We start from the raw sequence: 142,531 nt of genomic DNA, 5'->3' as shown, positions 1-142,531 counted from the left end.
GGACTAGGAAGCCTTTGCTGATTGATGGTACTATTCTGGGCCTCAATTTCTTCCACCCATAACATGGACACAACTAGGCCATGAAGTACAATGGAGAAGCAATCCTAGAGCAAGGGTCTGCTGACATGCTTTCATACCCCAGGACTGCTGTGTGGCCTCCAGTAGAATCCTTCCCTCTCTGGGCTTCAGATTCCCCATGTGTCAAATGACGGAGTATTTCTTTCTTTTTTAAAAAAATTTTTAGTTGTAGATGCACACAATATATTTGTTGACTGATTGATTTTTATGTGGTGCTGAGGATCGAACCCAGTGCCTCACAAATGTGAGGCAAGGGCTCTACCACTCAGCCACAGCCACAGCCCAAATGAGGGAGTATTTCCAAGGACCAAAATCCTCCCTGAGATGTAAAGTGAAGGGCAAGAGTTCAAGAGATGAAGGGATAGGAGCCAAGATGGGGAGGCCGGGCGCTCAGCTGCTTCTCTCTCCTCCTGTAAACAGGGCCCTGAGTTCCAGAGGGTGGCCAAGAGCCAGCCCCAGCTGGGACCTGTCCCCCAGAGTTTGTCTAAGGTGTTCACGGTTCCACCATTGACCTCCCCATCACCACAAGGATGGGGAACAGTAAGTTCAAATGTCACTCCAAGTCAAAGAGATACCCCATTTTCAGATGGAGAAACTGAGGTCTTCCTAGGGGATCCCACAGATCAATCATTTAACAGAAAAAAAGATGCCCTCGGCTGGACTCGCAGCATTTCAGCCTTACATCATTGAATCCTTACACAAGCCTGAAGGAATATGCCAATGTTCTCTTCCCATTTGACAGATGCAGAACCTACCACACACACAGAGAGGTCAAGTGATTTGGGCAAGTTCACACAGCTAGTGAGTAGCAGAGCCATAATTTAAAACCAGGTCTGTCTGACTCCAAATCTACTTTGCACACTTTCTGTTGCTAGAGGAAGAGGAGTGATCTTGCACTTTGGGAGTCTAGGGCCCAGCAAGGAGTGAGGAGGGGAGCCAGGGTCTTTTACTTGCTATTTACTTTGATCTCTGGGATGATCGCCTTGGGGCCTGCCATGGTTTACTCAGGTCTCAGCTCAGAGGGTGCTATCCCAGGAAGTTTTCCTTCTAGAACCAGAGTCTAAAAGAGAGCTCCAACTCCCACATGCCTTTCCCCTCCCCGTTCATTGGTCTCCATGGCACCTCTCACTGTCTGAAGCTCTGTCTTCTCGGTGGTGATGTGTCTTCATTATTTACCCACCCACCCACCCCCCCCCGCCCATGTTAAGTGTTTGTCTCTTATTCACCAACCTAACCTCAGGCCTAACACAGGGCTTGGCACGCAGTAGGTGCTCAACTAACATTTGCGGCCAAGTCCTGAGTCGGGTCCGGCCTGAATGCATTCAAGGAAACGGAGCACCTGCTTCTGCGAGGCCGAGGGCTGGGTGGCGCTCGCTCCTCTGCCCGCGGCCTTTGCACCGTGCCTTCCAGCGTCGGGCCCCGGGCCGGTGAGTGGCAGCTCGGGCCCCCCGCGCAGGCTCTGGCTCTCCGCCCAGCGCGCTTCCTAGGCGCGGGCCGGGCCTCGGAACCCGCCCGGCCTCCCCGCCCGGCCTCCCCGCCCGGCCTCCCCGCCCGCGCCTGGCGCCGCCGCCGCCCCCGACGCCCCCAGCGGCCTCGGCTGCCAGCGCCTCGCTCCCCAGCAGGGGCCGTCGCGGCGCTCAGGACAGGCGGCCCGGGCCGGCCCGTGACCCCCGCTCCCCAGACCCCGGCCCGCCCGCCCGGGGCCCCCAGACTCGGGGCGCCCGCAGGCCCCGCGGGCAGGGGAACCGGCAATTTCCCGGCCGCCCGCCGGCCCGCGCCCGCTCTGTACTTAGCCTGATGACGGGTTCCCGCGGCCCTAATGGCCGGGCGGGCGGCGGGGCCGGGGCGGGCGAAGCCGGCCCAGCCGGTCCCGTGCTCGGCTCTCGGGCGGCCGCCGGGCCTGTGTCATGCACCAGGAATTTCTGTTTTCCCCTCCGCGGGGCTGGAAGAAAAAACAATAATTAGGTCACTGGGCAGGCGGCAGAGAGGGTGTGGGACAGGCCAGTGGCGCCCTGTTGGGCAGGGAGAGGGTCTGGGAGGGCCTCTCCCGCCTGCCCTCCCCGGGGCGCCCGCGCCGCTCCCCGTCGCCCTGGGTGTCCACTCATTCCACCCGCACTCTCTCCGGGCACTGGGGACTCGCGGGGAACAAGAGGAGGGGCGCCCCGATTCAAAAACCAAATCAGAAGCAGCGGGGCAATGGCCATGGGGCTGAAGGAGCCTGCACAGGCAGAGGGTCTCAGGGGACAGGACAGGGTGCAGGGAGGCCTCCTGGGGGAAGTGCAGCTGCGCCAGGCCTCAAGAAGATGGGAGCCGCAGGCCAAGTGGAGGTGAAAGCAGGTAGGGGCGTCCAGGTAGGAGGAAGAGCGTGTGCAAAAGCTTGGCCTTACAAAGCCAAGTGTGTTGCCAGGACCGAAAGTCCAGGGGAGACGCCCCTCGGAACACTGCATCTGGAGAGTGGCTGTCCTGATTAAAGACTTACATGTTTGGTCCCCTGAGATCCCTAAACACAAGCCAGCTACTTTACCTGGTGATCCAGCCTCATGTTCCCACACTAGAAGAAAAACATGTGGGACTAGAAGGGGTCCCAGGTCTGGGTACTATGCCCATGAGGGGTTTTAGAATGTCCAAGGGTCATTTGGACTTAGCACAGGTCTCAGCTTTTGCTCTGACCTCAGGACAACCCCTTAAGGTGGAATGCCAGGGCCACTCCATCTGGCTGTGTTGATGAGAGGCTGACCCATGAGGCTGGGAGGTGGACAGGCCAGGGTCTTAGAGGTCAAGCAGGGAGTGTAGACCTTATCTGAAGGGAAGCGGGAGCCATGGTTTAAAGTGGGGTGGAGGAACAGGATCAGATTTCTGAAAACTTCATAGCTGATAACAGCCACCAGTTAGCTCCTGTTAGCTGGCACAGGCCTCGCTGTTTTACACAGAGCATTTTAGGAAACATGATAACAATCCTTTGAGAGTGTTGCCAAGTCTCATTTTCTAAAGAGGAAATGGGCCAGGGAGGTCATTTGCCCCAGGTCAACTGCTAATAAGGGGCAGGACCAGAGCTCCAATGTGCCAGGCTGCTCTGTGAGCTCTGATGAGCTTCTTATCTGCTGGAGAAGGTGTGTGAGATGTCTGTCCAGCCACATCAGACCACAGTTTGCTTCTCTCTTATGGGACTTTCCAGGGGTAGGTTGTCCATGGCTGGGATGTGCACCTACTCCATGAGGTCATCCCTGCACCCAGGCTCCTCTTGCCTTGTCACCCTGCCATCTTGGGATGCCCAATTGCCCACCCACCATCTACATTCTGGACAGAGGAAAAGGGATGGAGGGGTCATGTCCTGTCTTCTTAGGAAATATCACTTCTCACAAAATACTGGCACAACTTAGTCACATGGTCACACTTAGGTGCAAGTCGGGCAATGTAGTTTTAACTAGGCAGTTCATGTGCCAACAGGAAAGAGAGAGAGAGACAGAGAGAGAGAGAGAGAGACAGAGAGAGAGAGAGAGAGAGAGACAGAGAGAGAGAGAGACAGAGAGAGAGAGAGAGACAGAGAGAGAGAGAACAGGGGCTGTAGCTCAGTGGTAGAGCATTTTCCTGGTGTGCATGAGGCCCTTGGTTCAACCCTTAGTACTGAAGAAACAAAGCAAAACAAGCAAATATTAACACTATAGAACAAGGATTGGCAAGCTTTTTCTGTAAAGAGCCAGACAGTAAATATTTCAGGCTGTGTAGCTGGGTGCGGTGGGGCTTACCTGTCTGTAATCCCAGCAGCTCCGGTGGCTAAGGCAGGAGGACCAAGAGATCAAAGCCAGCCTCAGCAACTTAGTGAGGGCTTCAGCAACTATTGAGATCCTGTGTCTAAATAAAAAGGACTGGGGATATGGCTCAGTGGTTAAGCATCGGGTTCAATCCCTGTGAAGGAGAAGGAGAAGGAGGAGAGGGAGGAGGAGGAGGGGGAGGAGGAAAAGGAGGAGGAGAAGGAGAAGGAGAATTCAGGCTTTGTGGGCCACACCTTTTCTGTAGCATTGGCTATTCTGCCCCAAAAGCATGAAGGCAGTCATAGTGGATACATGATGAACAAGCATGTCTGCACTTTCATTTTATTTGTTGACTCTAAAATTTGTATATGACCTAATTTCTACAATTCCCCACATATTATATACTTCTTTTGCTTTTTTTCAACCAATGAAAACTATTTGGGGCTCGGAGTAGTGGTGCATGCCTGTAATCCCAACTAGAGACTGAGGTGATGGGTTGCAAGTTCAAGTCCAGCAAATTAGCAAGCCCCTGTCTCAAGATAAAGCTTGGTGGTAGAACACTTGCCTAGTATATGCAAGGCCCTGAGTTTGGGTTGGGGTTTCTTTAACAGAACTAAATAAATAAAAATAAGAAATAGCTTTGTGCTTGCAGTCAGCACAGAGACAGCAGCCCAGATCTGCCATATGGGCATTGCTTGCTGACCCCTGCCATAGAAGAAAGGAAGAATAGACATTGGAAGGCAACTAGCAGCTTCTGTCCTAGAAATTAGGCATAAGACCAAGCCACACAGGATCTTAGTGCCCCATAAGAGCTTAGGACCCTGAGAGCTTGGAGAAAGAACCAGGCCCCTGGAAGATAAGTAGGGTTCAGCCTGCAGAGAGGGTGCAGAAGGCCTCCTGGGCTGAGGGCCTGGTGATGAGCAAAGCTGGGCCATCCTCCTGTGGAGGGCTGGAGAGAGGCAGGCCCATGATGCTGGGCCTCTTATGAGCTGGCAGCTTGCAGTGGGGAGGTGGCAGTGGTGTGGACAAAGCTATATTCCATGTACTTAATTTTGAGGCAGTGTGTCCTGCCTTCTTAGGAAGTATCACTTCTCACAAAATACTGGCACAACTTAGTCACAGGGTCACACTTAGGTGCAAGGGAATTTGGGCAATGTAGTTTTAACTAGGCAGTTCATGTGCCAACAGGAAAGAGCCAGCTCCATTCTTCAAGAAGCTGGCTCTGACTCCTAAAACCATCTCTTCCTCCCCTGTGCCGTCCAGTGGAAGACCTTCATGGGCCTAAGGGAACAGCCTCTCTTTACCTTTTACCCAGACCACAGATTCTTGGTGGGAAGGGGGCCTGGGCTCCATCCCTTACTATGAACAACATAAAGTCCTAGGGGAGGAGGTAGCACACAATCTCACATGTTAGACATACTTGGGCCCCAAACACACACGCTATATCTAGACCTGTGTTCATATTCATAGCCATATCTATATCAAAATGTATACCCATATATGAATGTACATCTACTTTAATAGACCCACCAATTACTCAGCATCCAAAACACCATATTAAGGATAGAAACTTTAAGCTGGGTGAGATGGTGCATGCCTGTAATCGCAGCAGCTCGGGAGGCTAAGGCAGGAGGATTGCAAGTTCAAAGCCACCTCAGCAATTTAGCGAGGCTCTAAGCAACCTTTGTCCTAGTTGGAGACCTGACACTCCTAGACTTTATGACTTTGGGGCAGTTCCCTCCCCTGCTGAGTCTTTAGGTGTTAAGTGCTGGGGTTGGTCCTGGGAACTTGAGAGTGGGACAGACAGTCCTGAATGTCCCTCCAGGCTCAGACAGCCAGTAATCTCCCAACCTGACTGCTGGGAGTGGGGCCTTGGCCTTGAAGCAAGGGACAGTGCCCTTCTGAAGGGAGATGCTCTCTCTCCTAAGCATTCTGGTGACAGGAATGTAGAAAGCAGGGTCATATCAGCTCCCTGAGTGCTCTGGCTGGGCCCAGGCTGTGCAGTCTCTGGGCCATCCTGCCCCTACACCAGCTCTCTGCAGTTGGAGGAGGATGGGACGCGTCAGCATGCGTCTAAGTGGGTGCACATCTGGACGCATTGGTGCTTGTGTCTGGAGAGGGCTCTGTGAAATTGTTTGTGTTCATCTTTCTGCCTGGTCCAAGCCCCCCAAATCGAACAGTCCTTGGACTCAGCCAAGAAGTAGACACCATGGGTGCCAAGTCTTCCCTGGCCCGTCACAGGGCATCTTGCACCCGGCTTGTTCTGGTCATCTGGTGGCTCTTCCACTGTCTGAGAAGAGTCTTGAAGAAGGGGCCTGGGGGTGGACCACGGTGAACAGCAGGAGCCTGGACTAGGGCTTCCATTCCGGCCTCACATTCCATGTCTGTGAAATGGGCTGGCTTCCCACGGGGGGGGGGCAGGGGAGAAGGGTGCTAAGGGGAGAGGATCCTGGAAGCGCTTGACAGACACGTGCTGCTCATGACCGATTGCCCCAGAGGCAGCCAACTTAGAGCAGCCACTATTAATCATGTCTGTTTCTTGGGACAGGATCCAGGCAGAGCCCAGCCTGTCCCCTCCTCATGGTCTCTCTCAGGCTGTAACCAAACTGTAGTCAGGTCTGTGGTGACAGCTCCAGCAGGGCAGGGTCCCCGTCCAGGCTCCCTCACATGGATCACTGGACCGTGAGCCTCAGCCCTCCTTTGGTTTTGCTGGTCTCTCCGGCATCAGGTCAGAGACCCATACCTGGGCTTCTCCACACGACAGCTCACATCATGGCAGCCAGCTTCCCTCAGAGAGAGCGAGACCGGGCCCAAGACAGAAGCCATGGTGCTTTTGTGACCTAATACCAGGAAAGACCTCCCACACTTTTGCTGGACTTTGTTAGATGCCAGCCACCACCAAGGGACGGGGGATTAGAGCAACATGTTTAGGCCAGGAGAGGGTCACTGGGGGCCATCTTGGAAGCCCCCTCCTGTACCTGCCAAACCTTGCTGGGAGGAAGCTCTAAGCTGGAGGGAGTTCTAAATGGGGCCCATGGGGACAGAACAGAGAGGCTGTTGCCTAGTGCCCTGTTCTTAAGATGAGGCCCCCAGGCCTGCCCACCTGATCTTTATCTCTGCTGCCTGCTATTTGATGGCCAGGGGATTTGCAGCCAGCAGGAACTGCATTCCAGGGCTGGGTACTTAACATTCCAGAGGAGGCTCAGCTAATTAATGCCTTTCCTGTCCCAGGCCTGGACCACCCCGCTCTCCCCTGAGTTCCCAAGACTTGGCCAAGGGACTCCCTCATGGCTTCAGGCCACATTGAGAGGCCCACTGATGGGCTGGACTTAACCAGGCTCACACAGCCATGAGTTGGTACAAAGTCAAGGCTCTGGAGCCCAAGTCCCTTCCCTTGTGGGGAGATGTGGCCAGAACCCTGGGGGCTGGGCCTCTGGGTGTAGACTAAGGCAGACCTCAGGCAAATGACTGTTGGGTGAACCTGGACCTCTTCACCTGTAGGTAAAATGGGAATTTTTCAAAGATCCCAGAGCCGAGACAAAGACTTTTCCTGACCAAACTCCTCTGAGACCTTTTTTTTTGGTACCAGGGATTGAACTCAGGGGGGCTTAGGCACTGACCACACACATCTTCAGCCCTTTTTTATATTTTATTTAGAGACAAGGTCTCGCTGAATTGCTTAGAGCCTCACTAAGTTGTTGAGGCCGGCTTTGAATTTGCCATCCTCCTGCCACAAGCTTCCAAGAGGAGCTCTCTTCTTGACTAGGCCTCATCCTCAGTCTGGGTACGCGATTTTAACAAGAATGGTTCTACCCTATCATCTTAGATTTTTCCATCTACTGCTTGATGTCCTCATTTTGTTCTTTGGCTTCAAAGCCCCAGCCTGTCTGTGCTGTATTCAAGTTGAATGAAGACCCCCTTAGGATTTCTTCAGCACATACTTGTATTCCAGCCTCTGCCCTCAGCAAGGGGGCCTGAAAGGCAGAAGCTCCCGCTGTTTCCTGGGTGGGGAGCTCTCAGAGGGGTGACAGGGGAGTGCAAGCTTCAGCCCAGCACTAGGAACAGGCAGCAGGGCCACCCTGGGCCTGAGAAAGGCCCCAGGGGCCAGAATTCTCTGGATGCCCTGCCTTTCTTCTCTACTCTCATGGCTGAGTCCACTCTGTGGCCTTTGCGGCAAAGCCTCCGTGGCCCTTGACTCTGCTGGCTCCCTGGGCGGGTTCTTTGGAGGAATTTCTTGAAATCTCTGCTGCTCTGCCCCAGAGCTGAGGCAGGAGTCTTGGCTTGGACTCACAGCAACAGGAACCAGAACCCCCAGGGGAGAGACAATTGGCCCCAGGCCACACATCAAGACAGACCCAGGTCTATCTGTCCCTCTGGGCCAAGCCCTAGGACCAGGCTCTATGAGGAATGGGATCCACTCCTGTCCTTGAGACAGGGCCAGAGGTCACAGGGAGGCCAGCAGTTATTTAGGGTCACCTTCACAAAGGACCTTCAACTGAGACTTTTGTGGCAACCTGGAATTAAGTTATTCAGAACCTCAAAGAGCTGCATTTCAGATGGAAAAAGAAGAAGACATGAGACAAAACCCACAGCCATCACAGAACCACACTGTCTACAGGGCCGTGGTGTGAACTGATGCTTCGGCAAACCCTGTGGTAACCTGTGAATGGCAGTTATTTTCCATTCTATTTTAAAGGATTAAAAGCATTCATTTGTCCAAGCAAGCATAGATCAGGACAAAAAATATTACTATAAAAGGATATAATTGGGACAATTGCCCAAAGGTGAACACAACCAGCCAGGAGTTAGCAGGGTCTCTGCCTGGGATTCCAGGGGATGCTCAGGTTCCTCAGCCACGGCTGCCTGCCTTCCAGGTTTTAATTCCTTTCTTTCTTTCTTTCTTTCTTTCTTTCTTTCTTTCTTTCTTCCTTCCTTCCTTTTTTTTTTTTTTTTTTTTTTTGTGTGTGACTAATTTAGGTGAGTTTCTGCTGTGAACAATCTTGCCTGGTATGAAGAAAGGCACAGTGAAATTTAGCTTTATGTGGCTGCTTCCTCATATTATTATTTTTTTAATCCTTATGATGATTCAGTGAGGGAGATATTATCACTACCTCCATTTGACAGAGAAGAAAACTGAGGCCCAGAGAGGTCAAGCAGCTTGAGAGGTGTCACACAGGTAACAAGGCTTTGGAGTCTGGGAGGACTGGTTCTAGAAGGCGTGTGTGGTGCCCCTGTGCATGTACCCATCTTGCTGTAGGGCTGGGGTTGGAAAGACACTGGCCTGGGGGAATCTGTTGGGGCTTCTGTAGAGCTGGTGGTTCCCTAGTCTTATTTGACTCTGTTCTACCATATAAATTTGTACATTTTGAGAAGGAATCAAGCTTGCTGGGCTTTAATTTTTTAGTACTGGACTGGAGGGGTTCTCTTTGGGGAGCCCAGCCAGAGCTTGATCAAGCCCCCAGATCTGGAGGAGATTAATTTTATAGCTAGAGAAGGTCTGAAGAAAACAGAAGCAAAGAACAAAAAGCAAGTTGTTCATTTCAAACTTTCTTTCCCTGTAAGGTGGGAACATGGAGAAAGAGCAATTTAAAACAATTTTAAAACCTGGCTAACATTGTTCCTTCAGGTTACCTTTTTTTGTGTAAAGACTAAATGAATTTCATTTTCATGTCAATTCAAACTGTTTGGTCATATGGTCATTTCACTCTGGCAATGCAGAATTTTAACACAGGTAACTCCATTTTTATTTTTAGCCTGGTCTGTTGGCACCGAGGGCTTGGTCCAAAACAATGGCCTCCAGTCACATTTATTTAACCATATTATATGGCATACACATTATACCATATAAATTATACATGTAATGCATACACATACTTGTTTTCTCTATGAAATTGATTATGGGAATCCTTCCAAATGAACACACAGAGATCTATGTCATTTTTGTTAATGGTTGCCTCTTAGTCTACAGATCAAACAACCCAAAGAAAACTCAGGACAGGTTTTGTTTTGAATGTAGATGCAAGAATTCTAAGCAAAATATTAGCAGAAGAAATGTAGCCCCACACTAAATTAAAAGAATTATACCTCCTGACCCAGTAGGAGTTTATTTCAGGCACGTGAGGATGATGCTGCGGAGCCCACCAACATGCTCATTAAATGGACAGTGAAAGGGCAGCGGAGTTATTCTCTCAATAGATAAGGGGAAAGATTTCCAGGCTGATTGGCAGCTTTTTCTGATAAAACCCCAAGAAGGAATCCCAAGAATAGTCAGAGTGCTGACCAGTCCTGCCAGCACAGGTGGGAGATAAGGGGAGATATCCTTTGGGGTTCCCTTGCTTTTTCTCACCTGGCTCCTCTCTATTCTCTTCATTCCCCTCTCACAGGTCACCAGTGGAAACTGTAGCTGTCCACAGCTCCTGGGCTGACCCGGCCTCCAGGTAGGTGGCCGCAGGTGCTGGTCAGCTCCGCCTGGGTCAGGGGCTCGGCCCCTCGGCAGGGGGTGGCTTTAAACAAATGTGGCAGATCCCACTGGGAATCTGTGGCTCTGACTGTGAGGGGCAGCTCCCATAAAGGGATGAAGGGACAGGGCACGTGGAAGGCGCGGGGTTCTCCCACTCATTTAGACCCTGCACCCGCCACCCTCCATCACAGGGCCACAGCAGACGGCATCTCCCGCCCCTTCCAGGCTGGCTGATTCTATCTGTCTGTAAAAACCTTCTCCCCACCCACCCACCCCAACACACGGAGCAGCGGGGCACGGTGGCAGGCACCTGAAGTTCCAGCTAATGGGGAGGCTGAGACTGGAGGATCACTTGAGCCCTGGAATCCAAAACCAGCCCGGACAACACAGCAAGTCTCTGTCTCAAAACTGGGGTGGGGGGCGGGGGGTGCTTTTGCTGGGAGGAGCATCGTGAGTGCAGATGGGGGGCATGTTTGGCAACTGCCTGTGGAGAAAATTGACCACCTCACCCCCAGGAATTTTAGGAGGGGTCCAGAAGGATATGCCACCTGGACATAATTGGCATAGGACAGAAAAGACTGTCCTGGGCAGATAGAGCAGGTCCCCTCCTGCCCACCACATTCTAGCTCTGTGACCTGGCAAGGCCACCCTTGTCTCTGAACCTCCAAGACTCAGGGATACCTGCATCCCAGGACATAGTAGGAACTTGGGGTGATGGGGATAGGAGAGCTTGAAGAGGGGACATGGCTCTCCAAGTCACATCCAGGTGCCATTATGAGGTGGCTTTGGAACCTGGGTGGTCCCTGGCTCCCGTGGTCATGGCCTCCTCCACTAGAAAGCCCTGCCTTGGGGGAAGTCAGAAACAGGTGCCTTGACTTGAACGCTAGGAAAGGCTTGGTGATCCATGCACTGTGATTATCCTTATTCTAGGGAAGAACTTTTGGGGCAGTCTGGGGTGCCAGCTGGAGGGTGAGTAGGAGCCCGGCTGAGAATGTCAGACTCAGGGTAGGACAAAGAATGGACCAGATGTCTGGGATTTGCTACCTGAATAGATGGGCAAAATAGCAGAACAATGTCAACCACCCCCTACAGCTTCCCAACCTCCAGAGGCTCCCCATTGCCCCCCTGGAGACTCTACGCTCCGAGCTGGGCATCCGGAGCTCACCACACTCAGGCTCCTTGGAAGAGCATCCCAGTCTCACTTCCCACCTGCATGGGACAGGTTCTCAGGTCCATTTCAGCTGTTGACTGCCCCGTGGTGCCTCCTTGACCCCACAGCTCAGAGTTCCTGCCCACCCCCTGCTTTGTGCAGGCTGCCAGCAGAGCCTTTGTCACCTGCAATCAATAGTAAAACTGGCTACAAAGGTCCCTGTCACTGGTCGCAATGCTGCATAATAACCCAACGTCGCAGTGGCAAACCTCGTTTTGCTTGTGAGTTTATGGGGTTCAACTGATCTGGGCTGGGGTCTGTCCATGGAGGCCAGTCAGTTGTTCTACAATGGCCTCAGCTGCAGTGATAGAAGTGGCTTGGCTGGGGACCATGTCTAGTCCTTCAGAAGGCCCACATGTTCTCATGACAGTGGCAGAAGACAAAAACCAAACCAGGAAGGTGCAAGTGCCTTCTCCCCCTTGCCCAAGTCCACTAACATCAGGTCAACCCACGTAGATAGACCATGGGCTGAGTCCAGAGCCAGGGACTGGCAGAAAGTGTGACCCAGTGCAGGGGGGCCAGCGGGTCACTCCACAGAGGGTCCACAGGGAGGGGGTGAAGGATTGCTGGGCCCTGAATGTAACTGATTACCTCGACGCCCATCTTCTCCCCCAGATGGTGCCTTTGTTCCCCCAGGAGTGGCTGAGCCTCACTGCACTAAACATTGTGTCAGGTTGGTTGCACTTTGGTGGGAGGAGAAGGGGCAAGAACTCAGCAATTTCAGTCTCTGTGACCTTGTCTCAGTTTCCTCATTTGGGAGAAAAAAAGTGGTTTTGAAGCCCATCCTTCTGCTATAGAATGAAAGGGAACAATTGAGCCCTGCCCTGGCCCTGGGAAATGTCATGTTAGAGACTCATCATGGTTCCAGACTCCCAGCCCACGTCAGCCTCTTGCTCAGGATGCATGCAGATCCCCCGTGGCCCTTGAGGCCCTCCATGCCAACTCCCCTGTTCTGCCCTCTCTGCATTTAGGGATCTCACACTCTCACAGAACCCAGGCCCCAGCGACTCCTTCGGTTCCTCCCTCCTCCTCCTCCTCCTCCTCCTCCTCCTCCTCCTCCTCCTCCTCCGGCCAGCTCACCTCATCTATCAGGTTTCAGCAGAGTGGACCTTGATCTTCCATTCCCTGAGGACTGCAGAGCTGGCCATCTGCATTTGCTCCTGGGCGCCACTCTTCTGGCTGTGGATCTTGAGCAAGTTCTTCGACTTCTTGAGGCCCGGTTTCCTCGTCTGTAAAATGGAGAGAGCAATAGTGCCCATTCCACAGGCCCACAGGAAAGTTCACATCAAGGGCTTAGGATACTGCCAAAGACCTGGGAAGTGCTGGGCTTCAGGAAGAATCTGCCCTCATGATTCACTCTCCTAACACCCCTGTGTTCCGCTTACCAACACTTGCTATATTTTATAAGTTTGCATGGAGGTGTGTATGTGGCTATTTGTTGAAGGTCTTTCTTCCTCATGTGGAGTATAAGCTCCACGAGGGCAGAAGCCGCACTCAGCACTGTATCCCCAGTGCCAGGCATCAAAAAGGTTCTTGGGAAGTCTCGTGGCACAAGTCTTATGAATGACCCAGCAGATGGGAAGAGGGATGGCATTTGACTAGGGACCCGTGGAGTCCCAGCAGCACAGTCAGCAGGGGTAGGAAAGGCTCCATTCTCTTCCACCAGGATGGCCTGACTATTACAAGGTCCATTACCACCTCTCATCTCTTTCCATTCACAAATCTTAAAAAAGTGCTGAAAATCTGCTCCACCCACCCACAGGCCCTGTGTCCGGGGAAGTGCTTTCTCCTGGGAGCACCCTCTCCTCATTTTGCATTCCCAGGCCTTGGTGCCCTGCAACCTGGGGTCTCTCCCAGTCACAGTGGGAAGGATCACACAATCAAACCTGCTGACTCTCTCCCTATCCCTCACAACAACCTGCCAGAGAGCTCACACGGTCACTATTCCCATTTTAAAGAGGAGGAAACTGAGGTTGCTAAGTGACTGGGCCAGTCAGTCCTGCACCCTATACAAATAGACAAGAGCCAGCCCAAAGCACCCAGGGGAACAGAGGCTGGGCAGAATCAAGCCTGAGCCTCCGTCCCTGGAGAGTGTGGAGGAGAGGCCCTTCAGGCTGGAAAGGCCTGAAGAGATGGCTCATCCCATTCCTGCCTTAAGAGTCACGAGGGGGCTGGGCGTGGTAGCACACATCTGTATTCCTGGCAATTCAGGAGGCTTAGTCAGGAGAATGGCAAGTTCAAGGCCAGCCTGGGCAACCCCCATTTCAAGACAAAAAATAAAAAGGGCTGGAAAGTAGCTCATTCCAGTGTACCAGGTTCATACCAGTGTACTAGTGCCAAAAAAAAGTCATAATGGGGCCCTGAGGTTTGTGACATTCAAAGTCCCCACTTCACCCATGCTCAAGCCCCAGTGTCTGTCCTCACAAAGCAGGCTGACTGATGGCCTCCGACTGGATGGTGGCCACCTTGTGGAACAGTTGGTTAGTCCTGCCAACCACAAGTACCCATGGGCAGTACCATGGCCTTGCATTATTTAGAAATGGGAAATGAGAGTTTGATTGATGTTTGAGAGAAACACTGACTGACCTATCCTGAACCTCTGCTAGGCTCTTTCTGCCCATTTGATAGCCCCACAAGGCTGGGCTCTTTATTTCCACTTGGTAAATGGGAAATCTGAGGCTGGGGTTATTAAGGTGTTGGTCCAAAGTTACCCAACTAGGCGGTGATGTCAATGACTTAGGAACAATTTTCTATTTGTCTGTGCAAATATAGTTGCTTGGGTTGCCCTGGATGGGGAAAGTGTCACTCTCTTTCAATGGTATTTCTTCTTCAAAGATTTGTCCGGCAAGCTGAGCACTGTGGCACATGCCTATAATCCCAGAGGCTCAGTAGGCTGAGGCAGGAGGATCTCAAGTTCAAAGCTAGCCTCAACAACTTAGTGAGGCCTAAGCAACTCAGCAAGACTCTGTCTCTAAATAAAAATGTAAAAAGGACTGGGAATGTGGCTCAGTGGTTAAGAGGCTCTGGGTACCATCCCTTGTACAAAAAAAAAAAAATTTGTCTGGCAGGTATAAATCTTTCAGAATAAGATTGCCTTGAGGGAAGGTAAATGGTCCTCGGTGGATATCCAGGCCCAAGTCCCCTCTGTAAAGGTTCCTGGCCTTTTCTCCAGTAATAGGGAGCCCACAACCTTGGAGGCTGCTCCTGCTGTTCTGGCTGAGTATGGAGACTTGCCCTCCATGAGGCTCTATAGAACTGATATATCCGGGGAAGTAAATGTATTCTCCACAGAGCCAGTGACCTCGAACTTGTCTCTCATTTTCTGAACCAGTCACTCTCTCCTCCCAGGGAGATCGAATGTGCTCGTGTGACAGAGCTGTGGTTTCCACTCCAGCCTCTGTAGCCAAACTCCACAGAGTTTCAAATATCCCCAAAGCCTCTGAGGAGGAAGGCGCTGGGCCTGTCCCGGGCAAGGGCTGCAACTCGCCTTCTTTAACCCTGTAGCAGCGCTGCCTTGGACCTTGTCAGGGAGGGCCCCAGTCCTGAAGGGACTCTGGAGAGGAGGCCTCGAGGGAGAAGTCTTCTCCAGCTGTCCCAGCCTTCCCTTAGTACGACAGGGTGAGGAGTCCTTTGTGGACATTTAGGCAGAGCCCCATTTTTCTGGTGGAAGCTGAAGTCTGCAATGGCACAGGCAGTCCTGTGACAGGATCATGAGACACTCAGGGCTTCTGATACCAGTTAAGAGCTCCTTCCACTGCCCCCTGCCAAGCCTGGCAAGGGCAGGGCAGGGCCTTCTCTGCAGAGGGGGACACAGCCCTGCAGCCTCCTCCAGTCGCACACTGCCTCCAGACAGCGCAGGCGGGCAATTGCTAGAGGCCAGCTGCAGAGGCAGAAACTGGCACTAGGGGTTCACATGACCCAAGACGAGGCAGGGAGAAAACACGTCAGTGCTGCAAGAAGTGGTTCACAGAAGCCTGAGCTTCCAAGCCAAGAACAAAACCGGAGTTTCCCAAAACATACTTTATAGCCTGCAGAAGCCCCCCTGCCCAGGCCTGTCTTCAGAGACCAGGTTCCACCCCACTTCTGAGCTGCTGGAGCTCAGTCCTGCCCACACTGGTCCTGTCATCCGAGGGGGTTTCACAGCAGCCTCATTTTACAGAAGAGAGAACTGAGGCCACCCTTCTCTGGGTAAACCCCTTTAGTATGGGTCTGGGGGCCAGCATCACAGGCCCTGTCGAGGAGGGCTGGCTACACCTCGGTTGCAATTCTGAGCCTGAGTCACAAACTCCCCTCAAAGGGGGTTATTGGCCTTACTGCCTGGTACCCCCAGAACTTTGTCCTGGGCTCTACCCACAGTATAGCAGGGGTACAGACAGCAGAATAGTTACAACTTGTAACAATTTTGTGTGTGTACTTGTTCTTTGGCCCCTAAGATGCCTCAGGACAAAGTTTGTTTTAATTTTTATTAGTTATTGATGGACCTTTATTTGTTTATATGTGGTGCTGAGAATCAAACCCAGTGCCTCACACATGCCAGGCAAGTGCTCTACCACTGAGCAGCCACCACCCCAGCCCCAAGGACAAAGTTTTATAGAAATAAAAAAGGGAGTGTATTTTGGAGACGAGTCTTTCCATCCCTACCCCAACAACCTAATCATTTTAAGTATTTAAAAAAAAAAAATCAAGCAGCTCTGGAAAAAATTAAGCAATGTAACGAAAAAGACAGAAAGGAGAAAGAAGGAAATAAAACCAAACGAAAACTTCCCCCAAATCATGAGAGCACAGAGCAGAGAGGGGGACCAGGACATGCTGACATGGCCCTGTTCAGAAGGTATCTTGGGAGTACAGAATCATGTGGGCTCCTTGTCCTACTGCAAGATCCTTTAAGAAAGTGAAGTTCTCAAGGTACAGGGCACAGCCTACTACCAATTCTCTAAACCTCTGTCTATATATTTTTAAATTCTCTTAATGTTTCTGAAAAAAATTAGAAATTGTAAGAACTCAAAGAGTAAATTGCTAACATTCCTACAATAGTACAACAAACACATACAGAGTTCAGTTATTTTTTTTTTTCTACTTAATAGACCATAGAACTCTGTTTAACTCCCAGCTCTGGACAAGTTACTTCCTGCCTCTGTGCCTTAGTTTCCTCATTAGTCATAGATTAAATGAGGATAACAGACACACCACGAAGAATGTGTGAAATAATGTGAGAAGTGCCCGGGCGCATGAGTTGCTTGTGATGATCGCTCTTATTAATGCTGTTGCCCTGGACAGTGCCTCCCCAGTACCTGGTGAGCCCCAGGGGACTCAGAAGGCTCTCATACCCATTTATCCCATAGTCATCTAGAGGGTATATACTCTGGGTGGCTCTGGGCGGGGTTGCCAGGGGCCCAGAAATAAATTGACCGGGTCTTGTGTCCTCAGCTCAGAGCTGCTCTCAGGACATAAGCCAGATATATAACCAGTGAGTGACAACCTTCAGTGACAAGGTGTTGCTGACCACTCAGGTGGGTGCTGTGGTACCCTTGACTCCACAGAGAAGGGGATGGAGCAATTGTCAGGAGACAAGGGGGAGGTGTATAAGGCAGACACATGGGAGGACACTTCAGAGGAAAGACAAATGCAAATGTCCAGAGGCCCTAGAGCACAGCCCTTTCATCACTCTGGCTTCGGATGTTGGCAGGAAAACGGGCCTGTAGGAGTGTAGCCCCAAATGACATGTGTGTCGGGGTTAGGGTGCATCCTCACACCAGCAGGAATGCTTCCAGCTGCAAGGAACAGAAGACCCTGATGCCACCAGCTTGGCCAATAAACCATGTACGGCCTCATGCAAAAGGAGGTAAAAGGGGGGCATCAGGGTTGGTTAATTCAGCAACCTAACCACACGTCTCCAAGGACCCAGGCCTGTCAGCATGTGCAAAGGTAGAACTTCAACCCAGTGGAGGTCAAGCCTGAGAGGATTGGTCACTATCCTAAGCCCTCGAAGAAGTCCCTGCAGCATGGCTGCCCCAGCACCAGGCCTCTCACTCGGCCTCTTTTACCTCCCCAGTAGTCTCCCTGGGGCTGGCCCCCTGCAGTGCTAGTTGTGGGACAGGATAAAAGAACAATGTCACTGTTGTGCCAGCGAGGGAGGCAGGGTGGATGTGGAAGAGGCCATGAGCAGGGCCTGCTAAAATCCCAGAGTCATTGCTTGACCATGCAGTCCTCGGTTTGATCAACTATAAAGTGGGACTAACCTCATAGCACCTAGCTCATAGGGTTACTTTGTGGATTAAAAAAAAAAAAAAAAAAAAAAAAAAAAACCTATGAAGCCCCTAAAATGAGTGGTACACGCCTGTAATCCCAGCTACTGGAGGCTACTCTGGGTTCAACCCCTGGTACAAGGGAGGGGGTTGAACAGTACCTGGCACATGTACATCAGCAACAGTTATCATCCCCATATTTAACCACCCTTCTCTCCTACAAAACTCTCAGTCTCTAAGCTTATTAGGTTCCTTCTTCTCTGGGCCTCAGTTTCCTCATCTCTGAAGCAGGATGGTTGGGCCAAGTGATTCCTGACCCTTGCCCTTTCCAGCTCGGACTCCCCCTGGGGCAGTGACAGTCCTGGACTGCAACCCCCAAGCCTTGCTCAGGCTGGGCCCTCAGCTTGGAATGAAGCCAATCTCTTAGGATCTACCTCAAGTCTATCTCAGAATCTCTTCCCAGTCTCTCCTGGCTAAGCCTGGCTCACATGGTACTTCCACCTCCAGGAAGCTCGCTCGCTCTCGCTCTCGCTCTCTCTCCTACCAGGTTAAAAAGTGGTAAGAGGTAAGCTTAAGAATCTCATGCACTGTGAGCCTTGGAGTGTCTGAGCAAGGGCCTGCACACAGCAGCTCACATTGTGCTCACCCCTGCAGCAGCGAGTATTTGCAACACTTTCCATGAAATGTCTTTTTCAGCCTTGTTCATGCCCCACCCATAAGGCAGTTACTATTGTTTACATTCTGCAGATGAGGGACCTGAGGCTCAGAAAGGTTGAGGGACTGACCCAAGGTCACACAAGAGATGAGTGATGGGAGTCAGAACTGTATCACATGTCTTCCAGGCTCCAGAGAACCTGTTCCCTAAATAGGCACCAAATACCCATCCCTGTATGAGGCAGGAGCCAAGTATGGCCTGCCAGCCCTCAGGCTGGAGCTCTGAAAAGCAGCCATATATATGTTTTAACTTAATAGTTTTTTCTCTTTAAAAAAATAGTTCTAGATTTGGAGGTAAATTGAGTTCCAACATGCCTCCTCCACTGCCCCCCCGATGCTTTCCCTGTATTAATATCTTGCATCTTTTGATGTTACAATGAACCAACATTGACATAATACGTATTAATACATATTACTAATCAAAGTCCATAGTTTACACTAGGGTTCTCTGTATGGTTCACTTCTATAGGTTTGACAACTGAATGTCATGTATCCAATATTATAGTATCATACAAAATAGTTTCACTGGCCTAAAAAAATCCCCTTGGCTACCCCTATACTTCCTTACCTCCCTAGACCCTATTCCTAAGCTTCTGGAAACTTTTTACTGTCTCTATGGTTTTGCCTTTTCTAGATTATATAGTAGGAATCATACAGTATAGTCTTTCCAGCTGGTTTCTTTCAAGTAGTAAAGAGCATTTGAGCTTTCTCCATGTCTGCTTGTGGTCTCATAGTTCATTTCTTACTGTTGAATAATATTCCATTGTAAGGCTGTACCACAATTCACGCCTTTACCTACTGAAGGATACCTTGATAATTCCACTTTTTGGTGATCATAGACAAAGGTACTCGATACATGTGTCAGTTTTTGTATGGACAGCAGTGTTCAACACAACTGGGTAAACATCTAGGAGCATGATTGCTGGATTGTATGCTAAGAGTATGTTTAGCTTTATAACAAACTGCCAAACTGTCTTCCCCAGTGGCTGGACCATTTTGCATCACTGTAAGCAATGAAGAGAGTTCCTATTGTTCTTGCATCCTTGATAGCATTTGGGATTTTGTGATTTGGATTTTAGCCATTCTAACTAGATGTGTAGGGTGTCTCATTGCTTTAATTAGCAGCTTCTTAGTGACAAATTATGTCCAACATCTTCTCATATGCACGTTGTCATGTGCATTATCTTCATTGGTGAAGTGCCTATTCAGATATCTTGCTTTTGTGTGTGCTTATGTGCAGGGGATCAAACCTAGGGCCTTTGGCATGGTAGGCAAGTGCTCTACCACTGAGCAAAACCCCAAGAAGTGCCCATTTTTAAAGTTGGGTTGTTTGCTTATTGTTGAGTTTTAAGAAGACTTGAGTACAAGTCCTTTAACAGATGTGTTTTAGCCAGTGTGGCTTGTCTTTTCATTTTCTTAGCAGTGTCTTCTGTGGAACAGATTTTTAATTTTAATGGAGCCCAATTTATCCACTTTCTCCTTTATGGATTATACTTATGTTGTATCTGAAAACTCACTGCCAAACCCAAAGTTACACAATTTTCTTCTAAGTTATCTTGTGGAACATCAATAGTCTTATGTTTAGGTCTATAATCTATTGTGAGCTATTTTTTTAAAGGTGTAAAAGTCTGTCTAGATTTTTTTTGTTGCATATATATTCCAGCTGTTCCAGCACTGTTTATTGAAAAACTATTTTTTTATCTGTTAAGACAACTGTCAAAGATATTTGTAAAGGTCTAGTGCTAGCCCCCCTTTTCTGTTCATTGATCTATTTGTCTTTCTTTCACCAATACCACACTATGTGGATTACTGTTCCATTATGATAGATTTGAAGTTGAGTAGTATCAGTCCTCTGACTGTTCTTTTTTGTAATTTTATTGGCTATTCTGACAAAATCCACAAAGAAACTTGCTGAGTTTTAATTGGGGTTATATTGAAACTGTAGAACAATCTGAAAAGAAATGACATCTTAACAATGTGGACTATTCCTTCCTATCTGTGAACAAGAAATATCTCCCAATTTCTTTTTATGTGTGTTTTAATTGAAGTTTCTGATTCATTCAAGGCAAAATATTACATTTGCCACTATGGATCCCTCAAAGCAATCACCACTGGGGTCATCGGCACAGCAGCTGGCGCAGTGATGGAAGCAGATGTGAGCAGCACCACCAACATGCCAGGGAGCTGGGACAGCCCTAAGCCTTCACTTCTGCAGCCTCCTTCTCAGCCCTTTCTTTGGCCTTCTTTATCATCTCCTCCTTTTCCAGCATTGCCAAAACTGTGGCCACCTGGCTGGTGGGGATGTCAATATCTTCTTTGTCTATCAGCTCAACCATATTCATGAATTTGTCAATGTTGATCTTGCCATCCTTATTCTTATCAAATGTTGAGGCCAAGTGGATCAGCTTAGTTTCTGGAATGTGCTTGATTTGCTTCAGGGCACTGGCGAGCTCAGTGATACTGACAATTTCTGTCCCTGTGAGTGAGCCCTTTGCTGGCTCTAGCTTGCCAGCCTTCTGGTCTGTCTCCAGCTGCAAGATCAAGCTGTGTATCTGTCCAATCATCTGCTGGACTCTCTTTTTTACCCTCTGGCTGGCTTTAGGTGCTTCCACATATTTTTTTCCACCAGTCTTCAAAAGTTCCTTCTTGATCTCTAGTAAGTCCTCACTGTGGTCCTGGACATCTTCCTTCAGCAGTTCAAGCTCTTCTTTCTCTTTGGATAGGGACTTCCTCTGCTCCTTCAGTTGAGAACAGGCACTGCTGAGTATGTGGATTTCTTCCTTAGTTATTTCCTCTTCCTTCAACACCTCAACCACAGGGGCAATGAGATGGGACTCTGATGGTAGGCTCCTATCTGACACTTCCAGCTGCTGGTCAGCCACTGGCCTCCCAGAGGTGTCTTCTACCACTGCTTGGGACAGCATCTGTAGTTCCTTCTCCCAGTGCTCCTGTTGGATGGCTGCCTCCTCCTGCAGCGTGGCCTCTAGCTTCATCTTGTTGTCCACCTGACTGCCTTTAACATTGGCCACTTGAACCTGGGCTCCCTTCACCACAATCTCTGGAAGCTTCTGCAGTGTGGATGTGAGCTGGTCAGTGGGAGAGAAGGTGGTTGGGAAATACATAGCTTGAGACAATATAAGTAGTGAAGTGGGGATCTTTTGGTGCAGGTGCAAGTCCAGCCACTGCTTCAGCTGGTCCCTCAGCCGATCTTCTGTGACACCCAGGACAGGCATGCCTCTCTCCCGACAGGCTGATTGCAACTCCGTGACATTCAGGCTGTCTACCCCTTCTTTAGCAATCAGCTCGTCATCAGCCTTTATGGACCTCAGCTGCATGGTGATCTGGAAGCGCAGGAAGCTATTGGTGCCAATGGCCTGGAGTCCCAGCAGCTTACACAGTGCCATCAGCTGCTGCCGGGGCAGGTTACCCAGGGTCAGCTCATCCTTAAACAATCTGGAAAAACGCACGATTTCCTCATTGCTAGGTCTTTCACTCGTTTCTCTGATCTTCTGGAAAAACTGGGAGAAGTCTTCGGCAGTGCTCCCGGTGGCTGCCTTGTTCCTAGAGGCCATCTCCTCAGCAGTGTCCTGTAGGAACTTGGCCAGCTCCAGCTTGACCCGCAGCTTCTTCTTCAGCTTCTCTTCCTTGATAGATTGTGTCTCAAACGTGGATGGCAACATGTTGGGGAAGAGTTTGAGGGCAATGGGTAGCAGAAACTCCATGAATGGCACTACCACAAAGGCAAGGAGTGGTACCAGGCGGAAGAGGTCAGCACAGACCCGAACTAACTGCTTATGCTCCCTGCGGCTCAGGGTCTGGCCCTTGAGAATCTTCCAGAGCGTGCGCACAGCGATCTTGGTGTCGATCCAGAGCAGGCGGAAGCCGTGGTAAACGTGCTTCAGCCCGTCTAGGATCCTCTGCTTGAGGCCAGGCTTCACTGCCCGCTCCGCGGTGGTGTTGGACACAGGGCTACCTTCCTCTAGCTTCTTATTCTTGTCCCTGAGGGACTTGGGAGATGTCACTGTGGAGTTACAGCTGAGGGGGTACGACGAGTGCCAGCAGCGCACAGGAAGGTCCCCAGGTCCCATGACAACCAAACGCGGGGCGGATGCCACCGTGTGCAAGCGCTCGGGCCTCAGAGGCCAGCCGCGGAAGCAATGGCCTCTGAAGGAGCGGTACAATGAGTGGACGCGAGCGCAGCAGCCAAATGGCGCATCCATGCGGCTGACCAGCCCAACGATGTTGGTACGAATAGCACCAGCACCGTCCCCCAGGCCACCGTCCCGCGCTGCGGCGACGGGCATGGGGAAGCGGGCGGGTGCCCAGCTGCCAGAGCTCCTCAGAAGAATGGACGCCATGACCCTCCTACTACAGCCTCCTCCTCCAGACTCACGCTTCCTTCGCGTCCCCCCTGTGGTGCCTGACCCGGGGGACGAGACGGTTGACTGCGACAGTTGGCTTCCAGTGGTGAGCACTCCACTGAAAAATATGGCGCCGGTAGCAGCCACCTCTGGGCAGGGACTTCCGGGGTGGGGGAGGGCTGGTGGGGCGGGGCGGGGCCCTGTCCAGCTCTGGGCATGCGCGCATGGCTCTATAAATCTTTGATACCTGTCATCAGTTGTCCTTTCCTCACATAGATCCCGTACATATTTTGTAAGATTTAGACCTCTTTCTTTCCTTCCTTTTTTCCCCTTTTATTTCTAAAACTAGGACCACAGATGGTAAGCCAACCCAGAGTCCACATTATAGGAAAGCATTTAAGGAAGTGAAAGTCCTCAAACCTGGGAAGAGGATATTTGGCTGTCTGAAAACATGCACTCACTAGGTTAGTTTTGCTGTGGGACTTAGGGACTGAAGTCTCCCTCCAGTGCCCTCAAATGTCAGGGTTTACCCTGCAGGAGCAAGATGGACCGGCCACAAAGATCCTGCATCCTGTAGTCCTGTGACAGGAAGTGGCTCAGGGATCTTCATTGTATCCCACCTCATATTTCTTGAACTTGAAGAGGCACACTGAATCCCCGGGAATCTTGTTAACATGCAGATTCAGATTCAGCCTGGAGTGGGGCCCAAGATTCTGCGTTTCTAAGAGTCTCCCAACTATGATTGGTGCTTCTGGCCCAGGAACTACATTTGGAGAAACCAGACTCTGCCAGACCCTGCATCTCTCTTAGGCCTGACACATTTCTCATCTCTTGCTTTTCCTTTCATCCACCTGCCTGATACCCTCTTATCCCCCAGTTCTGAATGGGCACTCTCTCTACCTAGTCACCTCAGAGGTTGTACAACAGTCTCTAAAGGACATCTTAAGAAAAGCTACCCAGGGAAAAGCCAGCCAGCCATACAAGCTAGCTAGCCGACACAGGTAACTCTACCAGTTGGTCCCAGCATCTCCCATCCCCTGAGGTCCCAGAGATGTGAGTAGCACTAGTGTCACCTGTGAAAAGGAGAAATGATCACAGAACCTGAACTAGCAGAACCGACTGAGGACCAAGTTCATGCACGTAAAGTAGGCAGCTGAGTACCTAACACAGTATAAACATGAGTTAAGTTTCCATCTTATTTTGTTGAATTCATAACTAGCAAATGTGGGTTTGAAGTTGACTTAGAGATCATTAAATGCAGTGATCCTCAAACTTGAGTATTGATGAATCGCCCATAGGGCTTATTAAAACACAAACTGTTGGGCCCTACCACAGGGCCCATTTAGTAGGTCTGGAGTGGGAAAAGGAGAATCTGCACTTCTGATAAGTTCCCAGGTGCTGCTCCTGGAGGTGGTACAGGGACCAACTCATTAGGAACCTGAACACCAGAGCTGCAGTATTAGGCCAGGTCATGCCAGGAATTAGGAGACTTATCAGCAGCCTGGGCTCCAAGAACACCGGAGGACCTTGTTCCAGCGCAAGACCCCTCTGCAGGCCTCTCCTTCAGGCCCGCTGCCTCCTGGCTGGCCTGGTGCCCTGGCCCTCGGAAGGCCCCTCCACCCAGCTTTGTTTGCATTCCTGGAGCCTGCGTCAGCCTGGACAGCAGGCCTGTCTACGCGGGCCAGCCTGGCGCAGCCCTCATGGCTGGCCCTGTGCTGCAGGCCTCCTGGGCTAGGCCAAGGTGGCCTCGCAGGGCTCACTTAGCAGGCCAGTGACTCATGCTTCCTCCTAGATTCCGGGAAATGCTTTCCCGCTGCCACTGCTGTCTTCTTGTTTAGTAAGAAGTCCTCTGCAGACTGCTGTGGCAACTTCAGGCCATGGAGGCAGGGGGAGGAGGGGGCCAAATCCACTCCCAGGAGGGGCCGCAAGGATTCCCATCCACACTCACGAACACACAGTTTCATGCTGATGCCAGCCCCGGCCGGAGCCCCCAACCCTCCGCGGAGCTTTGGTGCAGGAGAGCCAGGCCCAGAAATGCTTGCTTTTATTAAAAAGGAATGGCTTCACAAAGGCTCGGCTGTAGGAAAGGTTGTAATTTGCCCAAATAAAACTTAATTTGATCCATGAAATAGCTGTGGTTTATTGTGTAATAGATGTGCTATGTGTTTCAATTTAATAGAAGCCAATATAATAGGGGGCCAGCAGGGGCCTCCAGGGGCCCGATTCTTTCCCCACACACAGTAGGGCCACACAGCCCACCCTGATGGCTGGACCCTCCACCAGGACACGATGGAAAAGAGCTGGCTAAAGACCTCTGGCCCAGACCACGGAGGCCTGTGGGAGAGACGGCCCAGGGGCAGAACAAGCTTGAAGGGAAAAAAAGAGAAAAGAAATGAAAACCACCCTTTTTCCAAAGCAAGACTGCGGTGTGTGAGGCTGAGGAGGGGGCCGTGGGGGCTGAGTCACTTTCCTGTCTGCTGCTGGGGTGGGAGGGCCTTTGCCAGGGGCTGTGGGAGAAAAAAGGCTGGGTCTGTCACCCAGAGCATGCTGAGGGGCGTCCCTGAGAGGACCTCTGGGATGGTCCCTGGGGCATCAGGCACTGTCTTGGCCCCAGAGCCTTTGCAAGTAGTGTGTGCCCAGCTCCAGTGCAGGCTGCGCAGGCCAGGGAGGGCGGGAGTCGGGGCCTGGAGATGGTCCAGTCCAGCATCCCCCTGCCCTAGCTGCCCTGGCCCTCTAGATGAAGGCCCCTAGAAGATAAATACGAGTTCAAATAGGCAGGGAGCAGCTCACTGGCACCCATTCCATATACTGTCGCCACATCCTGGTGCTGGGGCCGGGGTGGTCCAGGCTGCACTTACAGGGCCCCTTAGGAGTGTTGACCACTGCCAGAGACCATGGGAAAGGGAAGCGGGTATCACTCTAGGCACCTTCTGTGCATCTCCTCTTAATCCCCATCACAGTCCCATATGGGAGGTACCAGCGAGCCCATTTTCAGATGAGGAAATTGAGGTTGGGCGAATCCTTATCCAGAATCACAGTCACCCACTGACCTCTGCTGCCTGCATGAGCAGAGTCAGAATCTGCCTGGTGGCCCCACCTCATTTCCCCAGTCCTTTCTGGTTCTGGGGCTCTGACCCCAGCATCTGGATTGCCCCTGGTTCATTCCTCTCATTAGGTGCTTTCCTTTAGAAGGCCTTTGTTTAGTCTGGTGTGTGTGATGGTGGACAGGCCTCTGGGCCTGTTTTCTCATTTGTAAAATGGTGATAATTCCATATGCCCCACAAAGGCTACCCTGAAGACTAAATGAGATACTATGGGGAAAAAAATCACACAAACCAACTGGGCGCTGTGGTGCATGCCTGTAATCCCAGCAACTCAGAAAGCTGAGTCAGGAGGATGGCAAGTTCCAGGTCACTCTGGACAAGTTAGCCAGACCTTGTCTCAAAATTGAAACACAAAGGGTTGGGAATGTAGTTCTATGAGTAGAGCATACTCAGTACCACCAAAACCAAAAACAAAAAAACACCCACATAAACCAGGGCTTAGAATTCAGTAAATACTCAGTAAATTCACCTTTTTAAAACAACCAGAGATCAGGTAAGTTCTGGACATTACTTTGGGAGGCAGAACAACCTGGATTTGAATTTTACGTCTGCCACTTACCAAGTAGCTGGACAAGTACTTATCTTACCTTTATGAGTCTCGGTTTCCTCATCTGTAAAATTGATGTGCATACTGCTACCTATCTCAGGTATGGGGAAATTAAATGAGATATTAGAAGGAACACAGCAGGTGCTCAATAAACAGTAGTTATTCATTATGATCATCATCTTTAAGCTCCCTTCCACAGCCTAGCATTCACTCTGTATGCCAGTAAGCCCAGCATGAGGCTCCTCTCAGGCCCTTGCTTGTGCTGTCCCCTCCCTGCCAAGGAGTTCTTTATTTGTGCACTGGGGTTTCTGCATTGAGGTTCAGAAAACCCTGTGTATCCTGATTGCCTCAGAAACAAACCACATATGAATCCAATGCTGAAAGAACAGAAAGCAGTTACCCCAGCAGTGTTCTCAGTACATGGTCTTCTCATTTGTTCTTCCAAGGAAATGCCACCTCATTGCCAAACCCACTGTTGGGCTGAGAAGGGCGGGGTTATGGGACATCAAGAAGGGCAGGAGCCTCATAGTCAGGAGGGGGTCCTGCACCCCATCACCTTACAAGGTCTAGCAATAGGTTGTCCTTCTTATGTCCTTCTACCCTCCTAAATGCCTTCTGTGCCTGCTGGACCATGGGGTGACCAGGAAGCCCTGGGAGAAAGCCGTGCTATAGCTGGGTGTAGGGTGCACGCCTATAATTCCCAGCATCTGGGGAGGCTGAGACAGAAGGATCACAAGTTCAAAGCCAGCCTCGGCAATTTAGCAAGGTCCTGTCTGTAAACAAAGTAAATAAATAAATAAAAAGGACTGGGATTTTGCTCAGTAGTAAAGTGCCCCTGGGTTCAATCCCTAGTATAAAAAAAAAATAATAAATCAATGAGAGAAAGAATGGTTAATCGAGTTTTAACACTGTAGCCTTTTTGTTGTATTTATTGTGAAAAAAATCTGTTCTTTAAATTCATTTGTTCTTTTTAGTCACACATGACAGTAGAGTCTGTTGATGAGGAGTTTCACTGGTCGTGTAGTCATTCACATGTGAGCGGAGGAAAGTTATGTCCAATTCACTCTACTGTAGTCTTTCCTATTCCCATCCCCGCCCTTCCCTCCATTCCCCTTTGTCTGATTCAAGGAACTTCTGTTCTTCCCTCCCACCCCTTATTGGTCTTTTGTTTGTTTTTGTCTGAAACAAGTTTATTAAGAAATATCTCAGGAGAGTGGGAGAAAGGATGGAGGAGCAGGGCAGGGGGAGTGTCCCAGGGAGACCAGCCTCCAATGTCTTCTGCAGGTGGGGGCGGAGGAGACTGCCGATGTCCAGGTGGACGTAGGACTGCTCTCAGCTCAAACCCAGGCAGAGGTTAGTTGGCCCATGTTGCTCCTGCAGCTGTTCAGGGTCCACATGACGATGCCCACGCAAGGTGTCAGGATCCACAGAGCCCAGGTCCTCTGCCTGTGCACTGGTTTAGTCTGGTCACCTCTCTCTTACATTCGAGCCACCTTACTGCTGACACGTGGCACGCAATAGCACAGTTGTAGGACACAGGTAGCAATCCTCCCAGTCACCCACTTCCAGAAGTTTCCATTGGCATGGGGTTGCCCAGAGTCAGTCTGGTGGCTAAATCAGGTGTGGGGAGCCTGGCAGGCAGGTGGTGGAAATGGATGGCAGGCTGGCTGGCCCTTCTGATGCACTTCTGCCCTGATTGTTGGGCCTTCTCAGGCAGTGGAGGCTCACAGGGCAAGGGGAGGGGGTGAAGGGCAGGCTCACTGGGGCTCCTCTTTGGGAGGACAGGGGAATTGGAAAGATCCAACGGGCATGGGCGAGGCTTAATCCTGGGAGGCACAGGCTTCCCCTGGAACGTGCAGCTGCCCCCTGGCTTTCCTGGTGCTCCAGTGTAAGGTAGGGAGCCATGGCCACACTGAACTTCCTCTTGGCCAGAGACACCCAGGTCTTGAGTAGATCATAACCCATGTGGAATATTACTGTCAGTATTTTGGGGTCTGGGTGTTTGGGAGGGCCTCACTGTAATTATGGAGTAAATACTGCTCACCCTGCATCAGCCATGGGTGCTGAAAGGTCTGCTGTGGGCCACTTCCTGGGGCCCAGGGTCAGTATTTGGTGGGTGAGTGTTTGTGCTGCCACAGAAACACGGGGAGGGACATGGTATGTTCTGAGCACTGTCTGCTTCAGCATCCCCTTAGCCGTGGGTCCCATAACTGGGCGTCTCCCTGTCAACATGAATACAGAATGACATCCAGGCTCCAGATGTCCACTGGGGACCCCTCATATGCTGCCTCAGGATAATTTGGGAGACAAAGTGGGAGAAAGTGCCCAGAACTCGTGCAGTTTCTGCCCAGGCATGACTGTGGTGCTGAAGCCAAAGTCGTTAAGTTTGATGTGGCCTCTGTCATCCAGCATGATGTTCTCTGGCTTTAGGTCTTGGTGCACAACGCCCTCGTCACGGCTGTAGCCTGCAGCACACACTATCTGCTGGAACAGTCTGAGGGCCTCTTCCTCCTGCATGCCACCCTGTGGGACGTGGCCCAATAGCTGGCCCCCACCTGCGCGCTCCATCACCATGTAGATATTTCTGTGGGTCTCAAAAACCTGAAATAACTGAATTACATTGGGATGCTCCAGGTTCCTCATCAGATCCGGTTCGGAGAGGATAAGGAGGTTCTGCACTGTCTTCAGCAGGACTTTTACTGCTGCCACTACCCATGGGGTGATGGCAGGCTAGTTTTATCTGGCCAAACCCACCATGCCCAGTGCTCCTCAGGACCTCCTACTGGTCCCTCAAGACTGCCTTCTTGCAGGAGCTGGGCCCCTGTCACCCTACGCTAGTCTCACTACCCTGGCTGTACGTCCTCACAGGAACATCGCCTAGGATGCTAGCTAGGAAAAACGTAACAGACCACCACAACACACACGACAAAACCACAAATCAAATCAAAGAACCAATACCCAAAGACCACCACCAACAACCGCCAACCACCAAACGCGCTCACTATCTGGGCGTCCAACAGGTCACCACCAAGAGCTTTCTGTACTTATGGACAAAAACCCATGTTGGGCTGGGGATGTGGCTCAAGCATTAGCGCGCTCGCCTGGCATGCACGGGGTGCTGGGTTCGATCCTCAGCACCACATACAAATTAAAAAAATAAAGATGTTGTGTCCACTGAAAACTAAAAAATAAATATTAAAAAAAATTCTCTCTCTCTCTGTCTCTCTGTTTAAAAAAAAAAAAAAAATCCCACACAGGGCCACTGTCTTATATCCCTGCACTTTGAAACTTACTCCCAATGGCTCCTTGTGACTTCATAGCAAGTCATCGTCCAGTCATGCGTGGCCATAACTCCCAGGGGTCATCTCCCTTTTGGGCCTTTTTTTTTTTTTTTACTTTAGTGGGTTATGGAGACTGATATTTACTTGTTTTGGAATAAATATTTGTACGGAACTTCATGTACTTTTCATTTTCAGCCTCAAAATCTGTGATAATGTTTTGCTTTGAAAGACCACAACATGATCGACACTCAAGAGATTCAATTCCTTTTCTTCTGACTTGGAATGACTGGTGTCAAAAGGATGGTGGCGCCTCACTCACAAGGTGATACTGCAACAAAATGCTGTTCCCTAAGACACCGTAAAGCACAGTGTTAACACCTGCAGGGACCAGAAGGAGGCTTAAAGTCTCATGGTTATTTCTCCACATAGTCCTATTCATGATGCACACACGTTACATTGTGACACCAGTAACTGGGGGGATGGCTAGAGATGTACAAGAACAGCGTTTTCTGGTACTGAAGCTATGCTGCTATAGGTTCACACCAGAGTTGTTTCTCTGGCTCATGTTAAAGAGAATGCTCAGGGAAACTGCACAGAAAGAGCTGTAAGACATACCTAAAATGAAAGGGATGGGAATTTGAATATTTCACATTCCACCCCTTATTGTGAGTCAGCATCTGTATATCAGAGAGAACATTCGGCCTTTGGTTTTGGGGGATTGGCTTATTTCACTTAGCATGAGAGTCTCTAGTTTCAACCATTTACCAGCAAATGCCATAATTTCATTTTTCTTTATGGCTGACTAATATTCCATTGTGTATACTACATTTTCTTTATCCAAGAATCTGGTTTTATAATTATAATTTAAAATGAAGTTTAATGAAATAAAGATAGTATATGATTTATGTAGAAATTGTGGGAAAGTACAAAAGAAAATGATGCAGAAATTATCCCTAACTCCAATATCTAAATAAATTCTCAAGTTATATTTTACACTTAGGATGCATGCATTAATATAATATCAATATGTGTGTGTATATTCCACACTTAGTATGTGCCAGGGACTGAACTCAGTACTTACTGCATCATCTATGTGCATAATGTACAAATGAAGCAGCACATTACATATTTACACATCATCATCTACTTTTTGGGCATCCACCATAATATGATGATTTTTCCATAAAATTAAAAACATTCTAAAATGTGATATTTCTCTTTATTATAAAAATAGCACATGCTGGGCTGGAGTTGTGGCTCAGGGGTAGAGCGCTTGCCTAGCACATGCCAGGCCCTGGGTTCCATCCTCAGCACCACATAAAAATAAATAAATAAAGGTATTGTGCTCAACTACAACTAAAAATAAATAAATAAATATTTTTAAAAAATAGAAAAATAGAAAGTGGAAATGAAAAACAAAAAGTTTTGCCTTACCTCCACCCCCAGGTAAAATTGCTACTGATAATTAAACAAGGTTTTTAATATTTACATAATATTTTGTCACATAGTCAGGTGTGGCGATGCATGCCTGTAATCCCAGCTACTCAGGAGGCTGAGGCAGGAGGATGGCAAGTTCAAGGCCAGCCTCAGCAACTTAGTGAGACCCTGTCTCACAAGAAAAAATAAAAAGGACTGGGGGTATAGCTCAGTGGTAGAGCACCTCTGGCTTTTATCCCCAGTATCACAAAAAAGAATATTTTTCAGGAATAGCTTTTCAGGCTCCAGAGGCCAAATTACTAGAAAAAACAGCATATACACTTTTTCTTTTTCTTTTTTTTTTTTTTTAAGATGAGATCTCACTATGTTGCTATGTGGGACCCAAACTCCTAAGCTCTGGGGGTCCTCCTAAGGGTAAAAATGTATTTAAGGCTTTTTAACCAGGCTGAGAAACTGATTTCCAGAAAGCTACCCACTTTGAGAGCCCCATCAACATACAAGGAAAACATGCATCATGCTTATCTCACTTCAGCTCAGTTCTATTGAGCACAACTGTTTTGCTTTTTTAATAGTTTAGCCAAAGTAATAAGTAAAAAAATAGCATCTCCCTACTTTCACTGAATCTTTTGTTTTCTAACAAGAAGAAACATTTTCCCGTATGTTTCGTCACTTGAATTTTCCCTCTTGTTGCTTTTCTTTTTATATCCACCGTCCACATTCTCCTGCTAAAGTTGTCAGGATTTTTTTTCTTTTTGATTTGCAGGTGCCTTTACATATTTGTTTTCATTTTAAGTCGATTTATGGTGTGTTTGGATGTACAGACATTTCCAATTTTCAGGATACAAACATATTTACATCTTTTCCTTTATAATTTCTTCCATTACTGCTACGCTTAGAGAGGCCCTTCCCATTCAGAGGTCGAAATCATGCGGGTTTTATGCAAGTGATTTTACGGCTTCATTGTTTTCACGTGTTTCGGTCTCATCCATCCAGAACCAGTTCTGCTCTCCTGTGTGAGTTGAAGAAGTAGCTATTCCCCTTCCCCCACCACCCAGGTTTCCCCAGCACCATTTATGAAGCAAATCTTCCTTTCCAGGAGGTTTTTGAGAAGTGCCACAGCCCCAGGCACTGTGCTGTCACCGTCTGAGGACAGGACCATCCTCCAGCAATCCTTTCAACCTTGATTTACTGTGCACTCACCCTGTGCCAGGGCCCTGAGCCTCTGACTGGGAACACAGACTCACAGGGAAGTTACCAACCCCAAGCAGTGCCCAGGCCAGGGAGAAAACAGGCCTGTAAATAATTGCCGGGCAACATGCTGAAGGCTGGAGCCAGAGAGGGTGTGGGAGGACCGTCAGGCAGGGCTTGCCTGTGTCTGGGGAGGAGAGAGCATGAGGGCACCGGTCCCAGAGGAAGGGACAGATGAACAGAAGCACTGGGACACCGACATATTGAGAAAAACAAAGGCACACAACCAACAGGTAACCCAGGGGACCAGGTGGGCTGGCCTGGGTGGGAGGAAGGAATTCTCACTTAGTGAATTTTTTTTTTCACTTTATGAATTGTATCCATGTGCATGTATCTCCTCCTAAAACATTAAATATTCATAAAATTATTATTTTAAATGAATAGGAAGGAGTTTGGCAATTAACCTATGGGGTGGGTGAAGGACATTCTAGAAGAGGGACAACATAAGCAAAGGCTTCATTTATTTTTATTTATTTATTTATTTGTTTTTGTGTTACTGGGGATTGAACCCAGGGGTACTTTACCACCCCAAACCTCCTTTTATTTTTTATTTTGAGACAGGGTCTTGCTAAGTTGCCGAGGCTGGTCTTGAACTTGCCATCCTCCTGCCTCAGACTCCGGAGTAGCTGGGATTGCAGGTGTGCGCCACTGTGCCCAGCCAAGGGATGAGAGTTTTAAAAGGAGATCCTGGGAAAGGGGCTGTTTAACCACAGCAACGTCTGGGACTTAGGGCCCAGGAAAGCAGCTCTTGGGGGACCAGCCCAGGCCCTTTCCATGCGGCTCACTCCATCCCGGGCCTCTTGGGCCATGGCTCAGACCACATCAGTGTTCTCATCGGAACCTCCAGTTTTCCAGAGGACTCCACTGCTCCTGAGCTCATTTGTTCCCCACAACCGCTCTGTGAAGCAGGCCCTAGACCCATTTGCCAGATGAGGCAACTAAGACCCCAACCGACATGGGGTGGGGGTGCACCTTGTTCAGACCTGAGGCCCAGGTGGAAGGACATGCAATGCTAGAGTTCAGAGTCTGTGGAGCGCATGAAAGAATCCAGCCCCTTGGAGAAGTAACGGTGAGGCCGAACTCAACTCTGCAGCAAGTCGGGCAGAACTGCTCACACCGCAGAGCCACCCCTTGGCTGTGAGACCTTCAGCAACTTAACTTCTTGGAGATTGGTGTCTCTCTGTAAAGTAGACATCCTCCCACAGGAAAAAAAAAAAAAAAAAGCACTTTGTGAGCATGAAATGAGAGAACGGATGGTGTGTTAATCACCTCTGTGTAACAAATTTGGAGAAATTACGTAAGGTCAGTCAGTCCAACCTGGCCTGTGCACCTATAGTACCAGGCAGGTAGCTTTCATCAGCCCAATGAAATGGGTAATGGAGGGAGGGGTGGACATGCAGAGAGGTCAGCAGGTGTTTTGCATAGGCTCTGGGGCTATCTCACACAATTCCCTGTAACTTCTCTGCTTTTCTGTAAAGTTAAGGGAAAGGGTCATCAAATCATGGCCAGAGCCGGGCGTCTCAAAAATAAAAAAAACAATCCAGGTGCAGAGGCACACACCGGGAATCCCAGCAACTCGGGAAGCTGAAGCAGGAGGACTGTAAGTTCAAAGCCAGACTCAGCAACTTAGCGAGGCTTTAAGCAATTTGGGAAGACCCCGACTCAAAATAGAATAGAAAAAGGGCTTGGGATGTGACTCAGTGGTAAAGGGCCCCTGGGTTAAACCCCAGGTACCAAAAAATGAAAAGAACTGGGGATGTAGCTCAGTGGGAAAGTGTCCCGGGATTCAAGGCTCGGTTCCAAAAACATACATAAATAAAAACCACATTCAGAGCCCTATGATGGGGGGTGGCTAACCCAGCAGGCAGGGAAGTTTGAGGCTCTTACAAGCAGGTGGCAGAGCTGTCCCGTTACTGTGGTGAGGAAAGCTGCTGAGATCTAAGGCGACTCCTCTCAGAGCCGGGCGCTGCTTCTCCTCTGTGGGCCCAACAGCTGAGGGATCCATTCTAGTAGAGGCAACTTCACCTTTTCCCATCATGCCTGACTCGTACCCAGACCTTCCTCCCAGAATGGTCAGTCCAAGAGCAACAGGATATTGTTATAAAATTTCACTAGAATTCAACTCAGACCACTAACCCTCGGTTGGATCAACTAGGCCGGAGGTTAGAGAAAGTAAGACGTTGTCCTGCCCAGGAATTATTGGGGCAGGTCTACAGGGTCCTCGACCCTTTCATCTTGGTCATTACCCTGGAAGTGGCTGAGAGTACATGACCCTTTCTGAGGGCCGCCACCATCAGTGACCAAGCTGCTTTCCTCAGCTGTGTGGACGGGGGGAAGGTGAGGGGGATGGAGTGGACACTGAGTGTGAGGAGCCTATGGACAGTGGGGAGCACAGAAGGCCAGGAACACCCTGATGGCCAGCCCATTGTTGAGTGCCTTCTGCAGCTGAAGGCACAGCATCGTCACACTGCACACGGTCCCGCTAGTTTAAACCACGACACGAATTCGTTTCCAGGGCCACAACATGTGACTGAAATTGGCTGATCCGACTGAAACAGCAACACCATGACCTGAAAAGGAGTCAGGAGCAGTGAGGTCCCCACCAACGCCATGAGACATAGTCCATCGGTCCTAACCAGGCGGAGGTCACGGCCGCTCTCAGACATCCAGGGAAGCTTTAGCAGGAGTCACAAGTCTGACATGCAAAGGTAGAAGCACAGAGTCCTTTCCTTTGTGTATCTGTGTGAGTAGGGGTGTCCTGTGTTTGGGAGGGTGACAGGTCCCGTTGGCAGGTGGCAGGCAGGTGGGCAGGTGGTCTCATCAGAGGATGGACTCTTACTATGGACATCTGCAGAAAGGGACCCAGGCCCTTCAGTCAGCAGCTTCACCTTGTTTCCCCTCTATGACCCCAGAGAGGGGTGTCGCCACCTGCCAGTCTGTAGTTTTCCCAGAGGTAGATGAAGGAGCAGAGCCATGGGCTAACCCCCAAGAGTCACTAAAAATCAAGCAAGCCTCACCAAGGGGAGCATTGGCCAGCGCTGGGAGGACAGCACGGAGTGCTGCCCGTGGCCAAGGGAACAGGCCCACTTTGGGTTCTACAGGGCTGACACCAAGGCTGAGTAGCAGGGCGCTCAGGGAAACCCTCTGTGAACAGCAGTTCAAGGCATTCAGGGGACCCTCTGTGGATCCAAGTCCCCAGGAAGCCAGAAGCTTTGCTTCAGGGAGGGGCATGTGGGAGAACGTGTCCCTCGAGGGGTAGCGCTGAGGCTGAGGAGCTGCAGGCAGCTGTGTTCCGAGCGGGGCCCTTGGTTCTGAGTTGACCCATTTCAGGTAGAAATATCAGGCCAGTTACATGGCCTCTGTGGGTCAGGCATTCAATTTCAGCAGGAGCCCAGTAGCAAGCTTTAAGGAAGGGTGTGCTTGCTGGGTGCAGGGCTCCTACCTGTAATCCCAGCAGCTCTGGAGGCTGAGGCAGGAGGATCAAGAGTTCAAAGCCAGCCTCAGCAACTCATCAAGTCCCTGCCTCTAAATAAAATAGAGAAAATGGCTGGGGATGTGGCTTAGTGGTTAAGCACCCCTGGGTTCCATCCTTGGTACCAAAAAGAAAAACAGAAGGGTGTGCTTGGTGGCCATGTCAGGAAGGAGCGTCTCCATGTGAAGGCTGTCTCCTTTTGCCAGAGGCTGCAGGGAGTAGGAGTATCTGTCACTTGTAGCTTTTCTTTTTTTTTTAGCACTGGGGATGGAACCCAGGACCTCAGGCAGGCTAGGCACATGCTGTATCACTGAGTCATACCCCCAGCCATTTGTTTGTAGCTATCATAGCTCAAAGGGGTTCATTAGGCTGTGGGGACCTAAATGTACTAGCACTTCTCTCTGTGTGACTTTTCCCCAACCAGAATCTCCTAGGAGTCGGGGACTTGCAGGTTATATGTAATCACCAATTCCCACCAGCCATTTTGATATAGAAGCCACAACAGCAGTACCTTGACGTGGCCCAAAGGATCATGCTAGTTTCTCTTCTTCACTTTGAACCATCCTCAGACCCCACAGGTGCATCCAGGCTCCCCTCCTGCCACGGGTAGGGTGGGGACTGGGCTGCCTGGCTCCAGCAGACTAAGAAAAGTTTGAATCCCTCCCTCCCAAAGTTCCTTAGTGCACTTGGATGAGAGCAAATGGACTTCAGCCTCTTTGGAGACAGGGAGACTTCAGCCTCTCCCTGATCATCTTTCTTCTTAAAGCAGCTGAGGCTGTAGGGGGGAGGGGAGGGGATTGCTTCTGTGCCAGTAAGCCACCACCACAACGGCTGCTTATGGCTCCACCAACTGGCCCACCTGAAGCCCTGTACCAGCTCTTTCTGTTTTAGGACACCTTGACTCAGTAGCCCCAACTACATTGCTTTCTGTCTGGGGCCACAGGACTGATACCCATAGGGTAAGCTGGGACTCCGTCAGGGACAGAGCAGAAGCATCTAAGGAAGATCACGTTAATTGAGGGTACCTGATGCCCCGATACCAATATCAAATCTTTTAACAGAAGGATTAGGGGTTTTCCAGGGTGATTGGGTTGATGGTAGGAGTCTATTTAGAATCCCTTGGGTTCATTTCTCATTCTTCAAAGAGTCACCATTGGATGCTAAACTCAACCAGAAGCAGTTAAGGGCCTGATATGAGCCAATTCTTCATCTGTGGTTTCCTCTGGAAATTTGTCCATCTCAGGAAAATTTCTCTAAGCAGACCAAAATTCCTTTATATTCTCTTATAGTAGCCAGGACCCCTTGTCAAAACAAACAAGCAGGGGCTGGGGCTGTAGCTCAGTGGTAGGGTGCTTGCCTAGCATGCATGAGGCACTGGGTTTGATCCTCAGCACCACATATAAAGAAAGAAAGAAAGAAAGAAAGAAAGAAAGAAAGAAAGAAAGAAAGAAAGAAAGAAAGAAAGAAAGAAAGAAAGAAAGAAAGAAAGAAAGAAAGAAAGGTATTGCATCCATCTATACCTAAAAAAAAAAATTAAGTACTTTTAAAAAAACAAACAAACGCCCCCCCAAAACCCAAGACCTATTAATGTCACCTCCAAATGGATCTGAAGGTGGCATGGGACATTTTAGGAAGGCTGAGGGTTGTTATTCTTGCTCAAAAGCATCATGCCCTTCCTTCCCCCAGAATGCTAGCACCCTACTGGCTTCTGTCCACAGCAGCACTCAGGCAAGTGGCTGTCTCTGCAACAGCTCTCTGCAAGGCAGGAGTTCCTTCTGCCCACCCATGACAAATCTTCAAGCTATTGTGTTTCAGTGGGGAGGGACTATGGCTGGCCAGGACCTCAGTGGAGAAGTTCACTGACTCAAAAAGAGCCAATAACAATCAGAGCACCATTTTAGCAGCGGTCTTTGCACTTACTTCCTGGTCCTCAGCCTGCAACCATCCCCACTCGATTCCTTCTCAACAGACAGAGAAGTAAAGGACCATCTCTTGTTCACTTACCCTAAAATTTGGTCCACATGTTTGAACTGATTTCTATGACCTTTCATCACATTGCACTAGTTGGCTTATGAGTCCCTCATCTGTCCTCTTCCAGAAAGCCATATCTCTGCTACCATCCCATCCTTGTCACCAAGACTGTCAAGGAGAGTGAAGAATCCAGGATTTCACCTTATTTACAGAATCAGAAGTTTGCTCATCACTGATTCATGGATGTTAGTGTGAAAGACACAAGATTCCTGGGTCCGAGATAAAGGACTCCAATTCCTCATGGCAGAAGCATCATGCTCACATTGGTTTCTTTGTGGTACAAAGACAGAAGGAAATGTCTGCACCCTGAGCAGAGTGCTTTACAAGTGAGGATCCAAGCTTAGGGAACCCGAATCTTTGAGAACTGGCAATAAACATGCTTGCCCTTTCCGTAGAGGGAGATGTTATATCTTTGTCTTCTGAGGCTCTTGGCTATCATCAGACATCCAAGATGAGAAAGGCAGCCCATGTCTCTGCGGGTGACATTTGCAGAGACCCATAGAAAACTATCTGCCAGCACTAACTGGATTCCTCACAGTGGACAGCCTCATACCCATTTTACATATGAGAAGACCCAGGCCCAAAAGAAATATGAAATGCCCACACTCACACAGACTGGAAAATGGAGCCAGGATTCAAACCTGTGTCCACAGGCTTTCAATTCTATCCAAAGCTGGTCTTGCAGCAGCAGCAGCTCAAACATAAGGTTTGATGGAGAAGGTGGGGAAATGTCTCAGCTGAAGGATGGTTTTCGTCACCTCCACGTGGACTTTGGTTCCTCTGTGTCTCCTTTCTCCCCAACCATGGAAAATTTAAGAACAAACTCACCTCAAAGGCCTTTGGTTTCTCTCAGTCCCTTGGTCCCATACCCAAGGCCTAGAAACTGTCACCAAAGACTTCTAATGACATCTCCTGCCTGGGCTAGGGCCAGGCCAGCAGAGCCCTCCCTCGAGTGGAACACACAGCCTCAGACTCAGACTCAGAATGAGACAAACCAAACATAGGACCGACAGTTCCTCAATTTTAAATTCTGTGTGGCCCAGAGCTCGTTATTCTCTGCGGGCCCCAGCAGGGACACCCTCATCATGGATGGAGCCAGGATCCTGGCTGTGGGCCCAGATGGGGCCAAACAGCCCCAGAGGTCAGACTTCAGACCCCTGAGCCCAGAATAAAGAGAGTCCCAGAGCCACCACAGCAGACTCAGTGCCACCCAGCTTTCTGAGGGTCTGATGTGGGTTTGACACTCATTGGCATTATATTTGGGGCAACACAAAGCAGAGGATTCATAAGGAGTCAAAATAGTTGTCATCGTGGCCAAGAATGGCTCTCTCTCTTTAAAGGAGGAATGGAAAGAAGAGGTGTTGGGGCCGGGGGTGGCATTAGAGGGTCTCCTTCTAATACCTAAAAAACATCACAATGCTGCTCATTTGAGGCAACTTAAGGAATTTGGCCAACATTGAATGCTCTATTTTGGAAGACTTTTTTTTCTCTCTCCTCTACAAAAATTCATGAATAAATGTGTTTCTGTTAAAATGTCAATGAGAGCGCATCCTGGGCTGCGCGCATGTGCACGGCGGTGTTCGTGTGTGTGTGTGTGTGTGTGTTTCCAAGGGGTTCCAAAAGCTCCATTTTGTTCGTTGCTCACTGATGAGAAACAGAAAGCAAAACTATTAAAAATAAACATTTACAATGAATTTGCTATTTCAAACAGAACTGACAACAACACAACAAAACAAACCGACAACAGACATATTTTAAAAATTGAACATACTGTCAGTCACTGTGGGTCAGGCCCTGTACCAACTGCTTCACAGATATTAGCTCATTTCATGGAATTTTCCTAACCACCTTATGTACTAGGTGCTACTCTCACACCCATTTTAACAGATGAGAAAATTAAGGCTCAGAGACCTCAAGTAAGTGGCCTAAAGTCACTTGGCTAGAGGCAGAGCAGGACCTGGAGTCCAGGAGCTGGCTTCCAGGCCCATGTGTTTGACAACCAGGTGCCAGCAGCCGAGGTGTGGGGGAGGAACACCAGCTCTGGAACCTGAGACACCTGGCTGGGAATCCTAGCTCTGATATTAGCTGTGAGCCCTTGAGCAACTTGTTGAACTTCTCTGAGACTCCTCTATAAAATAGAGATAAGGATTAAATGAGATAATACAACGTGCCTAGTTCATAACAAGTCCCTCAGGAATGAACGGCTGTTAGCATTACTAAACAAAGTCAGAATTCTGTTCCAGCAATTGTCCAGCTCCTCTCAGCAGGTTTAGAGGGTCCCCTCTCGCTGCCTCTCTTGAAGCCCAGGATCTTGGGGGTGAGGAGAGAGGTTTTCTGGAGTCCCTGCCTAGATTTCCCCAGAGGGCACCATTAAACCATCTGGCTTAGCCCTTTCCTTTTAAGGGGAAACTGTGGCCCAGAGAGGGACGGGGCTTTCCCAGCCTCCCTCAGTTGGGTCTCTAGTGGTACTTCCAGTGGAGTCTGAGGAGGTCAAGTTGAAAACCATCTCTCTCCTCTGCTCAGCTCATGGGCCCCTGGTTTCAGGCTCAGAAATTCCGGCAACTTTATCTGCACTCCACCAGTTCACTTTTACAAAACTGTTTTGAAAATGGCTGGAGGGCTGGGGCTGTAGCTCAGTGGTAGAACGCCCGCCTTGCACGTGTGAGGCACTGGGTTTGATCCTCAGCACCACATAAAAATAAATAAAGATATTGTGTCCAACTAACACTAAAAAAAAATTTAAAAAAAAAGAAAGAAAATGGTTGGAGATCCAGGTGTGGAGGCACACACCTGTGATCCCAGCAGCTCAAGAGGCTGAGGCAGGAGGATAGACAGTTCGAGGCCAGCCTCAGCAACTTAGAAAGACCCTATCTCAAAATAAAAATTAAAAAGGGCTGCAGATGTGCCTCAGTAGTTGAGTGCCCCTGGGTTCAGATCCCAGTACTAACAAACAAATCAACCACAACCAACGGTCAGAGGCTGCCAGGTTGTTTCCCACTATGTCCCTAGTACCAGTCAGTATAGACGGGACACTTCTTCCCCAATGTCCTCCCAGCCTCTCCAACAGCCTCCCCTTCCTCCAGCTGGGTCAAGCTGGCACACAGCCTCCTCCGGGTTCTCAGGGCTGCAGGGAGACCACAAAGGCTCAGAATCCTGGGGTGATGTACACACTTGGTCTTCATTTGCCTTTCATTTAAAAGCAGTCGAATCCAAAAATGAGCATGAGCTTCAAGCCCCAGAACTGTGCACTTCAACGTGGCTAAAATGGCAACTTTTATGTTAGGCATTTTTTATAATAATATTTTAAAAGCATAGGAAAGATGAAAAACATTCTGGAGATGGGTGTCGTGATGCTTGCACAATGATGCAAATGTACTCCATACCACTGAATTCTTCCCTTAAAAGTGGTTCCCATGGCAAATTTTATATTACATATATTTTACCACAATTAAACCAAAATTCCTAAGCTGCCCTCCTGCCTGTCTTACCTTTCACCCTCTCCCCCCAAGCTATGTGGTCTTCACTGAAGCCTTTGCAGCAGCACTAAGAGGCTGACTGTAGAAGGCTTGGCTTCTCTCTGCCACTGCCTTGCTGCCTTGCTCTGTGACCCTGGTGAGTGTCCTGCCCTCTCTGGGCCTCAATTCTGTGATACTTGGTAGAACTAGATGTACTTTGAGGGTTCTCCCAGCTCTGATGTTCCCTGAGTCTGTGTTCTAAGTCATCCAATGGACCTCCCCACACCCCAGGAATTCTGAATAAGGCTGTAGGTTCGGAGCCCCCAGAACCTGGTGTAGGGGTGAGCATTCTTAGGGGCCTGTAGGGAGAAGCCAGCTGGGGATTGTCATGGAGACACATGATACTAATAAACACACCCCCTCTGAGCGCCTGTTTGGTCCTTCAGAGTTTATAATACACTCCCACTGCCATTACCTCGGTGACCCCTTCGTTCCACAAACATCCAGAGAGTCCCTCCTCTGTGTCCGGCACTGGGACATGAGGGGTCACTGGATGAGCCTAGATAGGGCAGGATGAGGGACTGAGAGGAGAGGAGCTGAGGCCTGGGAGAGAGGGAGGGAGCTGGAGTGTGGAGTCTGAAGGGGCCCCAGGTAGACATGGTGCAGCACCAGATTTCCCCCAGGGCCTCGTGGGCCACCTAAGAGCTAGCACTACACCCCCAGGAACATGGAGTCACCCCAGCTGGGCGGAGAGGGGCATTGCCAGCTTCAGGCCAGACTGTCACTCTGACACAGAGAATGGATCCCAGGGAGGCAGGAGCTGCCAGGGAGGGGACCTGGTGGGTCACTGGGTCTACTTTCCTGCTGAGGAAATGGGTCCCCACAGGCCAGGGAAGGGCCCAAGTCATTATCAAGGTAAGGGGTCTGGATCGGAGTCCTCACACTTGCTAGGCCCCCAAACCAAAGCTCTTCTCACCTGCTTCAGGCGTGCTCGGTGCCAGTCAGTTCCGAGCAGCTGGGGGCCTGAATTCCTGGAACCCTCCCAGCCCGCCAGCCTGCAGGGATCTTGCTGTCAGTATTCACTTTGACAGGTAAGGAGATGAGATACCCTAGAGTAACTTGGCCAAGGCCACACAGCGGGTAAGTGGCAGGGGCCGGATTAGAACTAGGCAACAGAGGCTGGGGACAGCTGCAGTTTTAAAGCCTCTGGCCAGGTGTGGGATTGCAGTAGGGAGGGGGACGGTGTGTGAAACACCAGGAAGTCCCCAGAACAAGAGCTGGGGCTGTGGCTCAGTGGTACAGCGCTCACCTGGCATGTCAGAGGAACTGGGTTTGATCCTGGGCACCACATATACATAAATAAATAAATAAAGGCATTGTGTCCATCTACAACTAAATTTTTTGGTTTGTTTTTGTGGTGCTGGGGATTGAGCCTGGTGCTTGTGAGGCGAGCACTCTACTAACTGAGCTATTTCCCCAGCTCTACAACTAAAAAATATTAAAAAAAAAAAAAAAAAAGTCCCCAGAATGCTGTGTGACCTCCAGCCACTCTTACTCTCTTTCTGGGCCTGTGTTCACCTGACACATGAGCATAAAATCACCAGGAGCCCCTCTCTTTCCCATTGGCCTCTCATTTCTAGATCAACCAACCCACCCCTCCCAGCACAGATACACCCAGAGACCAAGGCAGGGGAGGAGCTGAAGACAGGCGGGGGGGGGGGGGGGGGGGGGGGGGGGGCATGGATTGGCAACAAAGAAGACAAGGGACGGGTTAACCCTTCTTCAATAAACTGGTCAGTTGCAGGAATTCCCCTGGGGTACCACCCAGCCTGAGCTTGCATTTGGGGACATAAGTCCCACCTACTTTGCTTCCTAGAGCCTGCAGGAACCCTGCTCCCACCACGCTCTCCAGGGACCTGGGGCCTTATTTAGAAAGTGTCTCCATTGGAGCCTGAGTCACCAGATCCCTGGGTGGTCTGGGGAAACCACAGTCACTGCCCAGCACCCTGCTGGGGGATGGGGGGAGAAGGCAACAGCTCCTGTCACTGCCTAGAACTCAGCCACAGCCAGCTCCTGGGACTCAGCATCCCTATCTGGTTGGAACTGAACTCTCAGAGCCCCAGGAAGAAAGGCAGGCACCAGAGGCCAGTCAGGGACTTCAGGGAAGTCCTTGGTCTCACTTTCCCTGTCTACCAAATGGGGATGTCACTCCCTATGCCTCTTGCTCCCTGATGATGAAGGATTGTGACCATTGCTTCCATTCTCAGGCATTATGGGGTGGCTGGCTCCAGCTTCTACGGGCAAGGAGCCTGCCACTGGCGGGTGACATGCTCTGGGAACCAGGATGGGTTCAGGGCTAGAACCTGTTCCTACCTGTAAGTCTGCCTTTAAGTCCCTTGAAAATGACTTTTTTTTTTTTTTTTGGTACTGGGGATTGAACCCAGGGGTGTTTACCACTAGCCACATCCCCAGCCCTTTTTATATTTTATTCTGAGACAAGTTCTCACCCAGTTGCTTAAGGCCTTGCTAAATTGCTGAGGCTGGCTTTGAACTCTCGATCCTCCTGCCTTAGCCTTCTGAGCCACTGGGACCACAGGTGTGTGCCCCCATGCCCAGTTTGAAAAGGATCTTTAAGAAAGTCCAGCTCTGATCACTTATTTGGTCCAATCCATTTAGAAACCAGCCCATTTTTCCCCACAGCCTCCTAAATATCAGCCCAGTTCCTCATGGTGTTGTGTGAGGGTTCCCAGCCTCCCTCCCCAGCCCTTGCAGTGTGAGTGACAGCTACTGCTGAGCAAGGTGCTGCACAGGGTGCCTAATTCTCCCAATCTGCGCCAAGGTGGGAACAATTTTTTTCCCATCTTACAGATGATGGCATGGAAGCACACTGAGAAGTTCAGAAGTCACTGACTCTAAGTGGCAGGGATAGGATCTGAATTCACATACCCTCTCTCCAGAGTGTCTGAAAACTCCTCTTCTGCTTCTTGGTCTCTGACACCCCTGACTGTGAGTTTAGGAACCTCCCATCTTGACCCTACACCAGGAACAGAGCCTCTGAAAGATGCCAATGAGACAGGCATCTCAAGGACAGGGCCGTAGTGGGGGGTACCCTGGAGTGACCACCTGTGGTCAGTTCAGAGGCATGGGGACAGGATTCATAAAGGCGGGGACAGTCTATTGGCAATAACTTTGGGAAGCAAAGTTAAATGATGTCTTTATGGGAGGATGTGGTGACCCAATCCCTGCCTCGTGCCACTCACAGCCTGTGTAGGAGGCTTCCCTGCGTTGAAATGGGGATGGTTTGTGTGATAGTGATTACGGCAGAAGCCTTGGTGTGCTCCTCTGAGATGCGAAAATGGAAGACAGAGGCTCCACTCTTGGTGTCTCCTTTGATCACTTGCTCTGGGGAAGCTTTGTCATGAGAGGTTTGACAGATAGGCCATCATGGAGAGGACCTGAGACTTGTTGCCAACTGCCACGTGACCAGGCTTGGAACAGGACCCCAGACCCAGTCATATCTTAGATGACCACATTCCTGGCATGACCGCAAGCTCACTGAGCCAGGACCACTTGGCTAAACTGCTCCTAATTCCTGACCTGCAGAAACTGTGGGAGGTAATGTTAGTTGTGTTAATCTGCTGAATTGGGGGATGATTTATTATGTAGCAAAGAGATAATACACCGGACTTCTCAGAGCACTTCACGTTAATATAAACCTTCAAGAAAGAAGGCATACAATGGAATGTTCCCTGTAGCTACTTGGCCAGCAAGGCCTTCTTTTAAGGTTATTCTGGGGCTGGGCCTGATGGCTCATGCCTACCATCACAGGGGTTTGGGAAACTGAGGCAGGAGGATGACAAGTTCAAAACCAGCTTCAGCAATTTAGTGAGTCCCTAAATAGCTCAGTGAGACTCTGTCTCAAAGGAAAAAAATTAAAAAATGGGCTCAGTGGTTAAGTACCCCCAGGGTTTAATCCCTAGTATCCAAAAAAGAAAAAATATTCTGGAGAAAAAAATTCTGATATAATGAGATGGCTCTGGTCCTACAATTAGATGGAAATTGCAGGCTTCATTTGACTCATAAGCTAGTCACTCATCCTACCAGAACCCCAATATTCCCTTTTATGAAGTTGAATGAAATACACCATCCACTACATAAATCATTAACACAGCTGAGCTGGGAATGGACAGACTCTGAGCTCCTCTGTGGTGGTGGTGGTGGTGGCGGTGTGGGGACAGCCTTCGAAACCCCAAGAGGAGCCTTGCCCTGGGGCTCGAAAGCGATTATACAATGTGGTAAATGTGACTTGGTCTTATTTCCTCTGGCTATTTCCCCAGAGTGGTGAAAAATAGTGTCTTCTGAGATGAGAGGCATGGACCTGAGCCTCCCCCAGGGGACTTAGAGTTCCTTCAGGCCAAGGCAGGAGCCCCCTCCATCATACAGGGTAGCCAGCACTAAAGGTCTTTTCCTGCCTGGGTCCCTCTCCAGTGGACGACTAAAGCCAAGGGCAGGTAGGAACAGACCCTTCTCTGGTTCACTTAAGAGTAAACTTATCCTTCCTCTCTTTTCAATTTATTCCCTCTACTTTTAATCCAGTAAATTCTGAAGTCGTTTCAGAGTGCCTGATGGGTCAGAAGCCCACTCAGAACCCCTGAGTGTCCCTCTTTGTAAAAACAAGACAGTTTAAAATTGAAAAAAAAAAAAAAACTAGAATGTGAATACTTTATTATCATCGAGTGACTGCTATGAGCTTTTTATCTGGGCATTAATATTTCAAAAGCCATACACCAAACCCAGGCTTTTCCACCTAGTTCTGCTGTATCATTTTTCTTAAACAACACAAAAACAAAATAAAGGAGAGGAAGGAGGAAAAGAAAGAAAATATATCTGTATTGAAAGAATTATAAGCCAAAGTGCGTCTTTCTTGTTTTGTCCATATACACACATTGCACCATACATAAATAATTACATTGTAAAAATGACTCCATAATTACAAGTATAATATATATTTCCATATAATATATAAAACTTTATATTAAATCTAGGTAGATGATATTTGGGGGGTTTCGTCCGTGGGGGCCGCGTCTCTGGGCGCCGGCCCCTCCCGAGGTGAGTGACGGCGGCGCCCGGCCTCCTGCGCGCCCCTGGCGGGGCCGCCGCTATCTGTGGTTGTTGAGCAGGATCTCCAGCCAGCAGGGACAGGAGGTGATGAACTGCCGGGAGTAGCAGGGCCCCCAGCCCTTGGCGAAGCTGATGCGCACGCTGTTGGGGTCGTAGGGGCCGTCGGCGGCGTCGGGCTCGGCCGCGTGCTGCAGCAGCCCCGAGCGCTCGAAGTCGAACACCTTGATGGAGTAGCCGGGCGGCACCTTGCGCACCACTAGGGCCCGTGCGCCGGGCGCGTCCAGCGTCGGGGAGTTGACGAAGATGGGGTGCTCGCCGCGGTTGTAGGCCCACACGCCGTCGGGCTCCTTGCTGAGCAGGATGCCGAAGCCGATCTTGCTGCGCGTGCGCCGCACCGACTCGCTGCGCTGCTCCAGGTTGAGCTGGCCCAGGCAGAAGCCGCTGCCCTGAGGTAGGTCGTAGAAGATGCTGACGGCCTGGTCGTACACCGCGTAGAGGCGGCCCACACGCGTCCGGTGCTCCCAGTACGCCACGCTGCACCAGTGGCTCGGCTTGGTGGCGTCCGGAGACATGCTGGCGTCTGCTGGACAAGCACAGGGTAGGGGGGGTTACCAGGGGTGTGTCTGGACAGTAGGGGTTCAGCAGTTGTGTGAGCGCCTACTGTGTGCCATGGCGCGGGACATTTGGCACACAGTGAGGGGACCTCTTCTCCCCTCCCCGCTCCCCTCTGCCACACATACAAAACCTCAGGCAAAGGAGAAAACAGGCTGCGAACCTACAGGGTGCAGCACAACCCAAATCACATCCCTCTCCTGCTCTCCAGCATTTGACACACCACCAGGACAGACAGACAGACAGACATCTGCACATACTCAAAGGAGCATCCTCCACCTGCCAGGTGTGTGCACCATGCCTCTTAACTCTGGACTCTGTGAGGACACCTGGTCTGCAGAAAATGGTACCCACAGCCTGCCCAAGGGTCTCACAACTAGTGAGGCTTGGCCAGGATTTCAACCCCTTCATCCAGGCCGCCACGGGAATAGAGTAGGGGTAAACTCTTGGGGGTGGAGATCACCTGAAGGGACTTCAGCATAGAAGGCAGGGTGGAGAACCTTTTCAGCCTGCAGCGTGGAATGCTGTGCTGGCCTTGTTATAGTAAGGGTGCCTGGAAGTCCTAACACATGAGGAGCTGAGGCAGGAGGGTCACCTGAACCCAGGAGTTCCAGACCAGCCTGGGCAACATAGTGAGATGCCATTTCCAAAAACTAGGAAGAGTGTGGAGGTTGCAGTGACATTCCCAGCCTCGATCTCAGCCTCCCACTTCCCCCACTGCCTACTGCACCTGAGCTGATTTTCTTGGCAAGAGACGGAGGTTTTCACCAGAACGACAGCAGAAGTTGAGGGTCCCTAAGTGCTAAAGAAAACGACTCCTCAAGGGCCCAGGAGCTTTTCAGCTCTGAGGTGTGTGCTGCTCCTCTCTGGGCCTCAATTTCCCCACTGCATGGCAAAGGGGTGGCCTGGATGCTCCTGAAACCCTGTGCCACTCCAACATGGGGCATCTTTGTACGTGTGGAAACCAGACACAGGCCTGTCCTGTCCTGCAGGGATGCCCAGGCCTATTACTACCACCTGTGGCCAGCCCCTCAGATTCTGAAGCCTCTGTCATCTGGTCTTTCCCTTGTTGAGCTCATGGCCCATGACTACCCAGCAAGGTGACAGGACCTGCCATGCCTGCTCCCTGGCTGGGGGCCCTTGTATGGAAGAAGACGTTCAGCTGAAACCTGGCAAGAACAAAGCAGGGCACTTTATGGCTCAGCTTCTCCAAGGGAAACTGATCAAAGTTCAACCAAACCCGAGGGAGACGACACTTGTGTTTTTGTTTTTGTAGTACTAGGGATTGAACTCCGGGCCTTGTGCATGCTAGGCAAGCACTCTCCTCATCCCTTTTTATTTTATTGAGACAGGGCCTTGTTAAATTGCAGAGGCTGGCCTTAAACTTGTGATCCTCCTGCCTCAGCCTCCTAGTAGCTGGGATTATACTTCTGATAACTTCCCTTGGGAGCTTGGATGAGGCCAGCTCTGTTTCCTTCATCCCTGCACTGCCTCAAATCCCCAGAGGAGCAGGGTGACAGGGTCCCCTGATAGCCTCACATACCAGGAGGCCCATATGGCCACCTAGAAGGAAACTGCCTGAGGGGCTTCCTGTAGGCTGGCTGCTCTGCGGGGGCCTTGGGCTTGGTGCAGACCTCATGAATGTCCATCCGCCACACACACCTGCTGCCCTCTGCTTGGCACCAAGGTGCCAGCCACAGGTCCCCAGGTGTGCTGGGGAATCCAAGTCCCCATGCTGGCTCCAAATTTGTATCATTCTGCCTCAGAGTCTCCATGGAGGCCCCTCATGGTTTCAGCTGATGGTGAGGAAGGGAAAGGAAAAGTCCTTCTCCGTGCCCTCAACTGACCCACCCCTTAGCTAGTGAGCACAGAGACAGCTCAAGCCTTGATAGACGACCAGGCTGTGGACACTAGGCCAGCTTCAACAGGTGAGCAGCCAGGAACAGCCAGATCCTGAGCTCTAATGCTCAAGCCATTGCCCTCTCTGGCACAAGGGCCAAGAAAGCAGTAGCAGGTCAGCCTGGCCCTGAACCCCAGCGCTGCTCACCAACCCGCAGGAGGCCTGTGAGTGTGCCAGACTCAGCAAGGCGGGGCAGCAAAGAAGAGGTGCCCAGAGCATGCTGGGAGACAGGACCAGCAACGGGCATCACCGAGCGCCTTCTATGAGCTGTGGCCTTCTTTACGACAGCTCTACTTGCAAGGGAGGAGGTGGGCCGGGGAACACAGGAGGAAACACACTCTAGAGAGGAGGGGAGCGCTTGTCCAGGTGCCAGGCAGGTTTTGTGCATGGAGCCTGTGCATGAAGCAAGTCCCTCCTCTTCTGTAAGCCTCAGTTTCCACAGGTGACCACGACTGCTCTCACAGTCTGGGTCCTAGAGGTGTGTACCACCCCTACCTCCCCAGGACTCCGCCACCGTCTCATGGAGTGAGGCCTTACCACTTCCTTCTACCTTCCCTTCTCAGGAAGGCTCTGCAAGGGCCACCCGCCATAACGCACCAGTTCTGCCCAGACAGTTCAGAGTCAGACAGCAGCCTGTGAAGGGGTGTCACAGGCCTGGGAGGGTGGGCACTTTGTCTTCTCAGTTCCCAAAAAGCTTTTCAATTCAAGGCCCCCTCCTCTCAGTTCCCCTCACCCCAGTCAGCCAAACACCCCTCTGGGTCTCCCACCCCTCACAGGAATGACTAGGCCACCCGAGGGCCCAGCCTGACCAGCTGTCTCGCTCCCGGGTACTGGGGCCTGGCTTGAGCAGACTGGTGGCACCTACTGGGCCTGGGCTTCTGGCCAAGGCTCCCAAATTCTTGGAGGCAGACTGTCACCTCTGGGATGACTGCTGTGACCTCTCCCTCCTGGGCATCTAAACTTCAGCCCCTCCCCAGGCCTGAGAGGTGACCATGCTGCTGGTCAGGGACCCCCACACTCTCCAAGTAGGAAAGGCGGGGTCTCTGTCTTCTCTGTCTGCCCCGGGGCTGCATCTGTCCAGAAGGGTGCTCTGGGAACCCACTAACACAGATGGAGGGGTGACACAAAGTACAGTCTGCACACTGTCCCCACCCCACAGGAAGCCCGGGGCAGTGGAAGGTGGTAGGCAAGGACTTGGGTCTCTGTCGGATACTGAGAAGGAGCCCTTCTCCGGGTGCCAGGCAGAGCCTTTGGGGTGGGCTCCACCCTACAGCCTGTGCACGGAGCTAGTCCCTCCTCTTCTCTAAGCCTCAGTTTCCCCACCGGTGACCACGACTGCTCTCGTGGTCTGGGTCCTGGAAGGTGTGTACCACTGCACAGCTTGAGGGCCCCTGACATGGTCTCATGCAGGGGGTCCCAACACTTAGGGCCCCCACAAACGAATCCTACTTTATTCATTTTTTGATATTTATTTTTTAGTTGTAGTTGGACACAATACCTTTATTTTATTTCTTTTTTATGTGGTGCTGAGGATCGAACCCAGGGCCTCACATGAGCTAGGCAAGCGCTCTAGCTCAGCCCCAGCCCCAGCCCTTGAATCCCTATTGTAACAGGGAGTTTGAAATGAGAGGGTGATGGCTGCTTCATTTTGTCCTGTGTGGACTTATTTTCTACCTCATTTTAATTTTCTTTGTCATGAACCAAGGAAAACTTGAGTTTTGAGGCTGGTCTGTGGGAAACGCTAATGGAGTCCAGTGACCCAGTGCCCCGAGAGGGTATAGAGTGGCTTGCCTGATGACACATGGCAGGGGGTGGGCAGGGACCAGAGCTTCGGATTCTAGAGTTCTCCTCTCACCCTGCTCACATGAGCCAAAAGATTTCAGACTGAGACAGACCTTAGGCTGTCACCACCGGCCAGCTGTGCAGCCTGGACAAGTGAGCTGACAACCGCCCGGCCGTGTTGCACGTGAGAGGCAGGGACTCCTGTGCCCCCCGTCCCCAGCACCTCCCCCACAGATCCACCAAGTCTTTGGCCCACAGTCTGTCTGGGCTGCTACTCAGGACACAAGGGGACAGCCTCTTGCAGAAGGATCCTTTTCTCTGTGGCTCTGAGGCGATGGTCCCGCCATCTCCCACAGCCATCAGTCTAATTAGGAACCAGCTCTTTAATTGCAAATAAATCCCAGGGAGTCAGACCCGAGTGAACAACATCAAAGATGACCGAGCTCTGACCGAAACTCCGGCTCGCTACCCCCTGCTCACGGCCTGGCCTAGTTCCCAGCCAGACTCCAGGTCCCGCTGGGAGAGCTTGGTGGGGAGGAGGACAGGCGCTGGGTCTGGGGAGTCAGAAGTCCTGCCTGCTGGCCCTGATCCAGCAAGTCACCTCCCTTCTCTGGCCTCAGTCTTCCCCTCTGAGCAATGAGCTCATGACTTGAACTTGCAGCCCCAAATGCCTGTGATTTAGTTAATGTTCACAGCGGCTCCAGCCATGACCCCCAACCAGGAGCCAGTCCAGATGCCCATCACCAGGGGGGTGGATAAGCAAAACGAGGCCCAGCCACCCCGCCCCCAGCACTACTGAGCGACAGAAAGGAACAAACTCGTGAAACCTGCCACACTGAGGATGGCCCCAAGTGCATCCTGCGAGCGAGAAGAGCGCTAGTATCTGCTCCCACCTACATCAAATTCTTGGGTGGGCAAAGCAAGCTATGGAGATAGAACAAGGACAGTGTGGCTCAGTGGTAGAGCGCTGGCCTAGCCCTGGGTTCCAGCCCCAGCACTGGCAAGAGAAAAAAGGAGGTCAGAACAGTGAAATCCCTGAGGAGTGGGATGATGGGAAGGGGCACGAGAGAACCTTCGGGGTGACGGCAGTGTTTGATACCTGGGGACGAAATCATGACCTAAACACTCAGCTGTGAATTTCATTGTTCCCGGGTCTGTCCTAGAGTGGCCTCAGCAGGGCTCTGGGCGGCCAGGGGACCGTCAGTTCCCTCCCAGTGGCGCCCACATTCCTGCCACCAGAGGGTGGTGGATGCCTGTGTAGGGCAGAAGGCCCTGTCCCCAACAATAGGCCTTGTCCCCGGCACCGAATCCAGCCCCTCCAATGGCTGGCTGTCTGACCATCAAGGCTGCCCAGAGCCCACCATGTAATTTTGTGGGGGTGCCGGGCCACCAAGGGGATCGGCTGCAGTCTGAGGGAGGCCAGAGAGCTGAAGTCCCAAGAAAAGCCTTCAGCTTCTTTGAATCAGCAGTTTTCTGTCAAAACAAAGGGCAGGAGCGTTCCTGTGTGCTCCCCCGTGGGCTGGGCTGCGTGCTCGCTCCAGAAGCCTCGGCACACTGCAGCCGGCTTTCCTGTGCTTCCCCTGCCCCTCTGGCCAAACGTCCCTGGACTTGGCCATCCTCTGAATACACCAGGAATGTGCTCAGGTCAGTCTTGAAAAGCCCTAGGTGCAAAGGCATAGAGCACTCACAGGAGGCCAGGCTGTGCGCTCTTACTCTCCATGCCCACCACACTCCAAGTCTTTGCTGCTGCTTCATAACTACCTAGGCCACAGCAACCTCCCTCTCCCTCCTGGAGCCGGATGAATAGGCCTGGTCTGCCACAAATCAATGAGCCCAATACCAACGCAGATCCCCCAGAGAGAGCTGAGAAGAGAAACTTGGGCTCTCAGACGACCAGAGAGGTTAAGTGACTTATCCAGGGTCAATCAGCAAGTTGGTAGTTGCGCCAGACAGGAACTTGGGTCTTGCTCTTCCCCTTTTCACAGGGTTGAACTGAGGGGCCTCCTGTCTTCCTGGAAAACTCCTTTCTTCTGTCCCATGTCATGCCTGTGGCTTCAAGTTCCTATCCAACCGGCAGCTTTTCATCTGGGGCTCCCAGGCCTGGGAATAATTACGTGGCCCTGCATCTGGTTAACCTAACACCCCTTTAAAGCCTTGTTTGCCCATTAGATAAGTCGTTTTTGTTATCAAACCTAGAGGAGAAAAGGAGTTTCCACTTAGCCCTCCTTTGTCGTTTTGAGTGGCAGAAATGGCTTCAGGTTTTCCAGCAAGTCAGAGAGGCGCAGCATTAATTAGAAGCTTTCTTTTGCTGGTCAAGGGAGGGGACGCCAGTGGTTTACCCACCGGGCTGCAGCAGCGGGGAGAGAGGCATGTGCACAGGGCCATGCTAATGGTCAGCAGCTTAGAGTGAGCCGCTCTGCTGAACGCTGGCCAAGCGCGGCCCAGCTGACAGGAGTTTCCTCTCATTTGCTCCCACCCACCCTCCCCGCCCCCACCAAGCCCCAGCACCTCTGGCTCCTAGAGGAAGCTGGGCTTCCAAGAGGAAGTTCCTAATCGGTCATCACATCACGGGCGGTCTGGCCACCGCCGCTGCCCGCACAGGGCCCACCTCGGGGTTCTTGTTTTTGCCTCCCAGGGCCAGGTATGGAACCCAGGGTGCTCTGCCCCGACCGCCATCCCCAGCCCTTTTGATTTTGACCCAGGGTCTCCCTAAATTGCCAGGGCTGGCCTTGAACTTTCCATCCTCCGGCCTCGGCCTATCTATTTGCTGGGATTAGAGGCGTGCGCCACCACGCCTGGCTTAGGGGACTACGCTGGTGCCACAATCCAGACAGCCCTCAGCTGCTGTGCTGGGGGGTGCTACTCCCAAGACAGGGAGTGTGATGGGACTGGGAACAGAGAGTGACAGCCAGGGAGGGGGCGGAGGAACGTGCAGTCCACGTGGCTGAGGGGCAAAAACTAAAGCCCCCAGAGGTAAAGTGGCTGCCAAGGTCACAGTGGAAATGAGCAGTACATCTGTGACTGGTGGGCGTCTTCTACACAGGGCTGGATTAGGAGCATGGGTTCTGCCTGCCTGCGAGTCTCAGCTCTGCGCTTGCCAGCTGTGAAATCTTGGGCAGGTGGCTTCACCACTCTGGGCCTCAGTTTCCTAAACTGCAAAATGAGGATGCAATCAGTGGCTTCTTCACTGGGGGCATTGGCATGAATTTCAAGTGCATCAAACAACGCCTGACTTAAAATAAGCACCCCGTAAGTTAATAGCTAGTACCACCATGCAGACTTATCTCTCTATATTATTTGCACAAATTGTATAATAGACTGGCTCAGCCTGTACAGTTCATAAGAGGATTCCCATTAGGTAATAACACCCACAAAGATAAGATGTGCCAATGGAGCTGAATATCAAGGAAAAATAACAATAGAAATATGAATAATGTAATAATCCCATCAACAGTTAACAAACCTTTACCAAAGGCCAGGCAGAGCATGAAGCACACTATTTATTTATTTATTTATTTATTTATTTATTAGTACCAGGTATTAAACCCAGGGGGCACTTAACCACTAAGCCACATCTCCAGCCTCCTTTTTAAAACAGATATTTTATTTAGAGTCAGGGTCTCACTAAGTTGCTGAGTGCTGGCTTTGAACTTGCAATCTTCCTGCCTCAGCCTCTCATGCCTCTGGATTACAGGCGTGAGCCATCACACCACGCTTTAAATGCACTTTGTCAACATACTGCTCATCCTATCATCAATCTGTTTCAAGATGAGGGAGCTGAGGCCCGAAGGTCAGGTAACGTGCCCAGAGTCACTGGCTAGGAAGCTGCAAAACTAGGACTTGAGCACCTGTTAGGCTTAGAGCCGGGACTTTTGCATTACCCCTGTGGCTGCTACCTGTGGGCTGCAAAATCTCAGAGGCCATGAGGGTTACTTTATGGTCACGAAGCTATAATCATCCAGCCATGTCCAACTCCAGACTGTCACGTGGGGGCCACACAAAGATGGGATATTAAGAGGGGTCTTCTGGGCTGCGGGTAGAGCAGTGGTAGAGCACTTGTCTGGTAGGCTCAAGGCTCTGGGTTTGATCCCCAGCACCCCCAAAACAGGGGGTCCTCAGCGTTGGCCGTCTTGACACCTTCCACCTTCCTGGAGGGTCCCGGGGCTCTTCAAATACCCCCAATCCCTAAACGCCCTCTGTGGCCCCTCGTGCAGCCCTGTGAACATATACATTTTGGGGCTTTCAAGTTTACTTTCTCTCTCACACTCAAAAATTCCACCCCTTCAGAATACAAGAACGAGCATTTTCTAGATGTGCACCAATAAAGAACACTGGTCTTGGGAAAGGCCACGGGCCCTGGCTGGGTCCCTGGAGGGTGGGAGGTGCCTGTTGCTGGGTGCTGTCCGTTCACTCTCCCTTCAGAACCTTACGAGCCCCCGGGGGGGATGGGAGCCACCCCGTTCATTGGGCAGACCCCAGCACAGGAGGCCACACAGCAGTGCAGCCAGCAGTGCACCCCCTTTTTCCTGGGCCCTTCATTGCTCTTCGTCCCTCCCTCTGCTCTTCTGTGTCCCTCAGAGGTGCTGCCCAGAGCGGTCTAGGAGCCATCAAGGGTACAGTGACGGTCGGTCGCTGGCTGGGCTGTAAGTGGCCTCCTTCAGAGGGAGAGACAGGAGAGGCCCTGCGGAAAGGCCTTCCTTTCAGCCTTGGCGCCTTGACCCTGGCGGGCTCGGCCGCGTCTCTGATTGAACAAAGTGTCGGCCTGGCTGCCGAGGGTAAGGTTTCCATTCTTTTATCTCGTGCAGCATTCACACAAATCCTGAAAAGATGAACTTGTACTGCAGCCCCGACACAAAGCCAGCTTTGCCCAGGCCCCAACGCACATTCCTGTTCAGCGGCCCCTCCACGGGAGCCCGCCAGCCCTGCCACTGCAGCCAGAGGACACCTGGGGCCTGCCGTCCACCTGCGGCGCCTCATCCTGCCCTCCTGAGATGGCTCCCCTCCCGCAGGGCTGCTCCAGCTTCCCCAGGCCCAGGCAGCGTGGCTTTTCTGGCCAGGTTCTGCAGGCCGCTGAGATCCAAAGAGCCACACAGAGGCCGGGGACTGAGGCTGGCATCTGAGTCACCTCCATCCCAGAGCCAACCGATCACACGACTCCAGAAACTCCAAAGGAAGCCCCAGCAGCTTAGGGACCTAGGACACAGGGCAGGGAAGCCCCTTGGCCTCCCAGGGCGGGCGGGCAGGCGGGCAAGCACCCAGGTGGGAGGAGGCAGGGAGGGCAGAGGAGTGAAGAGCCAGAAATGCCTGGGAAGGAGACAGAGGGAGGCCAACAGCTCGTGAAACCAGCCCAGGCTCCCAGAGGGAACCAGTTTCTGCAACAAAAGCCTCTGAACTTTGCTCCGGTTCCAAGGCCTCCTTGGTCTTATCGCAAGTCAGATGCTGGGCTTGTTTGTTTGTTTTCTTACTCAGAGACCACCTGGGGTGGGAAAGCCTGGCTTTTACTGCTGCCCCTGGAAAGATTCTGAAATAACATGATATTTGTGTGAGAAGATGAAGCGGGGGACCTCAGTCCCCAGGAAGAGGTGGTAGTTGTGAGAGGGGAGGGCCCTGCGCTGCTCTTGAGGGAACCGTGCAATTCTCTGGCCTTGGGGGCTGCTCTAGGGTCAGGCTAAGCCTGGGTCCTCATCTCGGGCTTTCACGGCTGAACCTCACCGACTGGACCCCACCCTGGCTTCCCTGGTGAATCTAGGCCACGGAGAACAAAACTGGCCCTTTGGGGGTTCAGCTAGGGACAGCCTGGGTGTGGAAGGGGTTCAGGAGGGCTAGTGTGTGATAGATGGCAGGGGGCTTCAAGTTCCCACCCTGCAGGCCCCCAGAGCTGGAAGATTCAGGGCCAGCTTTGTTTTATGATTAAGACGGAGACAAGACCTCCATTTCCCTTTTATTTCTCAAATGCAAATTGAGTTTTATTGGCAAATCTCCTGCCTCAGACTTCTATTTAGACCAATATAAAGCCACAAAAAGCAAAGTACCTAAAAATTGCCTTCCCTCAGTCTGTCTTAGTTCTCAGGGGTCACCGCATCTTACATGGTACAGGAACACTGCAGAAAGTGACCGGGGTGGGTCCCCATCTTTGCCTTTCCTCTGGGGGACTGGGGACTGGCACCTAATAAAGGTGCTCTGAGCAACGGAATGTGAATGACATCTGACATCCAAGGGCTGGGGAAATTATCTGATCCCCCTCCCCATCCACACCCCTGAAAAAGGCACAGCAACAATACTGTTCCCGCTTTACAGATGACACCACGGGTGCCCACAGGCTGGGACAGTAAGGCAGTGGGGAGAAGCACTGTCCCTATTGCTACCTCTCATGAGGCGACCCTGCTTGTGGAATGTCCCATGAACTCACTATACAGACACAGGCTTGTTTCAGTGGCAAAAAAAAAAAAAAAAAAAAAATTGCCTAAAGCCTGGCCGCGCCTGTCATCTTGTCTGGGTGGAGGTGGGTTTCATTTCTCTGGCTTTCGATGTCCAAGAGGGTGAAGGGAGAGAGAGTAACAGCTTTGAGTGGAAGAGCCAAGGAATGGGGCGGCAGAGCTGGTTTTCGTATTTGCAAAAGCTCTAAAAAATAAGTCTCATCTAAGCCCAGGCTGCTCTTTACCAACCAGACCTCCTTCGGTGTGAGCTTTGCAAGTCAAATGCACCTGCCTTGATTTACACTAAAGATGAAGTTGGGAATAAATACTTCAATATTAAAGTACCAGACGTGGGGGCATTCAATTGTAAAATAATTCTTGCATGAAATTCTTTTCTTTAAAATATCCCCTTATAGCACAAAGATACACAATCCACGCTTCTTGGGTGAACGCAGATGCCTACATGCTGGATTTTCTTAAAGCGAGGGTTGCTTGAATCGTTCTTATATGTTTCTGGAACAAACAGGAGTGCTTCATAATAAGCAAAAAGCTAATATTGACTGGAGAGATCATTAATCCACAATTAAATACTAGTATTTGCTGGAGAAACTACAGTAACATGAGATTTAAATGTTCTCTGCAAAAATGTTGCAAAATGACTACTGGCTTGGCAGCTCCTGGCCCTGCCACAGTGACCTGTCTGCTGCTGGCAGCTGTGTTACTGTGCAGGTGAGTCAAAGCTGCCTGGCACCAGGCATGCCCATGCCCAAGCTCCCAAGCTGCCTGGAAAAGAACGGGTTTGTTTGATAGGGGCGCCAGGTGCAGCAGAGGGAGGGTGCTGAGCGGCTCCTCCATCCCGTGGGGCCAACCCCACAGAGACCCTGTGTTTGAGCCACACCTCAAACCCAAGGCCAAGCCTGGTTCCCAAAACAAGAGGAGGACAAGCATGGTTCTCTCGGACCTCATAACCCAGGCAAGAGAGTGGTTCTACCTGCAGATAGATGGTAATGGAAGGATGCGCTCTCTGACTGGAGCGTCTGCCCACTCTCCAAGTCCACTCAGAAATGGCCCCATTTTAGGTTATGGAATATCGGCTCCGAGAGGCTGGGGGGCTGCCCCAGGCTACTGAGGCAGTGGGTCGGATCTCCTTCCACTGCCGCCACCTTCCTTCCGCCAGGCATTCTGGAGGAAGGTAAGCCATCGCCTGGGCACCGGCTTCTATTCCTCAGAGGAATTCTTCAGTCTGTGTCTGGACACACAGGGGCACCCTGAGGGACTCAAGCCAATGTGGCAATGATGGGACAGCAGTGGTCCTGTTGGTCCACTGTGCTGCTCTTGGGTCTACTCCCAAGCCAACAGTTAGGGTTTGGCTGAGGTGTCCCCCCAAAGCTCACAGGTGAGAGATGCAAGAAGGTTCCGAGGAGAAATGATTGGATTGTGAGAGTCTTGACTCAGTCAGTGAATTAATCCCCTGATGGGGTCAGCTAAGTGTAACTGAGGTGGAGGAGGTGGGAACTGGGGGTGTGGCTTTGAGGTATATGTATCTGGAGAGAGAGTGGAGTCTCTGCTTCTTCCTTTTTTTAAAAAATAACTTTATTTATTTATTCATTTTTATGTGGTGCTGAGGATCAAACCCAGGGCCTTGCGAGGCGAGCTCTACCGCTGAGCCACAACCCCAACCCCGAATCTCTGCTTCTTGATCACCATGATGTGAGCTGCTTCCCTCAGCCACACTCTCCCGCCATAATGTTCGGCCTCACCTCGAGCCCTGAGGAATGGAGCCACCCTTCTGTGGACTAAGACCCCTGAAACCATGAGCCCTCAAATAAACTTTTCCTCCTCTATAGTTGTTTTCATAACAGCAGCGAAAAAGCTGACTCAAACACTCACTTTTCAGCAAAGAGGGGCATCTGCCTCATTTTCCACGATCCAGTTCATAATCCTTGATTTCTTCTTGAAAAGATGAAAAAGCCCAAGGAGACCCCTAGGCTGAACCCCGACAGCAATGCCCAAGTGCCTCTGGGACTCTCTTGCTCTCTGCAGAGTTATTTGCAGCCACAGGGGCCTGTGTGACATTGGGAGGAAGGGGTACCTTTCCTGAGTCACAGGGAAGCCTTACAGGGCTCTTGTGGGTCAACCCTAAGCAGCAGCAAGCACCTGGCAGGTCTGGCCGTAGCAGAGACTGATTGCAGATGTCATTCCTCCAGCCTCATCTCCAGTCCCCACCAAGCACCTACTGTCACCATATCCCATCTCATTTAACACCAAGAGCAATCCTAGGGAGGCAGGTATAAACTTATAGAGGAAATGAAGGCCCCTGACCTGATAAACCAATAAACCAGAATTCAAACTCAGGGTGGTGGACTCCAAAGCCACTTCTACTTCTCACCTGTTTAAAGTTCTGACAGGCAGTCAGCACAGTCCCACTCTCTGAAGTACCAGTGTGACTGGCACCTCCCCCCGCACCCTTCCTCCTCACCTCCCCATGGGCACCTGTGCCCTCAGGTGGTCAGCATCTGCATTCTTAGAGCACTGGCCCAAGTGGGCCCACTAAGGAGGATCCTGAGTAACAGCAGCATAAATCAAGGCCATTGTGAATTTCCCTTTTAGCCACAGGCAGAGTCAGACCTCCCTTCCCCCACTGCAGTTAACCACCACTCTTTGTTCAGTGTATCTCCCGGCTCCGCCGCCTGGCAGGGGGCCAGCTCTCAATTATTAATTAATCTGGGAGGCGCAGGTTGCATTCCTGGCCACCTCACCACTTCCTCCTCGGGCGGGAACTTGGGAACTCGCAGGCCAGGCACTTTTAGTTACATCAAGCCTCTTACGACATCCCAGCCCTGTCTGTGGCCACTGCTGCAAGAAAGGACGTTGGAAACCAGAGTTAAAAATAACAGCAGAAAACCCCAACACACGGAGGTCACCTTTCCTAAGTCGTCCACAGGGCCAACCCAAGCGGGTGCTACCAACCTGTATACACCTCAGTTTCCTGGTCTGTGAAATGGGGATATGCCCCCCCCATCTCCCTGGCACACAAAAGCTGAGGGGACAGCTGCAGCTTGGGCTTTGTTAAAGTCATCCCAGGGTCCTCAGGGCCGAGATGGAAACATGCCACCTCTATGGGTCAAAACTTTGGAAGGCCTTTGCATGGGTAAAAAACTCAAGAAACAAGGTAACCAGCTTGGTGTGTACCCAGATGACAACCAACTGGGAGAGCAGAGCACAGCTCTCCAACACCCCCACCCTACACACCCCTGCAAGCCAAATGCAGAGCCCCGGGGCTGGGTAGTATCTTTAATTCCCAAAGGTAATAAAGGTCTTTTTCCCCCTTTAAGGTACAGGATAGAATGGGAACCTCATGTCAGCAGTCATGCTGAATGGTTGATAGTAGCTGGATCGATGTCAGAATCAAGCCAGGAGCCAGACATAGTAACACATGCCTGTAACCCCAGCAACCTGGGAGGCTGAGGCAGGAGGATCGCAAGTTTGAGTCCAGCCTTAGCAACTGAACAAGATTCCACCTTTAGAATGAATGAATGAATGAATGAATGAATGAATGAATGAATAAAATTAAGCCATGATATCAGAGAAGGATAACTGTTGTAACAGAAGCAACTATGATATCATAAGCAAGGATGAACATCAGTTGCTGCTAGAACTGCCATCGAGTGTCCTTTTGGTCATCTTTCTCCTCTGGCCCCATACACACCCCTCAGTATCAACGTCTCCCCTGGAGTGTGCACCAGACCAGTCAATCTGTGGGCTCCAAGGTCGAGGCACCCTAGAGTGCAGCTTAGGGAAGGTCTCTGTGTAGCAGGCTATTGGGGGCAAATCCAGGGCCTCACGCAGGCATACAACCTCAGGCTTCAGCTACGCCATGTCTTACGTCCACTTTTAACCTGATAAGAGAAATGATATAACCAGAATCTTTCTATAACATTAATACTCTGGGGAGCAGGGGGGAAGGGACACTTTCACTTTGCTCCTCTTCCCCCAAACACTGAGGCTTCTGGATAAAGCACGCACACTGCCAAGATGAATTATTGTGCATATACAGTAAAGTACCATTAATTAGGACTCATAAATCTAGAGTTTATAATAATTCCGAAAGCAGCTGGGTTGCAGTTTAAAGAAAAAAAGTTTTGATAAACAAATGCAAAATATAAATAAGGCTCAGGAGAACTGTTTATCCTACTGGCTCTGTATAAACAACGGGCATACCATTACAAATCGTTCCTATGTTCCCTTAAGCAGATCTCTCAATGACCTCTAACAGGAAACATCACCGGCCGGCACCCCAGCCTATGGTATTTGAAAAAAATCACAAAACCTGATTTCCTAGGTACTGCCCACCCCGCAAACAGCCTGAGCTGGTGAGGGGTCCTCAGTTGTCTATGTTGTCTGTGTATTTGGACAGAAATGTCCCTGGGACGGTAGAGCCTCCTCGGCTCTCCTCTGGCAAGCAGTGGCTGCCTGGGAAGGAGCCGTGGCCTGTGGCCGTGCACGCCAGCGTGCCACCAGGCTATCTCTGTCTGTCTTAAAGAAGCAGCGTTCCTAAGGCATTCAGCCAGGGGACCCTGCCAGCTCAGGCGTTTCCCAGTGAGAGCAGGCAAGGAGGGAGGGGCCCACCCGTGTGGAATTCCTTCAGGCATCACCGCAGTGGGCAACCAAGGTCACCTGCTTGTGGCCTCCTGGATGATTTACAAATGAGCTTGGCCCCCGGTCTTCTCCCTGTGGGTAGGCAGCATGCTCCACTCGGTCACACCGCAGGTGAGGACAGGGGCCCCCAGAGAAGTGCAGGGCGTGTGGGGCGAGCTCGTGAAGCCATCAGCTGAGAGGGTGCCCTGGTCCCGGCCCAAGAGGGACAGACTGCAAGGCCCCAGAGAGGCGGGCAGGGGGCCAAGCTGGAAATACCGAAGGCTGCTCCAGCTCGAGGAGACAGCCCTGCCAAGTCGGGGAGGCGGCACTGACGGGGAACTGGCAGGTTCCGGCTGGGCGGGTCCCTAAGGGCACCGAGTCAGGAGCAACCGCCTGTGTCTCTGGGCACGTGGGGGCTGGAGCCCGGCCAGGGAGACCCAGAGCCGCCAGTCTCCCCAGGGTGTCCCTGTCCTGGAGCTACCCCATGGCCCTCCAGCCTGTGGACCCCTGAGGAAGTGGAGCCCCTTCGAGTGGCGCACTGACATTGGGCAGGGAGTGGGGCCCAGCCTCCAGGCCACAACTGCTCTGCTCCCTCCACTGTCCATCACCCAGCTCAGGAGGTGCTCAGCAGAGCCCCGAGACTGGTGCCCAGGGTGGCCCCCGAAGCTGCCTCCCTCAGGGGCATTTCAGACATCTAGCTCACCAAGATGGGGATCCTGAGGTGGCAGGGCCTCCCTGCTGTGTTCCTGGGGGTGGGGACCATCCTTCAGGGCAGGGAAGCCCAGGGTGTTGGTGGACACCTTTCTCTCCCTCCCTGTACCAACTCCTCTGCCCCGTCCCCTTGAGCTTCAGAAATGGCTATCAACAAAAACACTGAGGTCCGGGCTGGCCACAACATGTGCCACCAGACGGACTTCCTGGCAGGGACGCCTTCCTCGGCCACGCTGTTTGATGGGAAGGCTTCCTCATCCATCGTGTGCAAGCCAAGCTCCCGTCTAGGCCACCTGTCCCCTTTTCCGCGACACTCACACTAGAACAGGCCGACCGATGCGCTTCTTCATCAAGACCCACCAAGAGCCACTTCCTCGCAGGTGGCTCTTCCTGGAGCCTGGCCATCTCAACTTTCCCAAGACCCCTCCTGCTGGCTCGCAGAGCCACTCGGCCCAGGCCTCGAACGTGTGGAGCTCCACCCGGAAACCCTGGAAGCAAATTCCCTGAAGGGAAAGAGTGGGTAGGATGTTTTCAAGAACCACTCATTGTGGGTTTGGTTTCCAGCCAACAGAAGTGCTCCCGGACGTGAGAAGAGCTTTGCTTGGGAGGCTGGGCTCTGCTCTTGCTCCATGAAGGCCTACTGTGTGCAAAGACACACCAGCACGTGCTCACGGGAGGAATGCATGGTTCTGTGGGAAGTGCTGGGGTTGAGGTGTGGAGAAAATCACGGGCATGTCTAAGGACACCAGGGAGACTCTTGTTTTTGCAAACACCATTCCTTCTGGTGAGTTCCAAGTTATTTAGTGGGCTATACACACACTATTGTTTCCCTCAAACCAAAATAACCCTCCCTCCGACTAGAAGAGCATCATCAGCATTCCTTGCCGCTGGCCCACAGCAGGCAACACTAGCCGGGCCTGGGCTAACTGCAAGCCTGCAGAAAGCCCTGCCCCTGTGGTTCTGAGAGGTGCCTCCCTGCTTCCGGCTCAGAATGGACTCTATCATCTGGAGAATCTGCCCACCACCCCAGTGGGTCATGCGAGAATGTCTCAGGGAAAGACTCTTAAAAGTACAGGGTGCTATGGAATAGCAACAGCATGCCTTTTTCAAAGAGAAACCTGGGAAATCTAAAGGGTTTGGGGGGAGTCACTGTATGTCAGGGCTGGAGGTCATTTAGCCCAACCTCTCCCCTTCACAGAAGAGGAAACTGAGGTTTGGAGAGCAGAAATCACCTGAGATCACCCCGCAGGGTGGGGCCTCCCCACTAGCTGTCCCTAAGGAGGGACCCCTGTCCCCGGTACCACCAGGCCAGAGGAACTGAGACAAACACTCCTGACGAGCTCAGCCAACATGAATTATTTTTGCAAAACCGTCTGTTTGTTTGTACTTGTGGATAGCAGGGAGCACGGCCTTCCTTGCATCGCTGTCGGAACAACTCCCCGCCTGGGCCTGAGAAGTGACCCGCCCCGGCTGGCCGGCACCGCCACCGACTCTCAGGCGAAGGATGTGCGTTGCAAAAATGGGGCAAAGTTTCCTATTCTGAAGATAACATTGTAAGACACAGGAAGTCTGCAAGCAGAGCCTGCGTTTCCAGAAGGCCTCTGCACACCCGCTCACAGCCACTTCCATTGTACAGAGTTTCTAGAGATTCTGGGGCTGAGGCAGGGGCGGGGCTGGGGGGTGGCATGGGGACAGTGCTGGAAAAAGCAGCAGCCACAACCCAGGTGAAGTCCAGGGAGGGGCTTTCAGACCCCCAGGCTCAGGGCCCTCCTGCAGCAGGGCAGAGGACTCTTCTCTGAGTCCCGGGGTCTTTAGCTTCCTTAGCCCAAAAATAAAAGGGTTAACACAGCCGTGGTCCTCCTATTTGGGTTCTTGTGTCCAGATTCCCAGGCCCCACCCCTGGAGATTCTGATTCATGGGTTCTGGGTGGAGTCCGAGAATCTATGTTTTTCACAAGATTTAGGAGGCCCCTTTTCTGGCTCTGATAGGTCACGATGGCAGAGTGAAGGGTTCTGCAGCCTGGCACCGGGGTGGGAGACCTGGCTTCCTTGACAGAGGAATGACAGGGGCAGGAAGGAGACCAAACCAAGTTGACTTCCTTGCATTAGACAGCCGTGGTCATCCCAGCGCCAGGCCTGGGAGACAAGCTGGGAAGGCGACATTCTGGAGCCACCGCGGATGGCCCTGACTCAGTGTGTCTGGGTGTGTTTGAGGACAGGCGCTTGGGACAGTATATACACCTCCCTGTGGGATTTGGAATTAAGGACATCAGTTCAAATCCCAGCTCTGTCACTTTCTAGCTGCATGTCTAAGATGAATGGTCTTAGCCTCTCTGGGCCTCTGGTTCCCGTCTGTAAAATAGGGTTGACATGAATTGTTGGAAGGGAACTAAAACACTGCATAGCTGATATGCCCTGTGAGCTCCCTCTGTGCCAGGTACATCCGTTCTCACAACAACCCATGAGGTACATGGTACTGACTGTCCATTTTACTAATGAAGAAAATTTACATGGGAGGAAACTAGGACCTCCTGACCCCTCCACCCTGGGTTACTGGGATTCGTGCACCCAGGCGGACCACGCATGCTCCTCACCATGCCGCCTAGTGCCTGGGCGCACACCACGCTGGTCTGTATGCACACCAGGAGACCCAGACACCTCGATGCTGCAATAGACATGTCCACAAAAGAGCATTATAAATGAGGGCCGCAGAGCAGAACAAAGACCCAGACTCCCGCTAGGGAGAGAGGATCCCCGGGCTTGAAGGTGGAGAACAATGGGTAGGGGGAGGCAAAGGGGTTTCCAGGTGTCAGGAGTGGTGTGGGCCAAACACACGGGCAGAAGAGGAGGCCCAGAGAGTCTCCTCTGCTTGTTCCCAGAACTGCAGAAGGGCTAGCAAAGGAGAGCGCGCAGAGGCTGCTGGGGGCAGATCTTGCGAGACCTCAAATGCTCCTCTAGGAGTAAGGACTCATGTTGTGTAATGGGCACAGCCAGCCACTGCCAGGGGCTGAATAAGGGGCGGGGGACCGGAATGGTTCCCCTATTTCATGTACTCACACTCAACCATCACTTCAACAAGGATGAGGTCCTGCCTGCAGCTTCCTCTGGATCCCACCTGGTGCCGACAACTGCGTGTGATTAATACCAGAAGCCAGGGATCCCGTGGGTGCAAACCCCGGGGGTGTTCTCAGCACTCAATGCTAAGACAGAACTTCTCTTCCTGTTCTTTGTGAGGGCCCCTTCAGAGGTAGGATACCCTATCAAGTTTAAAAACCCCTAAGAGTGAATGAAGATCCAGCATAGCTCAGTAGGACAGGGGTCTAGCTCTACACGTGCAGGTCAACAAGTTTACCGTGGTGTTCCGAATCTTTTGTCTCTGCTGGATTTGTCAACTTGTCAAGGCACAATTATAAAGCCCCCCTTATCTGGGGTTTTGTCAGATTCTTTTTTTTTTTTAAGGTATAAATGGACCTTTATGTGGTACTGAGACTCAAACCCAGGGCCTCACACATGCTAGGCAAGTGCTCTACCACTGAGCCACAACCCCAGCCCCAAGATTCTTTTATTTACTTATTTTTGCAATGCTGAGGATCAAACCCAAGATCTTGCATATGCTAGGCAAGTACTCTATCGCTTAGCTGTATTTCCAGCCCCAAATTCTCCTTTGATTTTTATCCATCTTTGATTTTGATATTTCAAAGCTCTGTTTATTGATTGTGCAAAAAAAAAAAATTAACTAATTTATTTATTTTGGCATTGGGGATTGAACCCAGGGGCGCGTAACCACTAAGAAACATCCCCAGCCCCATTTTGTATTTTATTTAAGAGTCAGAGTCTTGCTAAGTTGCTGAGGCTGGCTTTGAACTTGTGATCCTCCTGCCTCAGCCTCCCTAGCTGCTGGGATTATAGGCATGTGTGCCACAGCCCCTGGGCCAAAGATTCTTGATAATTAGACCTTACTGATAATTTTAGCTTTGATCTACCATGGGTACAGCAAAAGCCAAAATTGACCTGCCCCTGGTTTTTGTAATTAAAGTTATTGGAACACAGCCAAGTGTTTTTTTTCATTTTGTTTTGTTTTGTTTGGCTTTACAGACTGAACTCAGGGATGCTTAACCACTGAGCCATCTCCCCAGCTCCTATTTAAATATTTTATTTAGATACAGGGTCTTGATGACTTAGGGCCTTGCTAAGTTGCTAAGGCTGGCTTTGAACTCACAATCCTCCTGCCTCAGCCTCCTGAGCCACTGGGATTATAGGCATGTGCCCGGCCAAGATCATTTTTTAAACCTATTATCTATAGCAACAAGGTTAGTAGCTGCAATAGAGGCTGTGTGGCCTATAAAACCAACAAGGTTTACTATCTAATCCTTTACAAGGAAGTTTGCCCGTGACCTATGTAAAATATTCCTGCTTATTCCTTTTAGTGCTTTCTTGCTTGGAGTGATTTCATATTGCTACACCTGCTTTTCTTCTGTTTAGCACCCATGGACACAGATTGAATAACCCTTATTCCAAATGCTTAGAATCAGAAGTATGTCCGATTTTTATTGTACTAGAGATTGAAGCCAGGGCACTCTACCTCTGAGCTCCATACCCAGATCTTTTAATTTTATTTTGAGACAAGGACTTGCTAAATTGCCCAAACTGGCCTTGAACTTGCGATTCTCCTGCCTCAGCCTCCAGAGCTGCTGAGATTATGGGAATGCAGCCCCACACCTGGAGTGTTTCAGATTTTGGAATATCTGCGTATGTATCATGAGAGATCTTGCAGATCGAACTCCAATCTAAACACAGAGTTCACTTGTAGTCACATCTAGCCTGAGGCGATTTTATACAATGTATTTAGAGTTCTGTGTTTTGACTGTGACCCATTCATATGAGGTCAGGGGTGAAGTTTTTCATTTGTGACATCATGTAAGTGCTCAAAAAGTTTTTGATCTCAGAGTGTTTGGGGATTAGGGAAGCTCAGCCTGTACCTCCTTTTCCCCAGCTCTTTCCACCTTCCTGTGTCCTTGGGTTTAGGTGAGTCCCTCCTGGCTTAGCATGGAGCTGGATTCATAAAACAACCCATGAGCCTGTGTCTTTCACTCGACTATCTGATGCATTCATATTTTCTGCTGCTGGTGTCTGGCCTGCCCCACTGCTGCATGTTTTGCTGATATTTCCATCAAGTTTTAAGGTCATTAACTCTCAGGGAAAATGTGGGGTCAGGTGGGGGAAAAGACACCTCTCCTTTATCAGAATGATTTGAACTTTCTATAGAGGATGTACGATATTATGTGTGTCATTGCATATTATTTCATATTTAATGACAAATAAAGAGAGTTTTAAAGGACCAAGAGTTGTGAACATACTAGGATCCCTGTGAAGAATCCCTCAGTCAATCCAAGCTCTGGCCACACTTTCCTCCTACTGTATACCCCCACCCTCATGAGGTCAGAAGCACCACGGCACCGCTGCCTAAGCTTGTGCACTCTGCTTCAAAAGGGGCCCACGCCCCTCTCAGCCAGACTAGGAAGCCAGCCCCCTGGTACGCAGAGTGAGCCTAAGTGGCCATCCCATCCTGGCCCCAAGCAGGCCACCACATTTGCAGAGAGCCTGATGCGCACCCCACCTCCACCCCCTCCCACCCCACCCCCATCCCCACGTGTCCACATTCACCGCTGCTGCTCTGTTGTCCTGCCAGCACTTCCTTAGCTCTGTGGACATCCTGGCCTCCAGAGGGTGTGTGCGGAATGTGGTGCTCAGGCAGGCCCAATGCCCACTGCTCTCCCACGGGCCCCACCTCCAGAATTTAGCCCTGTCTAGCCCTCTCCAAAATGTCAGAGCAGGCAGGACCTCAAAAGAGAGGGACAAGGCCCAGAGGGGCCAGAATCAGGGCAGACCAGTCCCCCAGGAAAGGAGCCAGCCTGGGGGATCCTGATGAACTCCGCAGGAGCAACCAGCAGGGAGGCCATGGCGGGGCACAAAGGGCCCTGGGTCAGCCCTGCCAAGGCATCTCTGGGTCACTGCCAGCTCCCCTAAGCTCTCCCCCCAATCACTCTCTCCTGAGCCCATGTGAACCTGTCATTCTGGCGGCTCCTTGTTAAGGAAAGGGTGGCCAGAGGAGGTCCCCAAATCCGAAGGGAAGGGACTTCTGTTGTGTGTGACACAGATCTCAGGCACTGGAGACCCTGGCTTCACTCCTGTGGAGATCTGTGTAGGGTGCACACCACGCCTCCTCCCAGGCCCTGTCTCATCCAGATAGCAGAGCTGGTGGCGCCTGAGGATTTTAAAAAAGCATTCCCAGGGCATGCGCTGTGCCTCGGGCTCCTCACAACAGCCCCCTCCAATACGGTCTTCCAACAGTTCTCGGACACAGGGCATCACCTACACTGTGTAGAGGGGAAACCCAGGCTCGGGAGCCACTGTATCCAGGACCGAGAAGCCAGTCAGCAGCGGAAGCCCCACCCGCAGCCCCCAGGGTTCTCCAGCACTCAATTGCCTCAGAGTAGATCAGAGGCAGAACTTCCCTCCCAACACCTGAGGACGAAACCCGAAGCTCCCTGCAGGGGAAAAGAAATGACCCCAACTGTCCAAGGCAAATGTCCTCTTGCCCCACCCTCACCTCATGCAGGGACACAGCACTCAGTTCCTAAGTAGACTGGGACTGGGACTGGGGGCAAGTTATTTCTCCACTCTGGCCTGAATGTCCTCAAAGCAAGGGGACTGAACTATAAGAGGCTCTGGTGTCCCTTCCAGCCCCACCAGTCCAATCCCACCATCACTAAGCCCCGCGGCGTCTCCAGTGGAAGGTCCTGCCTGTTGTGAAGGACCCTCCCCCCTGGGTACGTGGGAGGGGCGGGCCAGCGGAGCAATGGAAAACAAATATTTTCAAGGCCTGGGAGAAGGCAGCCCTGTTGGCACGGCAGGGCCGGCAGAGCTGCCGAACTGGAGTCCTGAAACCGTTAAAAATAGGAAAAGAAACGGTACAGTTCACATATTTTGCAAAGCTAAGTTAAACCAACATCTGCAAAAAATATCCCTGTTAAACGGAATAGCAGGATTTCATTAAGTAAATTGCAAGTTGGCAAAAATTCTGAAAGAAAGGGGAAAAGCCACGGGCTGGCCTGTAATTTAAACCTTATTTTAACTGTGACAGCATGACTGCAAAGGGCTCCTTTTCCAAACGAAAGGAAAAAAATAAAATAAAACCTAAAAAAAAAAAAAAAAATTTTTTTTTTTTTTAAAGGCCTCCTGCCCTCCCGGACACTCCCTCCCTGGCTCCCAGGGACCCACGGTATTTTCAGTAATTATAGTGTTACCTAGTTTTCCCATGGATACAACAAATGGGGGACAGAGTGAAGGGGGAGGTGAAGGGAAGAGAGAGGAAAAAGTGAACACACATACAAAGTCACCATTGTCACCTCTAATTAGGCTCCCCACCGCCACCACCTAAATGGCTTGAAGCACGGAACCCTGGGGAGCTTTTCCTTCCTGCAGGAGGCCTTTCTGTCCAAGCCCACTGTGGGTGCCCCTTGTAGAGGAGGGGAGAACGCCCCGGTTCCTGGGATGTTCCTGCTCTTCATCTCTACAATGGGGCAATATCAGCAGCCGCTGCCTACACCTCAGGGCGCTGGCAGAGAGGGGCAGGTGACGGGAAAGCACCATGTAAGACCTAGGTAAGCACTGCAGGGCCCAGGGACAGGCGGGGAGCTTCTTGCCCTGGAGCCAGACAGGGCCACTCCTGTAGGGAGGTAACCTGGGATGTCTGCAGGGGGTGGTATGGGCCTGTGCCAACCCTGCCCGGTGTCCTCTACCCAACAACCAGTCCCCCCACTGAGAGCAGAAACCCTGGGCCCGCAGCAGCCCCTGGGGTACCTCCCGAGGCCCGTCCACACTTGGTGTGTCTTTACCAGGACAGCAACATGCACAGAAGAGATCATCCACGTGCTCCTTTATTTTGAGTGCTGGGAAGGGAACCCAGGGCCTTGAACATGCTAAGCAAGTGCTCTAGCCCTGAGCCACCCCCTCAGTCCTGCTTAGTTCTTAAGGTTTGTTCGCATCGGGGGCAGGGAAACACACATCCCTCTCCCATTCTCTCTCAAAAAGACTCGTATTATAAACCTCAGCATCTAAACTAGATAAGAGCAGCCGGGTGTGAGGTGCACACCTGTATCCCAGCCACTTAGGAGGTTGAGGCAGGAGGATCATAAGTTCAAGGCCAGCCTAGGCAACTTAGTAAGACCCTGTCTCAAAAGATAAAAAGGGATGGAGATGTGGCTCAGTGGTAAAGCATCCTAAAGTTCCATCTCCAAATAAATTAGATAAAGCGAAGCTAACCCATCCTTCATGGTTTGTAGCAGTGCCTGAAAGAGGCCCAGCCATGGGGAGTGACTTGGTCCTGGCCCTGGAGTGGGAGTGTGGCCCGATGTTCATACTCCTGGGGTCTGTGAGTCCATGAGGGCCTGTCTGGTAACTTCCTGTGAGCAAGCAGGATTTCTGCTGGATCAGAGTCCTGCAGTGATTCGTCAACATGGCAGTGACCCTCGGAGCCAGGCCATGATCCACCCTCGACACACATAAAAAGCCTTTGAAGGGTAAGGACAGCATTGGAACCAATAAACAGCTCCTTTCTACATACAATGGATCTGCTTGCAGGGGAAGGAGGAAAAAAGAAATGAAGATGGACAATGAGTGTGCAGTAATCTACAGGCCCAGCAAGGGAAAAGCACTTGTCCAAGACCACACAGCAAATAAGCAGCAGAAGAGGACTGCAGATAAGAACAAGGTAGCCTATGCCAGCCCCAACTGCAGTCTCATCTCCTTTGCTACTTCTGCCAGGAGCCAAAGCCTCATCCTGTCCTTTGCATGGTCATCTTCAATGCTACCTCGAGTTACGTGTGCTTTTCTCTGAGCCTCAGGGAACCCATCCATAAAGTGGGAATTATGACTGATCAAACCTCACCCTCAGGTGGTTAAAAGTATTGTGAGAGTCATTCTCGTAAAATGCCCAACAGTGATGAAGAGCTAGTGAGCACTCATTCTGCACAACCCTGCAACACCCTGCAGAGGCACTTAGAGAAATCACGACATGGTATGAAAATGAGCCAGCTGGGCGGGGTGGTGCACGCCTGTAATCCTAGCAGCTTGGAGAGGCTGAGGCAAGAGGATCATGATTCAAAGCCAGCCTCAGCAACTTAGTGAGGCTCTGAGCAACTTAGGGAGAGCCTGTGTCTAAATAAAATATAAAAAGGGCTGGAGATGTTGCTCAGTGGTTGAGTACCCTGGGGTTCAATCCCCAGGAAGGAAGGAAGGAAGGAAGAGCCAAATGACCCCTACACACCTGGTAGCATTAATACTAAGGAGTGGGAAATAAAATAAGCACGTGCATTTATTGAGCTCCTATCAAGGACCACTGTGGTTCTTCCTGCCAGGGGTGTGTACACTGTGTCCATGTGCAGGTGGGATGTGGTCAGCAAGGCTGCCTGGAAGAAGCCAGCATAGGCCTGGACATGGCCACCTGCAGTCCAGTCTTTCAGCAGCTTGGCACAAGCCTACCTGGTCCCCAGGTGATGTCACCTGGAGCCTGGCAAACCTCTGACCTTTTTGCAAGTGAGAGTTTGAGCTTGACCCTTGCCTTTGATTTAAGGAGAGCATAGGTCACCCCATTAGTAAAAGCCACAGAGGCTGAGGGAGTCTGGGAAATGCCACAGTCAGGCAGGCTGGGGGCGGGGGGGGGGGGAAGGTGAGAGATGCCCCTTGTGTCTGGGGATGTAATGACAGAGCCCATCCCCGGAGCGCTGAGCATGTGTGTTATTAACCCCTCCCCTGGGCAGAACCTCTACCCAGGAGGATGACCACCATCCACGTGTCACTCATGACAACTGAGCCAGGACTTCTTGAGCTCCAAGAACCCCTCACCCTGCCCTGGGTGGCCTCAGCCTTTGAGGGCAGGCAGCACAGGAAGCTGGGCGAGGATGTGAGCCTGCGTGGCCCAGCTGGGCCCCAGGGAGAGGTGTCCTGAATCCTTCCCGCAGCAAGACCCTATTCCCACAGATCTCCAAAGACTAATGAAGATGTGTAGGGAGTGAAGAAAAAACATTTAAGGTTTCTTCTTCAAGTTCAATGAGGATCTGTGGGGTGGGGAGGTCTAGCCGTGCAGGGTGGATCCCTCTAACCATTCTACCATGGTGAGGGGCCAGAGGAGCCTCAATCATCACTCCAAGCGTCCTGGCCCAGTCCCTAATATGGTTTTATTGGTCCAGCCACTCCTCTTCCCAGAGCCTTGGCTTCTCCTTCTGTGGTGCTGCAGATGGAACCCAGGGCCTCATGCAAGCCAGGCAGGTGCTCTACCACGGAGCCACACCCCCAACCCGGAATGGCCTCTGGAGGTCCATGTCATGGGACACTGCTTGGCCCTCATATGTGTTCACGGCTGCCTAAGAGATCTGGGCAGGAGGAGGGGGGGGGGATGGCCTGGCTCAGAGGCCCACAGAAGCTCCTGGCTGCTGGGTGACATAGGGACAGGCTGTAGACCATCCCCACTCCTCCCTGGGCACACCCTCAGCCTCATCAGGTGTCAGGGCCATTGTGGGAGACGCACAGGAGGCTGTGGAAAAGGGAAAGGAAGATAGGCTTTAACCCCTGACCCCTGCAACCCTAAAGAAGCCGTCTGCCCTGGGTGGGTGGGGGGCCACCGAGCTCACCTGCTCAAGGGCAATAATGCAGCAACCTCCCAGACTGTCTGTGCGAGCACGCGGTGAGAGGAGCACGTGCTTAAGGCACGCAGCACATGGTACATCTTTGGCAAATGCTGCTATGACCCCTGTGCCTGCTCCCTGCATGCCCTTGCTGTCCTCTGCCCAGGCTAAATGTCCTCTCCCCAGTGAAGGCTTTCTACCTGCACCTGGTCAACTCCTGCCAGATGCATCGGCAATCTGTTCAGGTCCTGATGACAGACGTCTGTATGTGTTTCTAATTAGGGATCTGCTTCCATGACCCTCCGAGCGGACTGAGAAAATAACTAGGGCAGTATGCAGGGCCGTCTATCCCAGCGGAAGAACTCTCACCATGTCACACGGGGAGCCAGGGCCAGCAGCCCTGGCTTTGGAAATGCATTCTACGATGCAGATTCTTATGGAAGGAGTGGGAGGAGAGGCAAACTCACCATCCAGGTCCACCCCTGCTCCGGGTGTCACAAAGTCACTGTGCAACCTGGGAAGTCACTAGAGTCTCTGGGGCCATTTCCTCTTCTCAGCAAAACAAAGATCTGGACTGGCCAATTGCCAGACGCCTTCTGGCTCCGCCATGCTGCTCAGTACCCGGCTCTGAGCAGGTGCTGGGGATGCAGAGCCCCGAGCAGGAGCCAAGTTCCAGTGAGTCTGAGCACCTGCCACAGTGACCTGCTAGAGAGGGGTGAAGGCCACAGCCAGAGTGGCCAGGTGACCTCCTCCTGGAGGGCCTCCTCCCTGTCAAGCAGGCTTTGTGATTTGCTTTGACCTTGACACGTGGCTGTCCCATCAGGAAAGCAGTGTGAACAGTAGCTCAGGAGACCTAGCTAGGGGCCTTGGTGTCCTACTGTGGAAGCGGCAGCTACACACACCTTGTCCCACCACTGTCCCACCACCTTGGCTCCTATCGGGAGGGTCCCAGGAGGGTATGTACTTCCAGCCTGTGGGTAGGGCGAGGGAACCCGTGTTTCGTGAGTGTTTCTATGTACAGTCACCAGGCATCAGGTGCGGTACTGGGCTGTCACTCAAAGGCTCAAAATTAGCTGGCGAGTACATTGAGCAGCGTCTCCAGAGCCAAGGCTACGGACAGGTGGGTGGGACTGGCACTGGCTCTCATTTTCTGATTCTGGAGTAAGAAGAGAAGTGAATAAGATCTGACCTTCTAAGCTAGTCGCCACCACCACTCTCGATGACCCACCGGATGGGACATTTTGTAAAGTGCTTTTCCCCAGAGCTCCTCCCACACAGACCTGGCTCCTCACTTGTGCTCCCGAGAGCATGAGCATGCCAATGTCCTCTCTGCTTAGAATATATTGCTGCCCTAGGACACCAGTGGTGGGGTCTCTGAGCCACGCGGCCCTGGCACACAGAGGCTCAGTCAACACTAAGTTGATGAACTGAACCAAGACCCCGTCAATGTCTGCTCAGCCCTTGTCAATCAGTGCAGAGGCTGATCCTGTTTCTTGTCTGAGGCCTTGTCCTGGCCCTTGGGGCTGGTTCTGCTAGAGTGCTGGACAGGGTCAAGAATGGATACCCAGGCGGGGTGCAATGGTGCACGCCTGTAATCCCAGTGGCTCGGGAGGCTGAGAAAGGAGGATCGAGAGTTCAAAGCCAGCGTCAGCAAAAGAAAGGCGCAAAGCAACTCAGTGAGTTGTCTAAATAAAATACAAAATAGGGCTGGGGATGTGGCTCAGTGGTCAAGTGCCCCTGAGTTCCACCCCCAGTATCCTCCCAAAAAGGAATGGCTACCCAGGAGCAGTAGACTAAGACCCCTCCACCCCCACTGCCTTGCCCATAGGTAGGATAACAAGGTGAGTCCTGCAGGGTTCAGCTACAACTGGCCACAGAGGGAACAGGCCTCCAGATGCACCTCCCTCTGGTCCCTTCCCCATTCTCCCCCTGCCTTTCCCTTTTTTGGGATCTGCTCCTGGAAACACCCAAGTTAAGAAAAACTCCCTTGGCACCAAACAAATCACATCATGGCCAACGCCAAATTTTCCTCGAGAGATGGGGAGGGCGGTGAAAACAGGATTTTGACTTATCTGCTTTGTGCCCCTGCAAGAGGCACAGGCCAGGCTCATAGGAGCTGCCCATAAGCAGAGCAAAATTAGTCAGAATGAGTTAATCTGAGTATCCACTGGCCACATGGACTATGCCAATCTTCTGAGCATACTGAAGACTGCTTGTCCTCAAGGTACCCCAGGTCTAACTGGAGATAAAACATGAAAGATTCCATGAAGCCAGGCATGGTGGTACAGGCCTATAGTGCCAGTGACTCAGGAGGCTGAGGCAGGAGGATCCCAAGTTCAAAGCCAGCATCAGTAACTCAGTGAGGCCCCAAGCAACTTAGCAAGACCCTGTCTCTGAATAAAATACAAAAAGGGCTGGGGATATAGCTCAGTGGTTAAGTAACCCTGGGTTCAATCCCTGGTACCAAAAAAAAAAAAAAAGAAAATATTTTTGTGAAGATATCCATAAGTACCAAGGGTTCTGTTTTGTTTGTTTTTATTTTTTTACTCTAAGCTTCTAGATATGACATCTCTTACTGAGAAGTGACTTTCCCAAGGTCACAGTTTTGCTATCACTGAAAAGAGACTCAAGGGGCTAGAGTTCTGGCTCAGTGGCTGAGTGCTTGCCCAGCATGTGTGAGGCACCGGGTTTGATCCTCAGCACCTCCTCCCCCAAAAAATAAATAAATAAAGTAAAGGTTTTGTGTTCATCTATAACTTAAAAATATTAAAGAGAGAGAGACAGACAGAGAGACTCAAGCCCCTCCAGGTTTGGGTCACAGAGTGGTCCTTCTGTGTTCCCCACAGCAGCTCACAGGGTGCCCTGGACTGGAAAGGTAATCAATAAAGGGCCACTGATTAACCTTTGAGGAAAGAACACACGTGTGTGGGTGCATGTGCTCCCCAGGTGTACACATTAACCTCGAAGGACAGAAGCTGGCCAAGGCTGGACACCACGCCGCCAGCACACACTTTCCCTTGTCTCTTTGAGCCAAACCTGATCTGTCAGCAGGCCCTCACCAGCGCCACTGTCCCAGCAACTTTAGACAACTGTCTACACACGGAGAGTAAATTTCAGCTCAAGAAAGAGGTAGCACGTGGGGCCAGTCTCCTTAGGCACCTCCTAAGGTCCCTGAACCCAAGAGGATTCAACCAGCCGCCTCCCACCAAGCACTGAGCACCTGACGGCCCCCACAGGAGCTCAGGGAGCACTAGATACCCGCCTCCTCATCCCCTAGACCTGCAAGGGCCTTTCAGAACTTCTTCTCTAGTCATTTTTAACCAGGAGGCAGCTGGGGAGCCCAGAGAATCAGCCGGGGCACCAATCATGTGTACGGTGACAGAGTTCGAAAGTAAGTCTTGCCGGGCACGGTGGTGCACACCTGTGATTCCAGCGGCTCAGGAGGCAAGAGGATTGCAAGTTCAAAGCCAGCCTCAGCAACGTAGCGAGGCCCTAGGCAACTCAGAGAGACCCTGTCTCTAATCAAATACAAAAAAGGGCTGGGACTGGGGCTCAGTGGTTAAGCGCTCCAGGTTCAATTCCTGGTATCAAAAAAAGGAAAGAAACTGAGTCTCAGAGAGGGGCAGTTACTGAGCCAGGATCCCACAGCTCATGCCAAGTCCTGGCAAAGAAAGCAATTTGGAAAGCACACATTGCCCAAGCCTGTCTCTGCAGCTTTACAAGGAAACTCCCGTGGAGTCTCCTTTTCCTGATAATCCCAGGCAAAAGCAAGTGAAGGGGCAGAGCAGCAGGGAAGGGGAAGAACCCAGAGCGCAGGAGAGTGACCCCCTCCTCCGAAAGCACCCTGCCATCTAATGAAGCAGGGAGACAGGGAGAGTCAGGTGGCCATTCAAATGCTAACGTTTGGAAAGATGAAAGTCTGCAATTCAATTAAATGTTGAAATAGTGTTTTCTCATACTAAATCACTGAAACGTTCGTGCATTCCTTGAATTTCTCAGGGCACTGTTCATTTTTATTTATTGTTGTAACCCAATGCCCTGGGCAGCGTGAATGGTGCTATTCGAGGGAAACTTGTTTTGCAAAGGGGAAAGTTGTCCCAGGTCTCTTAAAAGGTTCATTATGTGCGTGGTAACTCGGCCCTATTAATAATCCCGGGCCATATAGGCAGGGCTTACTTTCCACTTAGCATTATATTTTCCACCATTCTGTAAACAGCTCCTCCACACAAACTCTTTTGATATTCAATTCCTCCCTGTTTTTTTCCCCTAACCACTCTTCTCCCTGGGCCTACTCCTTAGAAAAGAAAAAAAAAAAAATGGAAAAGAAAGAAATCACCAAGCACACATATTTTTTCAATTAAGCCACGCTTGGTGCCAAAATATATGGATCCCACTAATAGCCATAAGTAATCTTAAGGTCTTTTCTCCAAATATTTTGATTATTTTACAAATCCCCCAAGGAATGTGCTCTTAGGGTGATTTATGGAGCCCAGGGAGGCTCATGATGAGGGGGAAGGGTCTGGCTGCAAACAGGGCAGGTCAGGATGTGGGGGTGGCCGTGTGCCTTGTGCCAGGGCAGGAGGAGGGGCGCCTGAGGGCTCTTGGGGAAGACTTGGGCCATCTCTGCAGGGTGAGGAGGGTGGGGGTTGCTGGCACCTACGCAGGACACAGGCTGCAACCAGTCTCCAAGGAAATGGTGCCCAGAGCCTAAGTGACACATCAGGGCAGCTCCTGATGTCCGATGACCCGAAAGCCACCTGTGCTTGGGCATTCTAAGTTGGGACACTCTGCTTAACTTTGATCAATTTATACTTCTCATATTTTCAGTGTTTAATGAAATGACCAAAGAGGAAACCACAAAGTCTGCCAGGAAAACGAATCTGGAATTAAAAACTACCTGGGAAAAATCTTCAGGTGAGAAGCAGCAATACCGGTAGAAAGAAGGGCCAGGTGGGCTCTGCAAACAGCACCTCCTGGCTCCCTGACCATGAAGCCCCCAAGCTCCAAATACTCAGAAGAGAAGAAGGCCGAGGCCCGTGAAGGCCAGACGGGACAGACAGGCTGGGCTCCTTTGTGCCTATTAATGTGGGCAGGTAGGCATGCTCAGTGAAGAGCAGGTGCCCTGGGCAGCCAGAGGCCATGACCATCCCCTCCTCACTGGTCTGGCCCTGCGACCCTGGCACACTATGCAACCTCTGACCAAATGAAGATAAGAATTTCCATCCTGGGCTGGGGTTGTGGCTCAGTGGTAGAGCACTTGCCTAGCATGTGTGAGGCACTGGGTCTGATCCTCAGCACCGCATATAAACAAATAAAATAAAGGTCCATCAACAACTGAAAAAATAGTTAAAAAAAAAAAAAAAAGACTTTCTGTCCTTTTAGTTAGATCCTCTCTAGGAAGATCAATTGGATCAGTTAGATTAATTGGATTATTCTTTATAAAATGAAAATCAGGCCAGAAGGAATTTTGTATTGTTATACCAATAATTGACATGCTAAATGTCCCAAAGCACAATGTCCCGGAAAGTAGCTTCAACATTCCCTTCCCTTATTTAGACTTCAAAATAACATTAACCCTTCCAAGCCAGTGTCTCTGCAACCCTGGATCGTACCCTCCTTCCCTGGGGAATTCAGTTCTTCACACTCTGAGTGGAACATCCTGCGGATCCATGCTGCCTGCGGGATTTGCCAGTGGGTTCCTCTGACTGCTCCTGTCAACCCTGGAGTCCTCCATCAGCTCCTGTCAAATCGGACCTGGCCCCTGGCTGGTCGCTGAGCAATTTAATTATCACAATGAACAAGAGCCATAGCTGGAGGTGGTCGAGCCTCAGTTTGACAAAAAAAAAAACTCAAGATACAAAAACCTAGGCAGTCACTGTCTCAGCCTCCCACATGCAAGGAGTGTCCTGAAATTCATCTTCCCTGAGTGAGCAAATGACTGTGAATAAGCAGGTGTGTGTAGAGCCCTACCCCAGCCCCCACTGTCAACACCAGGAACCCCCCACCCAGTGCAAATCCAGGGAGGAACTCTAGCTCTGTGTCAGCAAGGGGAACAATAGGCTGAAGCCAGGGTCTTGAGGATGTGGAACAAAGAGCTGGCTCGCCAGGGAGGGAGACCTTCAGCTTCCAGAAACCACTCACGTCCCATCCCACACGTAGTCCCACAAGCTTTTTGAAGGCCTCAGGTTTGCAGCTGGAAAAATTCCAGCTGCAAACACATCATAGGACAGGAGTCGCTGAAGTGGCATAGCTGCTGTGTCCCTCTCTCCTGGCAAGTGCAGCCTTTGTCATGAGCCCCTCCCTCACCTGTGCAAGAGGGCTTGGGGAGGCCCTGGAAGGCTCAGGCAGGCTGGCCAAACAAGTACCAGCCTGCTCTGTGTCCCCGTCCCTGCCACTTCTACCAGGGAGGCAGGATCCACACACATCCCCCTGGGCAGCTGCACCTTCTGCCCAGAGCAGGCCTGGGTCTCTGGCTCCAAACTAGATGCAGGAAGTGGGATGCAAGGAAGGGGTAGGGGTGCCATAGGGCTGTAGAAGGACTTCAAGGGGCCTCCCCACCCGATGCCCAAAGATCCTCATCTAGAGTTTGAGAAAAAGAGAGGGAAACAGCTCAGAGAGCAACAGCCACTCACTCACTCGCTCTCTGGATGAGCCAGGGGAGGCTCAGAGAGGGGATGGGACTTGTCCAAGGTCACACATCAAGCTGGAGGCAGAGGCTGGGCAGGAACCAGCTTTCCCGGTGGTTCTGTGCTGGGCTGCTGCTGTGCCTCGGACCCCGAGCCAGTGGTACCCTGCCTCTCATGCTCAGTGTCCTGGCCTGTGACATGGATTCAGCACTCAGGTCTTGAAGACACAAATAAAGCCTAAGTTGGGAAAGTGACCAGAGTCAAATGCCCTCCTTGATGGCAGCCCTTCTCCTCTGGGCTTCAAGAGGGGGCTGTCTGGGGACAGACGGGGAGGGGAGCAGGGCAGGGAGCCACTGTGAGCCCTTCTCCTGAGGGCTCAGGGAGGGAGGAGGGTGAGTGGAGAACCCTCAGTGTTGGGGGCATCTGGAACTGAGGCGAGAAGGCATGCCATCCTGGGGGGCTGCGAGAGGTCTTGGGGTGGGAGGAGGGGCTGCAGGTCCCGAGCTCCAGATTTTAAAAGCAGGATGTTTGGCTGGGGCCTCTCGTCTCTGGAATAAACAACCCACAACCTTATTCAAAACAGAGAAGCTGGATCACCTGATTTTCATAATCCCTGGGAGGGGTCACCCACCTTGGAGGCCGCTGGAGCGGGCAAGGGGCAGTGGCAGGGACCGGGGCCAGGCAGCAGCATCCCTTGCCCCTGGCAGAGGTGTGTGGCTGGAGTATTGTCATACGACTCCTTCCCACGCTCATCCTGAGCACAGATTCTTGGCCCAGGAACCAAAAGATGGCCCCCAGGAACAAAGTCTAGTCCCTTAAGAAAGCCGAAGCTGGTGAGGCAAGAGGCCGACCCCACAGAGCGGGGCGGGCACCAGCCCAGGCTCCTGGTGCCTGTGAGAGGGGTGGGGACGTGGATCTGTGTGGACAGCAGGGTGGCTCCTCCCATTCCTACCGAGACCCCCTCCCTGCGCTGGGATTCCTGTGTCCCAGGCTGCCTTGGCTCACTTGGCCAAAACGTGTGGGCAGTGACTGGGCTCTAGGTCTGGAGGACTAGCGAGCCACGACAGGACCCCACCGCCACTCCAGGAGCTCACCCCAGCTCCTGTGGGTGGTCACAAACGTCCCCAGCACATCGGGTGCATGTGGTGCCCACCAGATGCCAGGGATGGAGGTGGGCAAAGTGGGTGCCTGGAGACCTGACTCTCCCATCGTCCCCCGCAGGCAGGCAGGTGACGAGGCCTGAGGTCGGAGGCCTGATCAGGGCTCCTAGGTCTGTCCCCAAGGGCCAGGCCAGACCGGCTGCAGCGCCTTCCCTCAAAACCTGGGAGTGGACTATTTACCCGATGCCTCCCTTCCTCTGGCAGGAAGTTGCTCCCAGAGCAGTGGTTTGTATTTTTATTTTTTTTCCAACTTTCTGGGCTCATGGTTTGGAAATAGCAAAGGGTTGTGAGTTACAGGATCCGGGCCTTCTCCACGGCCTCTGGGAGGAAAAACGGATATAGCCTTTCCGGAGGCCACTTTGACCTTCAATGTGTGTGGCCTTTGACCTAGCAATCCCACTTCTAGGAACTTATCCTAAGGAAATAACCGGCGATGCCCACGGATGTGCGCAGGGACGCTCGCCAGCCGGCGGTGTTTACGGGCGCTTTTTAAAAATCACTACAACCCCCTGAAGGTCCAGCACCAGGGGACTACTGCTTAAGTTAATAAGCACATCCACGAGATGCATGCCATTAAAAATCACCTGGAATCTGTGTCAAATCAAGGAAACATCCTCACATGGGCTTTTAGAGCCCTGTCTTCTCACTAGACTCCTTCATATGCACATATGCAGAGACAGGTACGCGCTTATTTACATAAACAGGTGTATCTCATTTTCCTACTGAATTCCCCCCTTTTTTTTTCCTTTATTTTTTGCTAAGAAACATGATGACAAGAAAAGTAATCATCCCAATAACTCAAATAACAATAAAACTAGTTGCTTTCAGGGAGGTAGAACTAAGGGTAATTTGGTTTTCCTTTAGGTCTTCTTGTTTTCTGAATGTTCTACATTAAATCGTTTCTTGTTTCTTTTCTTTAAAAAAAAAAAAAAAAAAAAGAAAAGAAAAGAAAGAAGAAATGCTACCGGAGTGCTCTGGGCCAGGCTCCTCCAATCAGGTGTGCATGAGGGCGTGGGGTGACAGCCTCAGGTAGACAGCACCCGTGCGGGGCCTGGCCCACATCACCTCACTCACACTCACCAAAGCCCTTTTGGATATATACCCATTTCACAGATGCAGAAACTGACTCTGTGCCAGACAAGAGGCCACCTGCTGGACGTATAAGCTCAACCATCTGTTCCCCCAAAGAACACACACAAGCCAGCCTTGTGGGATGGGTTGGTGGAGGGTCCTGGGAGAAAACTACCCCCCTTGGAGCTACCAACCCTTATCAGAAACAAACTCTCCACTGCCACTCTCTTACTGCAAGCCCAGGGGACTTGCTGGGAATGGGCCTTGTAGGGTCTCTGGCTGCAGGAGCAGCCATCCATTGTATCACCTTCCCTGGGCCCCTTCCACAGCAAGGCAGCAGTGACTCACAGAAGGGCACGGCTAGAAAGAACCTGTTACTTCACAGACGTGGAAACGAGGCCCACAGAGGGGAAGGTCACACAGTTAGGGTAGGGGCCACCACTATACACTGACCACAGGAGGGCAGCTGCTCTGGACGATGAATTCCAGGTGGAGGCAGGGGGCTCTGGAGAAAAGGGCTGAAGATTCAGGCAAGAGCTAAAAGTACCCAAACCTGGGAGTGGAGCCAGGTTGGGCCAGGGAGCCCAGTGGGTGGTCAGTGGCAGCGGCAGCAGTATCTGATTGGTTTTCCTTCTTTCTTTCTTTCTTTTGTACTAGGGATTGAACTTGGGCACTCAACCACTGAGCCACATTCCCAGCCCTATTTTATATTTTATTTAGAGACAGGGTCTCACTGAGTTGCTTAGCACCTCACTTTAATGCTGAGGCTGGCCTTGAACTCTCAATCCTCCTGCCTCAGCCTCCCAAGCCACTGGGATTACAGGTGGGCACCACCACATCCGGCCAGTCAGCTTTCTTAAGTAAGGCCTGGGGTTTGGGAAGGGGTGCTGACTGCAAACTGGTCAGAGATGTCAGTGGTGACCCCAAGAGCCATAAGGGGATACAAGCCAACTGGCCATCCCTCCCCTAGAAAGAGAGTCAACCAGTAAGCATACCATCCAGGGGGCTAAGGGACCCCAGGGGCCTCAAGACCACAAACCTTAGGGTATAGAGGACTTTGTGTAAGAGTCTCACTGCCCACAGAGACCCGAGGGGGAGTGTCCTGGTCAAGACCACGAGATGCACGTCAGGCCACTGACGAGGTGGTGATTAACAGGACTTCTCTACCCTGAGGCTCTTGGTCCTTACACAGCCCTGCCTGTTAGGGGCAAGGTTTCCAGGCACCAAGCTTCTCTAAGGGGACTATTTGGTAAGCAGAGGGAGGTTACAGGCAGCAGTGCCTGGTGCTCAAGGCAGTGAGGGGTCAGAGCATGGAGAGGGCTGGGCTGAGAAAGGAGAGGTGAGTGTCCCTGGATGTAAGGGACAACACCAAATCTGTCAGGTCTGTTGTGGCTGCTGTGAGCTGCTCAAGTCTGGATGACCCCCCCCCCGCCCCCCATCAGCCACCCTCATTTTGCAGGGGGGGATACAGGTCCAGAGCAAAAGTCCTTGGAGGGTCCTAACAAGATGCAAACAATCCTTCCCTAACCAGAGGTGGGCCTGCATCGGGTGGTCTGCCACAGACGAAAGGCCAAGTCCTTGGTGATCTGGTTCAGGCAGGGTCCGAGGCCTGACCTTGACCACCCCAACCCAGTGAGGGTTGGCAGTAGTGGAGGGTGTGGAGGGGACCTCTGTTGCTGCCTGCCCTGAAGAGCCAAAGCTCACAGCCCCAAGACTTCCGCCATCTCCCCACCTGGCCCTAGAGGAACCAGAAGGCCAGAGGAGATGGAGATTTTTTTTTTATTATTGTTATTTTTCAAATACGAATTATTTCCAGCCGGAAGGCAGAGGGATGAGGGCCATTGGAGGCCTCCGGCCGCCGGCACCCAGCCAGCCTCGTAAATGTCTGGCAGCTGGAGGGAGACTCAGCTCATTGCTATCGAAATGAGCTTGTTACTGCTAATTTCCCTGGCTCACCAACTGATGGATCCAGTGTGTTCCTGAATCTCCAAAGACGCTTCCTCAGCCACCCTCAAGGGATCTGGGAGGGTCAGGGGATGTGGGCGGAACTTCAGGGTGGCCTCAGTTTCCCCCACTGAAGTGTGGGCAGAAGAAAAGGGAGCAAAGATAGTTCACTGACCTGTCGATGAGTCAACTATAGTTCAGGTCAACCGGCCTCGGGGCTGCCCATTCCTCTGGGTGAAAGGGGAGACAGCAAGGCACCCACTTCTCCCACGACACTCAGGCTCCCACCACCAACCAAGGAACCGCCTCCCTGTCCCTGGCACACAGAGTGCTTGGCACCGGGCATGTTTTCTATTTTTCACAACAACCAAGCAGACAGACAATTCTTATCACCCTTATTTTACAGAAGAGAAACCAAGACTCAAGAGAGGTGAAGGAATTTACCCAAAGCCACACAGCAGTGAATAGCAAGGTCTTAACTCTAAAGCTCATACTCTACCAAAAAAGAGAATAAGAAAAAGAGGCCAGATTCAGCAGGGAAAAGAAACATGCAGGGAACATGCCACCCCACCATTTAGGCAGCATGCATTAAAGGTCAAAAGTGTTCTTCCCTGGGAGTTTGGAGAGGAGGATAAGTACCCACTGACCACACCAAGCTGGGGTGACCAGAGACCGCCTCCTGGAGGAGTCATGCACCACCACCCAGCCAGGGCTCCTCTTTCCACCCAGGACCCAGGGGTCCAGCTCCCACACTAAGTCAGCCCTGGTAATTCCATAGGCCAGAACCAAACACAAGGTATCAGAAGAATGTTAATGACATGAATGATATTTAAGTAGTGCTAAGAAGAAAAGGCAGCATTCAAATAAAAGAAAAAAAAAATATATATATGCATTTTTTTTCTTTCTCTTAACTCTCTCTTTTTTTCCTTTTAATGTGTAGTTCTGGGGATCAACCCCATGGCCTCAAGCCAGGTTCTGTGGCACACACCTGTAATCCCAGCAGCTCGAGAGGCTGAGAAAGGAGTTCAAAGCCAGTCTCAGCAGCTAAGCGAGCCCTTAAGCAACTCAGGGAGACCCTAACTCAAAATAAAAAATAAAAAGGTCTGGAGAAGTGGCTCGGTGGGTAAGCACCCCTGGGTTCCATCCCTGATACATAACAACCAAACAAACTAAGCCAGACACTCATGCATGTTAGGGAAGTATATTACTACAGAACCCCACCTGAAACTACTATTTTTAACAGAAAAAAAAATGCTAACCAGTGCTCTATTCACTGTCGTTATCTCTGCTGAGTCCTATTGTGGTCGTTCCTTCCTTATATCTCTAGGCACTTTTCTAGGCTTTCCAAAATTTCCACAGTGAGCCATGTACATGTACTCTTTTTTTTTTTCTTTCTTTTTTTTTTTTGGTACCAGGGATGGAACTCAGGGGCACTCAACCACTGAGCCACATCCCCAGCCCTATGTCATATTTTATTTAGAGACAGGGTCTCACTGAGTTGCTTAGTGCCTCATTTTTGCTGAAAAGGTGGCTTTGAACTCAAGATCCTCCTGCCTCAGCCTCCCGAGTTGCTGGGATTACAGCGCCACTGCACCCAACCCCATGTGCTTCTTTAAAAAACAGAAGCATGGGGCTGGGGTTGTGGCTCAGTGGTAGAGCGCTTGCCTCGCACGTGAGAGACCCTGGGTTTGATCCTCAGCACCACATAAAAATAAATAAACAAAATAAAGATCTTGTGTCCATGTATAATTAAAAAAAAAAAAAAAGAAACAGAAGCACCCAGAAGTAAACCCAAAGGATGCCTCCGCCAGGCCCCTCCAGCCCCGGCCTCGCCTCATCAAGAGCCCCAGCACTGCACACGGCTCTGGGCCGGGCAGGAGGGGTGGGCCCGCGCTGGCAGGAGGCCTGGGTAAGGCTCTCTCCAGGAGGCCCAGGAACATGGATACTAAAACCACATGCTCCCAACCAACTCCAGTGTTGAGAAGGCCGCAGGGTGGAGCAGGCCACCCTAGAGTCCCTTGGAGCCAGGTGAGGGCCTTAGCTACCCACAGACAAGGCAGGATCCAGAGAAGGTGCCTGTGAACCCACAGCATGGACCCAAAAAGGCCATGCAAATCGCACTGGCGTCTACCATCCTTGACCGCACGTCCCCCATTAGCTGCCAGAGTGGCCCCCCGCCCTGTGACCACAGGTCAGCCCCCCACCTGCACCTGCTCTCTGGCCAGGTGCAGCCACTCCCGGACTGCCCCACCTCTTGGAGGAGATTCACGGGCAGCCCGGCCCTCGGGGCAGAGCACAGGGCTTCCCACACATTTGGAAGCCTGGGCTCCAACAAGGAAGCGTGTTTCTAAAATGATGTGAGGCAAAGAGGACAGAGAGGACAATAGGCCTTCTCTGCCACTGCATCACGACAGTGTGGCCATGAGAAACTGGAGGGCACAGAGGACACTGGGAAATATTTTTCTGTTTTCCAAACTTCCTGCACTATCATATCTTGGGCCTCCCTCCATGCTCCCAACACCCCACAATTTTCATAGTGACACAAATGATGTATTTCTGAGACTACCCTGTAAGCATGTCCCCTAGCCTCTCAGGCCTGAAACTGGAATGTACACCAGCTGCACACTGCGAGGTGTGCCCTTGCCCGCTGTCACCCTCAGCCTCCCTGAGCTCCATGGTTCTTTCTGTCCTGGGACTATACCTCTCAAGAATGGAAGCTCCCCAAGGGCAGGGGCTGTTTTCTTTCCCTCTGTCCCCAGCCATGCATGTAAAAATAGCTTGAGGGTACTTTTTTTTGGGGGGGGGGTACTGGGGCTTGAATCCAGGGGCTCTAAATCACTGAGACACATCCCAGCCCTTTTTATATCTTACTTAGTAACTCGGCTTCAATAAGTTGCTGAGGCTGGCTTTGAACTTGCAATCTTCCTGCCTCAGCCTCCAGAGCCACTGGGATTACAGGCATGTGCCACGATGCCTGGTTGAGGGTACATTTACAACAGGACACTACATGAGGCTTCCTGTTGCAGGAGAGAGTTCTGCGGTGGCTGGTGGTGACAGTGCACACTGTGTGCATGATTGATGCCTGTGAATTCAGAAATAACCAAGATGGTGTGCATTTTATCCTAATGTTTTAGAGGCTGAGGCTGTAGCTCCGTGGTAGAGCTATGTGGTAGAGCTCCTAGCACATGCAAGGCACTGGGTTGGCTCCTCAGCACCACATAAAAATAAATAAATAAAATAGAGGTATTGCATCATTTAAAAAAAAAAAAAAAGCCTTTGCTCTACTAACCCCACACCATGCCCCCAGGGCTTCCTCTACTAACAGGGGTCCTTGCCTCCCTTCCTCCTTCCAATCCCACTGTAGAGGGGGGAGGCTGCAGGCCTCACTTCCATGTTTATCCAGAGGGGAGGTTGGGAAGCAGAGGCTCAGGCTGGGCTGACGCTTGGCTCCAAGGCTCTGGTTGACCATAGGGGCCTTTTTCCACTTACCCAGGCCCAGAGCTGGCATGGCAAGATTTCCTGGCTCACTTGCCTTTTCTTCCCCTTGGCGCCCAAGCCTTTATAAACCTGTTTCCCTTTGGGCTGTGGAGGGCCTGGGTTCCAGGCAAACAGACTCTAAGTGCCTGCCAGGAAGGAGAGTGGCAGGAAAGGGGGACCCTCCTAAGGACAGTGGTGAAGAGGGGCAATGGGATCCCACTCCTCCATCACAGTCCTCCCTTCTTCCTCCACTGCTGCACCCATTTGCCAAGTGACCCTGCCATGCTAGGCATTGCCACCAGACACAGAGAAGCCCCAACTGGTCGTGGGAGGGTCAGCAGGCCCCTGCTCACTTCTGCTAAGTGAAGTTATTGCTAAAGTCTGCACCACGAGTCACTGGAGGATGGGTGGCCAGCTGTGCTGATGGCATTCAGGCAGACTCCAGAGAGGAGGTGACATGTCCTCTGGACCTTCAGAAGGCCCAGGAGGAGCTGACCAGGTGGACAGAGCAGCCTGGCAGGGCATTCCAAGTAGAGGGACCAGCAAAGGCTGGGTGCTGTAGGAGAGCCTGTCGTGCTGGCAGCTGGGGCAGGGCCTATGTGCTGGGCTCAATCTCCACCTGCCGGCTGCAAGGAATGCTGGGAGGAAGCGGAGCAGGGGACAGCAATGCCAGCCCCTACCAGGACTGGCGCTCTGGGCCTCCCCAGCACACTCCTGGACCCGGGCCAGGGCAGGGGTCCTGCAGAGGATCCTTCTTGGCTTCTGGTTATTCCATCTCTTTGTATGAAGGATGAGAGCTGGGTACCCGGGCAAGGAGCCTGGGCCCTGGCCACACAGAGATTCACCTGCAGAGCTCTGAAATGGACCGAGCCGGAGGGGAGTGTGTCCCACAGAGGGTCTGTTTTAACTGGGGTGGGCCTGGCATTAGGATTTTTTCAAAGCTGCCAGATGATCCTAATTTTGAGGCTCTGGCAGGGGAATACCTCCAAAACCCTGTTGGTAACGCTCCACCCATCAGGGTAGGAAAAACCTCAGCTTTGGTGTCACCCACTTGATTGTGAATCTGAGCCCTGCTACTCACAGGACACATGACCCAGGTAGGGGTCGCAGATAAAATACAGGATACCCAGCTAAAATCTGAGTTTCAGGGCCTGGGGTTGTGGCTCAGTGGGACAGCATTTGCCTAGCACCTGTGAAGCACTGGGTTCGATCCTCAGAACCATATGAAAATAAATAAAATAAAGGTACTGTGTCCATCTACAACTAAAAGTTGTTTTTTTTAAAAAAATCTGAGTTTCAGATACACAACAAAAAACCTTTACGCATGAGCCTGTTCTGGACATTGAAGGGATGCACTTATCCTAAATTCTTTCACTAATTATCTGAAATCCAAACGCAAGGGGCCTCCTGAATCCTTACTGCTGAGTCTGGCAATCCTGCATGGAGGAGGAGTGGTTTAGCTTCTTCGAGTCTCAGTTTCTCCTTCTGCATCAGTGAAGTAACGAAGACAGGAAAGGCAGTGAGATGCTTGGCGTAAAGCCAGCCCTTGGGAGAGGGGGTACCCTTTTCCTTCCTTCCTTCCTCCCCAGAAACTGGTTCCAGCAAGGATTTCATGATTTTGATGATGACGATGACAACAACAATGACAAAAAAATGTACAGCACACCCTAAAAATAGACAAGTACAACAGACGCCCATCTGCCCAGGTAACAGGAGCTCTTACACGGCCTGTCCAGGTCCTCTGGTATCCCCAGATACAGGGAATGTGGGGCTGATGCTTCCCAGATGTGCCTTTATCAGAAGTATCCTGGGCCAGGTGACTGTGTGCTCACACGCTGGGGTAGGGGGGTGCACACATGTGTACACACACGCTCTTACCTACAGCCAATGCCTGAGCTGGAACAAAAGACTGGCCCCCTCGCCTCAAGGTATGGCCACTCTGAGGGGCAGTTCCTGCCCCACCATCCTGTGGGATCAGGCCAGAGCTGGGCTCCGGTTGAGCCTGTGTCCTTGCTGTGCCCCTTCCCCAGCCGTCCCCTGAGAACACGCCCCGGAACCATGCGCCTCCCAACCTGGGTTCGGGCTCTGCTCCTGAGAACTCACCCGAAGGTAACTCTCACCCAGATACAATAATTATCAAGATTTCTGCCACATTTGCTTCATGTAGCTCTTTTATTTAGTTATTTGCTTGTTTGTGTTGGCTGAAGTCCCTCGTATCATTTCCCCTCCACATCCTTCATTATGCATCTCTAAAAAACACGGGTGGTTATGTTTTGACGTCCTTCCCTGATCTCCGTCTCAAAGGAAAAGGCTGTGGTGGGGGGAAGAGCCAAAACTTCCAGCAGCGCCAGGGGACAGAGCCCAGGGGCCAACCATGCAGGCACCAGGCCGTCCACTCTGGCTGCAGCCCAGCCCTGGTCTATGGTGCGGTCTGGGTGGCCAGCGAGCCATGGTCACCCCAGGTCCCACCTCTTTTGTGTGAATCAAGTGCTCGGGGACAGTGTCCTGGCATCCTCATAGGGATGCTGCCAGGGACGGTCTCCATCCTGAAAGAGGGAGATGACTCAGAGAGGCCAAGCCAGCCACGGCTATCCTGTGACCAGAGCCCCTACCTGCTCTCCCGCCCGCCAACCAGGAGACACTGCCACCTGGGTCCACCCTCTCCCACACCAGGGAGGGAGCCCATGGATGGTGGAGGGAGAAGGGCAACTTTTCAAATTATAGTAAAATACATATAACATAAAGCTCACACCAGTTTTTGAGGTCAGACAAAAACTGGACTTGAATCCCAACTCCTTCACTTGTTCCCCGAGCGACTCCGATAGGTGACACCTCTCTGAACCCTGGTTCCTTCACCTGGAAAATGGGATAACTCACAAAGATATCATGGAAATCAAAGCTAATGGACACTAAGTGCTTAGAGCTGCTCCTGGCTCTCTTCAGTAAAGGCCAGGCCGGGGCCCTTCCTGGCCCTCTGCGCCCTGCTGGGCATCCTGTCGGGTTCCTGGCCCCGTGGGAGTGTGGAAGAGACGGCAGCAAGCTCTAACGGGTTCCAGTGTTTTCTCCAGCTATTCCCAGATCCCTGTTCCAAACCAAAGAGTTACAAAGGGCTTTAAACTCCACACTCAGCACCTCAGGGTGAGGTCAGCCAGAACCCTCATTTCCAAGCACGGCACTTTTATATTTTGAAAACAGCCCAACGTGAACTGGCCACTTCTGAGGGTCAGAACTCCCAGAAGAGCCTTGGGCCTCCCAGCTGCCAGCACTGATGGCCGCCTCTCCAGCCTCTCTCTCCTCCCACTCTGGAGTCACTAGACTACTCTTCCCAGTCCAGACCAGGGGTGCAGGGCCCAGGGGCAGCCCCAGGAGCCCTGTCTTCCCATAGCTGTGCGGCCTAAGCAAGTGCCTGCCTTCTCAATTCTGTGAGAAGAGAGAGGACTCGGGTGATAGGCCTCCTCTCTCCTCCAAACCTCCCAACCTGCAATCCATGTGAACGTCAGGCTCCAGGTGGACAGGACCTCAGCAGGTCATCAAATCCAGCTCTCTCCACCACCTTTCACTGCACAGACAAGAAACTAACACCCAACGGCTGAGGGGACAGCCCAAGATGTCATTTCTGTCTCTGTGGGAGAAATTCACACTTGACTATCTGAGGAATGTCACGGGGCAGAGGCCATGTGGCCGGGAGTCCAGGAGAAATAAATTCTCCACTCCACAACTCTTTCTCTGAACCATGGCACCCAACTCCAAGCATCTGAGCCATTAAAACCCTAAGCGTGAAAAAAAGAGGGATGGGAATGGGAAAGACAGTAGAATGAACCAGCATAACTTTCCTATGTTCATATACCAACACACGACCAGTGTAGCTCCACATCATGTACAACCACAAGAACGGGAAGTTGTCCTCCAGTATGTATGATATGTCAGAATGCACTCTACTGTCATGAATATCTAAAAAGAACAAATAAAAATATTTAAAGAACTCTACGCACACCAGTTAAGTGTATGAAAACCGATGCTATCTCTACATACTAACAATCAGTAATCAGAAAAAGTTTCTAAAGTACCATTTACAGAGAATTATGAACTACATAGGCACAAAGTTAACAATAATGTGCAAGATCTGTATGTTGAAAATTATAAACATTAATGAAATATATGAAAATTCTAAATATATGGAGAACTCTACCATATCCATTGGCTGAAAGGTTCAATATCATAAAAAGACAATCCTGCTCATATTGATCTAACCATCCAACGCCATCACAATCTCCATCACAGCAGGCCGTATGTGAGAGTCAACAGGCAGACTTTTTTTATATGGGGCTGGGAATGTGACTCAATGGTAAAAGCCTTGCCTAGCACAGACCAGGCCCTAGGTTCAATGCCAAACTGCACAAAAAAAAAAAAAAAAAATACATACATACATAGAATTATAAATGCCTTGAATAACCACAACAACTTTGTAAAAGAACAAAGTTGGATGACTCATACTACCTGATTTCAAAGCTACAGAATCAAGACCGTATGGTATTGGTACAAGGACAGACACACAGACAATGAAACAGAATAAGAGTCCAGAACAAGAACCACACATACATCAGTTGACTTTTAACAAAGAAAACAATATAATTCCAGAAAGAAAGGGCAGTTTTTTCAACCAATAGAAAAACTGGACCTCCATATAATGAAAAAGAAAAAAAAAAGAGGAAGAGGAAGAAGAAAAATAAAAAATAGAACTAGATTCATATTCAAAACTTATACAAAAATTAGCCCAACACATATTATAAACCTAAGGGTAAAGAAGATAAACTGAGAGCAAATAAGTTATATGGAGAGATGTTCACCATCATTAGTCATTAGGAAAAAGCAAATGAAAACCAATGTCTATTAGAATAATTCAAATAAAAAACTAACCATACAGTGATCCTACTGGGTGTATACTCAAGTGAATTAAAAACTAGGTTCACACAAAAACAAACATAAGTGTTTGTAGCAAAACAAACAAACAAACAAACACAAAACTGGAAGCAGCCCAGTTATTTATGCAGGCAACAACATGAATGAGTCACAAAGTCATATGCTGAGTTAAAAAAAAAAATGGAGGCAGCTCAGGTGGTGCACACCTGCAATCCCAGGTACTCAGGAGGCGGAGGCAGGAGGATCACAAGTTCAAGGCCCTGTCTCAAAATGAAAAATAAAAAGGTCTGGGTTCAATTCCCTACTACGAAAGAAAGAAAGAAGAAAGGAAGGAAAGAAAGGGAGACAGAGAAAGAGAAGGAGAGAGAGAAAAAAAGAAAGAGGGAGGAAAGGAAGGAGAGAGGGAAGGAGAAGGAAGGAAGAGAGGGAGGGAGGGAGGGAAGAAGGGAGGGAGGGCAAGCTACTTGCTATATAATCACTTTTGTAGGGTATTCTGAAAAAGGCAAAATTACAGAGATAGGAATCACATCAGTGACTGCCAGCAGTTTGAAGGCTGGGGTAGGAGCTGACTACAAAATGCACCAAAAAACTTGGGAGCAATTAAAACAAAAATATTTTCTATCTTTTATTTATTTACTTATTTGCAGTGCTGAGGGTTGAACCCAGGGTCTCATGCATGCTAGGCAAGCACCCTACCCCTGAGCTACACTTCACACACTTTCAGGCGGGTTCTCTATCTTGACGGCAAGATAATAATTGTATAACTATCAAACTTCACACAACACTATACTTCCTGCCTTTTCAGGGGTGGCGGGCAGCACTGGGGATTAAACCCAGGGCCTCAAACATACTAGGCAAGTGTTCCACCGCTGAGCTACATCCCCAGCCCTTTTTATTTTATTCTGAGACAGGGTCTCAGTAAGTTGCCTGGGCTGGCCTTGAACTTGCGATCCTCCTGACACAGTCTCCTGAGTAAAGTGGGAGTACAGGCATGAGTCACTGCACCCAATAACAGTACCCTTTCAAAAACTTTTTCTAAAAAATATGTAGACTGTATCTTAATAAACCAAAATAAACAACAACCCCTATAAGGGTTTAACTGGTTTCTCAGCCAGCCTGTAAACTCAATGATAGGATTGGGGGCCATTTCAACTCAGGGAGATTAAGTGATTTTCCAAAGAGTCAGGCTGCTCTGGGTTCAAATCCCAGCTCTGCCACTTATTAGCTTGTTACCCCTACGCAAATTACTTCTCCCGTCTGAGCCTCAGTTTTCTCATCTGTAAAACAGAGATAAATAATAAGAGAATCTACCTTCTCAGGATGAAATGAGCTAAGAGGTAAAAAACACAGAGTAATGTGCACATGTGTTCTGTACTCGAATTTTAGCCACGATTGTCACGGTCCTGCTGCTACTGCCATTATTACTAGGGAAGAGCCAGGATTGAGTTGCAGGGACTGACTTTAAGCTCCCTCTTCCTGCACAAGGTAGGTTGTACCAGGTATCAGGGTAGGGGGTGTCCTGGTCACAAAGCAGAGGCAGACCTAGGTCCTGTCCAAAATCCATTCCCTGTCTGCCTGGCTGGGGACAGCAGATAATCAATGCAAAGTCAACCCACAGCAAGGAAACAACACAGAGATGAAAGCCACAGAAAGTTCCGGAAAGAGAGAGGCCACTGTGGCCTGCCCAATCCCCACAGGCTTCCTGGAAAAGGAAGGCTTTTCGTGAACCTCAAAAATAAATCAGATGGAATTAAAGAAAGGAGCTCTCCGGAAGGGAGAAGCCGGAAAATCCCTCTACCCCTGACTTCTCCCCCACGGCCCAGCCCATCCTTCCATCCACCCTGGCACAAGGCAGAGGGCAGTCCGCGTCCTTGGCATTCCCTTCCAAGGAAGAGCCCTGCGCCAAGGGGAGATGTGGGCATGACAGCAGAGAGCCCAGCACCCACATGTGTCCCCACACCTGGGCAGGAGGTCTGATGCGGGGCTGGTGTGGGTCTTGGGTTTTAACAACCCCCCAACTATTTTTTCCATGAACCTGAATTTCGGTTTATCTGGGCAGTGTTTTCTTAAGCCCAAGTGTTTTCCCCACAGCCCAGGCTGCCCTGGCCGCCCCTCCCTCCTGTCCCCTCCCGCCGGCCTGGCCTCATCTGGATGCAGGGCCCAGTGGAACTCAGCCTGCTGGCCGCGGTGGCCTTTGATGAGCACCACCCTGCAGACTTCAATGTCGCTGTGTGCACGGCCCCTTTAATAAGTTATTTCCGTGGAAAACCCTGGTAACTGGTCGTGAATGAAGCCTGTAAACACCTCAAGCCCATCAAAGCACCCAAGAAGGGCGGGGTGGCGGGGGAAGAGAGGCCCCGGGGAAAGGGGCGCTGCTCCCTCCGGAGGCCCAGACCCCATGGCCAGCCCCGCGCCGCACCTGGGCCTCAGCCAACCCGCTGACCAAATGACCAGGTCACCTCCAGTCCAGGGACCCAACGCCCCAAGGACACTGCCCCTCTGTGTGTCCCGGGGACAGTCCCGACCCGACTCCCAGCAAGATTTACGGCCCAAAGAGGCAAAGCCGGCCGGCTGCTCCCAGGGTCCAGGAATGTAATGTTTTGGCTACTGGTGAAAGGCCCGGCTTATTGGAAACACACTGCTCTTCCAATGTTTAGTTTCCTTTCACTCTTTTCTCCTTTTTGTTTTTCCCAGAGTGCACTGCCCTGGGCCTTAGGAGAGGATGTGAAGCTAAAAATCCATGGGCCATGGGATCTGGGACTCCCAGCTTCGTTTGAGGAGCTGCCTGGGTCCCACCTCCATGTGGGCAGAGGCACTGGACAGAGGGGTGATCCCAGGTCCAGGATGAGCTCTGCCACTTGGAGCCAGGGCCAAGGACAGGTGCTGTTCCTTCCAGGGTGGACTGAACCAAAATCCCCCCCTTGAGGGCTCCTGACTAAAACACCATGCCTTGAAAAGAGTCTGGCAGAGTATCTAGTAAGGGTGACTACACAGGTATCGGAGAGCCAAGCAATCCACTCCTGTGCGTGTGCCCAAGAGGAGGATGTCGCTGTGTCCATTAAAAGGCTGGCACAGAATATTTCTTGTAATATCATGAGTAGAAGCCCAAACCTGGCAACTATCATGGCTGGGAACCATGGGTAATAGACTGGATGTGCCAGTTTAGTACCACTGTGGCATGTTCCCATAGAACACTGCCCAGTCATGAGAATGGCAACCAACATCTATGCAGAAATATGGGGGAATCTCACAAATGTTCTGCTGAGCGAGAGAAGTGAAAGTTCAGAGAGCCCATGTTATATGCCTCTAGTTGTATCAGGTTCTAAAACAGAAAGGGTATGGTATGAGAAGTCAAGACAGAACTCAGTTACCCTGGGGGACTGCAGGCCGGGACTTGAGAAGGGTTTTGGAGGGTCATATTGCTTCTTCATCTGGGCTGTAGTTACACAACAATGTTCACTTGGTGAAAAGTGTTCCCTCGTGATCTATGACATATGATGCATCACTAGAAGCTTACATGAAACGAACAAAAAATTCTACACGCTTGAGGAGCCATACCAACCTGCTGCCTACCACATACTCTGTCAACCAAGAATATTTCTGGGATGCAGATCACTGGCTCACTACCGAGGAAAAAATGAAGCCCCTCTGAAGCAGCGGTCAAGGCCTGCCTGGTCAGCCTTGCTCCTTGTGGCCCTGCCAGGATCACTCCCCATCCCCAGGACAAGCACCTTCACCTCCCCTGGCCCTTGCCCAGCAGTCACACAGGCATGGGATGTCTTCCCACCTTGGCATCCTTCGAGCCCGCTCTGCCCCCAGCAGCCCTGAAGCCTCCCAGGGCAGCAGCCTTCTCCTGGCCCACAGCAGCCACTCAGAAAACAGCATGTGCCTTGCTCTTCAGGAGGGAAGGGTTTTTTAGTTTCTAAGTTTCTCGAGAACACCCTACCTTCTGGGTGTCTTCTCCTTCATACACTCCTAACCTTCATACTAGCACCTGGTCATCAATTTACATAATTACCATTCGCTGAAAATCAATATGCACCAGGCCCAAGTGCTATGTCCTACTACAAGAATGTGAGTCTCTGTGACGTCCCATGAGGTGTTGCCAACGCCCACTTAGCACAAGAGAGAGGCAAGTTGCAAAGGAAAGTTAAGTGACGTAGGTTGCATGTGTGTCTGGCCCCAAAGCCTGGGCTTTTAACTCCTGCCTTCTCAGGTCCCCAAGTGTCCCTTCATCTGTAGCCCTCACTTCATGGTCCATTTCAAGGTCTAGAAGCAGTCCTTGGCAGAGCTGTGAGGCTCTTTGCAATGTTTAATGCAGCTGTTCAGAACCAAAGGAGGCTGAGGGCAACAAGGAAGGGAGCAGGGTGGGACGGGGCTGCCCTGGCCTTCCTGAGCAATCACAGAAAATCCACCTGCCCAGAGAGAGAAAATGACCACACCCCACAGAGGAGCTGGTCAGAGGCTCAGCTCTGGGCTGAGGGACTTGAGCAAGTACACATAACCACCCCAGCTCAGTTTCTCACCTGGGAGCTGAAATCAAGTGAGAGAATAAGGTGTGTCCATTCCTGGAGGTGCTCAAAGGGACAATCAGATGTGACCTCATTGGTGTTGCAGTGTGTCTCACCTCAGGACACTGATCACTGCTATCACTGCTGAGGGGACTAGAACCAGGGCAGCTCACACACACCACAGGCTGCTGTAAGATGCCACATACCCCCAAGCCCAGCAGTCACCAAGCACAACCCAGGGGTCCCCCCAGGGGAAGGTGGCCTGTAAGCGGTCCATCCAGATCTGGGTGCTTAGCCCAGCCTACTCATCCAAGTCACCTGGGGAATTTAAAACAAAACCAATTCTGATGCCCAGTCCCATCCCAACCATTTGTGGAACGGCGTCTGAGCTCGTCAAAAACTCTCCAAGGTGCTCTACTGTGCCCAGAGGATGGAGAGCCGACGAGTGGGGAAGAGGTCCATCAGGCAGGCGGAGGAGAAGCAGCATGCGGTGACTAAGAGATGCGGGACAGGTGAGGACTGGAACCTGGGTCTCCCAGCCCCCTGGCCATGGGTGGTGCTGCCTTTAGACTCAGGGGACATCCCTGCGGCTCTCTCTGGCCTTTGCCCTGCGAGGGAGAAAGCAGACGGCAGACAGGCAGAAGGAGATGGAGTCTGTCTCCTGCAGAGGCTGGGCCATTTCTACCCTCCTCAGCTACTCCCTCAGGTCAAACAGCAGTGAAGACCCCAGAGGCTGCGTTGTCCAGCTCCCTGAAACCAAGACCGAGTTCCTGGGGCTCAAGACAGAGGAAGGAAGTTGAGAGTCCCTGGGTACCAAGAAGCCACACCTCTAGGTGATGGCAGAGCTGTTCTGAATCCTCAGGGAGAGGGGCCGAGAGGCTGGGCCCTTGTGTGAATCACAAGCCTCATCCCCCCAGCCACCGCACAGCCGGCCCTGACCTGGGCGCACGGGGAAGAGCAGGGCCGGCCCTGGAGTCCAAAGCGCACACCACCACCCCAACACCTGCCTTCTGGAAACAGCAACCCGGTGGGCAGCTACGGGAGAGCCCCAATGTGTCCTCAAGAGCCTCCCGAGCCTCCCCCACCCTGGCACAGAAAGTCCTGCTCCCCTTTCTTCTGTCCAGCACTGACACTGCCCTGGACGGCTCAGAGAGTCAAGTCACTACCGGGAGCCTATCTGTGAGCTCCCACCTCCCCGTCTAAAGGTCAATTAAAGTCTTGGCAATGATTCACCTTGCAGTCTGGGCCAGCGGCTTTGATGTCCGCTACAGATATGAGACTTCTGGTTTTTTTGGTTTTTTTTTTTTTTTTTTAATTTTCAAACCCAGAAGCTTCTACAACAAGGTGAACACAGGGTCCTCTCCAAAGGCCAGTGTCCCCCACCACTTTGCAGAGGTGCAGCCCCCAGGCCTTACCCTCCCAGGCTGGGGGTGCTGAGCCCTGCCTGGGGGGCATAGGGAAATGGCCCATGAAATGTCAGGAATTCTTTCCACAAAGGGCAACTGGAAAAGCGATGCGGTCTCTGCTTCCCTTGGCAGTCCAGGGCCACGGAGGGAAAATGTTTAATATAAAAACATCTGACAAAGTACGTTCAGGATATATGTTCTGCATCAAAGAAGTAGCTCTTGGCAACAGCCACTGTACCCTGACAAGGGAACCTTCTAGTGCAGCTCCCGATTGTTACGGGTGCCCGGGGGAGAGCATGCCAGGGGACAGGGGAGGGGCCGTGGGGGCTGTAGACAGATGGTTGTCATTAGGCTCCATCAGTCAAGTACACTTTCTGGAATTTCAGGTCTCCTCAGAAAACCTGCTGGTTCCCGGGTGATGCAGGCTGTCAAGGCATCCTGAGGGGTTGGGACATCTACCACCTGCTCAAAACAGCCCTAGACAGGCCCTCAACACCCCAAGCCCAGCAGCCCCCTCCCAGAAGCTCACCCACCCTCCCTCTCCCTGGTCCTTCATTCATTCAGCCAACAGACAGAGATGCTCTGGAGCGGGTCAGAGCTGTGCATGCTGAATCCTGGATTCCCAGGGACACAGAAGCCCCGGGAACTCAAGGACCGTATTTGAATCCTACATCTTCCAGGGAATCCCACCAGACAATGGGGAGTCCGAGAAGCGCCCACACGTGCCAGACTAGCCTGCATTCCAATGCCAGCTCTAGTGCGTTCCAGCTGATGACCTTGGACAAGTCACTTAACCTCTCTGAGCCTCCATTACTTCTTCCTTGAATCTGTGGCGACCTCAGAGAGTTGTAGAGAGGATTTTGTTTTAACATATTTTTTTAGTTGTAGATGGACACAATATCTTCCTTTATTTTAATGTGGTGCTGAGGATCGAACCCAGGGCCCCACCCATGTGAGGTAGGCACTCTACCACTGAGCCACAACCCCAGCCCTTGTTGGGAGGATTTTATGAATGTGTGTGGCACTGAAGAAAGGTCTGGCACAGAGCTCTGTGTTCACTGCAACTATTAAATATCACATATGATGATCCTTCTGTCTTTGTGGACTTTCCCTTGATCTCCTTGTCCCAGACAAAAATTCATTCATTTCTTCCACAATGACCCCCCTGCTATGGCTAGGCCCAGGGTTGGGTGCCAGTCAAGGTCCCTCAGGACCAGGTATATTCCAGGTTCCCAGAAGCAATAATCCCTCTGCTCCAGCCTATACCTCTGGTGTTCAGGACAGTCTCTCTGGATTTATCTTTCCCCATTCTCCCATCACTCACCACAGAGCCACAAAAAACTCAGATCACATGCATGTCTCCCTGCTATGCTGTACCTTCTACCTGAGAGGATATTTAAACCCTGATGTCATCTTGCTGAGCTCTTAGGCATTCTACAAAACCCCACTCAGAATCACTGCTCCATAAGGCTTTCCCTGAACACCCGCATTCCCACTCCAACAGAGTCATCCAGAACACCAGTCCCCTCCCTCTACCCAACTTTGTCCCTGGCCATACTTATGCATTCAGAAAATAATGAGAAGAGAAGCTAAGATATTGCAGGCCAGAAGTCCCAATTCTCTGCTATTCATCTCCTAAGGCCAGGGAGCTGGTACCTAGAGCCAGGATACCCAGCATCAAGGGACCTCTGAGATCAGTGACCCAACAGCCCAGGGCACAGCTGAGCAAACTGAGTCTGGAGAGATGAGAACCTTACCTGAGGTCACGAGCAAAGAAAGAGCAAAGATGAGCTTGGAACCCCACCCCCCGACCCATGCTGACCACCACCCTACACTGCTCCTTGGTAAACCCAGGTGGGCGAGACCCTCTCTGCAACAGTCTGATCTTTCCAGGACTGCTGGAGTCCTCTGTGTCACTCCCCTCACCACCTCTACCCAGCCTCAACTGGCCAGCCCAGGAGGATGGGCTCCTCTGCGAGATCCTGGGAAGGCTTCACAAGGAGTTTTGTCTCATTGGTTGGTTAAAGATTTTTTTTAAAAAAAAAGCTGGGTTGGGCTGGGGATGTGGCTCAAGCGGTAGCGCGCTCGCCTGGCATGCGTGCGGCCCGGGTTCGATCCTCAGCACCACATACCAACAAAGATGTTGTGTCCGCCTAGAACTAAAAAATAAATATTAAAAAAAAAAAAAAAAAAAAAAAAAAAAAAAAAGCTGGGTATAGTGGTGCACACCTATAATTCCAGAGGCTCAGGAGGCTGAGGCAGGAAGATCACAAGTTCAAAGCCAGCCTCAGCAAAAGCAAGGCATTAAGCAACTCAGTGAAACCCTGTCTCTAAATAAAATACAACCTAGGGCTGGGGGCATGACTCAGTGGGTGAATGTCCCTGAGTTCAATCCCTGGTACAAAAAAAAAAAAAAGGCAGGGGTTTGATGTGAGTAGCAAATGCTGTGGATTTGTGGACAGAAGCTGAGCATCCTTTTCCTCCACTCCCCTCTCATTCAGAAATGGAGGCCGGGCCATGTCTGAATTGGAAGTGGCAGGCTGGGCCTGGCCCCTGAGCTCAGTCCAAGTCGGGCAACCCGCCCCGACCAGCAGACCTGAGCCTGAGCCCATGGGACCATTCTGGGGTCATGTGTCAGGCAGGGTACCATCTGCCCTGAGCTCCAGGTAAAACATCTTCCCCTCTCCAAAGCAAAACAAACCCCCTTTAGCCAAATCTTCATCTCCTGCTCTCCCAGTTCCCCTTCCAAGCCCCTCAACCAAGCACCCTCAGACCCATGGGCAATGAGCATTATCTCATGACAACAATGACATCTGGGCCCTGAGAGTCACCAGGTGTGTTCTGTGGGTGCAAATTCACTGAGCCCAATGCTATCTGTGCACTCTATGTTTGTGTGTTCTGTGGGTAGAAATTCACTGAGCCCAATGCTATCTGTGCACTCTATGTTTAGTAAAAAGGTTTCCCAAATCTTGTCCAGGCCTGATCCCCTGGCCTGGTCTCCCACCAGCACCCGCTCCCTGGCCTCCCAGTCCCTCTAAACCCTGTGCTTTCTCAAAATCAAGCTGTTTTCATGCCTCTAGGCCCTTGCACCTGCTATTCTTTCTGAAATGCTCCAAATTGTGTCTTTTGGCAGACTTCTATTCATCCATTAAAACCCGACTTGGTTTGGTTTGATTTTCTCTGGGTACTGTGGATCAAACCAGGGCCTCGGGCATGCTCACAAGCAGCTGTTCCACTGAGCTACCCCAGCCCCAGCTCAGACACCACCTCTTCCATGCCAAGAGCAGGTCCTAACCCCTTCTTCCTCCAGACTGCCTCCCATTACTGTTTGTGCATTGCCTATCTCAGGGCACCTGGAGGGTGGACATGGTGTAAGTTCCACCTTGTGCCCCAGCACAGTGCCTGGAACACTGTAATGGTCACACCTCCAAGCAGTACCCAGCCTTTGGCTCATTCACAAGCATCATCTCCTTTAACCCTCACCACAGGGGACATGTTGTCACTGTCATCATTTTACAGGTAAGAACACAGGAACAGAGTGGTTAAGTGGCTGTCACACAACTCATCCAGGGCAGCGCCAAAGCATGAATCCGGTGCCCACTGGCCAGAGCCCATGCTCATCAGCCTGCCACTGCTGCAGGGCTAGACTGAACGGAGCACCTGGAAGACACCAAGCTCCAAAGGTAAGGAGGCAGGCGGTGCACCTACCAGGTGACAGATGAGGGAGCAGCACGGACCCAACTAGGAGGGGACCTGGCTCCACCTATTTATGCTTGCTCCATGGTCCTCAGCTGGGTCCCCTAACCTCTCTGAGCCTCTGTCAACCTGAAGAATGAAACGATGGATGGGCGGACCTGTGCCCGCAAGGAGCTTGCCGTCAAGTTGGTGGAGGAAAGACGCCATGTCCAGCTCACCAGTCCTGTGTGGCTCCCTCCCTTCCCTGGGCCTGCTCTGTAAAACCAGGGACGTACCCTCGTTGATGGAGCTCTGAAGAATCCAGCATTTTGTGGGGACCGAGCAACCAACACACAGCGCCAAGGTCACCAGAGGGGCCCACCTGGTCTCCAAGATGAACAGCTTACACCATGCCTTGCATCCAGTGGGTGCTTAACAAAGCATCTGACTGGTTGTCCAATAGGCATGAGATTAAGATTGGATAGTAACCACGGGTCCTAAAGAAGGCTGCCCAGGGGGCAGTGACACACAGGTGATCCTAGTTGACTGAGGCAGCAGGACTGCCAGTCTGAGGCCAGCCTCAGCAATTTAGTGAGACCCTGTCTCAAAATCTAAAAAGAAAAGCGGGGGAGACTGGGGATATAGCTCAGAGGTAAAGCACCCCTGAGTTCAGGTCCCATTACAGAAAAAAAAAATGTGCCCAGTGCCCTACTAGGCCCCAGAGCATGGCGTCAGGCAGGCCTGGTTCTCAGGATGTCCCACCACCCAGGCTCTCATATATGACCCAGAGCTCACCCAGCACCCACCCTGCCTGGCCAGGAGTCTACTCTCACTCAGGACATAAAGCTCCTGTTTCATGCCCACTCTGTCCCATAGGGTCTCTCAACCTACAGTTCTGCCTTCAAATTAAAAAAAAAAGAAAAAAATCCTACCAGTCATTCACACTTAATATGAATTTCTTGGTTTTTTTAAAAAATATATTTTATGTTGATGGACCTTTATTTTATTCATTTATTTATATGCAGTGCTGAGAATTGAACCCAGTGACTCACACATGTGAGACAAGCATTCTACCACTGAGTTACAACCCCAGCCCCTTATTTTTTTTAATATTTATTTTTTTAGTTTCAGGTGGTCACAATATCGTTATTTTACATTTATGTGGTGCTGAGGATTGAACCCAGTGCCTCATGCATGAGGGGCAAGCACTCTACCACTGAGCCACAGCCCCAGCCCCAGTATGAATTTCTTTAACTGGTACATCTTGCTTGACTCCCCAGACTGAATGGGAATTCAAGGGAATGGGAGAAGAGTATTAATGCTGCAATGAAGAAGATTGGCCTGGGGGGACTTTAGAGGAGAGTACTCTAGACACTGAGTTAGGCACCAGAGTCCAAGGCACCCCAAAGAGAGCTCTAGGCTTTCAATTTACTCAAATCCCACCAGAAACTCCATTTTTAAGGGTCTTCAGATCTGGTAAAGCTCTGTGCCCACAGTCACTTGCCCCCTCTGGCTTTTAAATATTGGTCTGTTTAGTAAGGATCGTGGACCCAGATTAGGAGCTGATGCAGATGTGGAATGAGTTTTCTGTCAACTTCTTTTTTTTGAGAGAGAGAATTTTAATATTTATTTTTCAGTTCTCAGCGGATACAACATCTTTGTTTGTATGTGGTGCTGAGGATCGAACCCGGGCCGCACACATGCCAGGCGAGCGCGCTACCGCTTGAGCCACATCCCCAGCCCTTCTGTCAACTTCTCAGTAGCCAGCTGACATGAGACAGTCTCCTTTCCTGATGCCCCCAACCTGCCCACCAATACAGCCCTCCTGGGTCTGTGACTGAGCCTCAAAAATCCCCATCATGGCTGGGCACAGTGGTGCACTCCTGGAATCCCAACGGTGCTGGAGGCTAAGGCAGTGGGATAGCAAGGTCAAAGCCAGCCTCTGAAACAGCCACACCCAAAATAATTTAGTGATTATTATTATTATAATTTGTCTCAAAACAAAAAAATAAAAAGAGCTGGGAATGTGGCTCAGGGGTTAAGCACTCACTCTCCTTAAGTCCCAGTACCAAAAAAAAAAAAAAAAAAAAAAAAAAATCCCCATCATTCCCCCAAGTAGCTTCAACAGCAGGACAGAAAAGTGAAGCATAGACAGCTCCAGGCCAGGCACTGGGACTGTCATTGTGCAAGACAAACAGGGAGGTCTCTGTCCTGGGGCCTCAGTCACTGCTTGAACAAGATGCCTGTCCTGAGACAAGGAGAAGGACCGACTTCCTCAGGGCACAGGGAGACAAAGGGGCCCTGGCTGGTGGTCTGGGTCTCTGTGATCCATAAGGGTGCCCAGCTGACTCCTGGGTGAACACGAGCCCTGGGCCTCTTGCCAGTCCCTCACCCTTGTCCCTGGTACTCAAATCAGGACAGGATGCCCCCAGGCTCCTTCTGATCACTCTACTCTGCCCAAATCCCCACTAGGGTCTGGTGTAGGGAGGGGACAGGGCTCCTGCTATGGAAGGCTGGGCAACGACACTGCCTAGGCTCACCTCCCAAGCCTGACACCTACAATAGGGGAATTTGAGCAGGTGGCTCAGCAATAAGCCTCCGTCACCTCCTTCGGACAATGGGAAGAATCACATCTTTCTGGCTGGGTTGCGGCAAGGAGTCAATGAGATGGAGAATGGCTGGCACTTATAAAAGTGCTGTCACAGAGTGCCAGTGTCAACTGTTGTCATCATCAGCACCATCAGCATTATTACCTGTTCTTGAACATCCAGTCTCCTGGCCTGACCCCAAACACTGAGCCCCCCTCAGCCCCTCCCCTTTCTGACCTCACCCCCTCCTTGCCTTTCATCTTCCACAGGAACTTCACCATCCACCAAGACCTGCCAGCCTCCCTGAGCCTGTCCTCCAGTGTGATGGCCAGTACAGCTCCAAGGCCATGAGTCAGGACAGGACTCATGTCATACCTGAAAGGGCCTGCATGACCCCAGAGGAGAACCCTCTACCCACCCACCAGGGCCACCTGGAACTCACACCAACACCTATCAAGACTTCCTTCCATCCCCTGCCATAGGAAATCCCAGATTGTCCCCCCAAATCTTTCACCCCTTAGAATTATTTTCTTTTATTTATTTATTTATATGTGGTGCTGAGGATCCAACCCAGGGCCTTGCACATGCCAGACAAGTGCTCTACTACTGAGCCACAACTCCAGCCCCTGAACACAATTTCTTTTGCATGAAAACCATACAATCAAGATATATCACTGGATTCTCACTGTCCAGCACTAAAGACTATTCTCTGAGACATCTGTGCAGAAATGCCAAACACAGTCCCACTGGGCCTCCAAAGCAGACAAACCCTAATGGTCTGCAGTGGAAGTCTCCGTAGGCCTCCCAACCTCCAGAGGGCGCTCTCTCCTAGACACCAGACTGGGGGAGGAGCCTCCTGTAGGTGCTCTGGGGTCTGCTCCTTCCAGCCAGAGCTGACCCCAGGCCCCAGCAGAGACAAGTAGATTAAGCGAGACTTTATCTGCAAACACTGTGAAATACACATGGAAGTTCCCACGATTAACAACAGGGGAAAGGGGAACAAAAAAGTTCCCATCCATCCGTCCAGACCCCTGCTGCCCACGCAATCCATTCAAAAATACCTTTAAGCCCCTTGCTTGTTTTCACCTGCATAGGTACAGAGAAAAAAGAATGGATGGCAATGTTAACTCCTTGTGCTCATCTGGCTTGATCTTTGAGGGAAAGAGATTACAACCAAAGAGGCCTAAAAGGCAGAGAAGAGAATGAAGCAGCCAAATAAAGGGGTTGCCAGAGACCAGAAGGCAGACAGGAGTAGGACCCAAGAGACCCGGACTCCTGTACCAGTGAGCCCTGAGCCCACCGCGTGATCCCAGGCAAGTCACATTCCTGCCTCGGCTTCCTGTGTCTTGGTCTTTGAGAAAGCCATGCTCTTGTGGTCTCCCACGGTTTTGGTGACAACCAGGAGTGGATGGAGAAGGGCTCTGGCTAGGGAACAGTTACTGTAAGCAGCCAGTGATGTGTCACCCTTGGAGTCAGGGGGAACCATAGACAGAATACTGTGGGAAATTCTTTTAGTGAAGGCACACTGGTCCACACTTGCAGAAGAGTAGGGACTCCAACAGTGCTGAGGAACAGACCCTGGACATAAGTGGCTGTGCCACTGAGTGACCCTGGGTGAGCGACTTTACCCTCAGTCCCCCAAGCCTGGTGCTGTTCTGAGATAATACATGTCAAGTAGCTGAGTGGAGGCCACCACAGTAAACACTCCATGAAGAGCACGGTCACTCCCACTGCACTGTTGTATGACATGGGCGTGGGGTAAGGGGAATTAAGGCTCTGAGGCAGACAAACAGACCCAGCCCAAGGGCTGTCAGCCCCACCTCCCATCCAGTAGAAAGCCAGGCCCCAAGCCCAGCTATCCTCACCTGCCATGCTCCCAAAAGACCTGGCCACCTGAGTCCCCTCTTGCCCTGATGCCCCTGGTTCACCACCAACTTCTCAGGACTCAGGGACACCTTATTCTATCAAATGTGGGGGTCCCTACAGGGCTTTGAAATACAGAGGCTGGGGCCGTTAGACAGTCAGGGGATAGCACTAAGCCAAGGTTCCCTCCACTTCCTATCTTAGCATCCTCTGATCAGGGTGGAACTTGGAGCCACAGGCTCTTAGCAAACTCCTCACTGGCCCGACCCTCCTGCAAGTTCACCCAAACCCACTCTTTCTCCCTCTGCTGCCCCTTCACATGGGCTCTTCCCCAAGAGTAGGAACAGGAGGAAAACAAAGGCATAATATCTGTCTGGCTGCCTTCCATAGCTAGAGGAGGAGGATCCCTTGTTCAAGGGAGCGACGGAGCTTTGCTGGCTGTTACCATTTCCATGAGAGACAAGGTAGATGCAACGGGTTAAAACGTGGTCGACAGGCTCTTTAACAGTTGCCAGCTTCAGGTTTCACTCACGCAGACGGCTCGTAAGCCCAAGAACACTAGCAATTAAAACACTGGCCGTTTTCCACCCAAGGGGTGGGAGGAAAAGAACCAAAAAGGGGAGGAGAAATCCAAAGACCTCCATCCAGCTCCCCACACCCACCCCACAACACAGCTCAACAAGACTGCGACGCCAGGAGAACAATGCCAACCTGAGAATTCACCCGGAGCAGTGATGAGGGAGTTGGTGGCCTCCGTTTCAGTGTAAGACAATGTGGAATCGGACAGATCTGTCAGGGGAAGAGAAAGAGAACTTAGTTGGCCTTGGGCTCCGTGCGCTCTCCTCTTCTTTCTCAGGGACCTGCGAGCGTGCATTGGCGTGGGCATATGTGTCCATGCACAGGGCAGTGTGCCCCCCACAGCTTTCTCAGGCTACTCTGTAACCCCATTCCAAGCTGGCCAGCCCTGGAACTCTTCTGGAAATGGCTGGATGCTGTGACCCTGGCACCTGGAAAAGTTCCAATTGCTCTGACCACAGAAATAAGCCAAGTTCAGGGGACCCAGCAAGTAGCAACTTGGAGCCTTCTTGGGTAAGGGTAAATTAAGCCCCTAAACAATTCATAGTTGCTGTACTTAATTACAACCATTAAAATTCTTGAAGTTGTTCCTTCTTGCTTCCTTCCTTCCTTCCTTCCTCCCTCCTGCTAGCACTGGGGAAACTGTTTTAACAAGTCAGCAGCCATCTTCTCTCGGTCCCACTCACACCCCTCTAATTAAGGGCTCAAGCATTTGCTCCCAGGTTAACTTTTTTTTTCCCCCCCTTGCTCTCTCTCTTCTCTCCTGCTCCCTAACATGCTCACCATGTGACTTTCAATGCCTGGATTTTTTTTTTTTAAGGCCTTCTTGTGTTTTGTTTTTATTTGTGGTAGGTTTAAGGACTTCATATGGCACGCATTATTGGCTTGTCCTGTCTGCAGTACGGTTAGATGGGAAGGGAAATTCTTTAGCACATTTTCTCTTGAACACCGAGCTGCTACCTTGACAAACTGATGCCTTTTGGGACAAGTACACTTGACAAGTTTTTCCTGGGTCGGGGCCTCTGCTACCAGTGATTGGGTGTTGTCCCCATTAAGGGACAGGCCTGTCCAGGAGTTGGGAGGCATGTCCCCGGAACCTGCAGCATTTTCATTTTCCGCTGACCCAGCACAACCTGGATCTGGCTCTGCTGGCCCCACCTGGCCCCACCTGGCCCAGCAGAGCCACTCGGGGGTCAGGGGTTCCTGGGACAAAACCATTAGCCTAGGCCTGAGCTAGCTAGAATTCCATTCGATCTTGCAGGAATTTTTCCCTTTTACCACATGGCTTGGGGAGCGGGAAGATGAAACATTAACCAATTTGGCCTTTTTTTTTGTTGTTTCCCACTTGCCAGATGCTGACTGAGTACTCTGGGTTTTATTTTGTTTTCTTGGTTTCATGTGATCACAGAGGCTTAGAAGTGAACTGACTTTTTGTTTATGAAAAAGCAACAATGCAAGGAAGAGAAAATAATACAAAAAAAAAAAAACCTCAGACTATTTATCAGGGAACAAAAAAGTTATCTGCTAGTAGAAGTATTAGGAGGAAAATAAATGCCCTTGGAAAATCTTTAAAAAACAAAGAAAAACAAAGAAACAGAAAAAAAAATTCCTCAATGCCTAAGTGGGAACTTCTTAAAGGACTTTTAGCACCTAATGTTCCCAAGTGCTTGGTGGCTTTGCTGCCACTTTACATCTGAAGTAGCACCACCATGGCCTAAGCCCTGGCCTGTCCTGACCGACACATAGAGAGATTTCCAGAGGAATTGGAAAGGCAGGTGCCTTCCACCTTTCACAGCTACCAAGTCCCAATCATAGCCTCCCAAACCCTCTCATCTAGCGTTTCCAATGAGGGCCTCGGAGGTGGGCAGCCATGTCATAGGGGCTGTTAAATAAAGGACGCTCCCGAACTCCAACACTGCCCAAGCCTGAGGAGGGGTCTGGACAGAACCTGGAGCCCCAGCTTCAAGTCTCCCCCCCACCAACCAGCGAATAGTTGGCAATATCAGGGTCACCACCTTTTTTCTTTTAAGGGCCAGAGAATACATATCTTCAACTTAGCCAGGTGCAGTGGTGGCATACACCTGTAATCCCAACAGCTGGGGAGGCTGAGGCAGGAGAATCGCAAGTTCAAAGGCAGCCTCAGCAACTTAGTGAGACCCTGTCTCAAAAATAAAAAGTGCTGGGGATGTGGCTTAGTGGTTAAGTGCACCCGGCTTCAGTTTTCAATCCCTGGTACCAAATATGTGTGTGTGTGTGTGTGTGTGTGTGTGTGTGTGTGTGTGTGTGTGTTTTAACTTTACAAGCTCTACAGCCTGTTACAGCTACTCAACTCCACCACAAAGTGGAAAAGGGCGCACGTGGCTGTGTTCCTGTGAAACTTTCCTTTTGGACACTAAAATCTGCATTTCATATAAATTTTCATGAGCCAGGAAATATTCTTCTTCTTTTTTAATCTTTTTTAGTTGTTGATGATCTTTTTTATTATTTATTTATTTATATGCGGTGCTGAGAACCGAACCAGTGCCTTTTACCCACCAGGCAGGTGCGCTCCCGCTGAGCCCCAGCCCCAACCCCTATTCTTCTTCTTTTGATATGTTTTTTTTGTAACCATTTAAAAAATAAAAACCATTCTTAGCTCACAAGTCATATAAAAACAGGCAATGGGCTGAGCTCCAACAGCCCCCAACAAGTCACCTCCTCCATCTGGGCCTCAGTTGTCCCATTTGTAAAATAATGGGGACACTTGTAGGTTTCCAAATGCTCCCTCCACAGGGCTGGGCGGTGTCCTGGCTTTTGCTGTTTTATCCTGGGCTCCTGACCACAGTCCCTCGGGGCAGTGGTCTGGGCGGTTAAACCAGGTGCCACACTCACTACAAACTTTTGAAGCATTTTTTTTTCTTTCCTTCTAACGGGACCAGTGGTCTTCTAAGCAACTAGTGCTTAGAACTGAGTCGAGCCTATGAGTGACACACGGGACACTCGGGACCTGAATGGGGACTGCTCTGGGGTTGGGCCTGAGCCCTGTTGCCCCTTGGCGGGGTGACCTGCCCCCTCACTCACTCAGCCCCTCTCCTTATCATCCTGCCAGGTGAATGTGCCAGGTCCCCCATCCACAGGATGATCCTGCTTCTGGAACAAGGACCGAAACACGGAGTGGGGAAGCCACCACGGCGCACCTGGATCTGCACGCCCTCCACGGCAGCCTCTGCCCTTTGTGCCAGAGGTCAAGCTTCTGAGGGCACCTTGTGGGCACTTCCGACCTCACAAGGTAGGGGTTGGGGGAAAACTGGGGTGAGTCCCTGAGAGGCTGTGACATGCAGAAGTGACCTCCCAGATGGTGGTGACACATACCACTGGGAAGATACCTTTACCAAAAGCAAAACAAAACCCACTCTTTGCGGTCACTCGGGAATGCTTTAGCCATCTGGCTTCGAAAGCCGGCGTCCTCCAGAAACTTCCTGGGTCACAGAGTAGCTCTCCTGACCGTTAAGGCCACCGGAGCCTGCAGGGTCCAGCGCTCCCACTGTGTGCTCTGAGTCCCACTGGAGACAGCCAAGAGGGCCAGGGAACCCGAGAGATCTCCTTTTAAAATGACAGGCATCCACCCCAGTAGAGAGGCTAACGGTTTAGCCGTAAGGTTTTCAGAAATCATGTTCTGGCTCTGAGGGGAATTATCTAAAATGACACTGCCACCGTCACTAAGCTCACCTAGGGGACAACCCCTGTCAGGGCCTTTTGTGCCCATACACATTCATCCCACCTATTCCCGCTGTCCTGTTTGTCCCCGTGAACATCGTGGCTGCTGGGGAGGCATACAGCTCCTCTCAAGAAGGACTTCATGTCCACCTTCTCTGTCACACTCCTGATTAATACACACGGCAGCAGAACAGCCCCGGCAGCGGGAGGGAGAGAGAGGACAAGAAACCCAGAAATTCCAATCCACCTCCAACGACGGGCTGAAGTCAGAACTCATTCATCTCCGACAGGCCCATGTTTAAAGGTCACAGAAAGGTTAATGATGAGCCCTGGAATTTCGAGATGTAAATAGCCGGCTGCAGAAGTTGGGCCGGCTTTGGCCCGACGGTGGGAGTGTTCCTAAAACTTCACCCCATTTCAGAGGACCCCACCCAGCCACCAACCCTCCCCTCCAGGGCTGAGGGGCACACTTACCCAGTGGCTTGTACTCGTCTTGAGGAGACAGCCGAGAGTAGGGAGGGGGCGGTGATTCTGAAAGACAGGAGACAGCATGTCACTGCTGAGGCTGCGGGGTCACACCTGGACCTCTGCTTGTGGCTCATTATTAGTTTCCTCAGTCCTCAGGAAGCCCTCCATGTCCCTCACCACCTCTACTGTCCAAATCTACTGGATGAGTTAAGGCCAGAGGCTTGGGGTGCAGAAAGACCTGGGCTCCATCCCTACTCTGACACCTATGGCTGTGTGAGCTCAGGCCAGTTACCTCACCTCTCTGAGTCTGTTCCCTCAGCTATAAAATGGGGATAATAATCATAGAGACCTCCCAATTTTGCCAGGAGGGCAAAAGAAGATGATGTATATAAAATGCTTAGCACAGCTCTTGGCACTGTAGAAAAACACCTCCATAAATAGTACCTATTATTATTATACAAGAGAAACATGGGTGCAGGGGAAGTCAGAGATAGGAGTGACAGATAAAATACAGGATGCTCAGTTACATTTGAATTTGAGGTAAACATGACATAGTATTTTAGTATAAGTATATCCCTTGCAATATTGGGGATATACTTATACTAAAATGTTGCTTATGTGAAATTCAAATTTAACTGGGCATCCTGCATTTTACTGGCTAAATTTGGCAAGTCTCGTCAGAGCTGAGGGTGAATCCCAAGGCCCAGACATGAAATCTGTTTCCAAATGAGCTGCATAAGAACTGACATTCCTGGGTGTAGGGAGGAGGACCCCAGGGCTGGCTGTGGCCCAGGAAGCCAACCCCAGCTCAGGCAGCTCAACGGGAGACCTCAAAACATTGCTTCCAGCTCTCGGCCTCAGTCTCCCACTCTGGAAGGGAAAGGCAGGGGTGGGACTCGGCTTCCCAGCTCAGATCCTGGGTTCCTTATTGTCTATGGTGTTTCCTTTGGGTTTCCTTTCATTTGCCTAAAATAATCCTCCTTAAAAACAGATACGTTGCCTTCAGAAGAATTTCTTAGCCTCTTGCATTATGGGGAAGTAACAATTTGCTAAACTAAGTAACAATTTGCATGAATGAAATGACCCTTCATTTTCCCTAAATGAAACTCAACACCATCAAATCGCAAACGAAGGCAAACTCCGCCGTAATAAAGGGGTAATAACTATTATTAGGCGGGTATCAGGAATGACACAGGGGTAATAAGTGTTTTCGCAATTATAATGGGTCACAATTAGTCCTAGGAGCATTTCTTGGGCTCCACACACCCAGTGAGGCTTCACCTCTTCTCCACCCTGGCCTTTCCAGCCAGAAGTTGCCTCTACACAGTGGAGGCTCAGAGGCCTAGACACAGGGACTCTCTGTGGATGGGGGTTAGCGAGAAGGAAGGGCGAATCATGGAGTAGCCCATTTGCTCCAGCAAAACAGTTTGCACAGAGCGGTTAATCCTGCTTTCTGGGTACCTATTTGTATTTAATCCTTCCTCAAAAATAAAAATAAATAATTAGATGGCATTATTATCCCCGTTTTACAGATGAGGAAACTGACCTGCCCATGCCCCCCAGCCAATCACGGTGGAGGTGGGATTTGTGCCCAGGCCAGACTCTGCTCCACTGCTCCATGAGCCAGGGAATGAGGCGGCGCCGGGTCTCACAGCCCTGGTCCCTGCTGGGGCCAGCACACCACCTGCACAGAAAGTGCTCACATAATATTTGAGGACAACAGCATCAGTAATGGGGATATGGTGAAGTTGGGCACATCTTGGATAAAGGTGTGGAGAGAGAGAAGCTGAGGGTCAAGGCTGGGTGAGCCCACAGGAGACCCCAAACAAGATTCACCGAGAGGGGCTATCTGTTTTCCACAAGAGCCACCTACTGCATTGGTCCACAGGCCCATAGGACAGTCCTGAGCGAGGGCCGGCCTCTTAAGACAAGAGTATGTCACAGGAAGGGCTGGAGCTCCACAGGGAAAATGGGACTGAGGCCAGCGCTCCCACTATACAGAGGAGACAGGCCAGGCCAGTGGAGGTTCCTCCCTGGGGACCTGGTTGTGGAGCCAGAACCAGAGCCACGTCTCTGACCTCCAGCCTCGTGACCTTTTCACTACCCCACACATTTATCAGGAAGCCTGTGATTCCTACATTAGGGTAACTTGGTAAAAATCGGGTTGGCTGAGGCCCAGTAACACACGGCACGGAGCTCAGGACATCTGTCCCACCCCCCACCTCATCCCCACCCCATCCCCAAAGCAATGGAGGTGGCAGGTATGGTCAAGCCATCGTTCCTAATCCTAGCACCTCTTGCAGGGATTATTTATCCAAAGGTGGAAGGCAGGACAGAATCATGAAGTCCCCCTGCAGACGCCGCCTAGGCCTTGAGCTTTGACACCACCCAGGGACACACCTGAGTTGTGGGTTTCTAAAACCATCGATGAGACAGAAAGAAAATCTATGAACCTGAAATGCAGACATGCCAGCTAGCAAAAGACAGAAAAGCTCTCAGGAGGAACTTCACCAGGCCCCTTGCTGGCTCCAGCAAAGAAGTCTGCACAGATTGTTTACCAACTCTAGGAGAGACTGGGACCCAGAACATCAGAGACCAAAGGGGCCTACCTAGGGGCCCACCACGCCCAGCTCTTGTGTTTTTTTTTTTTGGTTTTTGTTTTTTTGTTTTTCAGTGCTGGGTATTAAACCCGGGGTCTTGAGCATGCTAGGCAAGTGCTTGACCACTGAGCTACATCCCCAGCTTTTCTTTCTTTTTTTTTTTTTTTTCATTTTTTTTCATTTTGAGACAGAGTCTTGGTAAGTTGCCCAGGATGACCTTGAATTTGTGATCCTCCTATGTAGCTGGGATTACAGGTGTGCACCACTGAGCCTGTCTACTCAACTCCATTTAACTGATAGGACACTTGATGTCCAGCCAGGAAAATGACCTACCCAAGGCCACACATGGAGGTAACTGCAGCTGCTATTCTACTTTGACTGAAAAAGGGGGAGGCCAGTTGGAAACCAATACCAGATAATTCTTTGTAACATTTTTGAGATATAATCCACAGATCATGAGATTCAACCTTTTAAAGTATACAAATCAGTGATTTTTAGTATATTCACAGAGTTGTGAGACTATCACCACAATATAATTATAGGATGGTTTTATTACTGCAAAAAGAAACTGTCCCCATTAGCAGTAAACTTCCTATACCCCAGTCCCAAGCTCTAAGCAAGCACTGACTAGTCTCTACAAATACCTATTCTGGAAGTTTCACACAAATGCAATCATGCAGTTTGTAGTCTTTTGTGTGTGGCTTCTTTCACTCAGCATAATGCTCCAAGGTTCACCTATGTTGCACCATGTATTAGTATTTCACTCTTTTTTATAGCTGAATGATATTCCACCTTGTGGATGTACCACATTTTGTTTATCCATTCATCAGCTAATGGACATTTGGGTTGTTTCCCCATTTTGCCATTAAGAAAAATGTGCTATATACAATTCTAGATCATTCTTAACTGCCACTCCCACTCCACTTCCATGGAGCCAGGCCCCACCCCCTGAATCTGTAAGAATGGGGCTCCAGGACACTGTCTCAGGCAGGTAAGGTGGACCCTCTGGTGGGACACTTGAGAGGTGAGACAAAGGATCAGGAAGAGATCCTGGGAGTCATAGGCCCTCGGTCTATTGCCCTCTTAGAAGAGATCCTAAAACTTGCGAAAGTTGTGATTTTAAAATGATTTATATGCTCTAAACCTGAACAGAACTTCTAGTGCCCTGAAGGCCCCTCTGAAAGAAATGGACCTAATAGAAAAAGAGAAAGGCTTCAGAAACTCCAATCCCTGCAGACACCTAGCCTGAGGCATTCACTTCAGGAATCTCCTCCAACTTCCTTCAGAAGGGAGAGCAGTCAGCCAGGGGCAGAGGGCACCCAAGTTGGTGCTCAGCTCAGCTCAGCCCAGCTCAGCCCAGACCAGCCTCAGGTTAGCCCCTAGGGGGTACTTACTCCCTTCTGGGATCTAGACCTACTTTTGAAGCCAGAGGAAAGTTCACAGCCTCTCCCTGCACCTGGCAAAGCTGCAGTTTGGGACATTACCTTCTTTACAGCTCAGCATCTTGCTTAAGAAAGGATTCACATAGCTCGGGTGGCCTTGAATTTTTCCCCCTCCCAAGGGGTGGCTGAGAACCAGGAGGGGGCTTCCCAGGGGCCTTTCCCCTCCTCCCCCAGAACCTAGAGGCTCAACCCCAAGCCCCAGGATGGGAGACACAGAAAAGGAGCTCCTGGCACTTTAAGGCCGGCTGAGCCTAATTGCCCAGATTCCCCCGCAGCCAGATAAACAGCGCGGCCGGCTGGCGCCAGCAAGAGGCAAACTGCACATTATCACCCCTTCCTCACCTCCAGGAGGAGCGAGGAGCAGACGGGCAGGCCTAGGGGCCGAGAGCAGGGCGGGGCGGGGGCCTGGAAGCCCAACTTGAAATTGATCTCATTTCAAAGGGATAATGCCAGGCCAAATAAAAGGAAAACTTTCTAGCCCGTTCTAATTCCTCAGCCCTGGCCTGGGAACCCTGTGTTTTCCTAGGCGGCCTCCTCCAGTCGTTTAGAAATACTCTCTCACTCTGTCTCTTTCCCGGGCACAATTTGGATAATAGTAATTTACTGAATATAATTACAGAAAGAAAAAAAAAAAAGTGGTGAAGCAAAGAGCAGGAGATTTACTCCAAAGTTAATGGATACTTTCAGGAGAAAGGAGCTCTATAAACACAGGTCAGAGCTGTGATTAAAGTATTTCTCCACATTTCCGTCCACATAGGCACCCACCGGGCTCAGCGCGCTGCCTTAGCCCTGAGCAGAAAGGCTGGCAGGAAGGAGGCTGAGCTGGGGCCTGAGTTCCCAGGGGCCAAGCAGTGCCCAGCACAGAGCCTGGCACACAGGGTGCACCCTCCACCCAAGACCCCCGTTTCTGAGACAAGCACAGGGGCCAGGGCAAGTGGAGGAAGGCCTGTGCACCCATCAGACCTCAGGGGCTGTGTCCAGCCCCCAACTTTACAGATGGCCTTGAGAGGGAAATTTGCCTCAAAGCAAATTGATGGACAAGCAGGATTGGCTCTGAACCACAGGGGTCCACACTGCCCAGGAAATGGCCTCCTGTCACTGGGGCTCTTGTAGGGCTGGCTGGGGTGGGGAGGAACACTGGTGACTGGTGCCAGGTGGGTGTTCCTCAGTCCTTCCATGCTGGGTGTTCCTGTGTACTTTACTCCAGCCATGCGTCTGCTCTGTGTGAGTGTCTGTCTGTCTGTCTGTCCCATGCCCCAGTCCTCCCCCCACCCAAGATGGAAAGAACAGTCTCCTTATCAGGGTGCGCACGGCTGAGCCCTAGCTATGCAGGGCTCAGCGCCCGCCCAGCTTCAGGAGCCAGGCTGGCGGCCAGACAGCGGGGGCGGGGTGGGCAGCAGAGGGCTTCCCCAGTTCTCAGTCCCAGGAAAGGCAAAAGGGTCGACCCCAGCGCACACTGAAGATTCCTCAGGCCATCAGTCTCTCCAGCCTGCCTCCAGTGTGACTGACTGGGGGCCTCACAGGCTAGCAGCAAGCAAAGAAGCAGAGGAACAGAGGGACACTGCTGCCCCTGCAACAGCGCCTCCTTCTGGGGGGCAGAAGCAAGCCAAGAACCAATGCTCAGTCTAGAATTAGACTTGGGAAACGTTCCTACAGCCACCCCCACTGAACCATAGGGAGACTTTGCGGGGAGGTAACTCATCCAAGGTCAAGTTGCTGGTTACTGGCTGGGCAAAGCCTAGGACCAGAGTCTAGGGTTAAGAACTGTTCTACTGCCGTTTCCAGTTCTCCTTCAAACTTACAACTGCCCAAGTCTAGCAAACTCAAACCACAGCCCAGGCCAACTCCTAGTTTAAGGAATAGGAGTGGGAATGGGACTGTCTGTTGCCTTCAACGTTTTTTTGCTCCTCCCCTTCCTGCCCACCCAGCTGAGCTTGCCTGGCTTCTTGGTCCTGCTGGCTAGCTCCTCCTCTGACCCTTCCTACAAGGCTGCTCCAGGTTAGAGGTGTGGAGCTCCTGGAGGCAGATTCTATATGAACACACCTACAGCACTACTAGTGGTTCAGACCATTGACCCTGCCCCCTTTGCTTCTTCCCCTCTTCCCATCTCTCTCTCCTCCCCAGGATTATTTCTTGAAGGCGTAGATCCTACTCACATTTCTACTTCACCAGTTGCAGCACCCAGCATGGTGCCTGGCACAGAGTAAATGCTCAACAAACATTTGCCAGCACACTGACATGGTGAAAGAGAAAGTACCTGCAAGGGCCTACTAGAAGAGTGGAGTAGACCCCACCATCCATCTCCTACTAGAAAATAATCAGGAACAAGACCATCATATATGGGCCCCGTTTTTCAAAGACAGGGAGGAGACAGGAATAACTGAAGGGAGAAAGCCTCTCCCAGGGGAAGCTGTTGAAAAGAGTGGCCAGGCATAGGAAGCTCAGTGTAGACCCCAACTCAGGGTCTGCCCAAGGCAGTGTGGAGTGACCATTCCGAGAGCAGGTCTCTCCACCTCCCCCCCCCCACACACACACACACCCATCAATGCCCTCTATTTAGGAATCACCACTGAGCGGAAACTTCCTTTCCCTTTGAGCAACTACCCCCACTCAACCCCGAAAACCACACATATAAGACACCTGGGACAAATCCAGGCTCCCACCTTCCCCTTCCACACTGAGTCAGGAGTCCTGTGATCTGACCATCTCTGTGCCCCCAGGCTGGTGCTGACTCTCTCCCAGGAGGTCAGAATGGAAGAACTCCCAGGGCCAACAGCCTGAATTCTACTGGCCCCATTCTTGCAAAACCCCCAATGCCACCTAATGGATTCACACACACACACACACACACACACACACCTAATGAAGGTTCCCTACAGTGCAGAGGTCAGAGCGAGGGGATGGCAAGCTCCCTGCCTTCCAGAGCTCTGCCCCTCCTCACTTCTGCTCCAGCATCCAGGGGCTGCCCAGGTAAGGAAGGGTGGAGATGCTGTGTACAGGGGAAATCCCAAGAGGAGAACAAAGGAGGGGAGTGCAGTTCTCGGAGGTAACTTAATAGCTGGCTTCCTCACCTAGTCTCAGAAGCCTCAGGACCCTCAACTCTAGAGGAAAGAGGAGCACAAGAGAATGAGAATGGTGATGATGGAGAACCCAGGCATTTGACACCCAAGGGATGCTGGGAATGAGAGAGGAGTAACCCTACAAAAGCTTTGCTGCAAAGTGTACTAAAGAATAAGTGGAACATTTTATGAATACTTTCCACTCTAGCCATAATTTGTATATACCCAATTTCACAACTTATGGGTACCTTCACAGAAGTATAGCCTGGGTATAGGCATGTGCATGCTCATACAAATGCTGGAAGCCTGGGTACCCACTGGGAGTAAATTCTGATATTGGGTGGTGGGAAGAACGACATCCATTTTTTGGGGGGGGGGCTCTCTTTGGTCTGCCCTCTCCTCTCACTGAAGCTGAAGCTGCACAGAGAAAACTCCAACTTGTACCCATTATATGGGTAGCCATTGCTGGAACCTTAAAATGAAGTTGCCATTTGATTTGTGCACTCGACACTCACTCTCTGGCTCTCCTTTTCACTCCCCTCAGCCAGGTTAGGCACCTCTCCTGGAAGCTTTCACGCTCAGGGGCACTGGGTGAGCGCCAGCGCTGTGCCCGCCAGCCCCAGTAGCACGGAGAGGAGGCCAGAGGAGGGTGCAGGGAGGGGGAAGGCTAGGCTCCCACTTGGCCCCGCGAGGCACGCTCACCTGGCCCGCAGAGCCGGCTGAAGTGGTAGGGGTTGCAACACACGGTAGGGCCGTCGGCGGCGGCGGCGAAGCTGTGGCAACCGCACAGGGGCTTCAGCTCCACGGCGTGCTGCAGGTCAGGCCAGCGGAAGAGGCGGCCGAGCAGCAGCTGCGGCGGCGCGGGCTGACCGCCCAGGCGGAGGTCGGCGCGCGGCACCAGCACGCAGCCGCCCGGCACGCCGCCGCGGGACTCCACCGCCTCCAGCAGCGTGTCCAGCGAGCGCTCCTTGAGCCGCTTCAGCAGCGAGTACGTGACTGTCTTCAGTTCCTGCTCGAGCAGCAGCAGGCGCGAGCGGGCTTCGCGACTCCGCCCGCCGCCCGCCGGCTCCAGGGCCGCCCCGGCCAGGGGGTCACCAGCGTCCCGGGGCGCGACAGCGGCGTCCCGCTCCGAGAAGAGACAGCAGGTCACTGTCTCGCAGTCACTCTCGGGCAGCCAGCCCGGGCCTCCCGGTTCCGCCACATCCAGCAGGGAGCCCCCGGCGCCGGCCCCCGGCTCCGACATGGGTCTCGGGGGGCCCCCTGCGCGCCGGCGCCTCCCCGCACTCTGGGCGCCTCGCTGTCCCACCGCGTCCCGGGGCCGCCGTGGGACTACCGGGCGGACTTCGGAACGGCCACAGCCTCCGCCCTCTCGTGCCCGCGGGGCCGGCTCAGCTTGGCTGCCCAAGCTCCCATCCTCGTCACCGCCGCCGCCGCTGCCGCCGCCTTCCTCCCGATCGGGGACCACACGACTTCGCCAAAGTCGCCGCACCAGCCCCGAGCGTTTGGACCTGAACATACGATATCCTTTGGCGCCAGGGGTGGGAGGGAGGCGGTCTCCGGTTACCAGGGGTCCGTTCCCTCAGCGAGGCGCCGGCTGCGCGGGCCGCAGCCCCACATGAAGCTCCGCCGAGGAGCGCCGTGCAGACCGCGCACAGCCTGTCGTCGAAGGGGCACAGCAGGACTGCAACATGAGGGAGCTCGCCCGGGCTGGACAGCCGGGAACAAGCGCACGCCGAGCCGCAGTCCGCGCTTGGCCAGCGGCTACATGGATCTCGGCTGCCGGCCTAACTCCAGCCCCCGCGCTTTAGGGGGGCTGCAGGCAGCGCGCAGTTAGAAAGACCCTGCATGGGCCGGCGAGCCTTCAAAAGTTGCGCGGCTCGTCCATGAGCACAAAGCGCTCGCGTCGAACCCCCAAATGTGTCTGCAAAGCCCTGCCTTTAAAACCCAAGCGCGTAACTACATGGGCTTTTCCTGCAGGATCCGAAAGGTAGGCTTGTTGATACCCTCAACTCCCTGCAAAAAAGAAAGAAGGGGTGGGGGGAAGGAAAGAAAGAAAAATCCCAAACAAAATCCAAATCCCTGGATTTGCATGCATGAAAGGCCAACTCCGTCTCAGGTCCCAGGAGCTAGATGCACTTGGAGCGAGTTTCTCCAGAACGCGGGTGTCAACACATGAGTGGAAGCTGTAAAAATCCCAAAGAGCTGCTGGGAATCCTTAATTAAAAACGCAATCCACCGAGGCAGAGGTCGCAGCCCGCCCCACGCTGCGCTCGGACGCTTGGGGCGCCGCGGCTGCCGAGGTCGCCCCCCCTCCCCCCTCCACAAAAGTGCCTCCCGGTGGCCCCGCGGTCCCTGCGAGGTTTGGCGAGGCAGCGCCCGGCAGCTCTTTCTCTCGGCTCGGCTCCCTCGCTCGCTCCCCCGCTCGGCTCTCTCTCTCTTTTTTGTTCTCCTCAAACGCACACTGAGGGCCCCCGGAGGAGCGCCGCGGAGTCATTGGCTGCCTCCCATCATATGCCAGTCTAGACACTTTGGCGGCTCCGCGGCGCTGATTGTTGCGCAAACAAGGTTTCAAGTTTCTTAACTCTTAAAGGAGAACACGTCCCATTGCAGGGCCCGAGACTCCGAGGGGCTGGCTCCCGGGGCGGGCCGAGCTCCGGCCCCCGCCCCACTCCCGCCCCAGCACCTCCGCCCCTGGCCTGACAGCGCCCGCGGCTCGCTCTCCAGCTTTCGGTGCGCCTGGGGCACGGATACCGGAGAGTACACGGACACACAGAGGGGTACACAAACCATTCGTGGGTGCGTGAGGTCTCGGCGAACCCACCAAGACTCTAGCGCAAACGGGGCATTTTGCCTCTCTCTGGTTTATGCACAAGCTTACAAACCCACATTGCACTTTAGAGTCAGTTCAAACCCCCATCCGAATGCACGATAATAAAAATGGGTGTGCATGTGTGCCTTCCTGCCCTGCATCTCTGGGGAGTTGAAGGCGGTTATGTTGGGGTATCGGGGTTTTCCGTGAAGATGCCAAGGTTCCATACTCCCGGAGTAGAGTCGGGTATTGCTCTGCTGGGCCAAACCCGGGGCGTGGGACGCTAAGCGCAAGGGGGCTCCAGGCAGGCACGAGCGAGGTAGGGACTTGGAGAGGGTGGGGTAGAGACAAGGAGTGTTATCCTCCAGGGCTCCTCTAAGTCGCCACCGCCCTCCTTCCGAGAGAGGCGGGCCGCCTGCCGTCCCCGGACCCCTCGAGACTGGGTGCTCCCTACTGGCTTTTCCCGCATTTATTCTCTGCTCCTCGGAAAGGGGCGTGGGTAGGGGGTCGTGCTTTCCCCAGCAATGTTTCACCATAAGAATGCAGGTGAGTTAGGGATGGGACTGAGGGCGCGGAGGCAGACTGCGGACGCCTGGCGCGGGAAGGGTTAAGGCCGCTCCAGCCCTGGAGCCGGCGCGGCGGGGTACCTCCTCGGGCGCGCTAGCTCGTCCGAGGGTGGCAAAAGTTCAAGCTTGTAAAGTCGGGATTGGTCCCGCGCGGAGGGGAAAAAAGGCCTGGTTCCCCCTCCCCCTCCCGGGCGTGGCGCCGATTGGCCGGACCGCGGGTCCGGCACCGCCCTCTCCCCGGCGCGCGGCGGCCCCACCCCCGGCGCGGCGCCCCGCCCCTTTCCGGGCAGGAGCGGGGGCCCAGCGCTGAATGAAAGAAATTCCGCTACTCTCATTGGCCCGGGGCTGGGCGCCATTCCCCCGCGGGGCTGCAGGGGCGCCGGCGCGCGGGTCTCTCTCGGGTGCCACGCTGGGGGATGGCGTAGTGAATGTGTGGAGGTACGACCCGGGTCCCGTCCCCGGGTCTCGGTGTGCTCTGGCGGGGAGGGCGAGATTCTCTGGAAAGGCTCAGAACCATTGCTGAACCTTACCTGGAGCCAGGTACTAGGCACACCGTTTTCTCTAGTAGAGGCTATTACCCTCCTGAATGAAGAATCGGAACTGAGAAACGCCCCGCCCATCCCATACTACTTTGATCAAATCGAAAATAGCTGTCCTGACCCTCAGTTTTTGTTGAAAAATGCAGGTTACGATGCCTGCCCTGCATGCTTCACAGAACCATGGAGATCATAGGTAATAGTGCTTGCGAAATGCACGAATCGCAAGTAAACAGCAAACACCCCAAATGCAACGTGACCCGCATCCCAGAAGTGCATTCCAGAAGCCTATTGAGTGCCCCTCCATCACTTTTCCCCCCTTGGAAAATTACTGCATATTAAAATACAAAGAGAAACAAAATGTAATGTATTTTCTTTTATGAAGGTATTTGCTTCTTTGGTGGTGGATTACAAAAAATAACACATGCTTATTGGATCTTTACTATGCAAGGCATTTTTCCAAGGATTACCAGGAATTAGTCTCATAACTCACACAATCCTAACGAATATGTATGTACAGATAAGAAAACTGAGGCACAGGAGCTTGACCATTTCGTTTGTCATTGAAATAAGGATAGTGATGAGTGTGTTAATGTGCTCAAATCAGAAGGGCATACACCAGCATATGCATCACCCCAACAGCTGGAAGTGATGTGGGGAGGGGAGGGCCAGCACGTCGCTTATGGGCAACAATTTTTAGAATATGGTCCACCTATATTACACCTTCTGAATCAACATGTCTTAGGGAGAGACCCCAGCTCCCTTTTCAACACTAGGGATGGGGATGGTTGGAACCACCAGTTTATACATCAGGGCATTCGTACACAAAGCCTTGCACAAAATAGCCACACAAGTTTCTAATTAGTGGCAGCAGCAGAATTTGAACCCATCCATTTTGACTGGGGAAGAGTTGTGCTGTGATAGGAAATAAAGGGGTTGGGACTGCCAGAAGAGGAGGGTTAGGTGCAGGTAGCCTGCAGGGCCTCCCTTCAGGGCACAGCTAGATCTGTGGCCACAAATGTTGGCCACAAATGTTTGGTTCATACCCCTGGGGCAAAAATGTGAGCTGTGGCTCCTTTCTCCCACTTGCACCCTCTGTACTTCCCTAAGGCACAATGGCATCCCTTCCTGCAGAACTCCTGGGGAGCATTCTGAGAAATGTTTGTGCCTGTGTTTCCACAGCCTCCAGCCCAGGAGACACTGAAGCAGTGGCCTGCCTGGGAGGACCACCTTCGTTTCTGGGCACTAACTTAGCAAAATTTAGCCTTAGTTTTTGCCACTGGGAGATGTGGCATTGTGGATGGGGTAGAGAAAGATGCTACTTGAAAAGCACTGAAAGCAAAGTCTGGTCGGCCTGAGTTCAGTGCCCACCCTCAATACCTCCCTTAACTCTATAAGCCTTGGGGTTCACCTCTGTACATTAGGAGTGGGAATCATGCTAGAAATGGCTGCCAGAATTAAATGAGAGAGGACCCAGAATGGGCCTTCATTACAGGAAAACTGCATCTGAATGGACACAGTGTCAGGAAGGGAAGGTCAGTGACAGTCCCACTGTCCTTGGATTTCACGCAGCCTGGTGACTGGCTTGCATTGTGGCCACTAGAGGGTGTGTGCAGCTGGGCCCAGCAGGGCAGGCCACAGGGCTACAGCCTAACACACCTACCACCCTCCACTCTTACTCTAGAGAAAAAAGCTCCAATTCCCTGGGGACATAAGGAAAGGAGAGGATAGGAGCAGGGTAGGGTCCCAGCTGCGCATCCTCAGGGCTCTGCAGCCAGTTTACTCACAAAGTAACTCACTAAGAAGTAACTGAACCCTCTGTTTGAATCCTCCCCACTCGGTCTTCAAAGTACTCCGTGCATAAAAAGTACCCTAGAGCATGTCCCACAGCTCATAACCATACACTTCATGATCTGTTCCCCCCTCCTCTGGAAAGTAAGCCCCACTAGGGCAAAGATGGCAATGCTGCAGTTACAGCTCACCACAGCAGTGTGTAGGGAGGGGAGTCAGAAACAGGCCACTTGATGTCATTCTAGCTGTGCCACTGAAGAGGCTAACTCACACAAGAGAGCACCGGCTATTTTCAGGGTCCCTAGCACTACACCTGTCACATAATGGATACTCCGTTAAGTACCTGTGGAGAAGTCAGTCGAAATTCCCTCACTTCATGGAGCTCCATGCGTCTCCCTGTGCCAAGCATCTATAGGCACTGCCTCCCCCAGTCCTCCCAAATAACACAGTGAAGTCTCATTCTTCCTGGACTCTTTTTTGTTTGTTTGTTTGTTTAGAGAAAACACAGAAGTGATTTGTTTCTGATCACATAGCCAGTAAGTAACAGAGTTGAGACTTGAACCCAGGGCTCTTCAGGTAAGTGCACATCTTAACACTCAGACCTAGAAAAGAAAACTGGATTTTTGCCCTTGGGAAGTTTCTACACTAGCTGGAAGGGCATGAAAGAGCAGAAATTGTGCAAGGCAGAGCTTGCTTGTGGGTTGTGGGAAGAGGGCAGGATCTAGGGGCCACTGCTTACAGAGACATCACAAAAAAAGCCAGGGTCATCCCTCACCATGATCATATATGAATGGACAAGGAAACTGACTCATCATAACCCACTTCACAGAAGACTGATGGATAAGCAGGGTCCCACCTGTTAATTCAGCTCTAGGCTCAAATTTTATAGACAACCATAGGGCTAACTGGCTAAGTGGCAGTGTTCACCCCTTTGGAAGGCAAATCTATAGGTCACTATGACCCTAAAAGGGACACTTGGGGTACCCTTGGGCAGTGGTTGACAATAATTCCGAAACTCTAATAAATGCTATGGACCCTCTTTCCTTTAAAAAATGCACAGTCACATTAATTAAAATTTGTGTTCATTCAATTATTGAGCTCCTTCTGTGTACCCAGCCCTCTTCTATAGGAAGGGAACCTATAGGAAGCAAAACACAATTCCTAAGCTAAAAAAGTCTAATGGGAAGAGAAACAGACCAGAACAAAATGGGCAGGGTGGATAGTGTAGTGGAAGATAAAAGTGCCAAGGTCAAAAATAAACCATATATTGACATTTATTTAAATCTTTTAAATCGATTCACAACTTTTGTTTAGCCTAGTCCTAAACTCTAATATCCACAAAGGTATAAATGTTCCAATTATGTTTCTAATTTTAAAATAAATATGTCATACTTACCTGGCAGGGGAGATACCATGATCAAGAAGCTGGCTCTCATAATCCCAGCACTTGGAAGGCTAGGGCAGGGGGATCATATGTTCAAAGCCAGCCTCAGCAACTTAGCAAGGCCCTAAGCAACTCAGCGAGACACTGTTTCTAAATAAAATATAAAAAAGGGCTGGCAATGTGGCTAAGTGGTTAAGTGCCCCTAGATTCAGTCCCAGGTACCAAAATAAGAACAAGAAAGAAGAAGGAGGAGGAGGAGCAGCAGCAGCAGCAGCAGCTGGCTCTCTAGGGCAAGACTGTGCCAGTGCACTTCAAGGCTGTGCTGATCCCTGTGGTTTATCCATAGTCAGGAAACTCAACTACCTAAAATTTGCGGTAGTAGGGGGCTGCATTTGTGCTTTCCCCTGACATAAATAAATAAATAAATAGATAGATAGATAGATAGATAGATAGATAAATAAATAAAAGAAGAAGAAATAAGTACATATGTAAATCTGTTTATGTATTAAATAGATAAGTCTATTTACCTGTGCATTACCTGAAATCATGTGGGGCTCAGCAGTAGACATGGTTAGACATGGGAACACTGGTCTAACCAGTTCCTAACTTCACCCTCTTTTATGTTTTCTTATTTGCTTGCCTTTTACTACTTTTTCTCAGACAGGATGATTTTTCCTGGTCCTGTCTCTAAATTATGGGGACCTCACCATGGCCCTCTGAACAGGTCGCTGGTGTTGCTTTAGCCACCAAGGCAACCTATACAGTCATGGGCAGTACAAGGTCATGGTTGAGAACTTGGGCCACAGGATCCAGCAGAACTGGGCTGCAAAACTGTTGTCTAACTCTTAGCTGTGTGACCTTGGGTGACTTCCTTCACCTCCTGCAGCAATCCACAGTAGGGACACTAGTATTGGTCCCAGGTGATACACTGGAGATGTGTTTTCTGAGTCTTCACTGGTCATGATCTTAGAAGGTTGTTTTTGAAGTTCAAAATGCCCAGTGTCTGGCACCTGATAAGTGTTCAATAAATGGTAGCTATTATTAGTGAAATGAGCGTGGAGTCAGTCATTACCAAGCCATTTCCAAGATGAACCACTAAATTAATGACAACCCTGCAAACTACTTAACCTCTGGGACACTCTGTTTCCTCATCTGTAAAATGGGCTGACTTGGCCAAGGTGAGGGTTGAATGAGTCAAATTCTGACACACTTAGGACTCAGCAACTCAGCAAGCCAATGAATAAGCACCTACCAAAGGGTAAAGAATATGTTTCATGTTCAATATTAAAGCTGACTCAGATATATTAGGGAAGAGAATGCAGAAGTCCTTGGAGTTTCTGAACAGAGATGGGAGACTGTTCAAAGTGTCACTGGCTGTGAGTAGCAACAGATCATGATCCTACCCTGACCTCAGACCTGACTCCAGGCCCCCCTGGAGGAGGTGTTTCCCCCAAACTTCAGGGAAATGCAGGAACATTTGAGAAACAAGGCCAGGCATAAGTTGGATTTAGGTGCTTGGCTATAATTCAACAAAGCGTTTCCACTAGGCACTTCCTGCGGACCAAAGACCCCTAGTGTGGGGATCCTTGTCATCAGGATCTAGGAAATTATTTGGGGAACATCTGCATTCATCCTCCACACCATGGCTGAAGAGAGCCTTCTAGCATTCCTATGACCTTGAGGCTGCCAGACCCTTGTCAATGGACCCTTAATAGGTTCAAGAGGGGCCTTCTAGCCCTATTAGGTGCCTGTCACCTGTCACCTTCCACTTCCCCCTTCTCACTGCCTAGATCTTGAAAAAGAGAATGCCCGCTCTCAGAACACCCCAGAACACCCCACCCGTATCCTGTTCTCTGACACCCCAGACTTTGCACATGCTGCTCCATCTGCCTGGAATGTCCTTCCTCCTTTTCCTCTGAACAAATCTTTTTTTCTCTCTCCCTGCCTCCCTCAGTGACTGGCCTGAGGCTACCTTCCTTGCCCTGCCCTGGCCTTGGTATATCCCTTCTTCCCCAGGCTAGAAATGACTTGTCCACATCGGAGACACCCCCACGAGAAAAATCTGAGTCCTCCTTGTCTTTGTACCCCTACCCAGGACCAGGAGGTACTCCAGAAATTTAGGGGAAATGGAGACAGATTGCAAATTTTTCATAGATTTGGCCAAATTGACTACCCAGAGGAAGCTGGAGCAGCTTCCCCACAGTGGTTGACCCTGTGGTTGGGATTATAGTGGTCGACAGACATACCATAGAGATGTGTTTGCACATGAGCGAAATAGAACTTGCATGTTTTTTTTTTTTTTTGGAGGGGGGTTGTTTGTTTGGTTTTGGCAACATGGATTGAACCCAGGGGTACTTAACTAGGGAGGCACATCCCCAGCCCTTGTTTATACTTTATTTAGAGACAGGGTCTTACTAAGTTGCTCAGGCTGGCTTTGAACTTGGGATTCTCCTGCCTCAGCCTCCTGAGTCGCTGAGATTGCACCACTGCTCCCCGCATAAACATATGGTTTTATATATCACAACTGAGTGGAGTGTTATGTTCCATAAGGTTACTTTATTTTTAAAAAATGAAAGAGATTGGAAGCAATCTTAACTTAATCAATATAAATTCTAGCTAAATAATTTGTGGTATAACATGCAGCTGTTGAGAAAGAAGAGCAGTTCTCTAGGAAAAGATCAACAGGTTAGCTGGGTGTGGTGGTGCACACTGTAACCCTCACAGCTCTTGAGGCTGAGGCGGGACATCCTGAGCAACTTAGAGACTCTGTCTCAAAATAAAACAAAAAGGACCGGGGATGTAGCTCAGTGGTAAAATCTCCCTGAGTTCAATCTCCAGTACAAAAAAAAAAAAAAAGAAAGAAAAGAAAATCAAGATATTAAGTGACTAACAACAATAGGAACAATTTGCATACATTTTTTAAAAAGTGCATGTGCTTATAGATGCACACAATGTCTTCGGAAACATATACAATACGCTGATAAAGACGACTGTCTCTGGAGTGGGGCCCAAGGGGGCTGGAAGGCGAGTGAACTAACTTTTCAACCCACAGCCATTTGTCTACTTGCTTGCTTGTTTTAGTTTATTCTATTAAGTCAGTAATACTTGCACTTAGGACAAAATCTAAACAGTATAATGGTTCAGGACCAAAGACACCCTCCCCTCCTCCTGTCCCCAGTCTTCAGGGTGTATGTCCTGTAGTACCTCCTGAGTTTGGGGTTTGTTGTTGTGCTGGGGATTGAACCCAGGCCTTGCGCGTGTGAGGCAAGCACTCCACGGACCGAGCCATAGCCCCAGCCCTATCTTCTGAGTTTTTTTTTTTGCACCATGGGCTGAATGACCTCTTCAAAAGCAAATCAAATATTTAAAAATAATAAATACAAGACTAAAATAGTAAACACTTGTTGAAGAGAGGAAGAAATCAACAAAAGAATTGTTGATTGAAGAATTCGATACATGAAACAGTTACCTGCAAAGCAGGACATGACTGAGTGACAAGTGAAAAGACAAAAACAAGAAGAGAGAGAAGTGCAAGCTGACGACAGTGGGGGCTGCGTCCTGTCTTGTCCTGCTCTCAGTTTCCTGTGTGTACATCTTCCCTTCCGAGCCAGACGGGGACAGCCTGTTGGCTCCCGTTTCCTTCCCAGAGCCAGGCATCAGAAGCAGTGGCATAAACTTTATTTTAACCTTCATTCCACAAACACAAATCATCTGGGGACAGTCACCAGTGTTTCCAGGGCTAAGCAGAGCACTGTGTACAGGTGCAATGGTGCTCACCTCTAATCCCAGTGATTCAGGAGGCTGAGGCAGGAGGATCACAAATTCAAGGCAGCCTCAGCAACTTAGTGAGACCCTATCTCTAAGTAAAAAATAAAAAGGGCTGGGGATGTGGCTCAGTGGCTAAGCACCCCTAGGTTCAATCCCTGGTATGAAAGAAAAATATAACAACAAAACACATTCTATAAGTGTATAGATGTAAAGACAAATATCATCCAGGCTGGATTTATTGTTACACATTTATTATAATTCACTTTGTTTCTTTTGATTTTAGAGAAAATTAAAATATTTCATAACCCCTTAAAGGTGCCACTGGCTTTGGCACTATGCCTGCTATACCTGAGGGGTGAGTGGGCCTGGGCCTGGTCCCTGAGCATGGCTGATGGTTACTACACAGGCATTGCTTCTTAGGGCGGCCGGGCTCAGGGAAGTTCATATTGTCTTTGGAGCCCTGAAGACCTGAATCTAACCCGGGCTTCAGTGCTTATCCACTGGACCACTGTAAGGCCACCGCTAATGCCCCAGACTTCCATTTCTCTCTGCTGGAATGTCATGACACCCTGAGGCTCACACAGATGGCATGATGCTTAATAACTGCCCACTATTAGTGACTGATTTGTCCCCAAGATGGAAGGGGTGCCATGGGTGGGCCAGGTACACAGTAGGCATTGATAACACTGGCCACAGCCAGGAGTCATGGCCCCTTCTGAGGGAGGGACTGTCACCTGGCCCTCTTTTAGTATGAGTCTGGAGCAAAAGAATAAGAGTCAAACCTCTCCTGGGAGATTCTCTGCTTTAGCTATGAATCAGAATTGCCTGGGTATTTAAAAAAAAATACTGCAGCTCAGCAGGGTGAGGTGGTGCACACCTGTAATCCCAGCAGCTCAGGAGGCTGAGGCAGGAGGATGGAACATTCAAAGCCAGCCTCAGCAACTCAGTGAGACCCCATCTCTATATAAGATATAAAAAAGGGCTGGGGATGTGGCTCAGTGGTTAAGTGGCCCTGGGTTCAATCCCCAGTACCAAAAAAAAAAGGAAAAAAAAACTGCAGCTCAAACCCCACCTAGACCAATTTTCTCAGCATGTCTGGTGTAGTTGCATGGTTGTTTTGGTCTTGGTTTTTTCCATTCCCTCAGGTGATTGTGATATGGGCCAGCTCAGCATCCCCGTAGCTACTGTTGCTGAAGCAGAGTGAGCTGGAGAAGGCTCTTTCTTGTCTTTCTTGATCTTTCTTGCACAGCTTCTCACCTCTAGGACCTATAAGACCATGAACTAGTGGCTGCCAAAGGTGGATTGAAAGTGGGGCTAACACCACTTGTTGGAAGCCCTTCTTAGCTGCATGCCCAACAGAACATTATTTTTCTTAAAGACAACTTCCCAAACGGTGCCACTTCAGGCTGCTTCCACTGGATCCATCTCTGTGGGAGCCACTCTCCGTCCAGAACCTTCCTGGGTCCCAAGATAAAGTGAACAGAGCATGCTGGCTGCTACCTAACAGTGGAATAACTGAGAAGGATCTTGCCCTTCTTTGTACCTAGCAAGCCTGGGAGGGGAGGCCGTCCAAGCATGGGCAGCAGGTCCCCCCCACCTGAAGCCTTGGGCACTGCTAATCTGCAGACTCCAGAGCCATCCCAGACCCACGACCTCAGCCACTGGTTTGGCCACAGGCTGCGTTTTTCACAGGTTCCCAAGGGGATTCCTCTGCACAGTAGCCTTTTTCAGATAAGGGAAGATCCATACTCTACCTCTTGATCTGGGAAGGATTACACAGAAAATACACATCTTATACTTAAGATGCACCTGACTCAAAAGACAGAAGAGTTCCCCCTACCTGGGTCTGGAGCTGCAGGAAGGAGAAATCAGGGGAGACTGCCCAGAAGAGGAGTTCTTTGAGCTGAGCCTAGATGGGGAGGAGTGTAGCAATCAGGAACCAGAAGGAGCCCTTGGGGGAGAGACTCTTGTACCCACAGCAATCGGGGAGATGGAGAGAGGTTCGTTCAGGCTGCAGCCTCATCCCCACCCAGGAACAGGATGTCCTCAGAGGCCCACAATGGCTGTGGCCAGGACAGGTAGTCCCAGGAAGCCCCCAACTTGCCTCCGAGTGCATCCAAGTCATTCTCTCCAACAAGACGGCATTGTTTGGGGTTCCAATGCAGGGCGAGAAAAACAGAGCCCAATTGTCCCTGTCATAATGGGTATATAATTTATAATAATGTCAGCTATTAAAGGATTTTAGTGATTTACTGACAGTGGTGTGCTCTTTCACTACATTTTTGCCTGTCATAATGATCTTGAACTTTGCAAGGCAGTTTTGAACTTGCTTAAAATAAGCCCTGAATACAAAGAAGGGCAAGATCCTTCCAAAGGAGGGGTAAGAGGGGTTGGACAACAGGGGCTGTCCTCCTCCCAGGAAGAAGGATGAGCCGTGCAGAACGTGGAGGCTGAGACCCCTATCTTCCCAGCAAGCTACAGCCAGCAAAATCCATGCCAGGCCACAGTGGCCACAAAAGGAAGTGGGCTGTGTCCCCACAGGGAGGGAAGCTGCACTTTTCAACACACCTCGCTTACATAATGCACAGCTAGGAATTTATTTCTGTCCCCCCCCCCCCAAAAGATACCTGTTTTTGTTGCTTTTCTTGAAATGCATGGCTCTCTCAGCATTTCTTTTGCTCTTTTCATTTTTAATACATAAAAGAAATAAAGAATAAGAATAGGAAAGATTTCTTTCTCAGTAACAAAACAAAATCCAGCTCCAACCTGCTGATAAACAGAAACTGACACTGAGCATTGGGAGGGCATTAGGGAGTGGTGGAGATTGTGGCAAACAAGTAAGCTCAGGCCCAATGCGCATGAGGTATCTGCTTCTCCACTCCAGACGATCAGGACTAGGGGGTCCTGGCAGAGACTGTTGGGTGCCTGTGCCAACCTCAATTATTTCCTTTCTCTTTAATAGCTGAATAATGGTTTATTTTTAGCTGGGCAAATTTTATCCTGGTGAAAAAGGTACTTTGACCTGGGCATAGAGACATGGCTATCCCTGCCCTTCCTGGCACTTGATGTAGCCATGTGACTATTCTCACCAATAGGATGTAAGCAGAGTCCCGGGTAAGACTTTAGGGAAGGCCGAAGAATTGGGGCTGACTGGGAAGCACCCTTTTTTGCTTCAACCTGTCTTCTCTTCTCTGGCCTAGAGGGTGGATGTGATGGCCAGAGCCCTGGAAGCCACTATAGACCACGAAGTTACCTTTACAGATAAAAATCATACACTAAAGACAGCAGAGCAGAAGCACAGAGAAGCTTCTAAGTCCTTAATGGTCTCTTTGATCTACCAAAGTAGGCCTCAGCTGCCTATTTGTCCCCTGACTTTTTTCACATGAGATGGCTTATTTAAGCTACTGTTGTTTTGAGCTTTTCTATTTTAATCTGCTCAATTAATCTTTCTTAAAAGAACAGAGCATTACCAATGGACTGTGTCTCCACAAAACTCCCATGTTGACGCCTAATCAGCAAGGTGATGGCGTCAGTAGGTGGGACATTAGGAAGTGACTGGGTCGTGAGGGTGGAGCCCTCGGGAATGGGATGAGTACCCTTACTGGGGACACTCCAGAGAGCTTCCCTCTCCTTCTGCCACGTGAGAAGACAGGGAAAATGTGGCCATCCTAAATCAGGACACAGGCCCTCGCTAGACACTGAATCTGCCGGTGCCTTGGTCTCAGACTTCCCAGCCTTCAGATCTATAAGGAATGAATGTCTGTTTATAAGCATCCAGTCTATGGTACTTTGTTCTAACAGCCTGCATGAAACTTTATTTACTATCACCTGACAGTCCAAATTTGAAATCTAGCCAGATATGCAGGTTCATATATGATATATCTTGCTGTCGTCAATGTTGGAAATCATATTGAAATATTTCAAATGCTGAGCAAATCACAGAAGCCGTGCCTGTGAGCTATGTTCAGCCCAAGTGCCCCTCTGGTAGTTATTGGTACTGCTGAAAATGGCCAGTCTGTCATTTCTGGGACTATAACAGAGGATTGTACTTCTTCACCACTTGAACTCAAGTATGAAACTTATAACCTGCTTTGACCAATGAAATATGAACATAAGTGATGTGAGACACTTTGGGGGCAGAAAATTAAAGAGCCAGAGTGAGGTTTGCTTCATTCTCTTTTTCCTGCCACTGTCATTCTGGAAGCTTGTTGGCACGGACCTTACCCCAGCTGGATTTCTGAGTGACTTTGAAGAATAGAGCATCCTGATAACCTGCCATGTGGTGAATAAACAAGAAATAAGCATGGGGGTTGTAAAGTCATGAGGATCTGGGGGGTGTTTGTTACCACAGCACTACCCAGCCCACCCTGACTGATCGCCATCTGCACCGTGGATATCAATCACTTCCGTCTTTTCCTCTTTGGGTGTGGGTAAAATTTCCTCACCTTTGTAGCCCTCCTACCTATTCATTTTTCTTTCTTTCTTTCTTTTTCATTTATTCTCTCCCTCCACACACACACACCACTCCCCAACCTTCTGCTCTCTTTCCCTTGATGGTACTGGGGATTGAACCCAGGGGCATGTGCCTGAGGTCTCTGAGCTCCCTTAAATTTCATTTTGAGACAGGATCTCATTAAGTTGCCAAGGCTGGTCTCAAAGTTGCTATCCTTGAGCTGGGTTGTGGCTCAGTGGTACAGCACTTGCCTAGCATGTGTGAGGCACTGGGTTTGATCCTCAGCACCACATAAATAAACAAATAAAATCAAGATATAAAAAATACAATAACATTATTTTTTTAAAAAAAGGTTGCAATCCTTTTGCCTCACCTCCTGAGTAGCTGGGATTACAGACGTGTACCTCCACGCCTGTCTTTCCCCTTATTCTCTCATCCAGACAGTAAACAACAAACACATAGGGGACCCTTCTATATGGCAAATCAAGTTGCTGCTTTCCAAGTGCACCCATCTTTCCTTCCAGGGGTTGTTTCTTCTTGCTAATCTCCCTGGGGATCCTTCCTAATGTCCCTTACATCCACTTCTGGGACTGGAGAGAAGGATGAAGTCCTTGGGGAACCGCCTCTCTGTACTAGGATTTGTATCAGAGTTTTTGTTGTTGTTGTTGTTGTTGTTTGTTTCATTTTGTTTTTATCTAATTCAACCTTTCCCAGGTCTAGGGAAGAAATCAAGGCCCAGAAAGGTTAACAGTCTTGCCCAAAATCATGGTTAGGAAGCAGTTTTGACAACTGGACTTGGAGCCAGTTTTGACAACTTGCAAGGCCTGTGCTCCTGACCACCTTAGACCAGCCGCCCCCACAGACGACTCTCTGCTGGGATCAGTGACATCAGCCAACTCCAGTGGTGGCTGGAGAGCCGCAGAGCAGATAAGAACACAGGCTCTGGAGCCAGACCCCTGGTCCAAAGCCCAGTTCTACCCCTCCCACCTGTGAGGCTGTGGGCAAGCCACCTGTTTCCTCATCTGTAAAATGGAGATTAGACTTGGACCTCCTGAGCCAATATGAGTCAGGTGCTTAAGGAGATGCGAGGCACAGGAGATGTCCACTGAGGTTTAGCTTTTAACATTATGATCATCGTTATGCCTCATGAATGGATGGCTCTGTCAGCTTGCCTGTCTTGCTGACCTCTAGTGGACAGAAGGGTATTGAAAGAATGGGACACCAGTCGGGCCGGCTTTGAAAACATGAGTCAGGGTCTCACTTGAAATATGCAGTAACTTGTTCGGGCAGTTAGGATCAGAGCCCATTTTTACAGCTGCAGAAAACGAGTCTCCGAGCCGAGTCCCTGACGCTGCTGTCAGCAGAGACCCTGAGCCACATCTGTCCGTCTTCAGCCCTGGAGGAATCCTGTGACCCAGCTTAGATGGAGAAGGGTGGAAGGGGTATAGGAATGCAGGTCCAGGGGGGTCCAGAGAAGAAGGCAAAGCACTGAAGACTAGGGTGTGGCCAGCTTTTGGGGCTCCACCAGAGGCATCAATGGCCTGGTGAACTCGCCTGACCAGCTGCTGACTGCAGAGCAGCTTTGGACCCTGGAGCCAGGTGTGGGCCGTGTGACAGCAGCTTCCTGGGCTGCTTCCATGGATTCTCTCTAAAGGCCCCAGGGGGTGGCCATCCTTCCCTGACCTCCCCCTGATGTCCAGATACATCCCCGCCAAGAGCTAAAGCCCGTGCCAAACACACTGAGGCTGGGCAGCCGATTCTCCTGCCTCATGTGGACAGGGGGTAGAGTCTGTGTTAATGACGCATGTCCAGGTTGGGTGGGGCTCACTTCACCCTTTAATGGACAGACAGGAAGAACTGAGGCTGAGCATGGGCCACGCCTCCCAGGAAATGAGACCATGGGAACAAGCCTCCCACCTCTAGATCTCTCCCCACCATCAGAGACCCAGGCAATGTCCTCATCCCCCACAGCCCTTGGCTGGGGCCTCTCCTCAGGTTAGGGCACATCACTTCCTTGCCCTACTTCAGTCTCTTTTCTCAGATATAAAAAGCATGGAAACACTGAACTGAATCTGATGTAATCAATGCAATGGAGGAAAACAGGAAGATGTGGTCTTCTTTATTTCATGAAAAAAATAAACCCGGAGGTAGGACACACTATGGGAGAAGTTCCATAAACTTATCAAGAACCCAGTTCCTTCCGCCTGATTGGGTTTCCATCCTCGGTGGGTCAGTTTTACCTCCTGGCTTCCCTCACAGTTGCAAAATGGCTGCTACACTTCCAGACAACACATGAGTCACGACCAAAAACATTTCTCCAGGTGTGTCCTTCTTAGAGTAAAGAACCTTTCCCCTAGTGCCCGCGTTGATTCTTCTAAAAGCTCATTTGCCAGAATGGGCTCACCCATGACTAAAGAAATTTCATTTGCCTGGTAACTCGACATCCTTGGTCTGTCCCTCTCCTTTTCCACCTTCTGTGTCCTGAGAGGCAGAGAGGTATGGGCAGTATCCATGGGTGACCTTACTCTCTGACTTCAGGTTGGATTTAGTCAATGGAGGCTACCAGAAGGTTCTTACGAAACAGGAAGAGGGAGAGATCCACCCATCGCTGCTCATCTGCCTCATGACAGCAGCCCCCAGGTGGTTCCCTGCCTTTCTCTGCTGCCCCAGGCACAGGGAGCTTCCTTAACCACAGCTGTGGTCCTCAGGTTATTCCCCTGCTCAACACCTGCTCCCACTGCCAGCAAATCCAACCCCCAAATGCCTTCATCTGGCCTCAGTGCCACCCTATCCAGATCCCCTGCCCAGCTTCTGGCCTCAGTTCCTGCCACACACATAACCCTCTGGCTACCTAGGGCAGTTATTGCTGGGTAAAAGGTTGCCCCAAATCTCAGTAGCTTAAAACAATTTATGTTACTGCTAACGAGTCTACATCAGCCAGCTGTTCTGCTGCTCTGGGCCAAGACTGGCTCGCTCCCAGGACTGACAATTGTCTGGCTATTGGCTGAGTGAAAGGAAGTGACTGGGCCACATGTCACTCAGCATCCAGCAGACTAGCCAGGAGATGTATTAGTTATCTGCTTGTTGCTGCATAACAAGTCACACAACTGAAAACAGTTTCTACGGGTCAGGAGCTTAAATGCTTCTTAGCTGGGTCCTCTGGCTCAGGGTCTCCAACAAATCCAACTCCAAGTTCCCCAGGGGGGGTCAGTCCTCTCAAGTTTGCACTGGGTAGATCCACTTCCAAGTTTGCTTCTGTGACTTTTGGTAGGTTTGGGCTGGCCTTCTCCATGGGGCAGCACAACGGCATGGCAACCAGGCTCCTTCAGGGTGAGGAGCAGGGCAAGGAGACAGGGAGGGCAAGATGCACGGCACACAGTCCTAACACCTGGCCATTGGCCAACCATCGCTTCTACAGTATTCTGTTTGTTAGAAGCAAGTGTCCAGGATTACACAGGGTGTTGAGATCAGGAAAGAGGAATCACTGGGAGCCAATTTAGAGACTCTCCATCAGGCCTGCTTGGTCCCGCGCAGGACTGCGGGACGGCAGGAGGGAGTACAGCAGCAGGCAGTCTCTAGAGGCCCAGGCTCCAAACTCTCATACATGCAGCCAAAATAAGTTGAAAAGCCAATCCCAGATTCAGGCGATGGGGAAATAGTCTCTGCAAAACTGGACATGATTCTCCAGCCTCAGTGAGCTGAGCAGCTGCCCACCAAGTACAAAGAAGCACACAGGTTTTACCACTGTTTCCTGAAAGCTCTGTGCCCTGCAGCCTGAGGCCCTGGGCTGCACACTTTACAAATCCTGTGCTATCCTGCCCACCTCACCCCGTCACCCTTCTGCCAATGTCCAGGACCCAGCGTACCCTCTGTATCCCCTTCCTTTTGTGACTGTAACAAATTACACAAACTCAGTGGCTTAAAACAATATGGTCTTATAGTTCTGGAAGTCTGAGCCACAAAATAGGTATCACTGGGCTAAATAAAATCAGGGCACCAGCAGGCCACACACCTCTCAGAAGGCCAGAGGGGAGAATTCCTTTTCTTGCCTAGTCTAGCTTCTAGACGGCTTCCTTTAAGCTGGTGGGGTAGCACCTTAGTTAATCCGGGGGTCCTGGAGGCTTTCTACTGGCTTCCAAGCCTAGCCCTCCCATTCTCTGCCTGTGTCCTCATCTGTACTATAGTGTTCATCTCATAGTATGTTCTGAAGAGTAAATGAAGAGTTAATAGACCTCAAGTGCTTCTGACAGTGCTGGCCATGAACATGAGCTGACCTGGTCAGCTGAAGGTCGCCCGGACTCCCACCCCACCCCAGTCTTTCTGGGCATCTCTCTTCTCCAAAACTTCACTACCCCAGACTACCGAAATGTTATTTGGAAGACCAACAAAGATGCATTTGAAGCTGTAAAGTGATGATGTCTGTGTTGGCCATGGGCGACCTTTATGAAGTGCTTGACAATGAGTCTGGGAAACCAGAGTCCCCCTGGAGGGAGGACCCAGTGTGGCCTCCTCAGAGTTGGCACCAGGGGAACAGAGGGTGCAGCTGTCATATTTCTTCCTCCTCCCCTGTCCACCCCCCACCATCCATCCTAGGGTGGCCGCCTCTGCAGGAATGCGATGGTATCTCAGCAGACAGTCTGTTCCCAGAGGAGACAGGGCTGCCCTGGGAGGCCGGACTCTCCCCACACTGGGCCACAGTAAACACAAGGGTCTGTCCTCTTTATCAGCTTCGCTCAGCAACAGCGGAGACAGTCTGCCTGCTGGGGAGTCAGTGCAAAGCGATAAGCCCCTGGGCCCCCAGTGGACCGCCCTCCTGGGGCCGCAGCCCAGCTCCCAGGCAGTAGGAATCTCGGCTGCCCTGGCATGGGGCCTGGACATCTCGTGCAGGGGCTGGGGCTGGGGAGGGGTGCTGGCTGCCTGTGCTCTGATCATGTGAGCCACTCAGATGAAGGAAGCAAAAGGCAGAGTTGTGTCAAGGGGCCAGGGCATGGTCTGCGAAGCCCCTACTGCTCTCAAAGATTTATGAATGTGTTAACTACACGGCTTGCAAGATCTCTTTATCATTATCGTCAACAGCTTTACGTGTGGACTCTGCTTTTTCTTCTAGATCTTTCAAGTCCACACTCTATTACATAAATTCACTTCTGGATGGGCACAGCCTCAGCCTCTGGGGAGCTGGCCTCTCTCCTGGAGCACCCTGTCCCTTACCTGGGGTCAACATTCAGGCCTGACTCTTGGAAGCAGCTCCAGATTCCAGAAGAGTCCAGCACACATTATATTCTTAATAAAGAGAGGGAGAGGAGCAGCAAGGGAATGAACCACCAAAGTGGAATAGCCTCATCTCTTTCTCTGCAAGGGGTTTAGAGAGCCTGTTTCCTCTTGCCCTTCAGCAACTGGTCCTGGTAAAGACCCTGAGCAGCAGTTCTTCCTGAAGACAACATTCTTCCTCACCACTTCCTTCTTCTTTTTTTTTTTTTTTTTTTTTTTGATATGAGGGATTGAACCCAGGGGCCCTTAACCACTGAGACACATCCCCAGCCATTTTTTTATATTCTATTTAGAGACAGGGTCTCACTTAGTTGCTTAGGTAGGACCTCACTAAGTTGCTGAGACTGACTTTGCCTCAGCCTCCCTAGCTGCTGGAGTTATAGGCGTGCACCACTGCGCCTCGCACTTCCTACTTTATTATTTTTTTTTTTAAGAGAGAGAGAGGGAGAGTTTTTTTAATATTTATTTTTTAGTTCTCGGCGGACACAACATCTTTGTTGGTATGTGGTGCTGAGGATCGAACCTGGGCCACACACATGCCAGGCGAGCGCGCTACCGCTTGAGACACATCCCCAGCCCCACTTCCTACTCTTAAATGTGTACTCCCCAGAGGTCCTAGGATTCGGTCCTGACGCCTTGGTCCCTTCTCGGGCCCTGCTCCCATGAGCACCCTCTGGTCCTGAGTCATGCCCTTGCTCCTGCAGCACTGTGCTCTCAGTCTGCAGTCCCGTTCCCATGACTAGGACACCTGGGGCTGCGTCCCTTCAAAATGCCTCCCCTCACGCAGTACTTCCTCCCAGCCAGCAGACCTCAGGTGGCCCTCAGTTCTCACCAATGGGTCCACCATCACCTCATCACCTCCGCACCCTCCCAATGCGTCTGTGGGACACTCGCCTTTCAGCTGGGCCCTGGATCTCCCATCCCTATACCAACAGTCTCTGGTTCTTGGGGTAGCAAGGGGAGGGGATGGGCACCAACCTGGAATTTGGGGCTTACACAATGACCCCCCAAATGTCTCAGATATTCTCAGGCCACGCTTTCCTCCTGTGCCCCAGGGGCTTTCCTACCTCCACCACCCATATCCCCACATATCCACACACTTCCTGGGGGGCCCCTCAGTCCCCTGCTGCAGTCTCAGCCCTCCAGCTGCCCCTCCAGGCATGGCAGTGTCCTTGCTGTCCTCCATTTCCAACACGCACCCACTCACGACCATAGCCACAAATATTTACTGAGCACCTACTGTGTGCCAAGCCTAGTTCTAGGCCCAGGAATACAGCAGTGAGCAAAGCAGACATGCTCCTTCCCTCACAGATCTTTCTTTCTATTGTAGGAAGGGAAGGAACCAACTGTCCTTTTGTTAATGTGAGTAAAACTACAACATGTGAAGTTAGTTTTAGTGCAGGTAGCTTTACTATTTCTAAAGGTAAATGTTTGGGGGGCTTGAGGGTGCAGCTCAGTGGTAGAACACTTGCCTGGCATCTCAACCAAGACCCTGAGTTCAATTCCCAGCACCAGAAATGAAGAAACAGGCTAAAAACAAAGGAGGGGTGAGTTTGGGGAGTTACTATTTATTTACATTTGAGGAAGGTTATTGTTATATTGCATATGTTGCTCAGGTTGGCCTCGAGCTCATGATCCTCCTGCCTCGGCCTCCCAAGTAGCTGAGATGACAGGGGTGTGTATGTGCCACCATACATGGCTGGGAGTTGCTATTTAAAAGGGTTTGTCAGGTGGGCTTTGTTAAGAAAGTGGCACTTGCTCAAAGAGTCTGAGAAGGCAAGGGGATGGGCCTTGATCCTGGGAGAAAAATATCTCCGGCTGAGGGAAGAGCCAGGCCAAGGCCCCATGAGAATGTGCACTCCCTCCTCTGTGCACACACAGTTCTCAGCCTTTTATTTGGCCATTAGTACAGGTCGAGTGTGTTAGAGGGATTGCTCACTTGGCTACCTGTGCAGGAGATCCTTGGGGCCATGACCCTGTAATGATCAACTTCAATCACCCCACACCCCACCACAAACATGTCTGCACACACACATACCCTCAGACCCACATATTCATGCCCAGACACACACTGAGACCCAGACACTATGGCCAACAGTGTCGGCCTCAGTTATTATCCACTGAGATGAACTGAATCAGGAGTAAATAATAGTGACATGGGCTGGCATTGTGGCCCAGCGGTAGAGCACTTGCCTAGCATGGGTGGGACCGGGGTTCGATACTCAGCACCACATAAAAATAAAGGCATAGTGTTGTGCCCATCTACACCTAAAAAATAAATAAATAAATATTAAAATAATAATAATAATGATGATGATGATGATGATGACGTGCACCCAGCTCCATCTAATTTACAAAGGCCTCCCTTGTGCCTTCTCTCAGCCTGAGAACTGAGTGGTTATGAATGTGAGGCTCAGAGAGACCAAGGTGAGCAGGCTGGGAATTGGTATTTGTAATACTGGAAACAGTGCTTCTGATTACTGTCCAATACATGTATTCACTTTTTAAAAATAGGTCGGATGCAAGCATAGTACACAACTCAAAATGTCAAGTGGCAAGTGTCTCTCCCGAGTCTAAGTGCACTTACCAGTTTATTTCCACTTTACTGAAATGGAAACTTAGGCTCTCCTCTGTCTTGCAAGTGCATCTGGACAGAATGAAAAACAGGCTGGGAGCCTTGCCTCTGCTCCTCATCACCTTATTCCCAATATGCAGGCTGCTGGGGGCCCCCGCTTCCCATCCACTTGGTTCCCCGCAAACTGCAAACCCTTTGGATCTGTGTGACATGGTCATTACATGTCCCTCACGAAAGTCCCTGGGAAGATCCACTCACCATGAGGAACTCACCATTCTCAGAGAGAGAAGACAGGGATCACAGCAGAAAGGGGAAGGAGCAGAAAGAGGTTTGGGAAGGGGTAAGTGGGCATGATAGAGAAAATGACACTTTGCAGAGTTTCTTTAAAATGAAGACCCCATTGAATGACCTCTATATTCTTCCTCAGCACTTTCAAAGCTGATGGACCTTATGTTCCCCATAAAAAGGACAGAGTTTAAGGCACTGATGACTACCCCTGCCATAACTTACACTGTACTCCAACACACTCAACTACAACTGCTGGTGCATGCTTTCCCTATACAGGGAGCAGAAGAGGATGAGTCAGCTGTGGGCCTGCTGTCAGGTGCTTACAGTTCAACACAGGACACACACACACACACACACACACACACACACACACACTAAAATCTCAGTGGGACAGTGTTCAGGGGCCTTGACATTGCTCCTCTTGAAGTGAATAAAAGAGAAAGAATGGATACACAGGAGAGGCAGAGAGACCAACAAATGTAAAGAGCAGGGGGTGTAAATGTGTTAAGGGAAGCTTCAGTCTTGAATACAGAGACCAAACAGGAAGCTTCAGTGCTGGTCAGATATCAAAGGATATCAAAGGATGTGTTTGGGTTTTATACTATAGGTGGAGGCTTCTAAGCAAGTCACCTGTTTTATATTGATCTCTCACGTCCTGTAAGCAGTGTAGAGGATGGGTAGGAGTCAGAAGATTCTAGAAGCTCCAGGACAGAAGCTATAAGGACCTGATTAAAGTTGAGCAAGGAGTTCCA

At 51.0% G+C, this 142,531-nt stretch overlaps 1 protein-coding gene and 1 pseudogene across 4 annotated transcripts; both read right to left on the bottom strand.

Annotated features, from left to right (window-relative positions):
- Nucleotides 1-20,654: 20,654 nt before the first annotated feature.
- On the bottom strand, nucleotides 20,655-22,817 carry LOC113196733 (mitochondrial proton/calcium exchanger protein pseudogene; annotated as a pseudogene).
- Nucleotides 22,818-46,139: 23,322 nt separating this feature from the next.
- Nucleotides 46,140-121,023, bottom strand: Smad6 (SMAD family member 6). Of its 4 annotated transcripts, none has more exons than XM_026408836.2 (5): nucleotides 119,044-121,023; nucleotides 112,787-112,924; nucleotides 111,247-111,303; nucleotides 107,212-107,289; nucleotides 46,140-47,099 (listed from the first exon to the last, which is right to left on the bottom strand). In XM_026408836.2, the coding sequence occupies exons 1-5, from the start codon at nucleotides 119,855-119,857 to the stop codon at nucleotides 46,555-46,557; spliced, it is 1,632 nt and encodes a 543-aa protein (XP_026264621.1). In that variant the 5' UTR covers nucleotides 119,858-121,023; the 3' UTR covers nucleotides 46,140-46,554. The 4 variants fall into 4 exon arrangements, with proteins under 4 accessions (XP_026264621.1, XP_026264622.1, XP_026264623.1 ...); XM_026408837.2 differs by having other exon boundaries at nucleotides 46,140-47,096; XM_026408838.2 differs by lacking the exon at nucleotides 112,787-112,924.
- Nucleotides 121,024-142,531: the final 21,508 nt, after the last annotated feature.

This window comes from Urocitellus parryii, chromosome 6 (genome assembly GCF_045843805.1).
Source record: "Urocitellus parryii isolate mUroPar1 chromosome 6, mUroPar1.hap1, whole genome shotgun sequence".
Classification (NCBI taxonomy): Eukaryota; Metazoa; Chordata; class Mammalia; order Rodentia; family Sciuridae; genus Urocitellus; species Urocitellus parryii.
The sequence above is the reverse complement of the archived record's forward strand: the minus strand, read 5'-3'. Positions and strand labels throughout refer to the sequence as shown.

What these genes read in the sequence shown, in the direction of transcription:
- Smad6 (XM_026408836.2), bottom strand. Translation starts at nt 119,857, where the DNA reads ATGTTCAGGTCCAAACGCTCGGGGCTGGTGCGGCGACTTTGGCGAAGT. An exon ending in CAGCCGGCTCTGCGGGCCAG is followed by an intron (nt 112,925 to 119,043) that starts GTGAGCGTGCCT and finishes CTTTCTGTGCAG; the next exon opens with GTGGTGTGCTGGCCCCAGCA. An exon ending in AGACGAGTACAAGCCACTGG is followed by an intron (nt 107,290 to 111,246) that starts GTAAGTGTGCCC and finishes TTCCCCTGACAG; the next exon opens with ATCTGTCCGATTCCACATTG.